Source organism: Canis lupus, chromosome 14 (genome assembly GCF_011100685.1).
Source record: "Canis lupus familiaris isolate Mischka breed German Shepherd chromosome 14, alternate assembly UU_Cfam_GSD_1.0, whole genome shotgun sequence".
NCBI lineage: Eukaryota > Metazoa > Chordata > Mammalia > Carnivora > Canidae > Canis > Canis lupus.
The window spans coordinates 34,882,843-35,027,021 of NC_049235.1; the positions used below are offsets into that span (position 1 = coordinate 34,882,843).

A 144,179-nucleotide genomic window follows, 5' to 3' on the forward strand; every position below is an offset into this window, starting at 1 on the left:
TGCGCGCGTCCCCGCGATTAATTATCCCTGCAACTCGGGAGGTGCTCCTCTTTCGGTTTCACGTCTCCCCGGGGTGGTTTGCCCTGCACAGTTTACCAGGGGTCTTGGGTCTCTTTTCTGAGCTATGGCTGTCTAGGGGATCAGGTCAGGAGACTGGCAACGAAAGACCCCAGGCTACAGCCGAAGGGTGGGGAGGGGGGCGTAGAAGAAAGGCTCCCCCCGCTTGCATCAGTCTGCAACAGGGGCAACCGCCCAGAGGCCGACGCTCCCCCAGAACTCAGTTTAATCAATACCCTCTTTTTGGGAAAACTAGAATAAAAGGTGAGTAGCGGACAACTTTGGCCACCCGTCGCGGGACTGGGAAGGAATGAGTGACGGTTGTCTTGTGTAGCAGCCGTCGGCAGGTCCTTCCAAAACGAGGGAGGCGGGGAGGGGGGGGGGGGCCGTCGGGTTTCCAGGCAGTCTTCCGCGAGCCCGGAGCGGGGATCTCCGACAGCTCCCCAGATAATTTCCGTACCCAGCAGTCACAATATTTGCACTCCCCCTTCCGCCCGGCTCGCCACTCCCTCCCTCTCCTCCCGCGCCCCCCGCGCCCCCCGCGCCCCCAGCGCCCGCCGGCCGTCCCGGGGCCCGCGCCCTCCGCCTGCCGCCCCCGCCGCGCCCCGCCGCAGGCCGCCCGCAGCTGGGGGTGCCGGGACGCGTGTGCCCGGGGCTGCAGCGGGCGCGGGCGCGGGCGCGGGCGCGGGAGGCGGAGGCGCGGGCGCTCGCTCCGCCGCGGCCCGGCCCAGCCCCGCCCCGCCCCACCCTCCGGCCCTCCCCTCCGCTTAGCCGCGCTCTCCCGCCGGGCGCCGCCGCCGGCTCCGCTCTCCGCGCCGCGCGCTCGGCTCTCCGGGGCCGGGCAGGCCGCGTCGGCTCCCGCCAAGGGGGAGGCGCCACCCCGCCCCGGGGCGGTGGCTCCGCGCGGACTCCGGGCGGCCCACAAAAGCCCCTTCCCGGAGGCCGGCCGGGCCGCGGGCCGGGTGTGCGCCGCGGCTCCCCACCCCTGCGCTCAGCAGCCCGCCCCGCTCCTCCTCCTCCCCTCCCCCGCCCCTCCTCCGCTCCCACCCCCCGAGGGTTCGCACACCCCGCGGGCGGGAAGGTGCCGCCCTCGGGGCGGACAAAGGGGCAGTCCGGGCGGGAGGGGGCTGCGGCCGGCACGCGCGGCCGCGGGAGGGGCCCGCCGCGCCCCGGGCCCCCGACCTGACTCTCGCTGGGCGGCCGCGGGGCGGAGGGAGGCGGGCGGCCGCGACCCCGGGGGGCGTGTGTGCGGGAGTGGGTCGCGGACGGGTCAGGCGGCCTGGGACCCACCGACCCGGGAGATAGCGGAATCCCCTGTGGTGCTGGCCACCCCCTCCAGGGCTTAACTTGAAAGCTCTTTTCAAAAATTTATATTCTTGTCTGTCAGCCAGCGAATAGAGCAGAATCACCCAAAGGGCTAGTTAAAACGCGTATTGGCAGGGCCCCCATCCCCAGAGTTCGTGCTTAAGTAAGTCAAGGGGTGGGAACTGATTCTTTGCATTTCTAACTAGTTCCCACGTGATGCTGAAGCTGCAGATCCCGGTACCTCAGTCCAGAGCCTTTGCCACACAGTTCCTGCCTCGCCACTCCCTCCCTTACTATACAAGTGGGGAGAAGGTCTCCCACAAAGATCCCAAATGCACTGCTTGTGCTATTGCCAAGGTAGTTTCACCTCTTTTGAAGGTAAGCTCTCTATTGAGTGTGGACTAGATTTTCTTGCCTGAAACTCTAAACTGGAAACTCACCAAATACTGGAGTGTATGTAATCCCAGGGCCCGTGGTGCTTGAGAAAGTGACGCTGCATAGATGTCGACCAGAGAAAGCCACAGTTCAGCTGGCCATTTCCCCTCATTCAGAGTGGGAGCCAGGGACATGGGTCTCAAAGCTCTAGCACACATTCAAAAGGGAATCAAGTAATTTTCTTCCGATGTAATAATGACAATGTACTGCCTTCTCTTCTCTATAAGTTTTTAATTTTTTTGTTCAGTCCTTTGTTCTGCATATTTTTATTGTTTTATATTTTTTTACTGAGGCACCCGATTTAAAAAAAAAAAACAGGCAAAGGAACTGGATGACAAGCAGAGACTTGAGACTTAAAAAAAAAAAGCCACATTACAGTTGAAAAATCCTGTTTTAAAACATACCTATGTATTTAAAAGGAACATGATTAATAGTACCACTTTAAACTCCCCCCCCCGCCCTCTCAAATCTGTTTCTTCCAAAAAATTATTTGAAAATCTAGTGTGAAATATATTTTGACATTCAAATCCAGTGAGAGTTAGTTGAGGAAAACTATTCCAAAAGAGAAGGGCTAAACTTTTCTTATCCCCAGTGGGCGGTGTTAATCATCTGGTTTGAGCCTTGTAGTTTTCACTGTCAAATACTTGGGTTTGCTCAAAGGGAAGAAAGTTGGAGACTTGCATTCACTGTTTTTCAAGAGGAGATTAAACACAAAATCGATTTAATGGAGCATCTGTAATCTTAAATACAAGAAGTCAAGAGCTGAGGCTATAATAGAAAGGTTAGCTTTCTTCCATTGTTCACACAATCTAACTCATATTTTTGGAACTTAATTATCAATGAAAGCTACTACATCAATGCAATACAGTATAGGCAAATTACAAGAACCTTTTACTTCTCCCAACTGGGTTTAAATTGCAAATCTTAACACTGAACAGTGTGCTTTTGGCATTGAATATTCAATACAGTGAAATGTGTTTTAAGTGAACCACCCAAGGGCCCAGGAACATTTGCTTAATAATGATACTTTGCAATTCTATAGGGCCTTTCAGGCAAGGATCTCAAGTGGAATGCTCTTTAACTATACCCTGCATGGGAAACCTTGGGAATATTTTAAAGTGCTCACTTAAGGCCTATTGGAAAGCATCTTTAGTATAGATTTCACAGTATGGTTTTAAGAAATGACGTACTGTAGAATTTTCAATCTCAGGGGTATCATATTCATGGGGGTTTGATGGGTATTCAATATTTATTAGTTATTTCATGTGAGGTTTAAAATGTATATTTCCCCCAACTTTTTATTTTGAAAAACTTCAAACCTACAGAAAAGTTGAAATAATAGTAAAAGAAACATTTAATTTCAGTGAACACCCATATTCCTCTCATCTAAACTAACATTGTTAACATTTTGTGACAATTGCTTACATGTTGTCTCTCTCTCTTTAGGTAGGTAGATAGATATTGACACACTACATCTGGATAGGTAGATATAGCTATAAGATATCTAATTATTTCCTTGTTTGTTTATTCGTGCACATGAATATACTTCTGTTCCAACCATTTAAAGTACATTATGAACGTCATCGTACTTCTAGATGCTCCAGCACCTTTTCTGATAAAAGAGCAGTCTACCTAACTGTAATGCCAATCCAATATAAAGAATATATTCTTATTGTTGATTTTTAAAAAGCAATCCAATGACCTTATTTTTGAATACATAAATTCAATAATATAAAATTATTATTAACGTTATTAAAATCATTCGATAATAATAAATTATTATTTTTGAATAATAAATTTTGTCAGTATTGTCTATTAACTTAGAAAATGAGATTTAAGCCAATCCTTGTATAAACAATTCTAAAATACTTGTCTTACCTAGGCATCTTGGGAATTTAAGATTTGAATTAAGGAATTGCTGTAGGAACATATATACTAAGTGTTTTGAAATCTGATTTCAAAAACAATTCAGAGAAACAGAAGAGCTTTTTGACATGCTTATGGAACACAAAAGGAACATTTATATTCCAATCCAAGCTCCCCCCCAAATTAATCTGCTTTTACCTTAATTAATGTTTGATCTAAATTTTCAGAATAATTGTCTTAATTATCCACTTCGTTTTGCTAGCGAGTGTAGACTTGACCAAAGTGAAAATAGCATTAGCAGTTGTGTACTTTGAGAAGTGTATATAGACCATTTACATAATTTACTCAAAATGGCCAATTAATTGGTATAATTATGAATGTCTAGACTTAGCTTTTATGGGTAGGCCGAAGTAGTAAAACCTCTCCTCTTTCCAATGGTTGCCCTCCTCTAGCTTTAAAGATCCATATTTTTCCCGTATTGAATATTTTTACATTCCTAATTTGAAATATTCTCATATTTTTATAATATAGGCATGTTAATTGAAAGTAATTATCTGAAGACTATCAAGTATATCTTTTTGCCTCTTACAAGTCCTTGAAATATGACATAACTTAATGTGTGATTTATCCCACTTTTGGAAATGTATGTAATTACATATTTATGCCTTATACTTAATTTTCACTCATTAGCATTATTCTTTCCTCTATAGAAAGTCAACTTCAAACTGCATGAAATTCCTGGAGCTTAAAGCCATTTTACAAATAAATGTCGATGAATTTATGCAAGTTTTTAGGTGTGAAATTCATACAGCTTTAGGTAAAAATTAGTAGGAACATTAAGTTTTATACATACAATTACCTCCTTGGGTCAGAATCACTGTTACTTTGATTATTTAAATGTAATTTAATGTTTTCTTTTATTCTTATGCAGTTCACCTTTTTAACATGTTTTTCTACTGTATTTTAATAAAGTCTTCATCTTCTAAAGCTATTTGTCAAGGCAAAGCAAAAGTATTGATGGTTGTGTTAAACCTATTAAACAAAGAACTGCAGTATGAATAGTTTTAATCAGAATTTAAGCTTCAGAAATGTAAGACCTAAATTATAATACATGGTTTTGACAACTACTAATGGTTATTGTCTCTGTCCCTGGTAAATTTGTTTTTATTGATCAACTGAAAGAAATTAAGAATAAAAATAATTCCACAATAGATATACTTTTCCATACATTTGGAGAAGCTATAAATATAATAGATATTGAGTTATACATGGAAAAAACTGGTTTCTATTTCCAATTTCACTGGTTCTCTAGGTTAGATTAGATGACATATCACTTAAACTACTAGAGCCTCAGTTAGTTAATTTCTTTAAAAAGGATATTATTTGCCCTACCAAGTCCACAAGATGACTCTGAGGATCCAATGAGATAAGGTATTTGAATTGTCCTATTTATCAAGTACCTACTCCAGACAAACATAAGCAATAGATGCCTAATTTCAAGATATTTACAGTCCCTGAGTCAGAGAAGCAAAAGTGCAGGAAGTCACCAACGCAACATATGGTAGAGAATTGAATATGTGTTTAATGAGTAGTACAAATCATTACTTTGGGTCAATAGGGAGTAACAAGAAGACAAAAGTAGGAGTCTTTGGTGGATTATAAGAAGATACATGTAACACTTGATCTTAGCCAAAAGGCCAGAGAAGCAATGTAACAAATGTGTGGAACATTTTGAAGATAAAAATTTTTACTTCTCAGATTTTTGATGAATTAATCTAAGACAAAGCTAGAGCAGCCTTTATTTGACACATAGGATAAAGCTATAGATAGAGCAATAGCATACAATTTAGTAAAATATAGATAGAATTAAAAAGTAATAATAGCAAGTTAGGGAAAACTAATTGTTGGTGTTGGTGTTTTGCTTGCATTATCTGGTAAAATGGTGTTCTGAGACCTAATCAGTAAGTACTGCCTTGTACCAGTACTTCAGATATATTAAAAAAAAAAAAAAAAGAGAGAGAGAGAGAGAGAGAGAGAGAAGACAGCTGGCTTAAAAAGAAAATTTTATTGAAGTAAATGGGGCTCTAAGACTGTCATCCTCTTTTGTCTGTCAGGGATGAGGTCCTGCCCACTTTGGGGCACTAGCTCTACATCTGTCATTCCATTCACCAGTAAGTCTCAAAGTCAGGACACTACAGCTGTCCTGTTCTTTTCACTCTTTTCTGGGATAGAAGAGATGAGACAACTGGCTGGCTGGTCTGGGCTTCATCGCATATTCAGCAAGTCTGTACAAGCACTATCGTGTAATTGTATTGTTCTTCCCTTTATTTGTAGAGCAGAACTTTTCAGTCTAAAATGTCATTGGAATGTTTATTTTACTATATGTCCTTATTTAATTATTTTTCTTTGAGTTACATTTGTTAATAAAACAATGGTGTCAAACTGTTAGCCAAATTTATGTTCTCCCATATACATCTGTGCATTTGCATACCCAGAAGTAGTGAAGGGAAGAGGAAAGGCAAATCCAGTTGGAAGGTTCTGGTTAGGTTTCCTTCCATATAAGGACTAATCTGTTGACTTCCCAAATAAGACATGTGGACATAAGTAAAGAGTCTTTTGTGTTTGGAAGTAGCAAATTCTACTAATTCGGTATTAATGGCTTGGATCTGTCACAGGAACTTGAATGTAGAGAATCAAATGACTTTTCTATTGGTTGGTGACTGAGCTGGTTCTGTTTCAACTCTGAAGCTTTGAGTAGTATTGAATTGGTATAGACAAGATCAAAGTTCGTTTGGGTTTTCGTTTTGCTGGCTGTTGAGTATGTATACATATGTGTGTATGTTTAAATTAGTCTTTAATTATCCTAATAATTGTAATGGAAAAGTACTAATTCTAATTTCCAGCACCAGAAATTTCGATCATTCCACAGGTAGGTTTGGAGCAGTTCTGGTGAAACAGATTTTAGAGCCAATGAACAGAAAACCAAGTTCCTAGGCAGATACTCCACGTACAAATTATGGGAGAAACATATGAATTCTGAACATAATTTCCATTTGGAAATTCACATTTATTTTCAGATATAAAGGTATTTTGCCATAGAATACTATGCCTAGCTACTTACCATAGGAAAGTTAGTAATATAAATAACCAACAATATAAGACTTCTACACAACTAATACAGATACAGAAGTTTGAGCAGAGTAGTCAGAACTAAAACTAAATAAGGCATTAAAAAAGAAAAAGAAAAATGTGAAGACTTTTTTTTGCTGGTTCTTTTTAATTGTTGAGAAAAAGAAGTTCTTTTGTTATTTGGAAGATTAGTCTGTCAGCTATTAGTACTTTACTGTAGATTTTAGCAACATGGGAGTTATTAACCCTAAAAATCCAGCTGTGTCTACATCAGAACTTCAGCGTCAAGTAAATCCTAAGGTTGCTCATTTCTTTTCTTTCAGCTTTGTTCCCATTCTAAACTGTTAGTGGTCAACAGCAGAGGAAATTTAAAAAATGCCTCAATTACTCCATAATTCTGCCTAGATACCCAGGAAGCATAGTTATGAGGCATCTCCAAGGGAGCTCTCTGGTAGGTAGTCCTTGTGCAGCTGCCATGAACTTAACTGCCTAATCCTAATGCATGGCCATCATACCCTTTGGATTTTCCTTGAATCTCAGTTGTTTTAATGTTGGCTATACTTTCATACTCTCTTGAGAAGGTTTCAGAAATCCTGGTGCCTGGGCCCAACCCTTAGAAGTTGACTTACTTGGTCTGGAATGTAGCCTGTGCACTGGGATTTTGAAAGCTCCCCAAAAGAGTTTTGACAAATGATTCTAACCTGCAGTTGAGGTAGAGAACCATTGACTTAAGGATGCACTCCTTAGAGGGTGCTCAAGAGCTTACAGTTGAGCAGCTCATCTCTAGGTCTCTCTTGCAAGGTCTTCAGTAAAGGATGATAATCTCAAATATCTACAGGGGAGAAGCAGGTAGAGTGTTGCCTAAATTCAGAATGGGAACAAAGTACACAGTATTCAGACCCACATGGAATGTCTCTTTTCATTTAATTAATACGATATCCCATAATAAATGACTTCATTTTGTTGTAATTGTTGCCTTAGATTTTAAATTCTTAAAGAACATTATTGCTTCCTTATACCATGTACCTAGAAGCACTTGATAGATTTATTTAAATAATAGTTATTTCATTTCCCTTGTTTTATAATCCTCCTCTGACTCATGTACAGTAGACTCAACCTAGTATTATTATTAGGGAACAAAAAGACATAAGTTGAATATTTCTCCACTAATAGTTACAGGGAAGGAATCCCTTCTTAAAACTTTATCTGTAGAAACTAAAAGCCTCCTCTTTTTTTCTTTTTTAAAGATTTTATTTATTTATTTGAGAGAGAGAGAGAGAGAGCACCAGCAGGGGGAGAGGCAAGTAGAAGGAGGGGGAGAAGCAGGTTCCCCATTGAGCAGGGGATCCCTGGGACCATGACCTGAGCCAAAGGCAGACACATAACTCATTGAGCCACCAGGCAGCCCTAAAAGCTTCCTCTTATACTAGTGATGCTTATCTTTTGTTTTATCTTTTTTTAGTCACCTTTATAAATTCCTAATATAATTTTCTAGTTAATCCCTTGAGGTTTTATAGGCAGATAGTCTACTGGAAATCATAATTTTGTCTGTCCTTTAATCACAGTTCATAATCTCTTAATCACATTTCCTTTTGAAAAATGGTAGTTTCTAAGTTTGGCACTAAAACCTAACTTGAATGGATATGAGGCTGTTTACAGTCTTTATGTTTCCATTTTGCATTACTATTCATACATTTTAATGTAGAAATATTGCTGATTATAGAGTGCTGCATCAATTTCTGTTATTATATGATATCTAGTAAACTTTTCTAAATTATGAAAACTTCTGAGTTCTAGAATGTATATAAACCCCAAATCAAAAAAAAAAAAAATAAACCCCAAATCAAAGAAGGAAAGTAGACTATATTTATTGCTTTATCTTGTGTTTTTTGGGCTATGTTTCATTTATATACCTATTGAATGTCTAAATCCCTATTCATTTGATCAAAAATCTTTTTTTTTTTTAGATTTTTAATTTATTTATTCATGAGAGACACACACAGAGAGAGAGGCAGAAACATAGGCAGAGGGAGAAGCAGGCTCCATGCAGGGAGCCCCAGGTGGGACTTGATCCCGAGTCTCCAGGATCACGCCCTGGACTGAAGGCAGCGCTAAACCGCTGAGCCATCCAGGCTGCCTCTCATTTGATCAAAAATCTTTTTTTTTTTAATAATTTTTATTTATTTATGACAGTCATCAGAGAGAGAGAGACAGGCAGAGACATAGGCAGAGGGAGAAGCAGGCTCCATGCACCGGAAGCCTGATGTGGGATTCGATCCTGGGTCTCCAGAATCGCGCCCTGGGCCAAAGGCAGGCGCCAAACCGCTGTGCCACCCTGCGATCCCTCATTTGATCAAAAATCTAATGTGAAATTTTAACTATTTTGTGAGTGAATATGGCACTAAGTTCTCTTTTTGTGATGAGGAAGTTGATTTTGATACTTTTAGTGATAATGACATTGATTCTGCCACATTTCTTCAGCAGGAAACAGCCATTGATTGTAACAAAAGCTTTATGTGTTGGAGGGAAAAAATTGTATTGGCAAGAATACTGTAGACTAGTGTTTGCTTTTACCCAAACATTGAAATCCCTTATATAGATCCTGAAAAGTAGCATGAAACAGTTTGTCTTCACTTCAGCTAACCACAGGCCACTAGGAAGTTATATAAGTGTATGTGGCATGTAGCCAAAATGATCATATTATATGCATAATCTATTCAGTTAGGTGTTTACTGCTGATGGTGATTATTTTAAGTAGAGTTATACTCCTATTTTTTAAATATATAAAGATAAATAAATATAATTCTGTTATAAAAAGCTAACTCCCTGTCAATAGTCTCTGAAGAAAATGTGATTTAGGGAATTCTAGTTAAATTTAACAGATTGAACATGTAGGTATTTTCCTGTCCTTTCTCCAGAAACCCATCAAAATAACGAAAGGATATGAGAGAGCAAAGTAGAACCAGAAAATAAACCAAGAAAGGGTCATAGAATCCAGAAAACAATCCAATCAAAGAGAAGGGATGAAGGAAAGAGTGACAGATATTAGGTTTGGAAACAAGAACCAGTACAGTTTGAATCAGGAAGTTGTGGGAGGGAGAACTTAAAAAAAAATTGTGAAAGTAGCAGATTATTTGATGTGCATAGATCTCTACAAAAAATTTAATGAACTAAAATAAAATAAAATAAAATAAAATAAAATAAAATAAAATAAAAAAATTTTGATGAACATTTGGCAAAGCTATTATAGTTTTTGGAGAAAAAAATAGCCATAAGTATGTAGAAAACTAAAGCAATGTGAAATCAATGAAATTAATAACTCCAGGAAAAACAAAAAGGTTAATGAGAGAGAAAACATTTGGAACATACTACTCGGCTTAATAGTAAACAATGTGTAATCATAATATAGTAAATACTGATTAGTCATCTAAATAAAATTTTTGATATAACTTGGTTGAATGGGGAAGATAAATGTGTATGTGTGTGTGTGTGTGTGTGTGTGTGTGTGTGTTTGTGTGTTTGCAAGGGAGGTGAGGTGCTATAAGGGAGCTAATCATCATACATATCATCCATAATAAGAAATCAGTGGGTAATACTAAAAAAGTTTATATTTATAATTTGGAAATATGTGCTTAATTACTAAAAGTGGTTGCTTTGGGCCATAGGACTGGAGGGGATGGTGGAGGGAAGTGGGAATGGGAACAGGGAAGCCTTTTTAATAGTATTTGATTTTTTTTTTTTTTTTTAGATTTTATTTATTTATTCACAAAAGACACACAGAGAGAGGCAGAGACATAGGCAGAGGGAAAAGCAGGCTCCATGCAGGGAGCCTGATGTGGGATTCAATCCCCGGTATCCAGGATCATGCCCTGGGCCAAAGGTGGCACTAAGCCTCTGAGCCACCCGGGCTGCCCGAATAGTATTTGATTTTTATACCATGTGTATGTATTACATAGATAAAAATTAAAATTAATTTAAAGAAATACTTTTAAAGAAAATAAACTTGTGGTTTGAGGAAATATCCTCAAACTATTCTTTCACTTCCAAAGCAGTCAACGTATACATATGTGATTTATTTTAAGGCTTCCAGATCAAAATATTTTTTTCAGGTTGTTATTTGAGGGGAATGCTAAAATTAAAGTCCTCAGAAACTCAGTTCTCTGGGCTCAGAATTCCAGTCAAACTATTAAAAAAATACAAGTTATAACAATAAAGGAAATAATTTAAATGTTTTATTTTTATTCAATCTCTTTGATTTCTTCGTGCAAAGTGCAATGGAGTCAACATTCCTGGGTTTGAAAAAACTCTCACTCATTATGTGATCTTGGGCCAGTAGCTTAATTTCTCTAAAGATTGGTTTCTTCTTTAAAATCAGATGATAAGGGCATCTATTTCACAGGATAGTTGTGAGATCTAAATAAAATGAGATTATATTAGTTAGCAAAGTGTTTGGAACATCACAAGATTTCTTAAATGCTTAACTATTATTTTTCCTTTCCTTTCCCTCCTTCCTGGAAAACAGAATATTCTCCAACAGCTCTATTAACATGCATTGTGTTCTACCACTGGATAACTAGATGCTTTTGAACTTGCCTTATTAGATGGTTATCTCATTATCTCTAGCTACATCTGTTTTTATGAACCAATGAATTATGGGCTATCGTATGCTCTACAACTGAACTAATTTCTTAATAAGTATCTATTATATATTATACAAGAACAGGGAACTAGTTTCTGATGTTCTGAGGGAGTATATTTAATATTAACTTAATTAATAATAATAATAATAATAATTTAATTATAGAGAGTTTTCATTTGTCAAGCTTAAATTGCTATATGTAAAATCTGATTAAGCCTTTGATGAATTATGAGTAATTTATTAGCCCCACTTAGCAGATGAGAAAACTGAGATTTGAAAAGCGTTTTTATAGATTATATAGTTTATGTTTTTAAAATGGATTTCATTCTGTTCTATTGTAATATATGATATGCCTCAATTCATTTTAACTTTATCATTTTAGTACTATCATAAGTGCTGCTGAAAAGGTAATAAAGTATTTCAAAATTTGAATATATAGTCAGTGATAACTTTGTGACACAAATTGGAAGGCATTTTTGAATCCTAAGTGGCTATAGAGTTACTCTTGGTGGCCACAGGGTCAGTAAGACTTTTCTTCACTGAATGCTTTGATTGTGCATTTGTTCATTAAATTACTACAGAATGGTCACAATCATTTTCCATCCACTCACTTTCAATCTTGAGGTGTCTTTGGGTCTAAAATGAGTCTCCTGCAGACATATATCGATGGCTCTTGATTTTTTATCCAATCTGATACCCTGTGTGTTTTCATTGAGTCATTTAATCCATTTACACTCAGAGTAACTATTGAAAGATATGATTTTAGTGCCATTGTATTACCCATAAAGTCACTGTTTTCTGTATATTGTCTCTATTCCTTTCTGGTCTATATTACTTTTGGGTTCTCTCTTTGCTTAAAGGATCCCTTTAATATTACTTGCAGGGCTCGTTTAGTGATTACAGATTCTTTTAGTTTCTGTTTGTCCTGGAAGCTTTTTATCTCTCCTTCTATTTTGAATGAAAGCCTTGCTGTTTTAAGTGTTCCTGGCAGCATATTTTTCTCATTTAGCACCCTGATTATATCTTGCCAGTCCTTTCTGGCCTGCCAGGTAGATAGGTCTGTGGATAAGTCTGCTGCTAGTGTAATATTTCTACCCTTGTAGGTTATGTACCTCTTGTCCTGAGCTACTTTCAGGATTTTCTCTTTGTCTCTGAGATTTGCAAGTTTCACTATTATATATTGAGGTGTTGACCTATTGTTGATTTTGAGGGGGGTTCTCTGTGCCTCCTGGACTTGAATGCATGTATCCTCTCCCAGATTAATGAAATTTTCCACTATAATTTGCTCCAATATGCCTTCTACACCCCCTTTCCTCTTCTTCTGGGACCCCAGTTATTCTAATATTGTTTCACTTTATGATATCACTTACCTCTCAAATTCTCCTCTTGTGATCCAGTAGTTGTTTATCTCTCTTTTTCTTAGCTTACTGTCCATCATTTTGTCTTCTATATCACTAATTCTCTCTTCTGCCTCATTTATCATAGCAGTTAGAGCCTCCATTCTTTCATTGCATCTCATTAATAGCCTTTTTTATTTTGACTTGGTTAGACTTTAGTTCTTTTATTTCTCCAGAAAGGGACAAAGGGACTCTTTAGTGTTTTCTATGCTTTTTTGAAGCCCAGCTAGTATCTTTATAATCATTATTCTGAACTCTAGTTCTGACATCTTACTTATGTCCATACCAATTAGGTCCCTGGCAGTCAGTACTGCCTCTTGTTGTCTTTTTTGAGGTGAGTTTGTCTGTCTTGTCATTCTGTACAGAGAAGAATAGATAAACAAGAGAATAAAATACTAAAATGGCAATAACAAAGCCAGAGAAATATACACTAAACAAATCAGAAGATATCCAAAACTGAAAAAAAATTAACGAAGAAACAAAAGAATATAATCAGACAGGTGAACAGAGCAGACCAATATACACTGGATCCTGTGTGTATTTTGGTCTGTTTGTCAGAAAACTAGATCCCAAAATTTTAAAGAAAGAAAAACATATATATGTACAAAAATAAATACAATGAAAGGATAGAATGTAACTATAAAAATGAAAATTAAAAAATACTTTTTAAAGTTGATAAAATAAGAAATTGGTTGAAAAAGGGAAGAGAAAAGAATTAAAATGGAGAGGATAAAGAAAAAACAAAAGAAAAGGTTTGGTCCTTACCCTCAAGCAATTCAGTGGGGAGATCTATTCTCACTTATTTTTAACACTGTGTTATTAAGGACATAATGCAAAAGTGAACAGGGCTCTCAGAAGAAAAAGCACCTACATTATTCAGAGAAAGTCAGGCTTGGTGTAGGTTAGTTCATCCTAGACTATGCAGGAGAAAAGGACCTCTCATCTGGAATTTGCCTTCTTCTCTCTGAGTGATGACCCTAAGCAGATTGCATTGACATTAACCTTAAAAAAAAAAAAAAAAAAAAAAAAAAAAAAAAAAAAAACTTTCTCACTGGGACACCTGGGTGGTTCATTCAGTTAGGTGTCCAACTCTTGATTACAGCTCAGGTCACGATCTCAGAGATGTAAGATTGAGCTCCATGTTGGGCTCTATGCTTAGTGGAGAGTCTGCTTAAGATTCTCTCTGTCTTCTTCTGTCTCTCTTGCTCATTCTCTCTTTTCTCTCTCTCAAATAAATAAATTAATCTTTTTAATAAAATGAAAAACTTTCTCACTGAAAGGGCAATGACATTTCCTATTTGTCAGTAGTTCTCTTGAGACCCCTCAGTGTGTCTAGCCTCCAATAGTCTAATCTCAATCTTAATCTTAATGAATGAGACTCTATTACTAGGGCACTTGGCTTGTTGGCTTTGGATACCAATTTCCAAGTGAATAGTAGACTGGGATTAATTTTCTGGGGTCCACATCATTGGAGGCACTTTAGAAACATGATTACAAATTCCATGCTCCATTACTATACTATACTATACTATACTATACTACCTCTGACAACATATTTGCAGTATCTTTGTTAACAGGAAGAATATGAGATATCCATAATGAGCCCATAATGACTCTTCATTAGCTTGTGTTGCCCTGTCTGTTCATTTCCCTTGTGAATTCCTGATATTGGAATGCCACAGAGTTGTATAGTGTGACCACGATGACTGACATTCCTGAAAAGTTTAAAGTGGAGTGTACTGGCTAAAAGTACAGTGATTTGAGTGTTGGCTCTTGTTCATGGTCACCTTGGGCAAGTTATTTAACTCTCTAATGCTTAGTTTTCTCATCTATAAAAGGAGAATATAGTAGTGTCAAATGCAAGTGGTTGAGAGGAATAAACCATCGTAAGTACCTAAAACAGACTGGTTTTACTGTTTGCTCTCTATATGCTAGGCATTCATGTTTAAGGAGAATACAGGAAGCAGAGGTTTCTAGAAGTTTCCTTGCATCTTCCTTCTAGTGTGATCTCTCAGAGGATTTTGCTATTTCTTCAGCATATCTCATTTTGGTGTTTGGCTCACTTTCAGAGCCTGGATTTGCAAATGACAGCTTTTCTACTGTCTTTCCATCCTTGAAATTGTAGCTACTGTGAGATTTTTATCAGTAAGTGTTGGGACACTGGAAACTGGTTGAATTTAACCAGCCTGGTGGTTACTTTCTGAATGTCCTTTTATATTTTTATTTCAAACCGTACCCACAGTTTGTCCCAGCACCAAGGAAATATTTATATAGAGCCTCAAAAATTGTGAATTGGTTAGGGGTGCCTCACTGGCTCAGACAGTAGAGCATGCAACTCTTCATCTTGGGGATTGCAAATTCAAACAAATTTTTAAAAAATAAAATAAAATCTGGAAAAAATTGTAAATAGTTTGTAATTTCCTTCCCAAAAGTGTATATTTACATGTCATTTTTATGTGGTATGGAACATCTAATAATTAAAAGTGTGGTAAATATTCTTTCTTTATTGCATAACAGAGTAATAGAATGTTATGACTCTAAAAGTACAAAAGTAATTTTTTGCAAGTAAGAATACAGATATGGAATATTTTTATTGAATCATAATATATATCTTAATCATAGACTCCATAAAAATCTCAGCATTTTAACTCTAAGTATCAGCTAAAAATTATCAACATTTGATTATTTCTATTTGATAATAGATATTTTACATTGCTTTAAGAATTTTTTAAACTTAATTTTTATTAATTATGTAATTTTATTAAAGACTTAATCAGCAAGCAAAATTTTCTATATGAGAAGTAATTGGCATACATCACTGTTTAAGGTCAAGGTGTATAGCATCATGGTTTGATTCACATATATTGTGATATGATTTCCACAGTAGATTTGGTTAGCATGTATCATATATGGATACAATAAAAAGAAAAGGAAAAAAATTCTGCTTGTGGTGAGAACTCTTAGGATCTACTACTGTCATAACAACTTTCCTGTATATCAGATAGCAGTGTTAACTGTAGTCTTCATATTATATATTACATCCCTAGTACTTATTTATAACTATGAGTTTATTCCTTTCGAACACCTTCCTCTAGTTCCCTGTCTCCTCCCTCCCACCCTCAGTAATCACAAATCTGATCTCTTTCTCTATGAATGTAGTGTTTTTTGTTTTTTTTCTGTTTGTTTAGATGCCATATGTGAGATCATATGTTATTTATCTTTCTTTGATTTATTTCCCTTAGTATAATGCCTTCAAGGTTTATCCATATTCCTACAAAAGGTAGGATTTTCTTGCCTTTATTTATTTATTTATTTATTTATGAATGGAATATCATTCAACTCATTATTATTTCATCATTCATTATTCATCAATGAATAATATTTCTACGTGTGTTTGTGTGTGTGTGTGTGTATCCATCCATTCATCCATCTATGGACACTTAGGTTATTTCCATGTCTGGATTGTTGTAAATAATGCTGCTATGAAGATGGGTGTTAGCTATCTTTTCAAGTTAGTGTTTTTTATCTTCGGAAATATTCCTAGAAATCGAATTGCTGGATCATATGGTGGTTCTATTTTTCATTTTTTGAGGATACTATATCTTCTTTTCCATAGTGGCTGCACTAATTTGCATTCCCACTAATAGTGCCCAAGCTTCCCTTTGTTCCACATCCACACCAGCACTTGTTATCTGTTGTCTTTCTGTGATGGCCATGCTAACAGGCATGAGGTGATATCCCATTGTGGTTTTAAACTTTATGAGTTTTTTTAAAACAGAATTTGTCATGAGTGAACTCTTAAAGGAAAAATATTTGGTGGAAACTTGAAATATTTGCTGCCTGTGTAAGTAGATCTGGAATCAATGTGAGACCCAAATGATGTTATACAAACATGAGTCAAAGATGGTGTTTGCAGCATGCTAGGAGGCTAAAATTAATCACCTCATAGAATATCGAATGTTTGCTTCTCCTATTTGTTTGAAATTTCTTTGAGAGCTTGACCATATTTTAGGCCTCTATTTTCCTTCTAGTTTACATTATCTTGCTTTGAACATAGAAATAGTATGTGAATACTCAAATGAATTAAATGAACATCAAACATTTCATGAACTTGAAATCTGAAATATTTGCAATAAACTCCAATTTAATAGTTTATCTGATTCTAATAATTCTTATCTGTATCACTGTTAATTTCTATCACTCTGGTTAGGTGGTTAGAAGATCAGGTTTTGAATTAATTTGCAAAAGTAGACCAGGTTTATCATGTCATTCAGAAAAAAAAGAAAACTAATAAAATACTGGAATTGTGGATAAGATATACTCAGTAAAATATTTTGATGAAGAAGTTTTTCTTTAAATAATCATTGTAAAATAATAGTTTGGACGAACACATGGAATCATTAGTTTAGGGTAGACTGCTTCTAATTCTTTTGTGGTTTTTTGAACATAAATATTGTGCATAAAATAGAAATTAAAATTCAAAATACGTAGTATCTTCAATTCTTTTAAAATAATCATTTCTGGTGTGCCTGGGTAGCTCAATCAAACGTCTACCTTCAGCTCAGGTCATGATCCCAGGGTCCTGGGATCAAGCCCCACATCAGGCTCCCTGCTCAGGTGGGTATTCTTCTCCCTCTCCCTCTGTCCCTACCCCCCATCTTGTGCACACTCGCATATGTGTGCCTTCTCTCTCTCTCTCTCTCATGCACTCCCTGCGCCTTCTCTCCTTGCTCACTCTCTCTCTCAAATAAATAAAATCTTAAAAAAAATAAAATCATTTTTTTCTTTTCTTTTTTTTTCCCAGTGGCTATTGTAGCACTTAGAAAATCATATACACTTCAATCCCAGGAATAGTAGTATTGCCAAAGCAAAACATCTTCTATTTACATATAAATATCCTCATTCAGCATGACTGAATACCTTTCACATTTATAATGATGTGGCAACAACTACAACAATCAAATTCCAAGACATAGATACTAGATTAAAGTGACTGAGCAAATCCCAGGATCAAAAAACAATCTTTCAAAAATTCAGCCTGGTCCCAATGTATAATCTTTCTTAAAGCTATTTTGAATTACTGCCAGATTCCTGGCTATGATTTTGCAATCTCAACCAAATAATTCATAAGACCTTTGGAGGAGAATATTGGAACTTCCTGTCTCATCCAGTGACACAGAGGGAGTGTTGATCTATTTTCACTATACCATCTATCTTTTGCTGAGAGACCAATAGTTTGAATTTATAAAGTGACCTATAGAAGTCAATGAACATTGTGGTTTCACATTAACCACAATATTGTCATTTCAGATGGAATGTACAAGTTCATCACAATCCATTTTAACCCTTTCATGTCCTCACAGCTGCTGGAAGCCAGTTTATGTGGTCAGTTAAATGGCTCTTGACTTTGACTTACATACTTTATGTCATGCTCTGATCATTGAACTTGAAATATCTTGAAAAAGCAAATCAGGACATTTAAAAAACTCAACACAATTTATTCTGCAATTGTTCATTTTAAAATTTAAAATAATGAATTCATTAACTTATTTAATCTTTGATTCAATATCATTTAAATATTAATCTCACTATCAGTTTAGCACAATAAGTCATTTTCTGCCGTGTTTTTATATCTTTTATTTTTGTCCCGTTATCCCTCCACTGATGAAGAAGCATAACTCCATCAAACTGTTAAAGAACTAAAAGCATCTCAAATCATATGAGCAAGAGGAGATAATGGTACAGCTGATTTTCATGAAGTTTACAATACTTCAGATAATGTATTCAATGAATTCTTTATTTTTTAAAAGGATTCCATAAATCTTTAACTTCTACATGTGATGATTTCTGTGGAAGGAATGATAAATAATGTGATTGGGGTGTAGAATTTCCTGACTGGAAAAAGAATTATTTTGCATGTTTGAATCAAGTTCAACAGAGTATAAGAAAAATTAATAAATTGAATTAAAGAATCTATCAAAATTGTTTAATATTAATATTTATAATTATTAGTTTTATATTAATATTCAATCATTGTTAAATTTTAAGAGTCTAAACTATAAGAGTTTAATTACTGGTTAAGGATCTACCATCTGACCCAGTAGTATAGCTAATAAGAAGGTGCTCAGATACAGGGTCTAACTAGGCATCCCCAACTTCACCAAACAAAGTAAACATGGAAATGGTTTTCCTTAAGCAAGAATCTTTGGGGGAGTACAAGTGGAATTAGTGCCAGCAAATTTACCAAAGATCCAAAGACAGAGGCCTCAGGGTCTTAGGTAACACAATTTCATTGCCCTGATGTTGAGGAATGTTTGTGAAGAGCGTGGCTGCTGTAGAATTTAGCATATGCCATCACTACCTGACTAGTGCATTGGAGTATAAGCGGAGGCTGTAGTCCTATCCCACCAGCTCTAGCATGAGCTTAAAACTGCCCCAGCCCTGCCTTTACATGTTTACAACCACTATTTTAGGCCAGCGTCTTAAGTGGAACTGTGTGTACGTGAAAATGAGGAGCACATGAAGTAGAGCATGAAGCCATTTATTGAGTTTCCTTTTTGAGTTGTTTGATAATGGGGTGAAGGGCAAGGGTGGAATATAGACAAAATAAATACCCATGGAAGAAGGACTTGAAGTCATTAGACCATTGGTAACCAATGTTTTCTTGTAGTGGAACATGCCAACAACCCTTGGCCCTTGCTTTTGTTCTTCTCATGTTGGAATGCCTTACTTCCTGTCTTGCTTAGTGGTATCCTGTATATCTTTTAACGACCTGTTTGTTTGGGTGCTTGGGTGGCTCAGTTGGTTAAGTGTCCAGCTCTTGGTTTTGGCTCAGATCATGATCTCATGGGTCATGGGATCCAGACAGGCTCCATGCCCAGTGGAGAGTCTGCTTGAAGATTTTCTCCCTCTACCCCTCTTGCATGCTCTCTCTTTCTCTCAGATAAATAAATAAAATATTAAAAAGAAGAAAAAGGCCCTGTGTGTTAACACCCTCCTCAGCTTGCCTCTTCCTTCTCTCATCCTTTTCTTTCAGTCTCTGGAGACTGCCAGCCCTATCCTCTGGGTTCTTACAACATATTCCTCTTATGGTGTATAGTTAGTTCATGGTTACTTTTGTTCCTGAATTAAGATATCCTTGTCAAAGAAACCTAATTTTTATAATATTGGCATATAACACAGTGGGAGACACAGAATCAACACATGATAAATGTTCTTATAGTGAAATGATACTCAGAATAGCTATTTGGATGACTTCAGAGACACAAAAAGAACTGAAGGGTTTTCAGCTAAAAAATTGCATATAGAGGTGCCTGGGTGGCTCAGTTGGTTAAGCATCTGCCTTCAGCTCAGGTCATGATCCCAGGGTCCTGGAATTGAGCCTCCTGTCTGGCTCCCTGGTCAGTGAGGAGACTGCTTTTCCCTCTGCCCCTCCTCCCACTCATGTTCTCTCTCTACCTCAAATAAATAAATAAAATCTTTAAAAATTTTTTTAAAAGTTGCATATAAGCGTGAACTATATTCTTTTGTGAAATAAGTGGCCCTGTTTGTTTAATACCTGGCGGAAAGAATTGGCCAATGTGAAAACCATCAGATTCCACTGTCACCTCTTAGAGAACCCACTGAATATCAACAGAGTCTGCTAATTAAAAATCTTTCCACCAAGGAAATTAACTTCCTGGGATTTAGAAGCTGTCAGAGAGAGGTCAGAGGACATCAGATTTACAAGAGATTGTGAAATAAAGGAAAACAAATCAGGCATTTCTTCAAAAAAGAGATCTCTTAAAGGACGGCCTCCCTGCCTAACCCTCCCAAAGAAAAGAAAGAAAGAAAAAGAAAAAGGATTGTTTCTACTTCTACTCTGTTCTGGGACTTTATCAACTCTTTTTTTTTAAATAATAACTTTAATGAGATATACACCAAACATCCACCTATTTAAAGTGTACAATTCAACATTTTATAGTATATTCATAGGGTTGTACAACCATTACCACAATACATTTTAGAACATTTATATCTATACCCCCAAAAGATACTCCAACCCTATCACCTTGCAAATGTCCTGTTTTCCCCTCTCCCCTAGGCCATGGTAGTTACTAATCTACTTTCTGCTCTGTACATTTTCCTACTCTGGACATCTCAGATTAATGGAATCATATAATATGTGGCCCTTGTGACTTTTTTCACTTAACATTATGTTTTCAATTTTATCCATGTTGTAGCTCATACCAATACTTCATCCTTTTTATGAGTGAATAATATTCCATTGAATGGATATATGACATTTTGTTTATCCATATATCAGTTGATGGCATTTGGGTTGTTTCTACCTGTTGGCTATTGTGAATAATGCTACTCTGAGTATTCAGGTTCAACTTTAGGTGAGTACCCATGTTTTTATTTATTTGGAATATATCCCTAGGCCTCTTTTTCTCCAGATGCTCAGCAGGCAAATAGCTTTCACGCATATAGGCTAAGGCCCTTCTGTAAGTTCTGAGGGTTATTTCTATGAGCTCCTGCCGCCAAGCCTGACAGGTAAAGCCAAATTCTACTCAGTCTTCAAGGTCTGCTTTATTTATTTATGCATTCACTCTATGCATTCACTTTATGCATAAATATTTGATCAATCCCTACTATGTGCCAGGCACTGTGCTATATATGCTGGATATGCAACAGGAAATAGTAAAAGCAAAAAACAGTTATTAGCAGGCCTTATTTATATTTTAGATGAATAAAATTCTGATAACTTGTTGAAATAAGAGGATGAAGTAGAATCAGAAAATTTAGGTTCATGTCCTATGCCCTTAGTCTGTCAATCTCTTGTTGTATAATGTTGGGTAAGTGATAGAATTTTTCAAATCGTTCCTAATCTGTGAAACAGATATATTTTCTACCTCATGAAGCTGTGAAGATTCAGTTTAATAATGTACACGAAAACATTCTATAATGTTTAACAAGTTAGTAGTTATTGTTCCTTTTACTATTCTAGTCCCTCCTCGACTGAGTAGGGTTGTGATTAAGAGAAGAACCAGACTATCTTGGCTGGATCATAGTTCTGCCACTTACAAGGTTGTTGTGAGGATAATGAGTTTATACATGTAAAATTCAAGACAGTGCTTGCACGTAATAAGCACTCAACAAATAATAATTATTATTTTTAAAGATTTGTTTTATTTCAGAGAGAGAGAACATGCACATGCACTCCTGCATGAGTGGGGGGAGGGGCAGAAGGAGAGAATCAAGCAGACTTACTTGATCCTGCTCAAGCAGGATTGCTCTCCTGCTGAGCGGGGAGTCTGACCAGGGGCTTGATTCCAGGACCCTGAGATCCTGACCTGAGCCTAAATCCAGATATTTAGGCACCCCTAAATATTAGTTACTATTATTTATGAAGTAATCTTATATGGTAGCATCATTCTCTTTTAAATTTCTGGGGTTTTCACCATTTGCTTCGATGTGGATGGAACTGGAGGGTATTATGCTGAGTGAAATAAGTCAATCAGAGAAGGACAAACATTATATGGTCTCATTCATTTGGGGAATATAAATAATAGTGAAAGGGAATAGAGGGGAAGGGAGAAGAAATGGGTAGGAAATATCAGAAAGGGAGACAGAACATGGAAGATTCCTAACTCTGGGAAACGAACTAGGGGTGGTGGAAGGGGAGGAGGGTGGGGGGTGGGGGTGACTTGGTGGCGGGCACTGAGGGGGGCACTTGACGGGATGAGCACTGGGTGTTATTCTGTATTTTGGCAAATTGAACACCAATAAAAAATAAATTTATTATTAATAAATAAATTTCGGGGGTTTTTAAAACACAAAAACCCCTCTCTGTTTAAAAAATTACAGTATTCTCCCTCTCTCTCCTAACTAGAAACAGGTTACACGAGTAAATAAACATTTCACAAGTAAATATAAGCATTTCTGTTAGATGAGCAGGCTCAAAGACTTACCATATCACAAAATTAGAGCTGTCATTTGTTGCAGAGCCAGCAATAGATGAATGAGGAGGCAAATTACCTCAATAAGTGCATGGATGTCAGAGTCGAGATATAAAAAAGGTGTTATATCTTCCCAACCTACTTTCTGGACAAAAGTGGAGGTTATTGTAAAAATAAGACTGAATAGTTAACTCTGAGAACACTTATCAAATATTAACAATTTTCAGGTAAGACCCAGGTCTCTTCAGTATGTGAAATGCTAATGGCATTTTATTTCCTTTGTTTCTTAGATTGCTTTAATAAGCTATGTATTTAATTGCTTAAGATGACCAAAACTCTTTTGTTAATATTACTAAAATATATAAGCATTCGTGGATGGTTAACTTAATTACTTACCATTGATCATGATTGAATACCACTATGGGTGTATGAACTTTGCCCCATGTAGTAGGTATGGCCTGGAGCCTCTACCCATTACCTATGTCCTCACAAATACATGACATTCATTATCATGAGAAAACCCTGCATCTTCAAGGGAAATGTTATTAAAGATAAACCAACATAAGAAACAGATGCTAAATATATGCCTTAAAGAACATAGAGGTTCACATTTCTCTCTTATAAAAAGAAGAACAGTTGAGGGCAATTCGGCTACATGAGATCATTTAATGACCCAAGTGCCTTCCTTTAGCTTACATAAGCATCTCCTAGGGCTTATTGCCATCTGTTTTAGTCAAAGTAGGATTGCCATCTATCCAATTTCCTTCAAATGAAAAGGGCAAAGAAGACATAAGGAAACATGTCCAGCATCCTAAGGCTCAGGCCAAGTTGTGCCATTTGTCGCTTTTCTTCTCGCTCTATGGCCACACCTCACCACAAGGGATGTTGGGAATTGTGGTCTAGCTCAGTAGTCATGTGCCAGAAAAAGAAGAAAAATAGATTTTGATAGACTGCTAGCAGTGTTTACTCAATGTATTATTTTGTTGATTTGCAGAATTATATCTCCAATATAAATACTTTGTTACTTCAAAAACTTTTTCTTTTATTCATAGCAATTTACATCTGCTTTCATATTTCGCTGGACTGCTATTTTATCATGCTATATGGAGAGCAAAACTTATGCTTGGGAGGAAAGTACTTTTCAATTTGGGCTGAATTTCCTTAAACAAAGCCAGATAGCCCAAAAATCTTCTGAATGATACCTTTTCCTCAGGGCCCAAAGATGAATTCTTACTATTTGAGAATGTCCAAAAAGATAGAACAAATGTAAAAGTACTTTGGAAAGTGTAAAGCCTTGTATAAATGTAAAGATTGTTATTATTAAAGTATTATTATCATGTAAGTATTAGTGGTCTCTTCTTTATGGGTTATTATGTGTATTGGGTCAATAAGAAGTTGAACTCCATATAAAGAAAGGCATTTTGTTATTTACCTTCCCAGTTCACTTGACTAGTCTGTCCTCCAGAGTTAGGTGTACTCGGCAAAGATGACCAAAATATGATGATAAATAGAAAAGACTTGGTTACAGAAATGAATAATAGCGGATCCCTGGGTGGCTCAGCAATTTAGTGCTTGCCTTCGGTCCAGGGGCGTGATCCTGGAGTCCCAGATCCAGTGGCACATCAGGCTCTCCGCATGGAGCCTGCTTGTCCCTCTGCCTGTGTCTTTGCCCCTCTCTCTCTGTGTCTCTCATGAATAAATAAAATCTTTAAAAAAAAAAGAAATGAATAATATAGTGAAACTCTGTTTTCATGATCATAATCTATGTATTTATGCAGTTTTACCTTCTTGTTCTGAACTCATAAAATTTCCGGTATTGTTAGTATACTAGTTTCCCACAAATTAAGTTTATTTCTTATGATTTGCTCTTTTTAAGAAAAGTTTTCATTAAAATTTACCTTTATTTACTGTGATACTGGCTTTTCCATCCAAGATTCTCATAATTGTTTAGAATGTTCTTTGAAGAAGTAACCCTTAATTTTCCTGCAGTCATTCCATAGACTGGTCTCCCAACAAAAGGAGCTTGATTGTCCTGTAGCTGGGTGTCTTTTCTGGCAGGTAAGAAGAAACCTGTAAACATCTTGCTAGTTCTTAGGAAAAGAAAAAAGAAATTCTTTTTTTTTAAATAACCAATTTATTTTTTCTTGTACTCTGTTATCATCGTTGAATGGTATGATTGTTGTCAAACAGTAATGACTTCTTATAATCACTTATGATTTGCATTTTTGTACTCTTTACGTGCAATTTTCTCCAAAAGAAAATGGGAGAGGAGCTTTACAGTAATAATTATTCCTTAAGAGTGCCCAAGAATATAATAGTATTAGGTGAGTGAGTTATTTAATTTTTTATTGATTAGGTAATCCCTGCATATTAGAAGCCATGAAGCATGAAGATACCCTTGCCTTCAAAAAGCTCACATTCTAATCTTAGAAAAATGAGACTACGCTGACCAGAAAAAGTTCATTTTTGTCTCTCTTGGAAAAACATATTGCTTTTAGAAAGTACCTCTACTGATGCACCAAAACATTAGTTTAGACCTTACTTGGGTTAATTTTATACACCACTCCTATTGTTTTAAGAATGTTTGTCCCCTACAAATGTCTCCTCTTTCAAAAGTAAGCCCATTTGGGGATTATGGTAATCTTTGTTCCTGATTAAAATTTCTCTGTCCTGTCGCTTTGTATTTTACCTTTCACAGTAGCTTAACCCACATTCTATGGTTTTGTGATTAACTCTGAATATGGAATCTTAGTGTCGGTTTCATATAAGCCTCATCTGAACATAAAGTACGTCTCATTGTTTCATTTAAAATTTCTGCAGTTGCATTGATTTACCTCACTTTAGTTTTGTTCGCTAAGCAAAGAATTTTCTTTTGAGTCCCACCCCCCCCCCCAAACCCCCCACTTCTTTCTTTCTTAATTGGTCTGCTCTGGTGGGTGATTTTGTGGATTTTTTTTTTTTTTTTTTTTGGTTCAAAGCACTGATCAGTGATTCATAAAACTGATTTTCTTTTTTTCCTTACAATTAAAATAAGCAGTGACATTTAGCCATCGACAAACCCTGGCCCTACTGTCCTTAGTGTTAAGATAACTGATTAGTTCCGCAGCCCCGCTGAACACCTCCCAGCATTCACCTATAATGGGCCATAAACTTGAAAGCCTCCTCAGCCTCTTTCCCTGTGTCTGGGTGAGGCTTGCAGGGTGGAGGAGGGGCATCAAACCCAGCGGAGAATGAGTGAGAAACACTGACAGAATCGCAGGGGGAAAGGAAAAAAAGAACTTAAGAGGATTATAACAAGAAAGGAAGCATTTGGAGTCCTGGGAGGTGATGCCAGTCAGGATCTCTGAATGGCTAAGAAAAGAGAAAATTTTCCCGTCTACATGTAGGGCCTTGGGCAGGGAATTTCTTTTTCACACTCATATCTCCTTCCATCTTTCTTCCTGAGAATGGATGATCCCCCATGTCACGAGAGAAGAGACCAGGCCAACTTCTCCAAAGAAGGAAGCTTCTTGAAAAGATGGCTTTGACTTTACATTTTCATGGGGTAGGAAGAGGCAATCAGAAGAGGCTGGAGTTTCAGCCAGATAAGCTGATGATGTCTGAAAAAGGCAGGCCAACATGACTTCTAGTGGAATGTAGAAAATTGCTATTCAGCTGTGGCTATTCAATTTAGGGCTTTCTAAGAAGAGCTTTTCCACAAAAAGCCTTGAACTTTCTGAAGGAAGGTCAGGCAACATGGATCATTTAAATAAAGATTTTAATCTTGAAGTGTGTTTTGGTCATATTAGATTGTGTATCCTTTTTTTTTTTTTCATGAACATGTAAAAATATTCAGTGCTAGAGAATCCTATAGTTTTGAATTTTAAAAAATATTAATAGACTTGTTACTAATCACAGTTATGAGGCTATTTCTAGTGCTTATAATTTAGATAACAGATTGTCACAAATATTCAAGATTCTTATTATGGATAATTGCTGATTGTAGAGGTGAGAAATCTATTCTTTTTTAAAACAATGTGAGAAATTTGCTAATAATTTGCTTAAGAATACATTAATGGAAGCCAATTCATAAAAACATATGGTATTTTAATGTCCTACAACATCATTTTGAAGGATTGAGACAGCAGCAAAGAGGTTAAACATAGTCCTTCAATAACAGTGGATCTTTGGGGTAGGGATGAGAGCAGCTCCACTGGTAGTCACCAACAAAAAGGACTCTACAGATAAAAAAAAAAAAAACAAAAAACACACAAAAAACTTTGAGACCCTTAACAGCCACATATATCTATATCTATATGCATGACTATCTCCTATATTTTTTTTAATTAAAACTGTTTTTAGAGCAATTTTTTAGATTCACAACAAAACCAAGAGGCAGGGGTTTTGTATATACCTCCTGCCCCATACATGCACAGCCTTTCCCATTGTCAGCATCCTCCACCAGTGTCATGTTTGTTACAACTGATGACCCCACATGAACACATTGTAATCACTCCAAGTGCATAGTTTACATTATGATTTGGCCTTGGTGTTGTACAATCTCCGGGTTTGGACAAATGTGTAATGATATGTATCCATCATTATGGTATCACACAGAGTATTTTAAGTGCCTAAAAACCTTTTGTTCATTTATTTTATTTTATTTATTTTATTTATTTTAAATTTTTTTATTGGAGTGCAATTTGCCAACATATAACACCCAGTGCTCATCCCGTCAAGTGCCCCCCCTCAGTGCCCATCACCCAGTCACCCCATCCCCCCTCCCACCTCCCCTTCCACCACCCCTTATTCGTTTCCCAGAGTTAGGAGTCTCTCATCTTCTGTCACCCTCACTGATATTTCCCACTCATTTTCTCTCCTTTCCCCCATAATCCCTTTCACTATTTTTTATATTCCCTGTATGAGTGAAACCATATGATGACTGTCCTTCTCCGATTGACTTACTTTACTCAGCATAATACCCTCCATGTTGAAGGTATGGTGGGTATCCTTCTATCCATGTTGAAGCAAATGGTGGGTATTTGTCATTTCTAATGGCTGAGTAATATTGCATTGTATACATACACCGCATCTTCTTTATCCATTCATCTTTCGATGGACACCGAGGCTCCTTCCAAAGTTTGGCTACTGTGGACATTGCTGCTATAAACATCAGGGTGCAGTTGTCCCAGCGTTTCACTGCATCTGTATCTTTGGGGTAAATCCCCAGCAGTGCAATTGCTGGGTCATAGAGCAGGTCTATTTTTAACTCTTTGAGGAACCTCCACACAGTTTTCCAGAGTGGCTGCACCAGCTCACATTCCCACCAACAGTGCAAGAGGGTTCTTTGTTCATTTATTTATCCCTTCTCTACCCTCCCGATCAACCCCTGGCAACCACTGAACTTTTTACTGTTTAATGTCTTTTTAGGAATGTCATATAGTTGGAGTCATAAAGTACACAGCATTTTCAGACTGGCTTCTTCCGCTTAGTAATGTGCATTTAATGTTCCTCAATGTCTTCATCGCTTGATAACTCATTTCTTTTTAGCACTGAATGCTATTCCACTGTCTAAATGTACTACTGTTTACTCATTCACCTACTGAAGGACATCTTGGTTGTCCTTTTGGCAATTATGAATAAAGTTGCTATAAATATCCATGTGCAGGTTTCTTGTGGACATACATTTTAAACCTCTTTGGGTAAATACCAAGGAGCACAGTTGGTGGATTGTACGGTAAAAATTTAAGAGTAAGGATAAGCGACCACCAAACAGTCTGCCAAAGTTGACTTACCATTTTGCATTCCCACCAGCAATAAATGAGAATTTCTGTTGTTCTACATCCTTGCCAGCATTTGCTCTGGTCGAGTTTTTGGGTTTGGGCCATTTTAATAGGAGTTTAGTGGTATTTCATTGCTGTTTTAATTTGCATTTCCCCGATGACGTATAATGTGGAACTTTTTTTCATCTGCTTATTTGTCATCTGTATATCTTATTTGGTCAGGTGTCTGTTAAGGTCTTTGGCTCATTTTTTATATCAGATTTTTTTTCTTATTATAAAGTTTTTTTTTAATTTTAAAAATTTTAAAGATTTTATTTATTCATGAGAGACATACAGAGAGGGGCAGAGACATAGGCAGAGGGAGAAGCTCCCTGTGGGGAACACGATGCAGAACTCAGTCCTAGGACCCTGGGATCACGACCTGAGCCAAAGGCAGATGCTCAACCAACTGAGCTACTCAGGCGTCTCTCTTATTGTAAAGTTTTAAGAGTTGTGTGTATATTTTGGATTACAGTCCTTTATCAGCTATGTCTTTTGCAAATACTTTCTCCCAGTCTGCAGCTGTCTTCTCATTCTCTTGACATTGTCTTCCACAGAGGAGGAGTTTTTTGTTTTAATGAAGTCATTTTATCAATTACTTCTTTTGTGGATTGTGCCTTTGTGATTATATCTAAAAAGTCATTATCATACTTAAGGTCATTTGGGCTTTCTCCCATGTTATCTTTTAGGAGTTTGATAGTTTTGCATCCATTTGTATTTTATAGCATAGGAATTTATAGTTTTAGGTCTGTGATCCAGTTTGAGTTAATTTTTGTGAAGGGCATAAGGCATGTGCCAAGATTCATTTTTTTTTTTGCATGAGGCTATACATAAGCATACATAATTGGGTACACTATTATTATTGTGTACAAATTGTTATCAGTTGGATCAGTTAAGAATAAGAGAAATAGACATTTTTATTTTACCTTTGCTTATTCTTTCTTTGATCCTATCTCTTTATGTAGATCCCAGTTTGTGATCTGTATTTTTTTCCTTCTCTCTAAAGAACTTCTTTTAATATTTCTTGCAAGGCAGGTCCACTGGCAACAAATTCCTTCCATTTTTGTTAGTCTGAGAAAGTATTTCTTTTTTACTTTTGAAGGATAATTGAAGGGTACAGAGCTCTGGGTTAGTGATTTTTTTCCTCTTAACAATTTAAGTATTCCACTCCATTCTCTTCTTGCTTGCATGATTTCTCAGGAAAAGTCAGACATAATACTTATAGGAAAGGTTCTGGCTTCCTTCAGGATTTTTTTCCCCTTACATTTGGTTTTCTGTAGTTTGAAAATGATTTGACTAGGTATGTTTAAGGGGGCACTTATTCTGAACTTCCTGGAGCTGTGTGGCATGGTGTTTGACATTAACTTGGGAAATTCTGTTACCATCCCAAATATTTCTTCTGTTCCTTTCTTCTCCTTCAGGCATTCCCATTTCACGTATGTTACATCTTTTAAAGTTTCCCATGGTCCTTGGATATTCTGTTCTGTTTCTGTTTGCAGTCTTTGTTCTCTTTGCTTCAGATTTTGAGGATTCTACTGATATATCTTCAAGTTCAGAAATTCATTCCTCAACAGTGTCTTGTCTACTAATAAGCCTATCAAAGGTGTTATTTCTGTTACAGTATTTTTTATCTTTAGCAAGATATTTTCTTAGGATTTCCCTCTCTATGCTTATATTGCCTATTCTTGCAGGCTGTTTATCTTTATCTATTAGAACCTTTAGTATATCAATCTCAGTTGTTTTGTTTTATTTATTTTTTTAGATTTTATTTATTCATGAGAGACAGAGAGAGGGAGAGGCAGAGACATAGGCAGAGGGAGAAGCAGGCTCCAGGCAGGAGCCCAATGCAGGACTCGATCCTGTGACCCCAGTATCACGCCCTGAGCTGAAGGCAGATGCTCAACTCACTGAGCCACCCAGGCATCTAATCACAGTTGTTTTAAAATATCCAGTCTGATAAGTGCAACATCATTGCCAGGTCTGGTTCAGATGCTTGCTCTGTCTCTTTAAAATTGTGTTCCTTGGGGCACGTGGGTAGTGTGGTTGGTTTAGTGACCAACTCTTTTTTTTAAAATATTTTTTAAAAGATTTTATTTATCTATTCATGAGAGACACACACACACACAGAGAGAGAGAGAGAGAGAGAGAGGGAGAGGCAGAGACACATGCAGAGGGAGAAGCAGGCTCCATGCAGGAGCCTGATGCGGGATTCGATCCCGGGACCCTAGGACCATGCCCTGGGCCAAAGGCAGACACCGAACCCCTGAGACACCCAGGCGTCCCTAATGACCAACTCTTGATTGTGGCTGAGGTCATAATCTCAGGGTCATGGGATCAGGCACAACATGGGGTTCCACACTTAGCACAGAGTTTGCTTGAGTCTCTCTCTCTCTGTCCCTCTGCCCTTCCTTGCACTTCTTGCCCTCTCCCCTGCACACATGCTCTCTCTCTAAAATAAATAAATCTTAAAAAAAAATTTTAAGTTGTGTTCTTCATCTTTTGGTATGTCTTATACTATTTCTTGATAGCCTAATATGATTTACCAGGTAAAAGTAGCTACTATAAGCAGATATTTAGTAATGTGGTAGTGAGGTATTTGGGGAGGGGAAAGATTCTATATTCCTATGATTAAGTCTTAGTCTTTTAAAAAATTTTATTATTTTTAAAAAGGTTTTATTTATTTATTTGACAGAGAGAGATTCAGAAAGCACAAGCAAGGGGAGCAGCAGAAGGAGAGGGAGAAGCAGGCTCCCCACTGAGCAGGGAGCCTGACATGGGGCTTGATCCTAGGACCCCGGGATCCCTAGCAGAAGGCAGATGCCCAACTGATAGAGCCACCCAGGTGCCCCAAGTCTTAATCTTTTAGTGAGGGTATGCCTCTGGACTACGAACTATACAAGAGTTTCTGAGTTTCTTTTCTCCCCCATTAGGTGGAATAGGATAGCTAGAGTGGGCTGGAGTTGGCTATTTCACTTCCCTTTGGTTAGTTAGCCTCTGATAATATTCCAACAGATTAGGCTTTAGGTTAACTAGTTTCCCCTGAGAGCAGGCATTGTTAAGAATAGAGTGCTCTGTTGTATTTGTGTTTCAAAACGGTTCCTTTTCCCCTCCCTCTTCTAGAAGCATAAGGGCGTTTTTATCCAGTATTTTTTGTGGGAATCTGGCGGAGCTCCTGGAGGTAAGTCTTAGAATATTGTGGGACCCTGTTTATGATTGCGTTCCCCTGAAGTTTTTAAATCTCAGACTTGTCCATACTGAGCCTCTAGCAATTTGTCATTTATGGTTCTAATTTTTCTCCCCTAGCACTGGTTTCTGCTTGTGTATCTCTGCTCCAGGAGGGTGGGACTTCTCATCTGGCTCTCTGGTCATGGGGTAGCATTTTGCTCTGTGTCCTCCCTTCTCTTATGGCTCCCAGAAGAGTTGTTTTCTTTCCAGTCTGTTCAGCTTTTTACTTGTTATTCAAGTGACAACTCTCAGAAGTTACATGCAAAACCAGAACTCTCCTAGGTTTTTTTTAACCAATTAGAAGAGTACATATTTCAGAGGCTGCCCAGTGGTTGTAAAAGCAGTAAGCAGTTTTTCCATGTAAAAGCACGTAAGCAGTTTGGTGGTCAGAGATCTATTTCTTCCTTCTTCTGCATAGTCCTCAGGAAGTCTGTTCAAAAAAACAAAAACAAAACAAAATGAAAGAAAATCCCATCTGAGAACTCTAGAGGTAGTGCATCATGTGATTCTGTGTGTGTCCCCATGTCTCCCTGGAATGAATGCCTTGAGAAGAGATTAACATGGCAACTTGATGCTAGTACATCTGCTATCCACAGCTGGTGACTCTCATACCCTCTACTCAGAATGAGTAGAAGTTCCCAGCAAAGAGAAGTCTTAAGGTAATAATTCTTTTCTTTTTCTTTTTTTTTTTTTAAGATTTTATTTATTTATTCATGAGAGACAGAGAGAAAGAGAGAGAGAGAGGCAGTGACACGGGCAAAGGGAGAAGCAGGCTCCATGCAGGGAGCCTGATGTGGGACTTGATCATGGGACTCCAGGATCACACCCTGGGCCAAAGGGAGGCACTAAACCACTGAGCCACCCAGAGATCCCCTCTTTTTCTTTTTCTTTTTAAAAGATTGATTATTTATTTATTTATTTACTTGAGAGAAAGAAAGAGTGCGAAAGAGGCACAGGCCTGGGGAGAGGAAGAGTGAGAAGCAGACTTGCCCCTAAGCAGGGAGCCTGACGTGGGGCTCAATCCTAGGACCCTGGAATCATGAGCAGAAGGCAGATGCTTAACCGACTGAGCCACCCAGGTCCCCCTTAAGATAATATTTCTTAAGAGCAGCATTTCAGAGTATAGTCTTACTGAATCCTGACTTTTGATAAATTTGGTCAGGATGTAAGCAAACTTTTAAGATCCCCTATGATAATCAAATGGGGCAGGCTCCTGTGGATCGACTTGGAGGAACAAAGCCTGATAAATCTTGAGCAGTCATCTAGAAAACCTGTGTTGGCTCATCTTAATGGTCTCAATGTCCTTTTACACTGATTGGCTTAAAGGCAATAGGGTTTGGTGGTGTTGGTTCAGATAGGCTCTTGACTACAGATTCATCAGTTTGGCTGCAGTAATTGTCAGAAGCAACAGGACTTTATTATCAATGGGTTGCATTTAATCAGCACCGAGGCTGTGCTCTGCAGCTAAGGTTTGAGATGGAGCAGGGAGCCTTCCAGCCCTTCCTAGAGGAAGATCTGGTGCCAGCCGCTCACATTTCTCCTTTCAGGTATTATATGATTTTCTCCTGGCTCACTCTGCTCCAGCCTTACTACCTCTGTTTCTTAAGTTGGCCAACGTTTTGTACCTGCTGTTTGCATTTCTCCCAGATTTTCCTGTGCATCACTCACACCATCCCATCAATAAGTCTCAACTCTAAGGTCCCCTTTTCAGAGAGGTCTTTTGCAACTAGTATGGCAGTCCTTTATCTCTCATTGTCGGTTATGATCAAAACACTCTGCTCTATTCATGTCATTTATCACTCTTTGTAAATTATCTCTATTATCTTTTTTCCCTTTTTTTTTTCTTTGATTACATTCCCTATGAGGATGTAAGCTCCGTGAAAGCTGGACTACTTAATACTGTTTCCCAGCACCCAAAACTGTAACTAGCACTTAGTTGGAACTGGATAAATGTGTCTCATGAATGAATAAAAAGAATTCCCTGGGGTGCCTGGGTGGCTCAGTCAGTTAAGCATCTGCCTTTGGGTCAGGTCATGATCCCAGTGTCCTGGGATTGGGCTCCTTGCTCAGCAGGGAACCAGCTTCTCCTTCTCCCTGGGCCTGCTGCACCCCTCCCCCCACTTGTGCATGCGCTTTCTCTCTCTCTGTGAAATAAATTTTAAAAATCTTAAAAAAAAAAAAGGAGTTCCCATTCATAGTAACACTCTTGAACTCCAGGTAAATGCCACATCATTGTTTTTCTCAGCTGTCATATGAGATCTTACATGCTTCGGCCATCCAGTTTCCAGACCAATCTAAACATAAATGGGTATAATGTAAACATCTTTAGTTTTCCCTTCAGGTGGAGGATGCAGTGGTCATGAGCCCAGCCCTGGGTTCTGCAGACCCCACTCCTGATAAGGGTGGAGAGTTTTGTTGGTTGCTCTGAGATATGGACTGCTGTGTCTCCAAATGACTTTGAGACTCAGCAGTGGTCCCAGGCCAGTTATGCTCCATTGGTCCCAGTTTCCAAGAGTGCTGCTGCTGGTTCTCTTACCTCCCACCCTATGCCTCACCCCTGTCTCTGTAGCATGGGATCCAACATGATCCTTGGTGAAGATCTCATTCCACATGGACGGAATACCTAGTTGACAACCATCTGCCATGCACTGGCTCTCTCTAACTTTCTACCAAGTTATGCCATCCCACCCCCTCTCAAGTTAATTACTGCTTGGCAGTGCAGAACGGGCCTGCAGGCTGGGGAAAGCAATGCCATTACTCAACCCTGGTCAGAATTGCTTGCATTTGGAGAGAATGAAAACAGTAGATAGTGAATATTTTCAGGACAGCTTGAGTTTTTGCTTTGCTTTTGGGATAAGCATTTCTTGTATTGCATATACTTTATTTTTTATTTTTCTTTAAAGATTTTATTCATTTATTCATGAGAGACACAGAGAGAGGCAGAGACACAGGCAGAGGGAGAAGCAGGCTCCATGCAGGGAGCCTGATGTGGGACTTGATCCTGGGACTCCAGGATCACACCCTGGGCAGAAGGGAGGCACTCAACCACTGAGCCACCCAGGTGTCCTGCATATACTTTATTTTAAACACAGTGAATACACACAGCATTGATCTGATGAGAAAAGTCTAATTGACATTGGAATTTCTCATTTCTCTGTTTCTTTTGGTCACTTTTTATCTATGCACCTTAAGAATCTAAATGTAGGAATTCTGATACTTTTCCTAAAATCCAAGTTGAGTTGACACTATGTCCGTTATGGACTACTACCATGCCTCTGGTATCAGCAGGTAGGAGGGAAGAGAGTGAAGTTCAGGTATGTATTCTCCTAGCTCCCTCCCTGCTAAGTCGCTAGATAGGCCACAGCTCCTTCCATGAGGACTCTGCAGCTGCTCCTTTTGGGTCCTAATATGTGTTCTCCCTCTTGACCCATCAGGCCTGGGGGTGGTAATAGTGCTCCCCTGTTGCTACCCTTTGGAGTGCTTCACCCTTGTGGATTTCTCTATTGTCTTCCTACACCTTTGTAAAATATCACTTTATTAAGCTTTTGCAATTATCTGTTCAACTGTGTCATTTTGTTTTTGCTGAGACCCTCGGTACATGGGATATAAATTAGGATAAAAGGATTAGTACATTGGGGGCACCTGGCTGGCTCAGTTGGTAGAGCATGCTACTCTTGATGTCAGGGTTGTGAGTTTGAGCCCCATGTTGGGTGTAGAGATTACTTAAAAACAACAACAACAACAACAAAAAAAAACCTAAAAAAATGTATTAGTACAATGGATATAGTGTATGTGTAAATGTTAGAAGAAAACATAGGAGAAAATCTCCAGGATTAGGACTAGAATAAATGTTTTTAGACCTGACACCAAAAGCCAAGAAATTAGGCTCCTCGAAAACTTTTGCTTGGTGAAAGACCCTGGATAAACGGGCAGGCTACAGACTGAAAACAGTTGTAAATGACCTACAAACCCTGTATCTGACAAAGAACTCTGAAAACTCAACAGTGGAAAAAAAAAAAAAAAAACCAGTTAGAATCATAATGTCTAAAATAGAAAAATAGTGGTAACATCAAATACTGGCAAAGATGCAGCTAAACTAAATCACTCACATATTGCTGGTCAGAGTGAAAAATGGTACAGCCACTTTGGGAAATATTTTGGCACTAACCTTAAAAATCTAAACATACTTTTACCATGCAACTAGAAATGAAACTCCTAGGCATTTATCTCGGAGATAAGAAAACTTACGTTTACACCAAAATGTCTATGTGAATGATCCTAGTAGCTTTATTTGTATAGCCAAAAATTAGAAATGAATCCTGTATCTTTCAATGGATAAGTGAAAGGTTAAAGTGTGTCACATCCACACCCTGGAATGCCAACAAAGAGAAATCACCTGCTGGAGTACATGTATAACTTGAGTGGATCTCAAGAAAATACGCTGAGTGAGAATAAGTTATAAACAAAAAGGCTGTATGTTGAATTAATCTATTTTTATAATTTCAAAATAACAAAACTATAAAGATAAAGAGGAGATGAGTGGTTGCCAGGGAACAACATTTTGCAACTTTCTGTAGTTCTATAATTATTTTAAAATGAAAAGTAGAGGGGCAGCCCGGGTGGCTCAGTGGTTTAGCATCGCCTTCAGCCTGGGGCCTGATCCTGGAGACCCATGATGGAGTCCCACATTGGGCTCCCTGCATGGGCCTGCTTCTCCCTCTGCCTTTGTCTCTGCCTCTCTGTCTCTCTGTGTCTCTCATGAATAAATAGATGAAAGCTTTAAAATAAATAAATAAATAAATAAATAAATAAATAAATAAATAAATAAATAAAATAAAATAAAATAAAAAAGTAGAAAAAAATTAGCCCCCAATTAGGATGAATAACTTGGGAAATAGGTTGTTTTTGTCTTTGGAGTGGGAGAGCTGAGTTGATGAAGGTAACATCATGAGCCATGTGCTGTTACCTGTATGTCAGTACTAAGCTATGTCAATCATTGTTAAATTGGCAAAAGGACAAAAATCAAGATCCCAATATTTCTGATGGGAGGATTTTATTTTTAATTGTTTAATTTAAAAACAAATTTAAACAATGGCTTTTCCATACATTATCTCTTTGTGGAGTTACAAATATACAAATGTAAAATTTCTACTTTAAAATACTAGTAATTTGCCCCCTCAGAATATTCAAACTTGTACACAGACTTCATCTATCTTCAGGAACCCTGGGCATACTTACAGAGACTTTCTAAAGAGATGTCACTGTTCTCAATGTACACATGTTAAACACTCTTCTGCACAGTGAATTCAGAGTTCTCTAGACCCTGATCTCAAAAAATTACCCAAAAAAGTGTTCTGAAAGCTTGGGGTGCATGTTCTGTCTATATAACCACATTCAGGAGTGCTTCTGCAGTGATGGATACTAATGTGCTTTCCAAACAACATTAAGTCTTTCCCATGCAACCTTTTCTTTGCTTTCCATACACACATATATTCCTCTTTTTATATACCCATGTTTGGATCCATCCAAGTTATGAATAACATATTTTCTGAATGAATAAACAAAATCTAAAACTTAATAAAGATTTACTATGTTCTCATTTTATAGATTAAAGAGATTTATGACATAGTGAAGGAATACCTAGATTTGAATAGGGAAGTGTTTATTATCTCTGTGACTTTAGGTAAGTTACAAACTCAGTTAGTCTTGCTTTTCTTACTAGTAAAACTATGTCACAGATTGTTTGGAATGGTAAATGAGATCTTAACTGTTGAAGTGTTTTGTTAAGTATTTACATTATACTGGAGTTAGTGGCCTAACTCGAAGATTGAAGTTAGTGGCGTTGATAGAGATTGGATATAGGTCTTCTCAAACGTGGCTCAGTTCTTTCTCCTGTAGATTTGTTCTGTGTTCAGTGTTGTTGCTCATCTTTTAACCTTTTCTAAACCTGGTTTGAGAGAGCAAGTATAGTTTTCTACAACATGACACAGAGAGTACCAGAGCAGGATTATATCTGTCACAGATGAAAATACTCTATTTATGTGTCATAGTAATCTATTCATTGGTTTATGGACCCAAAATTCTCCAGGGGGACTCACAAATCCCCATAATGTTTCTAGGTGCCAGATTTTTCATTTGGAGCTCTGATTTAGTTGACAGATGTGTAAAAGTCACATGTAGCCAAATGACTCTTCAGTCAGTACAAAGCTGATAATGCTGAAGACTGGTTATTCCAGCTAAGATTCACTGGAAACTCTACCCAGACTAGGCTTTTCAAATCTCATTCTAGAGTTTAATGTTATTTTATGTTAATGGCAGCGCTTGCTCCCCAAAGCCATATCTTTCAAATATCCTGCCCCCCCCCTTTTTTTTTTAAGGAAACACTAACTTACAGAGAGAGCTCTCTTAGAGGAAGTTAAAAGAGGTCAATAAGAGCATTTAGTTCCTCAAATGTGAGTGAAACTGTTTTGGCGATTCATATACAAATTGGACTGGGAGAAAGTTTCTATTTAGGATAATAAATTATACAATCTTAAAATATAAGAATTAGTTGGATGTTAAATATTGAGTCCCCAGCTGTGTCCCATCACTAAGAAAGAAGATCAATAGAGGAAAATTGATTTGCCCAAGGTCTTACAGACAATAACTGGGAAAGTTACAATTTGAATCTGGGTCTTCTGATTACTCTGATCGGAATGCTTTATTTGTTAGTACTATCCCTGAGATAAATATGTTACAATAGTCCCTCCTTATCTGTGGGGATAAATTCCCAGACCTCCTCAATGCCTGAAACCGCTGATAGTAACAGACTGTGGATGAGCTATGTTTTTTTCCTATTAATATATTACTATGATAAAGTTTAATTTATAGATTAGCCACAGAAAGAGACAATAATAACTAATAATAATAGACAATTATAACAATATACTATAGTAAAAGTTATGTGAATGTAGTCTCTGTCTTTCCCTCTCAATATCTTCCTGTACTCATACTTCTTGTGATGATGATATGAGATGATAAAATGTCTGTGGGATCAGATGAGATGAGGTGAGGCAAATGACATATGCATTGTGAGGTAGCTTTAGGCTATTGTTGACCTTCTGAGGATGTGTCAGAAGGAGGATCACCTGCTTTAGGATCACAGGAAACTTCAGCCACAGTGAACTGGATGTGGTGGTGGTGGTGGTGGTGGGGTGCTATTCTAATTATATGTTGGCAAGACAGTTCTGGTAAGCACAGAAATTATATTAATTCCCTTTGGAGTGATATTAAATATTAGGTTGCTTTAGTCATGATTTTCCAGAGAAATGGAACCAAAGGGAGATATATATGTAATACAAAAAGAGATGTATTATAAGGAATTGGTGCACATAGTTACAGAGGCTAACAAGTCCCAAGATCTGCCGTCAGTAAGCTGGAGAACCAGGAGAGCTGATGGTAGAGTTCCAGTCTGAGTCTAAAGCCCTAAGAACCAGGGAGAGCCAGTGGTAAAAGTTCTAGTTCAGTCTGAGACCAAAGGCAAAAGAAGACTCCCATGTCCCAGTTTGAAAATAGGCAGATAGTGCAAATTCCCCATTACTCATACTTTTTCTTTTGAGGCTTTCTGTGGATTGTATGAGGCCTACCCACGCTGGGGAGGGCTATCGGCTTTACTCATTCTACCAATTCAAATGCTGATCTCATCCAGAAATCCTCACAGACAAACTCAGAATAATGTCTAACCAAATGTTTGAGTACCCAAATATTTAAATTAACCATCACAGAAGTAGACAGAGTCCCAGGTTTTTCTTTTAAGATTTCCTAATAATGACTAAGTAGGATAGTTATTTTGTAGAAAAATTCCACATACTTTACATTTCTGTTTTTTTGCCCTTTGCATAATTCAGGATTTCACCCTCACCCTTTTCTTTCTTCAACTGGAAAAAAAAAATGCTACTAAGTTTCATTAGGTTGATTTATTTTTCTAAAAATTCCATTATTATTCCTAATAAGTAATATTCCGGGTTTTTTTTTGGTGTGATAAGAACAAATAAAAAGTTTTCATTTGTAGCATACATACTATGTATCAAACATGTACTAAGATGTATATCAGAGTAGGGGTATTTTTTTTTAGAAAGAGAGTGTGTGAGTGGGGGATGGCAGTGAAGGGTTGGGAGAGGGAGGAGAGGTGGTGCAGAGGGAGAGGGAGAGAGAATCTTAAGCAAGCTCCACATCCAGCTTTGAGCCAACATGGGCCCCAATCTCAAGATCCTGAGATCATGATCTGAACTGAAATCAAGAGTCGGATGTTTAACAAGCTGAGCCACTCAAGCACCCCAGAGTAGTTTGCTCTTAAATATAACTAATCTTTTATATTTATTTATTTTTATTTTTTGTTTTTTATTTTTTAAAGATTTTTTTTTTTTAATTTATGATAGTCACACAGAGAAAGAGAGGGGGGTGCGGAGACAAGGCAGAGGGAGAAGCAGGCTCCATGCACCGGGAGCCCGACATGGGATTTGATCCCGGGTCTCCAGGATCGCACCCTGGGCCAAAGGCAGGCGCCAAACCGCTGCGCCACCCAGGGATCCCTTTTTTAAAGATTTTATTTATTCATGAGAGACACAGAGACAGAGTGAGAGGCAGAGACACAGGCAGAGGGAGAAGCAGGCTCCATGCAGGGAGCCCAACATGGGTCTAGATCCTGAGTCTCCAGGATCAGGCCCTGGACCAAAGGCGGTGCTAAACTGCTGAGCCACCAGGCTGCCCTCTTTTATATTCATAAATCCTTACGAATGGTATCTTCCAGTCACTTTTAAATTCCTGAGTTTTTAAAAACCATAATGGGGGTAAAAAACTTCCAAAGGCCAGGTAGATAATGTAAATGAGGAAAGCATCTTGGAGTAAGTAATAGAGGGCAGCGGGGACTGTGACACACTGGAAAGCACATGCTCTGTCTCTAGAAGGTGGTCTGTAATCAGATCCAGTTCTGTGTGCCTGTGGGAGAATACAAGTCCCATAATGCAAGTTCCTATAATTTTTTAGTTATAATTTTTTTATCTTTAAAATTATCATTTTTAAAATTTAAAGTTTCTTTAATGAATTTAACTAATTCTAGGTTAAAAAAAATGTTCAGACCAAACTACAAATCTGTCATTATCTGGCCTATGGGTCTTCAATTTTTGACGTCTGATCTGAAGCATACAGTTCCCTCCTATAACATTTATTCATTACAAGTAGAGGGCAACAATGCCCAAATGAGAGCAGATGCTGGACAATCAGCCAGGCTGTCTAAATGCTCCTCTGCACGACTATATAATTCAAATTCATGATTTAGGAAAATGACATAGTCCTATAAGCCTGCATCTTAAGATCTCTAATGGAAACTTTGAATCAAATCCTTGAAGCCAAGTAACTTCTGTATTTGTGACCCTCTCTAGACCTTTCTATTTTTGTCCAGTGCCCACATGGCCTGCCTCTAAAAACCTAATGAAGAGATTAATCTTCTTGTGGTAGAATTTCAGCTGCTATTTGGCCATAAATGGCAGGGTTTTGCACTGAGGGCAGCCACTGCCAACTTTGTCAATCTACATGGCTGGTTTGGTTTAGGTAAAACCATGGCATTGAAAGAATTTGTATTTTCTTTCATTAATAAACTTTTTTTTTAACCCAAATAGTGTATTTATTTATATTTTTTTGGCAAAGATAAAAGAAGTATCTTAGGAAATAATAATATAATTTAGCATCATGAGAAATTCCTTTTCTAGAATATTGTATTGTGTGTGTACATATATTTTGATCTAGGGTATTTACTTTTACCAGTAATGGCTAGCTAGTTTGATGCAAAAACTATGTAACAACTAATAATAAATGCTAAAAACTATTCTTAGGTTAAATTCAACAGTCTTTGCTGGATTTGTCATTTTATAAGAGCTGTTCTCAAATTTTAATTGTAAGATCTGTGTAAAGGCTATCTCCAATAGTGGCCATCAATAGTTCTTCCTATCTCTGTACATACATGCTGCTCCTTCCATCAAAAGGTGGAATCTTATTTCCCTTCCCCCTTGAATCTAGGTAGTCCATGTGACCAGTAAAATGCAGCTGAAGAGTTTCTGAGTTCGGGGATTAGGCTTTAAGGGATCCAGCAATTTCTGCTTCTATGATCTTGGAAACCAGCTGCCATGTCAAGAAGCTCAGGCTAGCCTACTGACTAGTGAGGGACCATGGGAGAAAGATATGCCAAATGAATAAGGCCTGGGATGCCCCAAACTGCATGAGACCTTGGTGGATAATTTAGACCAGTAAGCTTCCAGCTGAATGCAGCGATATAAGTAAAATCTGCAGATACCATGTGGCACACAAAACAGCCAACTCACAGAATTCTAAGAAAAATAAATCAGTTATCATTTGTGGCACTATGTCTTCGAATGGCTAGTTATCAACAATAAACAATAAATAACCTACTGGTTACTAATTGCTGACAGCTTAGCATCTTCCATGGTATTTCAGGCTCAGTCGGTTTGGATAAGGCCCAGGGATCACTATTTCGACAAAATCCTGGAGTAATTCAAATGTCAGGTAGTATTTTTCAGAACCACCTTTTGGGATCATTATTCTGAAACACACCCAGAGAATGCTTAAGAAATTTATTATCAAGTATGAAGAAAATGTCTGAATTTTTATTTATATATTTCCTTGCTCTAAAAAATCATAAACACTGCTTGACTATTAATATCCTCTATATTTGGTAGTCATATGATTCACAGGGCATACTATTCTTCAAATAGGAGGAACTTCTTTTTTTTTCCTCTTTTTAAAATTTAAATTCAATTTGTCAATATATAGTATAACACCCAGTGCTCATCCCAGCAAGTGCCTTCCTTAATGCCCGTTACCCAGTCACCCCATTCCACCACCCTCCTTCACTTCTGCAAGCCTTTGTTTGTTTCCCAGAGTTAGGAGTTTGTCATGGTTTGTCTTCTAGGAGGAACTTCTAACACAAGGAGGAGCTGCCTTTGTCTTCTTTTATTTCTTTCAGAGCATTGCGGTTTACATATGTCCCTTCTAAGTAGATTTATAGATTATGGTGTCTTATCCTAAAAGAATCTTCATGTTTACTAAGATAGGGAGTAACCATGGACATCTCTATGTCTTACAGAAGTTCAGTGTTTGAGACAAAATACTTGGAGGAATTGTCAGATTTCAAGATGAATAGTGCGTTTTTCTTTTACAAAATATAAATTTCCAAGTTTTCTTACCTTTCTGTGATAAGTAACTGTGAGTAGAACGCTACCTAGTAGAAATTATCATAGACACCAACACTCAGTTGCTCTCTACCAACAAAATAGAGGTAGTTTTCACAATTAGTGAGAAAACTCCATTTTTTAAAGAAGTTTTTTTTTTTTTTTTTTTGTTTTGTTTTTTTATGATAGTCACAGAGAGAGAGAGAGAGGCAGAGACATAGGCAGAAGGAGAAGCAGGCTCCATGCACCGGGAGCCCGACATGGGATTCGATCCTGGGTCTCCAGGATCGCGCCCTGGGCCAAAGGCAGGCGCTAAACCGCTGCACCACCCCGGGATCCCTAAAGAAGTATTTTAAAAACAGATATTGGGAAATATTTCCACTGTTAGATTGTAGTGCAGAAAATGATCTGTTTCCTAAGAAAATGCTTATTTTGGCACTCTTTAATTTGGAAACAATTGAAAAATCTGTTTAAAAATCTTTCAACTTGAGTTTCCATGTGTTGGAGTTTGTGATTGGTTTGCAATGACTGTTGGATATAAGAGAAGGTGGAAATTTACTAGCTAAATTTCACTGAAAACCTTCCTATAATTTTGGGTGGGATTGAAAAATGAGCATCATGATGTAGTAAGTGCAGCCAAGGGATGCGCTTTTTTCATTTAGGATAATGATATTTTATGATAAATCTTTTGCATTTATAAAAACCATGTCTCAAAAGAACCTGAACTTAGAAGCAGACTTTCAAATCCTGTCACAAGGTGTTAAACCACAATTTGTGAAACTTTTGAAGCATATTATTAGGTAATAATTTAATTAACATTACGTTTTTAGTGAGAATCATGTTTTAAAAAAATACTGTTGGCCAATAAAAGATTTAAAGATATTGTATGCTTCATTATCTTTTTCTGTAAATTCTTCTATTTTGGTGTTTTAGATGTATATATTAGTATACATTTATAATAGTATATATTTTCAAAGTACATTAATATGACTATTTGCAGTTCATGCTTGAACATTTTTTATTCCTTTTTATCTTTAAAAAATTTTATTATTTAAGAGTGAGAAGGAGAGAGAGAGTGAGAGAGAGCACAAGCAGGGGGAGGTACAGAGGGAGAGGGAGAGGCAGGCTCCCCACTGAGCAGGGAGACTGATGCTGGGCTCAATCCCAGGACCTTGGGATCATGACCTGAGCTGAAGGCAGACACCCAACCAACTGAGCCATCCAGGCACCCCTTGAACATTTTTTTATTGATGGAGTGTACTATCTGAAACAAGTTTGGACATTCTAGAATATTAAGGCATTCTGTAATATCATCAGTGCATATTACTGTGTGGGAAATAACACATATCTGATTGTCCATTGATGAAAAGCCTCTAGAGCAGGAACATAGCTTTGGTCCTTCATAGATAAGAGAATTGGATCCTGGCTTAGTTTTATTGTCTAGTAGATCACTTGCATCTGATACTTTTAGAATCTATTCTAAAATAACATAGCTATGCATGTATGGCAACTTACAAGGATTCTGTTTATCATACACTGCAAAAGATAACATGCTTCTGGATAGGTCAGATACTATCATCTAGATACTAGCATCTAGAATTGATGTTTAGTTCTCCATCTTGAAAATAGACCAAGGTACAATGAATACCTGATGAAACTGAATCTTTTTTATTAAACTCCCTCCCCCCGCCCCTTTCTTTTTAGACTAATGTTGGAAGGCATTAATGCAGAGAAGCTGAACTTCATCCAGCAGAGTTTCCTGGTCATGTTAGCCTCCCAGAAGAGAACCTACTTTTGTTTCACATTCTTGCTCTCCAGGAAAGCAGACAGGGAGCATTTCAGTATCAGCACTTTTCACCCATGCAGCGTGTAAGTGCATCACTTAACAGCGGTGCGTACTTGTGGGTAAAAGTATACTTCAGTAAGTAGAATGAAACCTCTCTGAATTGTGCTGAGGTAATTTAGGCCTTTTATTCCACTTCACTATTGGGGAATTTTACTATAAGCAACTTTACAAAGTGGGATACCACAGAAAAACACCATCTGTGGTAAGCCCTTAGATGGCTCATATGGTTTCAAAATGCAAGCCTGCTTTCTTTTAATTTATCAGGAGTTTTCTCTTGAGATTGTACATGTTATAAAATTGAAAACCACAAATGCTAAACTAATATAGATGAGCTATACGTTAACTTCATAGTAGATGTGGTGCAAATGAAAAGAAATACCCTTAGGAAATACTTCCCTTATATTTTATGACCTTTGTCGTTTTTTAAATAATATATTTAAATAGGTGTTATTGTTCATCCTATATATATTTTAAATTTTAATTTAGTCCCCCACGTTATTTTATCAACTAGGTGTGTTAAATTAGTGTTAATTATTTATACCCTCCTCTTCCCTCAGGTCTTTTTAGGCCAAAGGAGATAAATCATCCCAGGAACATATATATTATTTGCTTTGTGGAGAGGCTCATGGGTGAAGATGTAGATTGGAGAAATTTCTTCAAACAAGAAAGGGATAGAGACACTACAGGGGGATCAAAGTTTGAGAAGACAAAGGAAGAAGGTTCAGGTGACAGGAATTGAAAAGAGAGTCTGGGCGATTTCAAAAAAAGAGAAAAGGGATAGGAGAGAGGAGGGAAAGAATTTTTAAGATCTGTTGTGTCCTCTATTGAGTAATTCCTCTCTCCCTACAAAACCCCACAAAACCTTGAGTAAAATTCAGTTGTTGGTCTGTGCTTTTGAAGGATTTCTATTTGTTTATGACTCTGTATGTATGTATGTGGCTTTAAAGTGTCAATGGATATGAAAGAGTGGAAACCGGAGTTTTAACAGAAGCGGGGATATAGTAAGAGGCCAAGTGTGGCCGGGTGGTTCGTTCAGGTAGGAAGAAGTATTCTATTAGGGACATCATTTAGAATTTTCTGTGCATGGTGATTTTAAAAAGACTAGTTTTTATTAACTTTTATTACATTTTAAAATTTGCTGTGAATGTGCCACTTGATTGCAGACACCTAGGCAGACTGCTCCTCCCACCCTCCCACCTTGCTCTGTTGTTAGAAATAAGCCAACAGCTCGCTTGCTTGCTTTCTTATTACTATTTTTTTTTAAAGACTTTATTTATTTATTCATGAGAGACACACACAGAGAGAGGGAAAGGCAGAGACACAGGCAGAGGGAGAGGCAGGCTCCTTGCAGGGAGCCCGATGCGGGACTCGATCCTGGGACCCCAGGATCACACCCTGGGCCGAAACCAGGGGCTAAACTGCTGAGCCACCCTGGAATCCCCCAACAGCTCTAAAGTCAGGCGAATGTTGTAGGAATTTCCATCAGAAGCTTATCACTATTTTCTCCAGGTATTCTAAGAAGATCCTGCAGGTACGTTAAGTGGCCAAGGCACTTCAGAATCCTGGTGACTTTGGTTCTGATTTGTGGCCATCCGACTGTACTATAGATTGAAAGTTCCCAAAATGGGGATTGTAGGGAGTAACATCCCTGCCCTTCTTCTGACAGCTGAAATTCCTTTGTACTATTTTTGATCATGTATAAAGAGCTGAGAATGGGTTTTTGTTTTTGTTTTAGTTTTTGTCTTTTCTTTCTCATCTCCCCCTTCTTTTGCTTTTTCTTGTTTTCTTTCTCTCTGTCCTTTCTTGCTGGCTCTCATTCCTATAGCCAAGTGGATTGTCAGAGACCAGTGAAGGTATGAAGGGAGATAGAGTATCCACTGGTAAATATTCTCGTTTCTTTCTTCTGTATCACTGGTCAAACTCAAGTTTAATGAGTTTCAATGATCAGGTTTGTTTTGTTGGGGCCATGGAAAGAGGAAAAAAGAGAACATAAGGAAGAATGAGTGAGCAAAGACACTGTTATGGGAATAATTAGAGTAAGGCCATGGAAATTACATTAGTCCTTTGCTTCCAATTCTCTGTCCTCTCTCACCCTGTCTACACTTGTGGAATATTTATAATGAGATTAAAATCTTAGTCGGTTGTTTGTTTTGATGTAGAAAGCGGTTGAGTTGCTACAGTTGGATTTCTGCTCATACTAGTTGCTCAACCTCAATATTGTAAGGAGGCAAAAAGAGCTAGGGACAGCAAACAGATTCTTCTCATCGACTCCTAGGTCACTTGTGCCTTGTTACTCCTTTCTCATTCACTGCTGAAGGGTCCGGGTGATCAGTAGTACACTCGCTTTTCTGACAGGATCTCACTGAACTCACAGATGGCCTCATGTGGGTATGGATGGTCACCTGAAGCTCATGCTTGGGCTGCCCAGATGTGGAACACACTTTCCTTCTTCTTCTTCTTTTTTTTTTTTTTTTTTTTTGAGACTTTATTTACTTATTCATGAGAGACACAGAGAGAAGGAGAGGCATAGCAGAGGGAGAAGCAGGCTCCCTGGAGGGAGCCTGATGCAGCACCGAATCCCAGGACCCGGGGATCACAACCTGAGCCAAAGGCAGATACTCAACCGCTGAGCCACCCAGGCGCCCCACAGATTTTCCTTCTTAATGCCAAACTTCAGCTGTGCAATTTTGATCACATGTAAACCGTCATGAGCTATAGCTAGAATAGGGGTCATCAAAAATTTTTGAAGGGCCAGATAATAAATATTTTAGGCTCTGCAGGCAATATAGTCTTTTTTGTAACTATTCACCTTTGCCATTGAAGTACAAAAGCAGCCCTGGGTAATATATAAACAAATGGGTGTGACTGTGTTCCAATAAAATTTATTTATGGATACTGAAGTTTGCATTTTATATAACTTTCACGTCTCATAAAATATTCTTTTGATTTTTTCCAACCACTTAAAACTGTAAAAACCTTTCTTAGTTTGTAGGTTGTACAAAAACAGGGGGTGGGCTGGATTTGACCCGCAGGCTGTAATTTGCTGGATGAAAACTAGAACATTATTCTTTGCTCGGCTATGATGCACCACAAATTTAATGGTTTAAAACACTCTTTCTTAGCTTACCATTCATTGGTTGGTAATTTGGGATGTGCTCAACTGAGTAGTTCTGGTTTTTTGTTTTAAGCTTAAGTCTATTTTACTACCACATATGAAAAGCCAGTTATCTGTTTTATTGCTGCTTTATAACAGCTGCTGCTGCTGCTGTAGTTGTTGTTTTGTTTTAATTTTATTTAATTTCTTTTTAAAATTTTAATTCCAAAAAAATTTTTAATTCCAGTCTGGTTAACGTACAATGTTACATTTGTTTCAGGTGTACAGTATAGTGATTCAACAATTCTATGTATCAACTGGGTGGTTCTTTACTAGTTTCGTACATGTATCTGTGGTCAGCGGTTGGTCATCTATTTGGCTCTGCTTGTAAGGATTACTGGCTATTGGGTGGGGTAAGCAAGCTGACTGGGCGAGTGTCTTGCATCATCCAGCAGGCTGGTCAGTGCTTATTCACATGGTGGTTCTAAGAGCAGCCAAAACATGCAAGTTCCATTGTATGAGAATTCTTCAAGGTTCTGCTAATTCCATTTTGCTATTGTCTCAAACAAGTCTCATGACCAACTCCAGTGTAGCAGAGGACTAAGATATGGATCCAGACAACTGTGAATAATTAGTTTATTACTACCACAACCCACCACAGAAGGCCTCTGCCCTGTTGGTTTATATCTCTCCCACACATAAAATATATTCTCTCCCTCCTAAGGCACCCTACATTTTATCTAGTCACAACATCAGGTTCAAAGTCGAGGATTTCTTCATATATAATCATGGCTGGACGTGACTTTTTAGATGTAGCTTCTCTTGATCCAATTGCACTAGAAAGATAAGTTATAACATACAGTGATAAGAAATTGATAATTATAGTGGAGAGAATCATTTGAAAGGGAAAGAATGGGGGACACTCAGCAGCCACTTGTCCATACATATTCTGAAATTCAGCCTGGCATCTGTTGGCAGATTCCCGTACTCCAGGGTCATCCTCCTTGATTAAGCTGAGACTCTGCTTCCTGGGAGTATTTGTCCAGTGTATTGTTTTCTACAGCTCTCTGGCAGTGATGCCCTAGTCCGTTGTTCTTCACGGTTTTTGACTTGACCCTCTCAAGTGTCATTCTTATTCATAAGATACTGCTTGTGTGTGCAGCTGAACATCTTCCTTAGCCTTCTTCATTTCTGTTGGGGGTTGGTGGCCTAGAGACCTCCTTTTGTTTTGAGCTGACATGATCTCTTTCAATCCAAGATGGCAGTGCTTTTATCAATACAGTTAATTGCAACAGTAGAAAGCTTTCTATGGATCTGATTCTGGTCCAGAAACTAGATCCACAATTCTTATTGAGAATTTTTTTTTTTTAAGATTTTATTTATTCATGAGAGGGAGAGAGAGAGGCAGAGACACAGGCAGAGGGAGAAGCAGGCTCCATGCAGGGAGACTGGATCCCAGGTCTCCAGGATCATGCCCCAGGCCGAAGGCAGGCGTTAAACCGCTGAGCCACCCAGGGATCCCCGAGACAAACTTCTTTTTACTTGAGTGTGTCAGGCGGCTGGGGGAAATTTCCTAAAGAATTTTAAAAGAGAATTTTAAAAGAGAGAGAGGCAGAGACACAGGCACACAGTGAGCCTGACATGGGACTCGATCCCCAGGTCTCCAGGATCAGGCCCTGGGCCAAAGGTGGTGCTAAACCGCTGAGCCACCCAGGCTGCCCAACTTCTTAGAGTTCTTAACAAGGGACTTACAGTCAGACTTTGATTTAATCTTTACCCTGAAGCCATTTATTACTTTGATGATTTTGGGGGGGGGGGGGGATTGGAGATAAGGAACAGTTTACTTCCCCGCATGTCCTGGTTCCTTTGTATTCTCCCTAAGTTCTGCTTACAAACAATTTTTTGAGCTCATCTTTCCTGATGTACCTTATCATTGACAACTAAAGGAAGCCAATTGACAAGTTTAATTTTCTGTGAGGCAATCTCCCTATCCAAGTCCAGTTTATTAGTTATAAGCAACATATTTACTAATTATTTCAGAACTACCTAACTCAGGTACTTTCTAGCCTGCCATAGCAGTTTCCTTGTCACTTTCGTAGCATCTTATAACAGTATAGTCAATTTTTTCCATCTTCGTAGTTTCTTTACAGCTTTTCTAGCCTCCACCAGCCACCTATACCAAAGCCAATGCCTCATATTTTGTTTTTTGTTACCAAAACACCCCACTTCTAAGTATCAATTTCTTTATCAGTTATTGTTGCTCCAAAATGAAGCATTGCAAAACTTAGTGGCTTAAAGCAATCATTTGTGTCACTTCTAACATGTGACATGTGTGTGTTGGGAAATTTGAGCTGAACTCAGGACAGAGATTCCCTGGTTTTGGCCAATCTCACTCATGCATCTGTGGTCTTGGACAATTAGCAGAGGCCTGACTTCAGATCCTCGCTGGCTACTGAGAGGGCAGCAGGAGACAGGGCTGCATGTCTCTTATGATCAAGCTGGCTAGCGTGGGCTTGCTCACATGGCAATGCTGGCAGGGTTTCCAAGGTCAGCTGGAGAAGGCAGGCTCCAATGTACAATCCCTTTTCAAGTCTCTGTTATGTCACATTTGTTGTTGTCACATCATTTAAAGCAAATCATATGGCCAGGGCCAGACTGGAGTGAGTGTGGGAGGGGATTATCCAAAAGCTTACATTGAAGGAGGTGATGAATTCAGAAAGGTATGAACAAATTTGGGGCTATTGTTGCAACAATCTGCTAGTCCTATGCTCAATAGAGTAGACTATAATCTGACACACAGAAAGCCTGCTATGTTTCTAGGGGAGTGTAAGTTTTGAGTGACTGGTTATTCAGCTAGCTGATAAAAACATGGAAAATCCACGTTATGGCTCTAAATTTGGCAAATTGAACTTGCCCAATATCAGGAGTACATAGATTTCTGAAGTGTGCTTTTAGAGCTTGAGGATCAAAAATGCATATGATGAAAAGAAAAAATGATTCTGGGATGCCTGGGTGGCTCAGCAATTGAGCATCTGCCTTTGGCTCTGGGCATCATTCTGGAGTCCCCAGATCAAGTCCTCCATCGGGCTCCCCGTGGGGAGCCTGCTTCTCCCTCTGCCTATGTCTCTGCCTTTCTCTGTGTATATCTCCCATGAATAAACAAATAAAAATCATTATTAAAAAAAAGGTGGAGCACCTGGGTGGCTCAGTGGTTGAGCATCTGCCTTTGGCTCAGATCGTGATCCTGGGGTCCTGGGATCAAGTCCCACATCAGGCTCCCTGCACGGAGCCTGCTTCTCCCTCTGCCTATGTCTCTGCCTCTCTCTGTGTCTTTCTATGAATAAATAAAATCTTAAAAAAAAAAAAAAAGAAAAGAAAAAATGGTCCTGATTGTAGGCAGAGAGTAAAAAATGACAAAATTTAATATTTAACATTTAGATGGTGTGGATTATGTGCTGGACACTATGCTAGTAGCTTGTCATGAATTATATCATTATCTCTTTTAAAAACAGAAAAATTAGCATTAAGAGAATCTAAAATTTTTGTTGTTTAGATCTAGGGAGCTTGGCCTACTCTATGTAATATGAAAGCTTTACATTGTAACGTTGCTAAGGATGAAGGTATCTCTTTTCAAACATTGCTGGTTGGAGGTTGGAGTTTATAGTACAGTGTAGACTTTGGGATCTTATGGTCATTTGTCCAGTTTCCTAATTGCATACATATTACCGTTTGAGATAGTTTCATAGTTTCCATCTTTGTAATGAACGCAGCTCAAACTGAAGTCTTTCCCATTGCTTTTACAAGTAGAATATCCTAATATAATAATTGGCTCTCAGGAAGAGAGCATATTTTGATTCCCTTTGCATATTGCTCATCCATTGTTTATTACCCCCAAAACTCAAAAGAAGGAAAAAACCCAGAGATTTTCCTAGAGTAAAAGATTTGCTTTTCACAGTTAAGGCAGTTTATAAGGACTCACAGGCACGTTAGCAAAGAAATGAAAATAGTTAGACCTGAGGACAGGAGTCAAGAAGTAAAATTATAATTAAAGGTATTTTTCTTCAGAATCTTAGGTCAAAGCAAAGATTAAAGATGGAAAAATGAGGAAGACCAGGAATATGTTAATGGCTTTTCTCTAACTGTATAGAAAATAATAATATTAAAACTCTTCAAAAAAAAAAAAAAACCTCTTCAACATTTACACACACACACACACACACACAATGGGATTGAGAGATGATGGGTATGGGTGAAAGAAGAGTCTGTAAAGACATAAAATTGTTACTCAAACTTTATATTTAAATTCTTTATTTTGGAAGCAGTACTTTCCTCTTTGACATCAAGGGATTTTTTTTAAAGTTTAAGTTGAATTATAAGTGAGAAAAGAAAATTTGAAAAATGTCTCAGATTTTCTGGCTAACTATGGCAAAGGTAAATGAAAAACTTCAGCAGTTAAGGTAGAACATTAATTTAGACATGGAGGCATTTATACCAGACTGAACAGATGGAAAATTCTCACATACTTACAGAAAATCAAGCACATTAAAAATAATTCAGTATGAACAGTAGAGTTCAATATGGAAGAAACGGTAACAAGTCCACTCAACTGTGGACTACTTAAGTCTTTTAACGTCGATTTTTTTTCCTTTTCTTTAAGCATACTGATTTTTTCCTTTATGTTTTATAATGTTGATTTTTTTCCTTTAAGAATACGTTTATCGGGCAGCCTGGGTGGCTCAGCGGTTTAACGCCTGCCTCCAGCCCAGGGTGTGATCCTGGAGTCCCAGGATCGAGTCCCACATCGGGCTCCCTGCATGGAACCTGCTTCTCCCTCTGCCTGTGCCTCTGCCTCTCTCTCTCTCTCTCTCTCTCTCTCTCTCTGTCTCTCATGAATAAATAAATAAAGTATTTTTATAAAGTACTTTTATCACTGTGATATGACTTGCAGAAAATTTTCTTAGTTCTATTTTTTAATTTTGAAAAATTTTAGACCTTCAGAAAAGTTATAAGAAGCTTTATAGAATTTTAGAACACCTATATACACTTCCTCTAGATTCTCCGTTCATCAATATTTTCTCACATTTGTTATATGTCTTCGTGAATATGTATACCTTATCTCTATTGATCTGTTATGCTGAATTTTTGGAAAATAAGTTGCGGACATCATGACTCTTGATCCCTAAATACTTAAAGCGTATGTCCTCACAGTTTCATGTATTAATTTAGTACAGATGATCAATTTCATAATTATAACTTAATTTAATGTAGTCTAATTATCACATTCAGGAACTTTAATATTAATACAACACAAATGGCCTAATACACAGTTTATATTCAGATTTTTCCAATTGTCCTAATAATGTCCTTTAGGAGAAAACAGACGAAACCTGTTTTTTTTTTTTTTTCCTATCCATGCATGAATCCAGAATTACACAGTGGTTAGTTATTGTGTCTCTTTAGTCTCCTTTAATCTGGACTAACCTGTCAAGTTTTTTTGTTTCTTCATGACATTTTGAAAAGAACAGGTCAGTTATTTTGTATAACATCCCTAAATTTGCGTTTGATTGTTTCCTCATGATTAGATTCAGGTTATGCATTTTTGTCAGGAGTACTAACAGCGCTGTGTTGTGTCCTTCTCAAGCCTGTCATGCCGTGTCACAGTGCCAGTGGATCCCATTATTGGTGACGCTGACTTTACCACTTTCTTCAGGAAGTGTAGGCTACTGTCTCTATTTAAAGATATCATTCCCTTTGGTACTTAATAGGTAAACCAATGCTTTAAGCCTGTTCTCCTATTAACTTTTGCCCAGAGGTTGCAACGTTTACTGATAACTTTTGCCTAAATTAATTATTACTATGTTAGCTACCAAATATTTTTTTTTTAATTTTAGACAAGCAGAAATTTTTACTGATTTTTTAAGTGTAAAAAAGGAGATTATTCTAGGGGACTAATACATCTGTAGACAATCAGAAGGGTGCAATATAATCACAGGTGATTAATCTGGAAAGGCAAAAGTAAAGACTAACCCCATTGAAGAACAAAGATATTGCAACAAATGCTCTGCGTTTTTCATCAAGCAGCAGGATGGTAATAAGTTAGATATATGAAGTAAAATGCATGCATCAACCATTTTCTCCTGCATAATCTTAAACTGCTTTGCATTTATACACAATCATGCACAGTAATAATCAGGAAAATATTTGGAATGCACACACACACACAAAAAGCTTGGCACCAAGTATAATAGAAGAGAAATATGAAAACAAGGGAAGCAGGTAAGGCATTTAAGATTAGAAAATGTTTATGTAAAATTTCTAAAGCAACTGATAAATTATGCTACTCATATTCCTAGTTTTTCTTTCTCCATATCTGGCTAATTTTATTAATATACTATAGCTTCCGATTATTCTCAGTTGCATCTAGTGAATTTAAAAAAGAACAACCCTGCAATAAAGTATCTATCATGTCTTGCTGAATAAAATGTGTATTTTGTGCGACCTGAGATTGAAAGCTTTCTAAGCTTCTCGGAGTTTTAAATCAGACAACCCCCCACTTCCTGCAGACACAGTTGCTTATTTGTCAGTTTGAGTTTGATTTATCTCAAGCAGCAGCTAAAACGGTATTAAAATCTTCTGTTAAGCATGTAAAACTCTACATATAGAGAGTCAGTAAGTTAAACATCTCTAATAAAAGACAGGTGCGTTCTCATTGGAGGCAAAAATAGGATAGAAAGAGATTTGTTTCTGTAAAGGATGATATGAAAAGTAGGAGACCATAGGTGTCTTCTCTTTACTCTACAAAATGGCGCTGATATATAAGGCAATAAAAATATTTTTAATGATTTTTTTAAAGTGCACATAAAGTAACCAGTGAATCTGTGTATTCATCTATTGATCAGTTTAGTGATGGGCTGAAAAATCAGTGAATTAACGAGTGCCCTCTGCTTTATTCATTATTTCACCATGTTGTATTTTTTCCTTTTTGTTTATATCTTTGTGAGAGTAACCCAGAATATAAAGTTATGTAATGTTGATGGTTTAATAATAATTGTTCCCATACAATTTCTGAGATTTTTTTCAGCCTCTTGACATTTTTGGCTTACTCATTTATGCATACATTTTAAATTTTTAAATTTATATTAGATAATTTTAAAATGAGTATAGAATTTTAGCCTTAAAAATATGCAAAAAAAGTGCAACTAAAGAGAATGGCCCATACACATTATATTCAATATAAGATATCTAATTAGGACCATGTAGATTTTTCCTCATATTTATACCATAATGTACATGAATGGAAACAAAGGCAATAATTGATGACTTCTTGATAAAAAACTTCAGTTGAAATTAGGGCGGCATGGTTTGATTACAGCTTAGTCTTTGGAATTCTATTTTAGTTTGCCTTATTATGGTGGTGCACTGAAAATCTAGGATTCATTCGTTCATTCATCTAGAACATTTATTTAGTGCTGGCACATAGAGATTGTTCAATTAACAGACATTATAATGTTTTTAATGTTTCTTTTTAGAGAGAGAGTGGGAGCAGGGGGGTACTGCGTGGGGTGGGAAGGGGCAGAGGGAGAGGGAGAGGGAGAATCTCAAGCAAATTCTGCACTGAGTGTAGAGCCTGGCACTGGGCTAGATCTCACGACCTTGAGATCATGATCTGGGCCAAAATCATGTGTTAGACACACAACTGAGCCACCTAGGTATCCCTATTTTTAATGTTTTATGTATATCCACAAACGTCCACGCAAATGTATTGCTAACATGGAGTCATCATAGACTGAGATTTAAATTTTGTTTTTGTAATACATGCAGTATGGCTTCATGTTTATGTCATGGATTTAATAACTATTTGAGGGCCTTCCACAAGCTGGACACTGTATCAAGCTCCAGAAATATATCTATGGATAAGATGGGTGGATTCTGGGATGCCTGGGTGACCCAGCGGTTGAGCATCTCCCTTTGGCTCAGGGCGTGATCCTGGAGTCCCGGGATCGAGTCCAACATCAGGCTCCCTTTATGGAGCCTGCTTCTCTCTCTGCCTGTGTCTCTGCCTCTCTCTCTCTCTCTCTCTCTCTCTCTGTCTCTCATGAATAAATAAATAAAATCTTAAAAAAAAATGGGTGGATTCTCACCCTTCAAGGAGCTTATATTTTTTGGGAGAGATAGAAAAGAAGTAAAAAACATAATTAGATATTTTGATTAGTGCCATGAAGGAAAAGTGCCCAGAGTTATTGTTTTTGGCAATTAAGTGCAGGGGCATATGCCCCTGTGTGTGTGTGTTTATGTATATGTATGTATGTTTTCTGTGTGTGTGTGTGTGTGTATGTGGGTGTGCGTGTATGTTAAAGTATGCGATACTATGAGTAGTCAGGGAAGTCCTCCTTCGAGGGTGAGATACAGGCCTGAAAAATGAGAAGAAATCAAACATGTAAAAAAGGCATGGAATATTATTCTGGAAACAATCTTCAGAGTTTAATATGACTTTTCTGATAATTTTACATTTGAAACTATAGCTCTGGTAGTCCACCTGAGTCCCCCAAAGCTCAAGTTACTTGCCCGAAGTTGCATTTGCCACGCCCAGGACGCAGGGATGGCTGTCCCTCCTGAAAACAGAGTCAATTAAACACGTAGAGACATAAAAGCAGAAAATGATCATGTGGGGTATTAAAGGAATGGAGTCGGAAGCTTAGAAAAACATCTCTTGCATCTTCACATTTTCCATTTCATCTAAACTCAGTGAAGAGTTTAAAATTGAATATAGGTAAGTTGGCTAAAAAACTATAATTCTGAGTCATCAACAGCATATCTGAAAGGAGCAACACAGCCCAGCCTGGCAGCTCCTATTTTTCAGATTAGAAATTAACTGCTATGTTGTCAGGATGAAATGGTATGTTTTATTATTGAAAAGGCAGTGCTATTAGCTTCTTTGGGCCACAAGGGCCCATTTATTTAATTACTTCTTCCAGGACACTAAGTGGATCCCCAGTGACCAGGCCAAATGATTGCACCTTAAAAGGTGAGCGACACATTCATTTGATGGATAGTACGTTTTCTTTCCTTTATTTTTTCACTAAATATAAAAAGAATTAGAAAAATCCATTTCTTTTCACCTCTTCTGAAGATAGTTTCAGAACCAGAAGCATTTTTATTCACTTTTATTTATTTTTATTTTTTGTTTATTATTATTATCTTAAAGATTTATTCATTTATTTTAGAGGTAGGGGGTGAAGAGGCAAAGGGAGAGAGAATCCTGAAGCAGACGCCCTGCTGAGCACAGAGCCCGATATAGGGCTCAATGCTCAATCCCATGACTCTGGGATCATGATCTGAGCTGAAATCAAGAGCCAGCCACTCAAAGAAATGAGCTACCCATGTGTCCCTATTATTATTTTTAAGTAAGCTCAACACCCAATGTGGGTCTTGAGCTTAGGACCCTGAGATTGAGTCGTGTGCTCTACAGAGTGAGCTAGCCAGGTGCCCCTTTTTAAAATAATAGCTAAAATAATAGATATAGAAATGAAAAGTAAGAGAAATCTTCTAAACAAGGAGCACAGGGCCTGTTTTGGATTCCTTTAAAAATTTTTCAAAATGGATTTTATTTTATAGAGCAGTTTTAGGTTCATAGCACAATTGAGGGGAAGGTACAGAGATTTCCCATATACTCCGCCCCCTTCTCCAGCCTCCCCCGTTGAGGGCATCTCCTGCCAGAGTCCCATTTGTTACTGTTGATGAACCTACACTGACATGTGATTATCACTCTAGGTCCATAGTTTACATGAGGGTTCACTCTTGGTGCTGTGCATGCTATGGGTTTTGGCAAATGTGTAACGACATGTACCCACCATTAAATATATCTAATAGTTTCACTGTGCTAAAAATCCTCTGTGCTCTGCCTTTTCATCCCTCCCTCTGCCATAACCTCTGGCATCCACCGACCTTTTTCCTGCCTCCGTGTTTTTGTCTTTCCTGCAATATCGTATAGTTGGAATCATACAATATGTAGCCTTTTCACATTGGCTTCTTTCCTGTAGTACTATACATTTAAGGTAACTCCATGTCTTCTCATGGCTTGATAGATCATTTCTTTTTAGCACTTAATTGCATTCCATTATCTGGATGTAAAATTCCTTCTTTAAGGCTCGAAACTTATTTTTAAAAAGATTTTATATATTTATTTTTAGAAAGAGACAGCACACAAGTGGGGGGGGGGAAGATTTGGATGAATAAAGAACAGACGGGGAGGAAAAGGGAGAGAGAATCTGAAGCAGACTTCATGTCCAAAGCTGAGCCCCGTGGGGGCTCCATCCCACAGCCAGGAGATCATGACCAGAGTCAAAACCAAGAGTTGAATACTTAACTGACAGCTACCCAGGCACTTCTAGAGCTTCAAATTTAATAGAGATTTTAAAAGAAGGAAAAATAAGTTAAAATTATTAAGTTATTTATTACAATAAAGCATGAAAGAATAGTCATATTCTTATAATTATGTAGGAATATATAAGTATTGTTTTATAGAGTGTTTTTCCTTTGTTAACAAAGTTAAGGAAATGCTAAAATCTCAATAGAGTCAACGAAGAAAGGACAAATATAGGTCATGAGTAAATATCATACTAGAAAAAATCTATAGCTTGAGGGTATTAAATTGTAGCAGCAGACAGCTTTTTGAGTAGATTTTTTTTCAAGTTTTTTTTTATGGGTGTGGTTGATATTTAAGCTTTGCTAGCCCAGCATCAAGGACCTCTTACTGATGGATTATGAATTTTATCCTTTAATTTTTAATATGCTATAAAACAGTGAAAATTCTAATCCTTTAAAATGAACTTTCATTGTTCTCTGATTGTTTGGGATAAGAAAAGGTTTTCATAGTTTCTTTCTTAAGAGATATGAAAGCTTTTCAGATCTTGCTGATTTCAAGAACTTTCCTATAAAGTAAGTTGGAGATATTTGTCAAAATTCCTACTGGGTGTGTGAAAAACCACATACACAGACTGTAAGCCAAACTCTTTGAGGTTAATTCATAAATCAGTAGGGATAAATGAGAACAGAAATTCTATGTTCTGACTCTTGAGGTATCATATCTTGCCTTATAAACTTTCACTTGTTGATTTTAGTTGGGTAGCACATTGATATGATTTGTACTTCACTAAATCATAATGTGTAACAACTTAGGTAACTCTCTAAATTCTATTTGATTTTTTTCCCTTTAACTCCACTTCCCAATAGTGGAATAGATGTAATTTGGTATAGGTGCTTATTATTAAGAGGCCTGGTTTTGGAGACACTGACACAGGCTGAAATCTTGACTCTGATATGTACTGAGTGTGATCTTAGAAAGATAACTTAAATCTGTCTAACCTGTAAAAAAAAAAAAAAAAAAAGAGAGAGAGAGAGAGAGAGATACATTTACATCATATGTTACCTACATAATAAGAGTTTTTTATGGTGATAAGACCAAATATTAACGATGGTAGAAAGTTTTCTTGTTTTATATATCATAGATTCCTCCAATAAAAGCTATTTAAACTTTATCTTACATTATTGAAATATGCATTTCCCTGTTATTTTTGGACTTAAATTTAAAAATTTCTTCTCTAGCTCTGATATTTTTTTTTTAAGCACAGATTCTTGAGGTTTCATCTTTTTTGGGAAAAAAAACCACTTTGTGCTTATAATACTATATTCAAGGAATCTAAGCTTTTGTATTGGAAAAGGTATCTTTGTTTTCTCATTATCATGGAATAATTATCATTTTAACTTGAGTATTTGTAGAAGCATCCAAATTTCTGAACTTATCTATTATAACTTATATAACTTGCTGCTTGATTGGCCCCAGCTAAAAATCAAAATTATTATTCAAATAAAATGGGCCACAACTTTTATTAAGTATTTTAAATATATACATTTTTTTTGAAATAGTCACACAGAGAGAGAGAGGCAGAGACATAGGCAGAGGGAGAAGCAGGCTCCTTGCACCGGGAGTCCGACGTGGGATTCGATCCTGGGTCTCCAGGACCGTACCCTGGGCCAAAGGCAGGCGCCAAACCGCTACACCACCCAGGGATCCCCAAATATATACATATTTTTAAAGATTTTATTTATTTATTCATGAGAGATACAGAGAGAGAGAGAGAGGCAGAGACACAGGCAGAGGGAGAAGCAGGCTCCATGCAGAAACCCGATGTGGGACTCGATCCTGGAACTCCAGGATCACACCCCGGGCCAAAGGCAGGTGCTAAACCGCTGAGTCACCCAGGGATCCCCATGTATTTTAAATATTTGAGTCAAATAGAAAGCCCTGGCCCAATTGACAAAAACTGATATGTTAATTTGGACACCATATTGTTTTTTTTTTTCTTTTTTTTTCTGCATTGGAAACAAAGCACATCTCTGTACCATGAAACAGACTGATGTTCTGCTTATAATAATATATGAACCTAAAGGCAGGACTAATACATATCTTCCACTAACTATCAATGATTACAAACTCAGTGAACATTTCCCGAGTTGATTTAGTATCATTCCTTTGTAAACAAATGACCTTAGGATACTTGTCTATAGTACATTGTTCAAAGGTTCTAGGAAGACACTTCATTGATATGTTTCTTTTTTTTTTTCCATTGATATGTTTCTTTAAAATTTATTTGTTTTGTAACTAACATAATTCAGATTTCATTGATTGGAATAGAGGAGTCTGTTGGGGGGAGACCTCTTTGGGGAAATGACAATTGAAACTGAGATGGGAAAGTTGAGACGAGATTAATTAGTCCAAGAACAAGAAAAAGAGCAATTCAGGCAGTGAGAATAGCATGTGTTATGACCCTGAGGAAGAAAAAGCTTGGCATATTCGAGGATATGGATGAAAACCAGAAATACTGGCCTCTTTGACCAGGCCAAATCATAAACCTGCCTGGTCTATGGTAGGTTATTTGCCTGTGCCCTGCAAAGCTGTGATTTGGCTTCTATGCAGACTTGATTGGCAGAGCAAAATGTGTATGCTTGGAAGACAGTTTATATACATAAATTGTATATGCTGTTCCATAGCATTTGACTCAGGGATTTCTGCTCTTATGGGATTTCTGATTGGAATCTGGCTGGCATATGTGCTGATCACATTATAAAAGAATGACTTTGTTATCTTAGTAAAAACTTCCTGGGTTTTCTCCTTAGCAGCTCAGGAATTTGAGGCATAGAATGAAAAGTTAGTGAAAGTATTGTAAAGAGGCCATCCATCCAATACCTCCTTCCTTTTGTATAAAGAATGGTAGAAAAAAGTCTCTCTTCGAGATAGCAATTGAGCTTTAGAGGAAAATTGTGTTTGGTTCTTTGTGGTCTTCTAAATAATTGCCAACCAGCCAGCCACAGCCTTAAACAGAGGCAGGAATGATCTAGGTTTTGAGTGTATATGTGAAATCAAACATGGAACAATGGAAGTCACATGCCCCCAGGAGGAAGTTAGGGCTCTGTTATAGGATAGTCATCTCTCTCACAATAAGGAAATGTAACTCCCAACCCAAACCCAAGTCACAGAAGTTAGTCATAGATCATAGACTATGAGTCCCAGAAAAAAGCTCAAAGAATGCAGAATCCAAATTCCCTCATTTTATAGATATGGAATCTCAGAGAGATGAAGTGACTCTTTATCTATGGAAAGACATGAAATGACTTGCTTCAGGACACACAGATAGTCAGAGATGAGCTAGGTCTAGACTCAAGTACTCTAATTTCTAGTCCAGTGCCTTTCTCACTAGGCCTTACTGACCCCCAAATAACTAAATTCATGTATCAACATTAAAAAAGAAAAAATACATTTAATACAAAATGATTCATAAGATTATATCTAATCTCAGGTACCTTATTAAAAAGCTACCATTTTGAATACCTGCAATGCAATTTGTAGCCACTGATGCCAGTTTTCAAATTTTGAAAATACTGGCTGTATCACATTGATTGTCATGAGTATTTTCTCATAAAATAGAGGATTGCCTATGTTATGTGACCAGATCTGCACCTTTCCTATGCACCCTGCCCACCCCTCCACTCTTCATCATGCTCACTCTTATGCCTCTTGTCTTATTAATTTCTCTCCTTTCAGAAGCAAAGAAATTCTGTCATTGTTTATCCTTTGATGAATTTTGGACTCTTTATTATACCTTTTACTGATTTTAGAGATGTTATGAACTCTTGAAATAAAATCCACATCTGAAAGATCTACATAATCTAATTTCAGGAGAATTGGCTGGGTAGAAGTGTCTTAGCTTTGTGGATCATCATGTGTAAAGAAAATGGCCTAATCATATTTTTCATCTAGTTGTTGTTTTTAAAGTTTAGGAAATGGGACCAGCCATCAGATATGTTTAGCAAAGAAATACATTTAAGGTGAAGAAAAGAAATTGAAACTGGATGATTTTTTTTGTATTTAGCAATCCATCTTTAGTCAGATTTAGTCATATTATGTAGCCATTACACGTGCAGTTTTAATGAAGGGAGGACATCACTCACTTCCCCATTGGACCCAATGGGAAGATCTGCCCGTTTGTTCCCACTGGAGGGTGTACCTGAGGTACACGTGCTATACAGTTGAGGAGGTTTGCTTCAAAGTGACTTTGGCTCTGAATTTCTTCTTCCTGCTGCTTCTGTCCAGGGTAGGGGTTATTTGGAAGGAGTAAGATAAACACACCAGGAAACACATTCGTGAATATGGTATTAATTAATATTTTCTAACTTAGTGTGGCAAATACTGACTTCAGATAAATGCAAATCTCTACACATCTCTGTGTCTTCAGCATATTTTATGCAAATAGTTGTTAAGAATAAAAATTCTAATTTCAAATGAAGAAAATTCATGACATGCATCTTGGCTTGTGGTTTAATCACTGTATACCCAGGAAGGTATCGACAGTTGTCCCGTAGAAGCTATTAAAGTTGCTGTCCAAGGTTAAATGAAATTGCAGTTTATCAGAGCAGCATTGAGAAAATAAGGGAATCTGTTCATGGTTCTTGATTAATGCCAAGCGTGATCAACACAAGGGGGTTCATTAAGCTATACATCATGTGGGTAATTTAACATGTCATTGTGCTTGCTGTCTGCTTTGAGTGTGTACGGCCCTGAGTTTCAAAGTTGTATCCTGATGCCACTGAGTTCTGCACAGAAGCCTCCCTCTTTGGCTGTACATTTTCTATTATGCACACTTATTTTTTTAAACATGTGAAGCGTTTCATATACATTACTTAATATGTTTTGGGACAAAAGTATATCCTGGCTCTTTAATGGGTTCCCTTCATACTTTATATAATAAAACTTATTAGAAAACTCTTTTCTTTGGAATTTTTCTTTTTCCTTGATCATAGATATGCCTTAAAATCTGATGTGACATGGAAAAAGCTTTTGAAATCATTAACTCAATCCCTGTTATTTTTAAAATATTCTTATTTGTGTGTTGTAGTTAAAATATCAGGTTTCAGAGGTTTACTTTTCAATGATTTTAATTTTTCTAGATGTGATGAAGCTTTTCTCTAAAAGTATAGAACTGCAATTTTGGCTTCTAGTTTTACTTAATCTTTTTCTTTACTTTATAAAATTAAACTTGCCAATGTTATTAATATCGAATGGGATTTGACAGCTTATTAAAGAAAAAAATTTTGTGAAAGAATAAAAAATTATGATTAATCATTCCACATTACTTATTTATCTAATACATGGAATTCAATATAATCATGCTTTATCACTCTCACTTAAAAGTAGACTCTCCCCATCACTGAAGATTTATGAGATGCAATGAACTAGAGGCCAGGATCTCAGCCATAACATCAATGGTTGTTGCAAGAAGTACATGGCAAGGGAAATATGACCACATAGAATGTAGTCTTAATATTAAAATTTTTGAGCAGGAATTTAGAGACTAGGTTACTTGTCATGTAACTTTTAGTAATCCTGTGAATTGCGCATGCCAATTGGTAAAATGGGCAGAGTCCTAAAACTTCCTAAAATATCCCAGTATGACAACTGTATACTGATGACCATGGCTTGAACTTGGCTAATGTCCTATTAAGTTGGAATCTTCAAGGGTTTGTTTTAAAATGGATTCCCATGTGATATTGTAATGCTTTTTAACAGTTAGGCCTAAATACATATATGAAAGAAACTTCCATGACTGATGTGCAAAATATTGAGCTTTGTTTCTTGGGGGTGATAACCTCGTCAGCATCTACCATTCTTGGGAGGAGATTAGAATACCATTTAAGAGCTGGAGAAATCAAGTGCTAGCTTTTGAAGGCACACCTGAATAATGGAATGTTATTTTCATGTCTGCGTTTTGTTTTTGTTTTGGTGAGTTCTGAATGCAATACCTACAATATCCTCAAAGTGAACTGTTCGATTATTTAAATTGGGAGTTTGAAAATGTATTTTAATTAGGTCCGAGATCAAATTAGAATGGTGTCTAGTGAATACCAAATATTTTCAAAAGCAACACAACATAGAGTGTTTTCCTTCTTGGTATGTAAAGTAGGAAGGATGCATTGTCATTTACAGCTTTCATTCACAAGTCCCAGTAACTCTAAGATGGGTCTCCCCTAAAAAATACTGCTAAGGTCATTCATATGGTCAAGGTCCTCTCCTTGAACACTTTTTTTTTTTTTTTAAGTACTGATTGTTTTCTGCTTCCATTAATTGGCAAGGGTTTATTTACAAGACAATAATTAATTATACCTCTGGGAAGCTCAAGAGTCAACATGAATCAAAACAGTCTTGGTAAGGAACATGGAAGTCTCACATAATTAAGCAGGGCACTGGAGACCAATTGTTTATAGAATGATTTTGCTGGAGCTAATTGACACTAATTATTTAATCTGATTTTCTTCTTCCTAGTTATTCTTCTGTAGAGTCACTGCTTTCTGCTAATGATGTGCAGGCAACTATCAAGGTGCTCTATGCTCTATTCAGTGTAGCCAGCCTTCTTTATAGGAAAATGATATTGCTTAGATCCTTTCCCAGCATGCTACAGAGTGTTATATAAACAAACCACATAAGAAATCAACAGATGATCAATGGTAAAATCCTTATCAGGCAGTCATTTGTATTGATGGCTGTTAAATCTTTTTCTCACAAAAGAATAGTCCAGTTTTCACTCAGATATAAGTTAAATTCATTTAAACTAAAAAAATGTGTATGCAATGAACTCATAGTTTCCACACAATATTTTTATGCATGAGATGAGATGAAGCCTGGAGTATGATTGAAAAGAAAAGCAGAACATTTATGCAGCTGCCTAAATAAGAAGAAATATTCCAGTTGAGTGTATAGTGAAACTTAGGGTGCCAATTACATGCAAACATGCTACTTTCTATACAGGAGCTATGCTGATGGGTAAATAAAAACTTGGGTAAAATGCTAGCTAAGTAAGAAGCATGCAATATAAATTGCATTTTCTAGTACCAAGTGTCTCTGTGGTTTTTGCTTATGGGCGGCTCCCTCTGAACATCACAGTTCCATGACAGCATTCCTAGTTGAGATAATCAAAGATGGGCATTAATTTACTGGTTGTATGTTTTGATTCATTAGCTTCTTAATCCTCCACCATTTTTAGGCTGTTGCATTTTGTGTAAGATGCAGATTCTAACTATCCTTCTGGCTAAGAAATGAGGAAACATGGAATCTCTGCCTGTTTGTAGTACTATGGAGAATCTGAGGTTTAATTTTGTTTTTTTTTTTTAAATATTTTATTTATTTATTCATGAGACACACACACACACACACACACACACACACAGAGGCAGAGACACAGGCAGAGGGAGAAGCAGGCTCCTTGCAGGGAGCCCGACGTGGGACTTGATCCTGGGTCTCCATGATCATACACTGGGCTGAAAGCAGCGCTAAACCGATGAGCCACCCGGGCTGCCCCGAGGTTTAATCTTGGATCCCTATTGCCCACATCATCCTCTCTGGGTACAACCCCACCCACCTTTCTGGCGATGTCCTAAGCTAGCTTGCACTAGTCTCTTTCCTAAATCATTCTTCCCACTCTATTTTCTTTTTCTGCCATTAAAAGTTACATGTTCTATAATTTATCCCTCAATCTCTCCATTCTCTGATAGAGTGACAGGTAGCTAAGGAGTCCATGGTTGATTTTAACATGCACAGTTTCCCACATCATTGCCTTTAGGATTTTATCAATAATTTGTTCACTGTAGAGTGCCATGAAGAACTTAGTGTAGTGGGAGGATTTAGATGTGAAAAAAATATTTGGGGATATTGTGACAAGTGCAATGGCAAGTTGTAGAATTCAGAGTGCAAGGACATTCAGCCAATCTGAGGATCAGTTAAAGCATCCTAGAAAGTTGAGGAGTAGTCTTCCTGCCTGACTCAAAGAATTCAGTAAGCGTGATTAAAATTCATCCTGAGTTAAGTACCTAAATAAGTAAAAGGGGCCTCAAAGGCAGTTCTTTTTTTAGAAAATACTGTGAGATATAAGGATTGCCCTTATTTTTTAAAAGATTTTATTTCATTTATTTACTCATGAGAGACAGAGAGAGAAAGGCAGAGACACAGGCAGAGGAAAAAGCAGGCTCCACGCAGGGAGCCCGATGTGGGACTCCGTCCTGGGACTTAAGGATCACAACCTGAGCTGAAGGCGGTGCTAAACCACTGAGCTATCCCGGTACCCAGGGATTGCCCTTATTATGCCAGACACTGTTCTAAAGACTTTACATGCCTAACTCAGTGAATCTTCCCAAAAATCAGATGAGGAAAAATTTTTTTAGTATTTATTCAATTATCTCCATTCTAGAGATGAGGAATTAAGGTTCTGTAACTTGCCCAAGATCACACAACTGCTGAGTTGTGGAGATGAGATTCAACTGATGTGGTCTGACCCCAGAGCTGAGTTCTTAACCATGGTGTCTGGAGGGGACCATGGTGTCTATCAGGGGGCTGATAGTGACTGATAGTTGTATTCCTAGGTCTTTGGTCAGTGTGAGTCTCAATCCTGTCTTTTCATTACATTCACTCAAGGGGGATTGATCGATTGATTGATTGATTGATTTCATGAGAGACACAGAGAGAGAGGCAGAGACATAGGTAGAGGGAGAAGCAGGCTCCCTCTGGGAGCTCGATGCAGGACTTGATTCCAGGACTCCAGGATCATGACCTGAGCCAAAGGCAGATGCTCAACCAATGAGCCACCCAGGAGCTCTGTAAGGAGTATTTTAAAAGAAGAATTAAACTCTGGGGGGTGGGACCCTGGCATGGGTGCCTTTCAAATGCACCCCCTGTGATTCTGATGTACAGTCAACCTTTTAAGTCCTGTTCTAGGCCCTGAAGAGGGAGCCATTTCCCACCCACCTCCTGTAGATGCGCATTACCACAGTTTCTAAAGGTTGTAAAAGCTTGCCAACAGTCCTTTGGCAGGAAGCAGTTGCTCAGGTACCAATTCTCAATGCCAAAGAGTCAAACTCAATAGATCCCAGGTCTCTACATTTGCAAATAAATCAAACTGTGATCATGGTTGGTCCTGACAGCCACAGACAGAGGGCTTCCTGAATGCCTTGTCTGTTCAACCACTGGTGTAATTCCAACATTTCTCCTATAGAATTATCGGCATTTTATTTATCTATTTATCTATCTGTTTATTTATTTATTTATTTATTTATTTAATTTATTAGATTTTATTTATTCATAAGAGACACAGAGAGCGAGAGGCAGAGACATAGGCAGAGGGAGAAGCAGACTCTCTGCAGGGAGCCCAATATGGGACTCTATCCCAGGACCCCGCCAGGACCACAACCTGAGCCGACGGCAGATACTCAACCACTGAGACACCCAGGTTCCCCTAGAATTATCTGCATTTTAGATTTAACTGATTGTGTTTTGTTCTTTAGCATACTTTCTATTCCTTGTATTTCCTGTAAATGGTTTTTAAGATCTAGACCCTTGATTACATAGGGACTCTGATTACAAAGGATACTTTATAAATATTTGTATTTCCTACCACAGCAGGAGGAACGTAATACCTGGTTGTCCAGCTTTTAAGGATGATAAAAATGATCAGTGAAGTCAAACGTCGCCACTCTGAAACTTCCATTATAAAGTTTCCCATCAACCTTTCACCTAATGGCTTTTAGCTGTTGAAGATTGTTGCAAGATCAGTTATGTCATCAGAATTTGCAAAATAGTGGTATCCTAATTCAACTCTTCCTTTTGCATTTATTAACCACATTTCTTCTATAAGTAGGAGAACTTTTGCTCATCAACTATTTAATCTGAAATTAATGTATATAGTAAAATGCTTGGGTTTTTTTCTCCTATCAATTTTCAGAGTAATGAATTTGATGTCCTGATAATCTTTAAAGAAAATTCACTTTTCTTTTTGTAGTCATAATTCTTCTTCTTACATTGTCCCATTTTCAACTTGAAGAACTGCTTCAAGTTGATTGCTCTGTTCATTTGATGTGACTCTATTAGACGTTGATAGCAATCAGATATCCTAGACACATTCTGTGTAATTTCTGCTCCAGCCCTGGAATCAGCCCTGGTTCCTTTTTAGTGGGAATGGTATTTAAAGGTCCTGATCTGGGCTTTAGGGGTGCTTATTGCTACTGGGTTGTCACTGGCTCGAAATCTTTTTATTTGGCAGATATGATATGTTTTTAAGAAAGAGAGAAATAAATCATGGACATGCATTAATATTTCCAATCCCAAAACAAAATTACACCCTTTTTTATTTAATACTTTTGTTTTTATATTTGTATCTTTTTTCTCTTAACTGAAAATCTAGCTTCCCAATAATGTTAACATAATCCATGATCATTTATTTGCTTTATCCTTCTCTGTTTCTCTCCATTTGCATATGAATATGTATGTTTACAGGTATGTGAATATATATGATATTTTTACCCACAGCTCTATGTAAGAGACTCAAATTGAAAGCAGTTTAATATTTCATTGTGATTCCTTTGTCTTTTTGATTTTTACTGCTAGAACTGTATAGTTAAATTCTTCGTTTTAAAGTCATTTGAAATAATATGGTTATGCCTCCATATTAATAAATAACTAGATTCATTTTCAATATGTTTCCAATTTTAAAGGATTCCCCTTTATAAAAACTTGTTTTAAATTATGTAAAACAGTTAAATAGTTTCTGAGTCAAAACCATAAAATAGCTCAGAGAGATCTAACTTTTGTCTTAGTCCTCTTCTTTTTTTCTCTTATCCCAGGTAGGTAAGTATTTTTGTTTTTTGGCTTATTCTTCCATAGTTTCTTTTTTTTTTTTTTTACGATTTTATTTATATATTTATTTTACGGAGACAGACAGATAGCACAAGCAGGGAGAGCTTCAGAGGGAGAAGTGGGCTCCCCACTGAGCAGGGAGCCTGATGCGGGGCTTGACCCCAGGACCCTGGGATCAGTCTCCAGCTTACTTTTTGCCAGCAGTCTCTGTGACTTTCTTCATACTGTTCTTGCATTCCTTTCATTGTTTTCTTGCAAGTCTATGTTTGGGTTCATTTTTCTTTGCATTTTCCAAGGAATCCTAAATCATGCCAAAGCCAGTTGTCTTGCCACCACCAAAATGGGTTCTGAATTCAAATACAAAGATGACATCTTTGGTGTGGTCTTGTACATTTTGGCTAGTTTTCCCCAAATTTCTTGTCTTAGATACTGTTGCCTTTCCAGGGTGAAGAATATCAATGACCATTTGTTTCCACTGAAATGGCTAATTGGTCATGAATTTCCGGGTCCAGATAGTTACTATGTCGTTCATGATGGCAGCCGAGTTTCAAGCCCCTGGAGAGGAAAAGAGCTCCTAGTTCTTTTTAGTTGCAACATGATTTCTCATATTCAGTTCTCTTAGCTTCTGAAGAAGTCCAGTCTTTTTGGTTCACCTCCTCATTTCTTGTCCATATTGCCTTCTGCCACACATACAAGGCTTCAGCACTTGGTCTTGCTTGGAATAGGCATTCACTAAATGTTGGATGACTAGAATATATGCAGCAATGAGGTTTCCTTCATTTTACTCACAGAGAAACTCTAAAGGTAAGACCCATCTTTTCTTTCTTGATTTGCCCCTTGTTTTTTAGCCTGGATAACCTTAACAATAATCTTATCTCTTCCTGCTCTAAATCTGCTGCTTTCTGAGTCCAGTTTCTCTTTGATCTCCTGTCCTCATCATCCTCATCGGGCTAGCATATCTGATCCTGCCTCCCCATAGTCCTGGATGGCAATAGATTTCAGGTTATGGAGATTTTTCTATCTTAAAGGTTCTCTTCTCCAGCATCACTTCTCTCAATAACTCATCCATTCTCAGTTATGACATGAAGCTATCTTTAAAGAAATGTCTTTTTGTTATTTACTTATACCCTATTTCATTCCAGAGGGGATTCTAGCCACTTAACTATGACTATATTATAGTTATCTAGTGGCTGACCAGAATATTGGAGAAGGATTTTAATTATGGACATAAAAACTCCTACATATACATCAGGCAAACCTATCAGAAGCATTTTGATATTGAAATAATTGCTAATATACTGTGTGTTATTACTAAATTAAAAAGCATGTTCAGGGAAGAAAAAGTCATGTTCAGTAAAGCAGATAATCATAGTATGTGGCTTATAAAATTTTACATGCCTCTTTATAGGAATGTAATTCCTAAGGTTAATCAGAAGCTCCTGCAGGCTGCCTTTATCTTATCATGGTTTCTAATCCATCTGAGTTTGGGAATGTGAATTATCTCAAAAGCTAAACTTTAACTAAACTCTCCAGTGGACTTATAAAAGACATTCTTGAGAGCGATTGAAATTTATTTTTTCTAAAGAAGCTGTTTTTGTGGTAGATATAGAGACATGAAAGGTGAAAATACATTTGCCCTATTTCCCTGTTCATAAGGGAATTTAAGAAATCACCAATGTAAGAATAATCGATCACATTTTCTCCCTTCTAAGTTTTTTATTCTGTATATAAAGTTTTTTATTCTGTATGACAGTCTTTAATACATGCTCAGATTATGAAGTATAGATCATACATACATGTAGTAAAAAGAAAAGAATAAAATCTTTCCCTAAGCAACTGTGATAAACACTATTAATATTTTGATTTATTTCATTTCAGTATTTTTCTAAATATAAAATAGAAATTTATATAATTTGAAATGCAGTTGAACTTATATTACATGTAGTGTTTTTTGTCTTGCTTTTCTTCCCTTGCCATTATGCTTATTAAGCATCTTTAAACCAGATCATTAACAATTCTTTGTGATACAGTTTTAATATTTTCACAGTATTCCATCTAGAAATTGCAAAATTTATGCAATCATTCCTCTGTTGTCTCACAATTATGCTCTTTATAAATTTTTAAAGTATAAACTGTTGTTCACATTTTAGGTAACTTCCTCAGGCCATACTCCAAAAGTGAAATTACTAAGGCCCATTTGGCTCTGTGTTTGCTCTGTCACCCCTACTCTTAATTGAGATGATCAAGTCCATCAGGAAGTATAGGGGATATAACTTTTGTCCTAATATCAATCGTAATGCATAGAATTCCTGTCAGGAAGAGTTGTCATTACTTAATGATAGCATCCCTTGGCATGAATAGATTTTTAGTTCTAGCAGGTCTCAGATGGCTTGGCACGAATAGTGCAAGGACACTGAGGAGAATACAGGATTGCTGGGTTCTAGTCTCCACTTTTCCACAATCTACTTGTATGACCTCAGCTGCACTAACACCTCTATGCCTTAGGTTTCTAGTCTACAGAATGAGGGACTTGTACTATATGAACTAAAATTTCTGCTAGTTCTCAGATTCCCTGATTTTATGTTTGGGAGTTGATGGTGACCCACCCAGGTGCAAAGGCTACTGTCTAAAGATGTGGCTGGTTGGATTCCTGTTTGTCATCTCATCAAAGCCCTTCTTTCTTAGCAAATGAGATGACCACATTGTTCGTTGGCCCAGTTCTAGTTGTTCTAGTTTATGCAGCTTACTTGAAGAAGTACCAAGTTACCTGACAGTCCTGTTTGAATCTGCCTCTCATCCTCTGGCAAACTCTTTTCACTCTACATGTCACAGTCTTCAAGAACAGTTCTAGGGCACCCCGGGTGGCGCAGCGGTTTAGCGCCGCCTGCAGCCTGGGGTGTGATCCTGGAGACCTGGGATCGAGTCCCACATCGGGCTTCCTGCATGGAGCCTGCTTCTCCCTCTGCCTGTGTCTCTGCCTCTCTCTCGCTCTCTCTGAATGAATAAATAAATAAATCTTAAAAAAAAAAAAAAAAGAACAGTTCTAGAGGCAATCATCTGGAAGTTTCTGCTCACTAATAACTCAGACCTTTCATCTGCCTATGTAAGGAGACATGCAAATCAGGAGTGTCAGCTCTCTACTAAACCTACTACTTGTCATCCATCCTCTGACAAATGATGCTTAGTAGTAAAAGACAAATTTTCTTTAAGAAGTTCAAAATGTTCCTTGGAGCATGAGATAGAGGAATATAGTATTAATTTGACATTGATCTTCAGCCTAAGGTAAAGGTTTACAGAGAGGCAATTGTAGCCAACTTACCATGTGGCTATGACATTGGGGAACTGCCAACAACATCTCTTTTAAGAACAAGATCAGAACTCACCAAGCCATCCATACTCACCCTCAAATAGAAGAAGATGGCCACTGACAGAAGGATCTCAGAGCAAAGATTGTTATACTGCATTGGTTCTCAAATTTTAGTATGTGTGAGAACCATGTGTCAAAACAGATTGCTGGACCTTATCTCCAGTGCTTCTGATTCAGTGGGTCTAGGATAGGGCACAAGAATTTGTATTTTTCTTAAATGCACAGACAAGCTGATGATGCTGGTCCAAAGACCACACTTTGAGAATCAATGGCCTACTGGATTTGAAGAACACTTCACTGTAATTACACTGGCACCTTCCATTTGAATGAAAGGTGAGGTTGCAATAAGATGTTAGGTCGCTTTTATAAGGACAGGTGAAGGGTACTGGCTACAGTAGGGGTGGCAATAGGTAGTCTACAGAGACTAACCCAAGGAGAGTCAAAGTAGTACAATAGAGAAGGAAAAAAAAAGCGTAATGGCTGAAGGTGTTCCTAGTGGAATTTGGCTGTCAGAGTTGAGCACCTAAGCCTAGAGAAGAAGCCACTATGGTAAGAAGCTTAACTGGCAGCCAAGTTCCTTCTTTACAGAATAACAATCTATAGGTCAGTTACACATTGAACTAGTTAATTATCAGCTTCTATCAGTTTACACCTTTCTCAGTCAGTAATGTTACATCTAGTTTTCTCTGAAAATATGAATAATAGTGATAGATTGCTAATAGAGTAGGCTATTATGGAGTATTGGCTCATAGGAAACATTTCCTTTTTTTGTATTTTTTTCCACATAAAATTTTTTCACATTTATATGATCTGCATCTTCAAGTACTTGCCACTTGCAAAGGGAGTTCGATATACCGCAGCTCCCAGGGATATGGTAGGAAGAACTTTACTTCATAGTTATTGTCTCCTAGAGGCCCTCCTTCTTGTCCAAGTTCCAGCCAGAGAATCAATGGGGAGCAAACCAGGATCAATTTTAATTGATTCAGGTTTTTAATAATTGGCATTCTTCCCTAATGCTTGTCAGAGTAACAACTAGGGTCTGATGCCCTGTAATTTTAACTCCCCTTCTAAATGCATATTACTGTATAGCAGCTATTGTACCTACAAACAGCACCCTGCCACCATGGTATGTCAGAAGAAGTCGGGGAGCAGAATAAAGGAGAGATGTGGCAAAACTGTGCTTATATGTGTTTGCTTACACACTCGGACACAAACACATGGGCTCCAACTGTCATGGTTTTGAGCAAGATGCCCATTTCTGATAACAAAATAATGCATAGGGAATACATTTTTAGCAAATATCAAATTGATATTCTTTAATTTCCTCCTAAACACATATTTGTGAACCCCTCTAAGATTGTGTCAAGAGATTACTTTTTCCAAAGCAGGAGAAAACAGGATTAGGAAGAGTCTTGAAAACCAAGTTTGGTTACTAGAGGACACCAGAAACCTAGCAAATGTGGAAGACAGTGTGGGTTGCCTCCTTAATAGTTATTCCCTCCTTCTAATCTTGCTAACAGAATTCAGACTTTTGAGGCAGCCATTGTGCTGCCAAAAGTTTCACGCCTCAAGGGGTGAAACTTGAGGGTTTAAGTAAATCACAGTAATCTAAAATAACTGAGAAGTGCTCAAAAGAGACTGTATAAATCAACAGTTGTCCAATTTGGTGACATATTACATTCAACTAAGGAGCTAAAAAAATAGTGAAGTCTGGCCTCTACCCCCCAAAATACTGATTTAATTGGGGTGTGAGTGAGACAGAGCATTAGTATTTATATTTATTTTATACCATGTATATTATTATAGTATATATTAATATTTGTGAAAGCCCAACAGCAGCTATGGATGAAAATCATTGGCTTAAATTTTTGAAGTCACTAAATTTTAAAACAAATCAACTATATTTAATAGTCACTCTTTGATATAATAGTCACACTCTTTGATATAAAAAATTTTTTTAAAAAAGATTTTATTTGGGATCCCTGGGTGGCGCAGCGGTTTGGCGCCTGCCTTTGGCCCAGGGCGCGATCCTGGAGACCCGGGATCGAATCCCACATCGGGCTCCCGGTGCATGGAGCCTGCTTCTCCCTCTGCCTGTGTCTCTGCGCCTCTCTCTCTCTCTCTCTGTGACTATCATAAATAAATAAAAATTTAAAAAAAATTTAAAAAAAAGATTTTATTTATTTATTCATGAGAGATACAGAGAGAGAGAGGCAGAGACATAGGCAGAGGGAGAAGCTAGCTCCATGCAGGGAGCCTGATGTGGGACTCGATCCAGGGATTCTGGGATCATGCCCTGAGCCAAAGGCGGACACTCAACCACTAAGCCACCCAGGCATCCCTGATATAAGAATATTTAAAGACAAAATCAGGAAACTATATTTCCCCTGTACTTCTGAATTATAGTTAGAAAACATGTGCACCTGCTTAAATATTCATTTTTAAGCCCTGTCACAGGTATTTTTCCATATGCTCTCATTAAATTCTTACAACACTACAAAAAAGTACCATTACTATCCCCATTTTATAGATCAGAATATTGAGTCTAAGCAGGGAGGTAGTCAGTGGAGTCAAATTCAGATGTTTTGGGTTCCAAACTTCATAATCTTTCCACTCTAATGTATTGCTTTTCAAAAGCTTTCTCATGGGGCCCCTGGATGGCTCACTTGGAAGAGCATGTGACTCTTGATCTCAGGGTTGTGAATTTGAGTTCCACGATGGGTGCGGAGACTATTTAAATAAACAATTTTTTTAAAAGATTTTATTTATTTATTCATGAGAGACACACACACACACAGAGGCAGACACACAGGCAGAGGGAGAAGCAGGCTCATGCAGGGAGCCAGATGTGGGACTCAATCCCACGACTCCAGGATCATGCCCTGGGCTGAAGACAGGCATTAAACCCCTGAGCCACCCAGGGATCCCAAATAAATTTTTTTTTTTTTTTTTTAAAAAGCTTTCTCTTTTCATTTACTTCCCAATAGCTGGTTCCTATTCCCTGCTTCTTCAATACAAATCTAAGACACTGACTTAGCATTTCTGACTCTCCACCCTAATGCTCTAACACCTAAATTTAATATTCAGTTCAGTCATGACCCAGCCCTATTGGTCTGCTTTTTGGGATCAAGACTGTGTCTATTAGTTCAAATCCTGAAGTTACACTCTTCAACTGCTAGGAGCCTTCCAGTGCCTCCAATCCTGGAGGAACAACAGGTAGTGCTTTGAACTTCTAGATAACACACTTTTAGAAGCGGCTTTCCACTTGTGCAAACATTTGCTGTGAGTCATCAGGAATTAAATCATCTGTACATTGTGTCGTCATTTTTGGGATGTTAATGATCAGGGCTAGCCATCTACACTCAGCTGTCTGGGTAAAACTCAGATGTCAATTGTAGTGAAACATTTCTTGTAATGAACTGTAACTTTTTTTCTTTTTAAAGATTTTATTTATTTTAGAGAGAGCGTACTCACAAGCAGGGGGAGGGGGCAGAGGGAGAGAGAAAAAAAGAGGATCCCAAGCAGACTCTTTGCTGAGCATGTAGCCTGACACAGGGCTCCATCTCATGATCCTGAGATCGTGACCTGAGCTGAAATTGAGAGTCAGAGGCTTAATAGACAGCTACCCAGGCACCCCTGAGCTGTAATTGTTAATACATCTTGCCGGAGAGCCTAAGGTCTGAATTCCTTCTTTCACCACCAGAGGCCAAAAGCCCTAAGTCATTTGTTATTATTAGTATTTTTCTTGGCTGTCAACCAATATTCTCTACCCATAATCAGTGTATATTTCTTTGGAAGAAAATTCTTGGGACGCCTGGGTGGCTCAGCGTTTGGGCATCTGCCTTTGGCTTAGGACGTGGTCCCCAGGTCCTGGGATTGAGTCCCGCATCGGGCTCCTTGCATGGAGCCTGCTTCTCCCTCTGCCTGTGTCTCTGCCTCTCTGTGTGTGTGTCTCTCATGAATAAATAAATAAAATCTTAAAAAAAAAATTCTCAAGCCAATATTAACTGACTTGATTTATTCTGTTTCTGGTATTTTTCTTACTTATGTTTCAGTCTGTTGCATCTAAGCTGTTGAATTCTATTAAGATGGCCCATTTTCCAAATGACCAAAGTAGTTGTGAAAAATATCAGTTAACTTTCTGAATAATATAGTACCTCAATTCATGTTGGTTTGCACTCACTGAACATGCCGTTTTTTTACTGTGTAAATATGACAGAAGTATATTGATCTTCTCTCTTAAGTGCTTAATCAAACTCTATTAATACTGTTGGCCGTAAACCATCAGAAAGACATGGCTTTGAAATGTTTGCATCTATGAATCAAACTTAAATAATTTATCAGAAGACTATTTTTTCTGGGCCTAAGGGGAGTTGATCCTAGGTTTTTCATGTTGTGTTATTAACTTGCATGTTAGCTTTGTCTAATTCTATGTAAAGTATGCTGATTTATTAGACTGCTCACTCTACAGTAAACCGTAATTGGATGCTCTTGAAAGAATGAGTTTCATTGATCTAGTCAATGACCACAGATATTACCGAAGTAAACCTCTTAACAGTGTTGGGGCGTATTTTGGCCATGATCAATGTTTCTGAATCTTCCCTTGTATTTTTTTTGTTTTGTTTTGTTTTATTTAGCACTATCTGCATTGATTTAAATCTGTAGCAAATGTTAAGTGCTAAATTTATCTTGACACAAAGTTTCATTACTTTTCTGGAGATGCAAACTTTTCTTTGTTTATTATAGATTAAAAATCTTCCCTGACAGCCTTTGAAAATAATCTATTTGTACTTATGTCAATATGCATCAACGGTTGACAATAAGTAAAGTGAAAAATTAAAGACATTGCCCTTAAATAATTAAATTGAGTTTCTTACTTCTCCCCTCCCTTCCTCCTCCCTCCTTCCTTCCAAAAGATTGCAAGTGTCTCCCTTGGTGGTTTCTAAAGAAATTCTGAATTTTCTAAAAACAAAATGTCAAGTTCAATAGGTTTGAGTCTTTTCTGTATGCCTATGAATGAGTAGAAATTGACAAGTAATGTGCTAGAGGATGAATAATGGGCTTGATCTTGACAGAGCCAGAGCCCCTAAGAACTAGCTTCTATCATGGAGTGTGCTGGCCTTGCAAGTAACTTTCCATCCTATTTAACAAAATTAAGCCTGAAGAAAAAAATCAGGGATAGGTTCTAAACTCCGTGTGAGCTATTTATCAGTCTTCTGAATCATATATCATGAGAAATATAGAATATCCAGTTTAGTAACATTTTATTAGAATGACAAGACAAAGAGGGAAAAAGAAAAAAAAAACACAGCAGGTATATGCATGGTGGACTTTGTGGTTAAAGTAGAAGTTACCTGAGAATGTTTGATTTTTACGTCCCTCATTTTAAAATACATGATAAGCGTAAATTATTCCCTGGATGTAAAGAAAATAAGGGACACTGTATATTTGGCTTTCTTTCAAAAATTAGTATAAGCAGGCTGTACACACACATTATAAAATTCAGAAAGTAGCAAAAGGATTTGAGGTGAAAAGTCTTCCCTCTACTCTCCAGTAGCTAGCTATTTACCTAATCACCTCCCTGCAAGCAACTAGTTACCTGTTTTTTGAATGTACTTCTAGAAACACATTCCTGCACTTACAGCTACGTGTGTATATACGTATGTGTGCATGTATACATAAACGGTAGCACATTGCAGTGTTCACCACCTTGAGTTGTTTTTTAAACGATGCTTTTAAAAGAGTTTTCCATGTCATTACACACATTTGTCTCATACTTTTTTTTAAAAGATTTTATTTATTTATTCATGATAGACATAGAGAGAGAGAGGCAGAGACATAGGCAGAGGGAGAAGCAGGCTCCATGCCGGAGCCTGATGTGGGACTAGATCCTGGGTCCCCAGAATCACGCCCCAGGCCAAAGGCAACGAACCGCTGAGCCACCCAGGGATCCCCTGTCTCATACTTTAAAAAAAAACTGCACAATAATTCACTCTATGGATGTTCTATGATTTATTTAATCAGACCTCCATTGTTGGACGTTTAGGTCTTTTCCAATACCTTGCTGTATGAATAGCATTGCAACAAATATCCTTTCACAGATTATTTCTCTTATATATGTAAGTATATCTATAGGTTATATTTGTGAGTGGAATTGTTGGGTCGAAGGGCATGTTTAACTGAAGTTTTGGCAAGCATTGCCAGGGTGATATTTAAATCTTTAACAGTTGCCACAGCACGGGCTGTAATCAGTCAGAATGGATGCCAGCCGCAGGCAACTGGTCAAGGCTGGATATCAGATGTGAACTCTGTCAAACTGCCCCTCCGATGTAATTGATTGGTTTCCTTTTTTTTTTTTTAATTTAAGATTTTATTTATTTATTCATGAGAGACACAGAGAGAGAGACAGAGACAGAGAGACAGGCAGAGAGAGAAGCAGGCTCCATGCAGGGAGCCGGATGTGGGACTTAATCCTGGGACTCCAGAATCAGGCTCTGGGCTAACGTGGAGCTAAACTGCTGAGCCACCCAGGCTGCCTGATTGGTTTCCTTTAAATCAGGTTGATGAGAATACATACCATGCTCTTCCATTATTATTTCCATTTATAGAATTACTAAATCTCAACAGTATTTGTATGGACATTATTGCCAACAAAATATTACCTGGAGACCACTGGTAGATGGCGGTGGTAAATTGCCATATTCAAACTACATATTAAATGTAGTAAACTGGGATGCCTGGGTGGCTCAGTGGTTGAGCGTGTGTCTTTGGCTCAGGGTGTGGTCCTGGAACTCTGGGATTCCTGCATGGAGCCCGCTTCTCCCTCTATCTCTGCCTCTCTCTCTCTCTCTCTGTCTCTCATGAATAAATAAATAAAATCTTTTTAAAAAAAAATAAATGTAGTAAACTATTCATAACAAAGACAAATTCAGCATTGCCTATCAACATTAATGCCTTGCAGGAGTCCCTGCCCATGTAACTAAGTGAGAAGAGCAAAGGGCCGGTCTGCTTCTCCCATTAGAAGGTAAGCTTCATGGGGCAGTAAGTTGTTTTTATTTCCTGCAACATTATCTTCAACACCTAGAACAATGCCTCGTGGTAGTCAGAGTGCAAAAAATCTATTTCCCTACTGATTAAATAAATGGACATTGAACTGAGAATCAGGGAGATAAAGACTCTCCCCTACAAGGATGCTGAAAGGTTGTAAATATTCACATAGTAACACTTGCTTTTTTGGTTAAATATTTTCTGTTTCTTAACATTTGGAAATTGGTCATTTATTAAAGATATACACTGAAGTCAAAATTGTTGAAACAAAGCCTGGATTTCACCATTAGGCCTTTTAAATTAAGCTCCTTGAAGAAGAGTGTCTATGTTTGAATATTCTTAGATCATGATTATTGCTAAAATTTGCACATTTTATAATGTGGTAATTGTATCTAGCTAGTGGATGTCTTTTGTTTTGGAGGGCTGGGGTGTAGATACTTTCAAATGTAGAATTTAACACCTGAAGTAGTAATTATGTGTACTTAGAAATTACAGGGTAGAAATTGGAAATTGGAATGGAAAAGGCAGGTTATAGAAAATAATATGCAATATATAGATGTATGTGTTGAGTACTGTGGGGACACATAGCAAAAAATGCTTGTGATACCTTAAAACAGAGTTGCTAAGTTTCTTAATTCTCTCCCGCCTCCCTTCCACCTCCAATTCATGAGAAACAATGAAGTAAAGTCATGTAACAAGATGATGGTTCTAAAACACTACAGTGGTAACATGGAATTCAGTGCTCTCTCATAAATTTAAATTGTCTGAGAAAAGTATGATCTAGAAATATTGTTTCATGTATAATACAACGTCTTCACAACAAACTGAATTATTTGGACTTCTTCAGCCTTTCTCCCACATAAATGTAATACTGTGTTATAAGCACAGGGACTTGAAATGACTAAAAAAAAAAAATGCCCAGAATTTCAGGTGAACGAAAAGTAGCTAAATGTAGTAGGGAGTCTATACGGAAATTTTAAGAGAGCCTGAATGCTGTGCAATTTCCTGGAAAGGCTCTCACTCTACACTCCACAAGGAGTGGGTTTATTTGGTTCACCATCATATTCTAGGACGGGGCACATAGTACGTACTCAACAAATATTTGTTGAATGAGTAGGAAGCATATTCTGTGTTTGGGAGGCTATGGAGATTCTCAGCAAAAGCAACAAGTGGTCAGCATGTGTTAAAGTGCTGAACTTCGGGATCTCTGGGTGGCGCAGTGGTTTAGCGCTTGCCTTTGGCCCAGGGCGCGATCCTGGATACCCTGGATCGAATCCCACGTCGGGCTCCATGCATGGAGCCTGCTTCTCCCTCTGCCTGTGTCTCTGCCTCTCTCTCTCTCTCTGTGTGACTATCATAAATAAATAAAAATTTAAAAAAAAGAAAAAAAAATAAAGTGCTGAACTTCATAAAGCAAAGAGTTTGAATGTTGAGTTATTAAATAATGCTCATGATATCAAGCCTGGATCCCATTAAGCCCCAGGATAAGGAGCGTATAGTTACTTTCATAGCTCTACTAAATAGTTACATCGCATACCAGTCAAGGTGATATATCCCTCGAAATCCCATGGAAAGCACCCAAGGGCAGAGGTCAGAAATCATTAGCAACTTGGCTTGGAAAAGTGCTAATACAGTGGGTGATGGAATTTTTTGTCCAGTGTAAAGAAAAGAATGTAATAACAAGATTATTATGTCTTTTCCCCTTTTACTTTGAAAATGCTTTTAGTATTAGGATCTATTCAATGAAGGATTTAGAGGTATTCCAATAATAAATGTTCCTGTGTTTTATATTTAGTACTTACTAAAGCGGATATTTGCTGAGTTGTGTTATCAGATAAAAATCTCTATCAATCAAAGGGAGAAGAGAGGAGTTTATTGGGCTTTGTAAAGATCTTTTTTTCTTTTTCAGAAAAACAGAATTACTAAAGTTTTATTTGAGAGTAGTAAATGGGAAGATTTTCTGTGTAAGAATTGAATGTAGTTAAATAATAATGGAAGAATGTTTAATAGATAAGGCTTTAATAGATAAGGCTTTAGAATTTTACAAAGAGCTTCAGTTATAATATGCAATTAAGCATATTGGAAAAGCTATTGAAAATAAAGCATAGTTCTACATTGTTAAAGAAATGAGGCCTGGAAGCAATATTCACAATTAACATCAGGTTAGTTCATCATCCCTTGATTTACAGTGATTTAACAATGTAGCGTGGCACACATTTTTCAAAATCCAATTGCTAATCTACTTCAGGTCAAAATGAATTGGAACACGATTAGGACTTCATCTTGGTGTTCTGACCTAAAATGGAAATGCATGCACCAGTGCTATCAAGTTTGCATTACTTCTGGGGTTTACATCATGTTTCTAGGATTGTTTTTCATAACGAGTGTGCCTCATAGCTTTTTTATTCCTGGAAAAGGTGGAATTCCCTTTGAAGTAAAAGTGAGTTCTGCACATGAGGTAAATGTGAGTTTCGCTATGGATGTGATGGAATACGGAGGGATTAGGATAAAGATAAATTACTATTCCAACCCTTTCTAGAATCCTGCTTTTCTACCCCCAAACTATCCTGCTGAAGCCCTAGTCTCCCCTCCCCTCCCCCATCCCTTCCTCTCCCTTGCCTGCACCCCCCACCCCCCCAACCAAATAAAGCTTTTTGGTGAATCCATTTTCCAACAGTCAAGAGAAGATTTAGCAGTTTCCAAGGATTTTCATAGAAAGTGTTGTGAAAAGTTTTGAATTCCCCATATGCAGTTTCCTTTGGGACTGCATGGTCAAGAGGCAGCTGTGTTAACTGGTGAACTCTGCTGATTTACTGAAATCTCCTCGAAATATTGCATCCAAGCTTGACTTGATCTCCCCAGCCTAGGATTGCTGCCTTGTGTGATGCTGATCTGTAAAAAGTAAAGGAAGAAACAATTAACAACTGGCCTGCTCATGCCTTCTTAGGTATTTTTTTAAATGGAATCCATGCATGCTCCTATAATAAGCTGAAAGAACTAGATAGGCCCATCAGAACAATTTCTCCTCACAGCTGCTGCACAGACATAACCTGCTTTAAGGAAACCCAATGTAGGGGCACCTGGGTGGCTCAGTTGATCCAGCGTTGGTTGACTCTTGGTTTTGGCTCAAGTCACGATCTACAAGTTGCACAATCGAGCCTTGTGTAGGGCCTTGTGCTCAACACTGAGTCTGCTTGACCTTCTCCCTCTCCCTTTCCCCTCTTCTCTCTCTCTTTAAATAAATAAATAAAATTTCAAATGAAAAAGAAAATCCAATTTATGGAAATCCAGATTTAACCTGAATTTTGCAAAGAATGATCTTTTGAGAATCTATGAGTAACTAATAATTGGAAGAATCTATATACATTTGCTTAGTTCTGAAGGCTTTTCTCTAATTTAAAATGTCTAAGGGCACTCTGAAAGGTGGGCAGGGGGTGTGCGGAAGGTGTGTTTCAGTATGTTTAGGTAGGGATGCCTGGGTGGCTCAGCGGCTGAACATCTGACTTCAGCTCAGGTTGTGATCCTGGAGTCCTGGGTTCGAGTCCCACATCGGGCTCCCTGCATGGAGCCTGCTTTCTCCCTCTACCTATGTCTCTGCTTCTCTTTCTTTGTGTCTCTCATGAATAAATAAAATAAAAAATCTTTAAACAAAACAAAAAAGCCAATTTGTTTAAGGAGAATCTTGTGGCCACAAGTGGATGTGTGGATTTTCCACACACCAATGGGAATCCAACACTTTTTGTAGGATGCCATTGGTAATTCTGAGGGAAATTGCAGTTGTGAGGATTTGAGAATGAGCTAGAAATAAATACCTTGGGTTGGACCTTGGACCAGAAGGGATTCCACAGACTTTCCTACTATGTAACAAGTGGTAGTACTTCCTTGATAGGACACGGTAGCTCTTAAGAGCCCTGGAAGCTGGAAAGGCAATGTCCCTGGGGATCTTTGCTAAAGGAATACCCTGAAGCTTATGATATGATTTATAACATAATGTATGATTTATCACTCCCTGTATAAAGCAAAATACACATCACTCTTGAGTAATAATATACTGAGCTCTTACTCAGTGCCAAGCACTATGTCAAAACCTTACTGAATTAGTGTTCTAGGGCTTCTATAACCAAATACCACAAACTGGAGACTTGAAACAACAAAAATTTATGTTTTTAAAGTTCTAGAGACTAGAAGCCTAAACCAAAGTTGTTGGCAGGGCCAAGGTCCTGCCAAAGACTCTAGGGGAAGATCCTTCCTGGTCTCTTCTGGTTCCTGGTAGCTCAGGTGTTTTGGTTTGTGGCAGCATAACACCAATCTCTGCCTCTGTCTTCACAGGCATTTCTTCCTTCTGTAGGTCTTCTCCTCTTAGAAGAATACTAATCATAATGGCTAAAGACCCACCTTAATTCATCATCTTAATTTGGTTATATTTGCAAAGACCCTATTTTTCCAAATTAGGTCACAGTTACAGTTACCAGGAATTGGGACTTCAGTATATATATATATATAATATATATATAATATATATATTATATATATATATATTTTTTTTTTTTGGTGGGGAACACAGACTCTTAGTACTCACAGATCACTCCTTTAATCCTTACAACAATCCTGGGAAGAAGTTACTGTTATTACCCTCATTTTGCAGTTGAAGAAACAGACTCAGAGAAATGGTATTATTGCCTGAGGTCACTGAGCTAGATTAGCACCAGGATTCCATAATTGCTACTGAGGCCTGATGACTCCTGCACCCACACATTAATTCTGATGGAAGTGAGTTCATCTTTTTCATCTGTCTATAGTGATAATTATAGCTGGAGCTTTATTTAGTAAGAATCAAGATAAGGGACTTCTATCACCCATTTCTTAATTCTCCTTCAAGATGTTCTTGAACTGCTTTAAGGACATCATCTCTTAAACCTTATTTGGCAGTAAGAGACAAAGGGGTCATTCTAAATGAATGTGTTGGTCACATTCATGTGGTTCTAAAAGTCTCATTAATTTATTTAAAGCTACCAAAATTTTCCTGGTTCAGGTTTCTTATACACAGATTGTGTGTACGTGTGTGTGCACATGTGCACGTGTATTTTTGTAGTCAGAGCAACACAGCTAAAATTTTTTTAGATGTTTAGAGGCCATGTGGTACTACTATGCATTTTTGGAAGTACAGAAGTACTTGCTTTTTTCCCCTTCTTTTATGATTTAAGCATGTTATGAAAAATAGACATGGCTTGATGAGTTCACAGAGAATCAAAATATTCTTCACAGTCAGAAATTTTCCAGCTGTTTGAAAAATCATACACCTTTCTTTCTTGGGCAATAGAAAAAACTGCTTGCCAGAAAAATGGTTGAGTCTGTGGTGAAAGGGAGGTATGTTCCCAGCCTGGCCATAAGTTATTTAACCCCTCCAGACCCCAGTTTCCCATTCATAAAATGTGGAAATGAGTAAAGATTATTTAAATGTTTTCTGTGTCAAATTACTGCTCTAAAAAGCTTCCATACAGTGTTGACATTTTTTAAAATGCTAGCTACAATTAGCCATAAGAGCAAATAAACAATTTAGAATAAACACCCACCATTATTCTGATTTGCTAATTGGTTTTTGTTGTTGTTGTGTTGGTGATGGAAATTTTTGGTTAATAATAACATATTTAATGTCAATGGTGAATGTATATGTAGAGTTTTTATGGCTATGGATTCTTTTTCTTTTGGAAACACATAGTATAGATAATCTGTTGAAGTATCTTAGATTTAAAAACTTTCTCATACCTGAGATAGGTTCCCTGATTGGCTGGTCAATGGAGTGGGGGTGGGCTTTTGCCTTGACACTATCACACCCACTCTCTCCTGTAAGATGCTTGCTAGTTGTACACTGGGCAGTTAGCATGGAGCCTAGTTAAGTCTCAAGGCAGGGTTACAGGTCTTACTGGGCAATGCCCGGTGGACAGCTGGGAAAATGGGTCCTTAGTCTACAATGGTGAAAACTTCTGATGAGGACAGCTGCCAGTCCCTGAGGATGGCCTGAAGAAATGCCCGCAGGAAGACATCCACATGGCACTGAGAGTGCTCATCACTTCTGGTGATCGCACTTAATCCAGTGCATCTGCCCAATGGGCCCCCACCCAGAAACATCCCTTCTCTTCCGGTCCTCCACCATCATTCTCTCATCAGCCTGCCAATGTCAGGCTGGAGGAGGATGACCTTTTAATAACAAACATACCAATGAAGCTACATAGCAAGAGCCCATTGAGCTAGTGCTAGACTGAATGTTTGCTCTGCACCCCAAAGTCATCTTGTGAAATCCTAATCCCTCATGTGATGGTATTAGTCATGGGCCTTTGGGAGGTAAGTAGGTTATGAGAGTAAAGTCCTCATGATGAAATTAGTGCCCTTATAAAAAGGGACATGAGAGAGCTTGCTTTCTCCCTCTGTTCTCTGCCATGCAAGGATACAAGAAGATGGCAATTCAGGAGTAAGGCCCTCGCCAAGACCCGAATCTGCAATACCTTGATTTTGGACTTTCCAGCTTCCAGACTCTGAGAAATTAATGTTTGTTGTTTAAGCCACTAGTTGATGGCATTTTGTTATAGAAGTTCTAACAGACTAAGATAGGTAGGTATTCTTAGCTCCCTTGTAATAAGTGAACAGATGTTAAGCTCCATCTCTCACCCTCTGTAAACTGGCTTCAGTAAATTATACTTTTACTATTTTTCTTGCTGCATAGGGGCCCCACAAGGTGCTTAGTGGAGATATCAAGGATCTTTCTTTCTTTCTTTCTCTGTCCTTTCTTTCATAATTGAGGTTTTATTGGTTATTTTGAGGACTAGTACATAGATATTTCAATTTATACACTTCTTAAAAGTCATATTGAAAAATTTAAAAGTCCTGTAGTTGTGATTCTTTTCTAAACAGTGATTCGAGTGACTTTCCAGCTCAAAATTTATAAGCAGATCTTCTTCAAGAGGATATCAAGTACCAATGTCTTCACATATTGATTAGCTGTTACATTATAGGTCCCACTAATTCACAATGTAATATGTATACTACATGCCCCAAATTTCAGGCTTTCACGGCACATAAACAAAGTTATTAGAAAAATTGGACTATGATGACAGTGAATGTGTGACAGAGGATACGCAGTTCTGACAGGGAGAGCCAAGATCAAGGAGAGGTTTTCTTTCTGGAGTAATTCTATTAAAAACCACATGGGAATAGAGTTGACTTAACATGTTCAAGACCTATTAAATGCACACTGCGACTCCAAATTGCCTTTCAGTATGCTTGTATTACAGGTGTAAAAACTAGCCTTCCCCTAATGTGTGGAATGTTAAGCTGACATGCAAGACAGTCAAAGCCTGGAATAATTCAGTATGTCATTATGTTATGGTTGTACCAAAACATAAACAACAAGCAAATGATTTTGCCTCTTAAAAAAAGTGCTCGCACTTACAAAAGTAGGATGAGGTTGGATGCACTCCTTATTCAAAGTGTTTTCACTAAAGAACACCCATCTACAAAATAATTGGTAAGAATATTCCTCTGGATCATCAGAAAGGGAGACAAGGAGACAAGACAAGGACTGATATGACATGCTGGGTGATTTTTTTTAAACATTTTATTTATTTATTCATGAGAGAAATGGAAAGAGAGGCAGAGACACAGGCAGAGAGAAGCAGACTCCATGCAGGGAGCCTGATGGGACTCCATCCGGGACTCCAGGATCACGCCCTGGGCCGAAGGCAGGCGCTCAACCCTCAACCACTGAGCCACCCAGGGATCCCGTGCTGGGTGATGTTAATCAGACTGGCTTCTTTCCTTGCTGCTTCGTCAGGGACTGGACTTTCCTCATTTTTACTTCTGTTTTCTTGAGTTTCTTGGTTAGGCACTTCACCTGCTTTCCCTTTGTTCTCTTCTTCCCTTTTGTTTCACTCTTTTGTCTGAAGATTTAACCTTCCCTGCTGCTGCCATTTTGGGTTTTGTTGCCACTCTTGCAGGAGCAGGTTTAGCTGACACCCTTGCGGATCTCTAGAGTTCCTCCTTCATGGCCCCTTTGGCTGCACTGACCTTCCCCCTTGGACCTGTGGGCAGTGAGGAGGGCACATGCCAGATGCCTGGTGCCCAGAGCTTTTGTGAGGCTGGGCTGCGTGGAGGCTGCTGCTCTTCCTGCTACCCAACATTTCCCCCCTCAATTTATTTAATAATGTCTGTTAATCCATTCATTTATCTGGTCAGAAGGTTTATTGAGCGATTATTTGCTGTGAATCACAATTCTAGGTGTACAGTGGTGAGGTGCAAACCAAAAAGAAATAGTTCTTGCTCTCATAGCGCTTTCAGTCTCTTGTTAAAAACAAGGCTATATCAGTATATAACTGAATGTTGAATTATAATTCACATTTTCCAGTATTTCTTTATTTGAACTTTTGCCATTCACTAGATTTAAAAAGTATGTCATATGTGTTTATCCCTCTATTTCATCTTTTGTATTTGTGACTTGCTGGTACTTTAGATTATTGGATTCTTGTGTATAGGGATTTGTTTTCTCTCTCTCTCTTTGGTAGAAGCCTTATTATAACAAATGTATCTTATTCAACACTTGTTAATGATTTTTTTTCATTTAGATTCACACAATCTTAGCCTTGGAAGAAAACTTTTTTTAAAAAAAATTATTTATTTATTCATGAGAGACACAGAGAGAGAGGCAGAGACACAGGCAGAGAGAGAAGCAGACTCCATGCAGGGAGGTTGATGGAACTCCATCCGAGTCTCCAGGATCATGCCCTGGGCTGAAGGCAGCGCTAAACCGCTGAGCCACTGGGGCTGCCCCGCCTTGGAAGAAACCTTAAGGATCATCTAATTTAATCTTCCAGTTGTATAGATGAGACAATGGAGGCTGTAAGTGATGGAGTTGTTTTGTTTAATAAAATACTACAAAGAGTTGTGGTCATTATTATTGTTGCCAGGTTCACATAGCTAATTTGGTCAAAATGGGCTGGAATCTATTTTTCTGAATTATTTAATTAAATATATCACTCAATAACTATTGGAAAATTGGTATTAAAGGAGCTTTCACTTCAGGGAGGCCTGGATGACTCAATCGGTTAAGCATCTGCTCAGTGTCCTGGGATTGAGCCCTGCATCAGGCTCCCTGCTCAGCAAGGGGTCTGCTCCTCCCTCTCGCTCTGTCCCTCCACCTGCTCATGCTCTCTCTCACTCTCTCAAATAAATAAATAAAAATCTATAAAAAATATGCATTCTTCTGTGGGTTTCTATTGGGCTTAGATAAAATATGTGTAAAGTACTTGGCATACAATAACTCAAGACAGATAGCTTCTGATTGTATGGATGGCCTATTTTGAATATGGCTGCCAAATCCTGGAGACAGAACATGCAGAGGACAACAAGGATCTGAGATGTGTTTAACATATTCTCCAGTTCTGTCTTGGAGAGAACTGGAAATACAATTTCCATCCTCAAACTAAGAAATCTGACGTTTGCATGTCACAGGAAGGAGGCCGTCTAACCCAAATGCGGTAAGAATTCAAGTGACTAATTTGAATATTAAAGATAAATACTTAGCTTTTTATGTTGTTGTTTGTCAGGAAGATGAGTTGGATCATACTGGTTACAGGATGATTACTACTTGAGCCTGCCATTGGGGGTTCATTCAAGCACCTTTCACCACATGACAGATAATATTCCTCTCCTCTAGTAGAGCAAAAAAGTAAGTATAAGAAGCATTACTCGAAACTATGAAAAGACAACATTATGAATTCTCTTTTTTCACTGAGAAGTTTCATTATTTTATACCTTTAATCTCTGCAAATGTTTGCTGTCTTTTAAATAAATAGTTTTTGGGGGAGAGAAGCATAGAAGCCTTTATGTTTAATAGCACCTGATTACCCAGGTCTTTACCTGGCTGTGAGTAGCAAGAGATATACTTGTCAAATTAAATTTAATTTTTATTCCCTTATCTTTTTCTATCCTGATCACCTAACCACATCAATGGCTGTTCCTGAGAAGGGAAATATTTTAAAAATAAATATAAGGTTAAATATACCTGAATAAATAGGGTATATTCATGGAGTGGAAAACAAAATGATCTGAGACCTATGTACAATGGAATACTTAACAAACTATTAACATGCATAAATTTCTAAATTCAAGTGTCTGAAAATTTTTAATCAGATTGTTATTAATATAAAATTTTAAAATGCTACTATAATTTAGGAAAAATGCATTTTAAAAACGGGTGGGAGAGTTGCTCATTAACTTCAGTATAGAGGTTTCCATAGGGGAGGAAGGGAATTGTATTGAGAAGTGGGACAGATAGTCTTCAATATACTTGTTTTGCATTTTAAAAATATGCAATAAAAAGTACCTTAAAATATGATTGGAAATAATAGCCATAGAATAAAAGAAAATGGAATTTTTCAGACTATACTATGTATCGGTCATTTTTTTCGGTTATTTAGACCAGGATTATCCCATAGAACTTGCTTTGATGAAGGAAATGTTCTATCTCTGTGATATCCAATCAGGAGCCCCTAGCCACATATGGCTACTAAGCACTTGAGATATAGCTAGTGTGACAGAGAAATAGAATTTTAAATTTTATGTAATTTTAATTAATCTCAATTTTAAATTAGTTTAAATTTTAACATGGCCAATGGCTACCATACTGGACAGCACAGACCACAAAGAACATTATAAGCCTTACATTGACTTCATTTGGGAAAACCCTATCTAACTGTTCTTCATGATGATTGTGGATGTGCATATTTGAAGAAAAAACAATAATCTCTTGCTAATATCAAGTATGGCAAAGGGCAACTGAAAGTTATTGGGGTATTGTAGGAGGGTAAAAAAAGAAGCCTTTCTGACTGTTTACATTTGTCAAGTGGAATGAGTAGAAAGGTCACTATACAGTTCCATTGAGTGTCTATAGAAAAGAAAGAATCAAAAGCCCTCCAAGTACTCATGGGGGGTACTTTGGATTTGGTAACAGATTTGATAACTGAAGACTTAATTTCCCCAGTGACTCAACTGATACCAGACGTTTTATCTTTTTCAGAAAATTAAGAGTAAATTGGCTGGCTCAATAGACTTACTGACTCTAGCTAGATAAGTATTTGCTGTGTTTATTAAGTTGTTTATGTAGTGCAATAATACAAGTGATTTAATAAAGATAAGACTTCAGATAAATGTCAACACACTTCCCACTCTGCAGCTGGTCCATTTCAAGCAGTTAAAATAAATTAAAAGATAAAATACCACTCACAAAAAATTGATCATTGTCCAAGGGAAACATTTAAAATTGAAAGAAATCTTCTACTTCCAGTGCACAAAGACATATGCATATGTGTAGAAAATGACCCTCTCTGTAATCTAGAGATTCTTTACCTAGAAGGAAAGGGACAGGAAGCTGTGTTTTGTAAGTATTTGCTATAATGAGGTAAAATTAAAAAGTACTTATAGTATTAACGACCAGTGTTATTTATAGTGCATATATGATGGAGATCTTTGAATTACATAGAATAAATACTATTATGTTATTTGCCTATCTTTATTTATTTTTAAAGATTTTATTTATTTATTCATGAGAGACACAGAGAGAGAGAGGCAGAGACATTGGGAGAAACAGGCCCATGCAGGGAGCCCAATATGGGACACAATCCCGGGACTCCAGGATCACGCCCTGGGCCGAAGGCAGACACTTAACCACCAAGCTACCCAGGTGTCCTTATCTATCTTCACATACATCAAGGCATAGCTGGTGAAAGTTTACTAGCCTGTATAATGTAGATGCTATCACTGGGATTTAAATAACGTGAAGTGGATCTGAATTTTACCCAACCTGTTTTGTTTACATGGCTTAAAAAAAAATTGATGCTTTTCTTATAGTTTCTGTAGACATAATCTGACATTTGAAAAGTATAATACAAAGGATGAAAACAGAGATGTATCTTTATGGTGGTCAAATCATTATTTCAATTGTCTTCTAGGTTAAGGTGGATGAGATTCCTTTCTTCTGTTCTTTCAAAATACCTGTGGCAAATCTCTACTGTTTCAGTATGCCCTTACTGGTTTTTGCCATCCAAAGCCTAGCTCATATAGGCCTATCTCATATCTCTTGGCATATAGCACTTGTTCAAAAGAGCATTCAAAACACTGTCTAGTTTAGAAATTGTGGCCTAATAAGCCTATTTTGAGCTGAATTCTGACCACTGAATTTTCTTATTAGTCACACAGTAGGAAATATTGGATTGAAGCCTGAGTCTTGTGACATCAAGTTCTTGGTTTGACCAGGAGAAAATTATTTGCCATAGTTCTAGATTACTCTACTTGAAAATTGTGTGGAATATTTAATATTTATAGTATTGTACAACATGTTTTTTAAATGCTTGACACACATAGTCCAATGTCTGCGATGAAATGTCCCCCTGCTCCATGAACTGGGAAGTTGGCCTTTCTAACCAGGTGTGGTAGGTGGTTTAATGACCATAAATTCCTCCAGCATCTTTTGCAATATTACTTTGCTGTTCCTTCCATCCAGAAATAGAGTCTTTTTCTCTACATCTTGAATCTGGGCTGATCTTGAAAATTGTTGGACCTGCGGAATGTGACAGAAGTGATGATATTTTGTGAATTTTCTTCAGAAGATTTGCAATTTCTGCCTTTTGTATTCCCAGAATGCTACCCTGAGACCTCTACTGGAAGAGACTTGTTTATTGAAGGATGCGAAGCTATTTGGTGAACTGAGGCTTCCAGGTGACAGCCAGACCAAGTACCAGGCTTGGGAGTAAGGCCACATTAGGTCTTCTGGTCGCTCTTATCTTCCAGCCGACTCAGTCACATGAATGAGCCTGGCAAAAATCAGTGTAGGAATTGTTTTATTAAAGCAGTCCACTGAGTTTTGTGGTAATCTGTTGTGCAGCAAAGGGTAACTGGGGAAACAGCTTCTCAAGAGAGATTGTTGAGATAGTGTATAGAAAGATAAAGAACAGGGACGCATTATTTTTCTAGACCCTTTTGTATTTGGGAAGGATCTGAATTCCCTGATATAGAGTGACGTAAGTAACTTAGTAGTTAATGGCTGATAATGTAATCAGTACAGTGTTTAAAATTACAAGATTAATGTCCATATATCATTCCTAACTTGTCCATGTTGTTCCTGCAAATGTACTTTGTACGACATATTTTTTTAGTGGTAGAAACTAAAATTATTTTCTTTGGGAATCATAAGAATGAAGTCCCTTGGTGAATGGCAATAATAGTGATTAAGATTTCCAGAGATTTTATAAATAGGAATGACCTGTATCTGTTTCCTGACTTATACATATATTGCTCACTTGGGTATTTGTTAAACCATGGGAAAATTAGTATGCCCGGAATGCTTGAAATACATTCATGTCTTCCCATACGTTTTGTCATCTTTCTGTTGTGTGTGTGTGTGTGTCTGTGTGTGTGCTTCTGGTGGTTGTTGTTTCAAATCACTTTAGGCCTCTGAGCATAAAAATGTAAAGTTTTTTCCCAAGTGGAAAAATTTAGAACAGATTGAAAAAAAAAAATGGTAGAGGAAAGATGAAGAACTAGTAACAAAAACACTCCTTCGTGCATCTTGCTAGGAGACTGCAGTCTAAAGAAAGGTTAAAAGTTGACTGGTGAACTATAAGCAGTTTTAAAATATGCTCATATTAATCAATATTTCTCCAAATACCATAACGGTGCAAAATCTCAGCAACAAGAGTAAGTATCTTTTCACCAAGTTGTAGGCAACTGAAAATGCTTCTCGATAAAACATTTTCCAATCTCAGCTCACAGAAATAATAATCTTATAAAAATATAGTGTTTAGAAGGTTGGGAGAAAGAGCAGAAGATTGCAAAACTAGGCACAAGAAGTCTACCAGCTGTTAGAAAGTTCAAAAAGTCAATAAACGAAGCTAAATACTCGTCTTCTAAAATCATTTTTCAGGTAAGATAAATAGGGTCCTTTTCACCTTAAACGCTCATTTGACAGTATCCCAGCACATGTCTTGGCTATTAATACACTTGGATAGCCTCAGGGAGACTTTCAAAAAGTGGTTCTTAAGATACTGATATTCTTGTCTCTAGACTCATGAGTCATTTGGACACAAGCATTGAATTTAAGAGGTACTCACTCCTCACTGTTGAGGAGCTGGTAGAAAAAACATAATTATTATATTGAAGATTCAATAAATATTCTTTCATTTTCAAAGTAGATTCTCACAGCGCTATTCTAAAATCTTTCATGACTAGGTCTTCTGTGAGGAAGAAATAACATGTCTTCAATTTGTCCCTAGACCTGTGGTTCTGGTCATCACTGAATACCCCTCCCCAAATAAAAAGGCAAGGAAGTAAAATATAGAACAGCCACAGGCACACTGCCTTAGGACATTCACTAGAACATGAACTCTGTTCATCTTTTTTTCACACTAGGAATTATGTCGCATTGAGATTGTTTGAAGAATTTGGACTCACTTTTTAAAAGATGGATTTAGGTGTTTACTTTTTTTGGAAATTGCTGAGATGTTTCTCAGTCTTGGTTTAGTTAGAGAAGGTTAGCTGAAATTGAGGCAGGGAGTAAGTTTTCTAAATATCTGGATCTGATCGTATTTCCTCTTCAAAAGAGACATAGGTGTGTAAGTGTGCATGTATGTGTATGCATATTGTGAGCTTTAGAGAAACTGGTTCTTCTGTACTAAACATTACAAAATTTGTTAAAATTATATGCATTGGGTAGCCCCGGTGGCGCAGTGGTTTAGCGCCGCCTGCAGCCCAGGGCATGATCCTGGAGACCTGGGATCGAGTTCCATGTCAGGCTCCCTGCGTGGAGCCTGCTTCTCCCTCTGCCTGGGTCTCTGCCTCTCTCTTCTCTGTGTATCTCATGAATAAATAAATAAAATATTTTTAAAAATTATATGCATTGCATGTCCACTATGTATAAGGAACTCTGCTGGGCGTGGCCAAGGAAGCAGTCTTAGCTTTCCCTCAAGGATTTTATAGTGTACTGGATTTATATTGTCTGTTCTTATTTTTTTACATTAAGTTACTTGTATAGCTATAGTTATATATACAAATAGATAGTTATACAAATAGAATAGTGTTCCTTATTTGGAGATACTTACAGTTTTGAACAGTCACTAACTATAGAAATAACTTGGTAACATGGAAATGCCGTATCTCTGACCAGTTCATAGGCTGTTGGTGCATAGTTTCCTTTGGCACAGAAGAATAAGTTAGTGTAGGGACGCCTGGGTGACTCAGTGGTTGAGCGTCTGCCTTCGGCACAGGGCCTGATCCTGGAGTCCTGAGATCGAGTCCCATGTCGGGGTCCCTGCATGGAGCTTGCTTCTCTCTCTGCCTCTGTCTCTGCCTCTCTCTGTGTGTCTCTCGTGAATAAATAAATAAAATCTTAAAAAAAAAGAATAAGTTAGTATACAAACCAGAATGAACAAAGAGAACAGAATATCCTATTAAACTAGTATATAATTTACGCATAGAAGACATAAATGATTTTTCATTTATGCCAGAGCAGGTAAGAGGGAAATTTAAAATCTTTTGAAACAAATGAGAGATAATTATGTTAGGTTTCTAATATTGCTATTAGGAAAAAAAATTTTGGCACACAACCATGGGATTTTAATTAGTTTTTTATTTCCTATTGTAATGACTCCTGTTTTGTGTCCATGGATTTTGTGCTGCCTAGTTAAGTGACTCAAGAAACAGTTTTGTGGTAGTATAATAGTTTTGTTTAAACTATAAATACATAATGTGCCAGACAATGTCCAATTTAATGAAATATATTTTATGTGTGAAAGAATCCATGTAATATCCTAAGATACCTTAGTCAAATTTATGATAGCCAATTCATGGGCAGGCACAATATTACCCAATTAGCAACCTTGGCTTTATGAATCAACTGCATTATGCATTTTTAGATTTTAATGTCTCTTATGGTCAATTTTCTTTCAACATTGAGTACTCAAATGCAATTTCAAAATGAAGGAGCCAGAATCATTGAACAGCATAGGTACTTGGCCAGTTGTTTTATGATGCTGGTTATTGAGAAAGTTAATATGTCTCTGTTGATGGCAATCATATATTTCTAACAATGCTATCATTAAATTAAATATTATAGAAGTTAACTGATTTGTTTGAAATATTATTAGGCAGTAATTGTCAGGTATATAAACCAAAGAAAAGGAAAATATTTCAATCCCATTGTTTCATTAATCATCTCCTTGTGGGGTTTCCCAAGTATCTATTGTATTTGATGAAGAAAATGACATATTTTATTCAGTAGAAAGCTGAGCCATGCCCACATGTCATTCAAGCCAGCTTAATTATACAAATTAAAAAAAAAACTAAGATAAAAATTGTAGAAAGAGATGTAACAGAGACCTTTGGACAGAACAGCTCTGTGTCAATTAAGCAACAACCATATTGTCTAAAACAAGTCTATCTTAGGATCAATTTATCTATTGAGCAGTTTGTATCGGCTTTGTAATTCTTTGAGTGTTGTCTCTTTTTCTTTCTCTCCATCTCTATGGCTCTTTTAGAATTAAAACCAGAGAAACATAACCTAATTGACTTAGGTAATTCTGCTTAACTTTATCACTTTAAAAATATAAGGTTTTTTTGTTTTATTATTTTATACAATTATGGTATCTTATTTTTAAAAATACCTACTGTGTTTTTCAACATGTTAGCTTTTTAAAGTCCAAAGACCCATTCTTCAAAGTTTAACTTTAAGGAGGTCTATTTAAGGAGGACTAAATATTTAGAGAAACTTTCTCAATACAGAAGTTTCAAGAATGCTGGATAAAAAAAATTTTTAATGTAAATGCATGACTGAACCCACTGGAACATAAGGGAAATTCTTGGAGGCCAGAAACAAGGAGAAGGTGAGAATGTGGAGTTAAGCAAGTGCTGAAACCCTAGAAAGTGGGTTATATCTGCAGGGGAATGGTAAGCAAAATCTGCAGCAAACTCTAGAATGGTATGAGAGTTTGTTTGGAGACTGGTGAAGAAGGGACATCAAAAAGACGTTCAGAGAGTGACCTAGAGCTCCCCCTAGACAGTGAGAGTGTGCAGATACTTGTCCATATTGACCTCAGCTCTGGGTAAAGGGTTTTTTTTTTTTTTTTTTTTTTTTTTTAATTCTCCTTTGTGGATTGATCCTCAAAGCCAGTTCACCTGAGTTTGGGTCCAGAATTCAAACTACTATAATATTATATGAAAAAACAGAAACAACTTGGACTGATAATATAGTTGAAAGGTATCCAGACTGAGATGGTCTGTGCTTCCTAGAAGAGGCAAATACAAATCCATTTGGAGCAACACCATTTAAATGAAGAGGCTGAAGCGATCAGCTTTGAAGATGAAGTGTTTATAAATCAAGGAATGCAGGCAGCCTTTTGCTGGAAAAGACAAGGAAATGAATTCTTCCCCAGAGCCTCCAGAAAGAAGACAGCACTATTAACACTCTGAGGTTAGCCCATCACACTCGTTTGACTTCCACAACTCTAAGAGAAGAAATTTGTACTGTTTGAAGCCATGAAAATTTTCATAATTTGTCACTGCATCAATAGGAAACTCATACATGGAGATTAGATAAATTGGCTTCTGGAGAAAAAAAAAATTTTAAAGATTTTATTTATTTATTCATGACAGACACAGCAAGAAAGAGGCAGAGACACAGGCAGAGAGAGAAACAGGCTCCATGAAGGGAGCCTGATGGGGGACTCGATCCCAGGACTCCAGGATCAAACCCTGAGCCACAGGCAGACACTCAACAACTGAGCCACCCAGGTGTCCTGGGAGAAATGGTTTTAAGTAGGGATCTGATATTAGAACTGCTAAAAACAGGGAAAAGGATTTTACTTGGACTGAGAAATTGAAATATCAGTTTAGAACTTGAAATATTTGTTTAGAACATTGCATTTATGAAGTGCCACTGATTCTTCTAACTCATCTGGAGGTCATATTCTTTCCATTTTGTACATACAGAATACCAAGTTCAAATTTTAGGACTACCAATGTGTCATACACAGGTAAGTTAACAAATCCAGAGTTATAGAACCTAGAATTGGCTGCCTAATGACAACGTATGATTTTATTTCCTGAAAATCAATATATATGAAATTATTGACCAGAACTTTCATCTTATTTACTTCAATATTGAAGAGAGTTTTCCAAAGAAGGTCTAACAAAGGGTAGTTAGGGAAACTGAGCCCCAAAATACGATTTTGTACCTGATTTTTAAAGCATATACCAGTGACACAGAATGAGACAAAATGCAAAGATAAAGAAAAGTGTTGAGAGATAAGAAGTCACATTTCAGGGGCAGCCCGGGTGGCTCAGCGGTTTAGCGCCACCTTAGGCCCAGGGTGTGATCCTGGAGACCCAGGATCCAGCCCCACGTCAGGCTCCCTGCATAGAGCCTGCTTCTCCCTCTGCCTGTGTCTCTGCCTCTCTCTGTGTCTCTCATGAATAAATAAATAAAATCTTAGAAAAAAAAAAAAGAAGTCACATTTGAATCACTGAATCGAGATTCTGTAACTCGGTTGTATTAAGCATCTGTCCCCACAGTCATTTTGTCTTATGATATAAGACCACATACATATCAAGACACCTCTCTGGCAATTTTTATACATTGATGCAAAAACATGTTAAGCTGCCTTTAATACCTGTTTTTCAGGTAGAAGCCTGACACATGAGCCTGATTGCTGGCTACACACGTCCTGAATTAAGATTCTCAATGGTGAAGGTTGGCAAGAAAGTAAATCTCTCTCCCAATCAATACAATTGCACACTATGATTCTGCATAAAAAATATTTCCACCTACCAGAAGATTATGTAGTATCATTTCCTCATAGTGTTTTCTAAATATTAATATATAGATCTTGAACTTGGACTATATCAAAATCTCTGTGTTAAGGGTACTTGGGTGGCTTAGTCAGTTGAGCACCCAACTCTTGATTTTGGTTCAGGTCATGATATCAGGGTTGTGAGATCCAGCCTTGAGTTGGGCTCCACACTGGGACATGGAATCTGCTTAAGACTCTCTCCTTTCTTTCTCTCTACCCCTCCCCTACCTCTAAAAAAAGAAAAGAAAAAAAGAAAGTCTCTGTGTTATGAGAGTTAAAGCTATCTCAAGATTCAAATATTCTGCAACAAATTTGGTCAAAGAAAGGCTAATTTCAAAATTCAATATTGCAAATCCCAAGAATTTGAGTTTTCCCTGTAGAATACGATTTTTTAAAATTTATTTTTATTTAATTTTTTTTTTAGAATACGATTCTGATTTATCTATACATTCCCACAGAATGGCTACTACAATGTCTGATCCTTGATAAGCATTCCATATTTGCTCCAAATACGTAGTCACTATGCCCATAGTCACTGGTTTTAGTTCTGAGTCCTCTTTGAGACTCCTGAGTAGCTGACTTATGGGAGTTGTCAAGATGTTTCCTTAGGAAGTCCCAGGAAGACAAGAGTAGAAATATAAATTGGAGAAAAACAGGACATTTCTTGCTGTGCTGCCTCTTCACACTCAGTCATTCTATATCCCACTGGTGGGGAGGGGTAGGTTATGGAGAGATAGTTACTTGGACCATCTTGTGAGGATGAGTGAGATCACTGCAAGAACAGGGCTTGTTTGACAAAATAGCTGAACAGGTTCATGCTAAAACATTAATGCAGCTACAATTTAAGAAATATGGACAATTATTTCATTCAACACTAGCAATAGTACTTAAATGCAAAAAAAAAAATTTTTTTTTTTTTTTTTTTGCAAAAGAACTTTAAACAGTGAGGTAGTATGTTCATGCTAAAACTTCTTAGGAAGCAGTTATGTGCATAATTAGCATTGTAATCTGTACCAAAGTAACTTCCCTTCTCCTAAAAATATAATCCAGACCACAGAGCCTGGTTCTTCCTTCTATGAGTATTTTAATATTTAGATGAGCATAATAGAAATGTGCAGAGTGGGGTGTCTGGGTGGCTCAGTTGTTAAGCATCCAGCTCTTGACTTCAGCTCAGGTCATGATCTCATGGGTCTTGAGATCAACCCTATGTTAGGCTCTGTGCTCAGTGGGGAGTCTGCATGAGATTTCTCTCTTCTCCCTCTGCTCTCTCTCTCTCTCAAAATAAATAAATTTTAAAAAACAGAAATGTGAAAAGTAAGGCAATTTCAAGAAAGACTGAAAAGTGAAATTAAGGATGAAAGTGCTATTATCTTTTTAAGATGCCTGGCTGGCCCAGTTGGTGGAGCATGTGACTCCTGATCATGGAGCTGTGAGTTTGAGCCCTATGTTGTGTGTAGAGATTACTTAAAAAAAAAAATCTAAAAAAAATTCCTTACAAGAGATTTTTAAAGAGAAAAACTATAGCCTCATCATAAAAGACTACCCCCTTAATACCCAATTCAATGTGGTCTTTATATCCATGAAACTGAAAAATTGAAGTTTAAAAAAATAGCCATATTATTAGTCAAATTAATGAGTGTAATTTTTCTATTATCCAATAACAAAAATGTGCACCCCACACATCAATATTTATCCCATATGATTTCCTTGATCAGTAAATTTGCAATAATCAAGAATGGTCTAGAAGATAGTTAAAACTCTATCTAGCTCTTCTGCAATTATTGTATAGCTCTGTGCCTGAGTCAGAAAAAGAAACAGGGGATTTGTGTTTGTGGGTGTTCCTGAGAGAGGGGCATGGCCTGCTTTCATATTAGTGATGTGTTTATTGAGAAGTAGCTGTATAGTATATTACCACTTTTCCCAGCTGGCCCTTGTTGCATGCACTCTGAGCATTTTATAATAAAATGTTCATTTCAAGTATAGCTGTGTCAGTCTTATATTCTCTGTGTAATTTTGATATAGGTGAGGATGACTATCAGGTTTCACCTAACCTTCATGTGAGTGATTAATTCATGAGGCTTGCATACAAAATTTTTGACAAAATTAGGCTCTAAACACTTGGGAATCTTTGTCTCAGGACAACACCTCCCTTTTTGTTTTATTGTCCTGGTGGGCAGGCAAGAGTTTCCTTCTGTCTATGTCTAGCAGAAATGCCTCTAAGGTTCATGTTAGAATGACAATTTTTCTTATTTGAACCTCTCATCATCAGAGTCACTGGCCAGAATTATCCTGAAAACCTGAAGATACTTAGAAACAGCTTTCACGTCATCCGAGAGCCTCTTTTTTAAAGCGTTTTTTTTTTTTTTCACCTTTTTTTGCTCAGGCTCCTTTCCCACCCCTTTACCTAGTTGGCTTTCTCTTTTTGAATGCTGTTGGGTTCCTCACAGATTTTCGAGTGTGCTGTCCAAAACAGAATACTTTCTCCCCTCTGACTAATGGGGAGGAGAGACGAAGAATTATGTTTGAGCCTCGCCGACTCTACTCCTATTGATTTGTGCTGGTATCATATTGACTTTTATCACAATAGCACTGAATTGCTGATTCACATTCGGCTTGTGGCTGTCCCCTAGCTAGCTTTCTGCTTTATTTGTTCATACTTGCTTTTCCCCATTATGTATGTGTTACTGCCTGGTAATTTTTCCTGGGTATATTACTCTGTACTTGCCCTACTAAATAGTTTTTAGCTGTTCCTAATAATCTAATCAAGAATTATTTTCTTTTTATGGCAAAATATGGGTATGTTTTATAAAGCACTATTATCTCTCTGGGTCGTTAGCTGACTGATCTGAACACATAGCTGCTTTTGCATCGCTCTTTATCGAAACCATGTAATGTCCAATGGCAAAATATGGGTATGTTTTATAAAGCACTATTATCTCTCTGGGTCGTTAGCTGACTGATCTGAACACATAGCTGCTTTTGCATCGCTCTTTATCGAAACCATGTAATGTCCAATCACGCATACATGTAAAAGATCACCATTCATAGCATGTTGTATATATGTAGTGCTTGTAGAGTAGAGTAGATGCTGGATAAATATTTATCGATAGTTAATGACCACAGACTGTTGCACACAGAAACCATTCCAAGAGGTTGGACGAAATACTGATTTTTTTAAAACACACATTGGCTTTTCTTTCCTGTTTACATTTAAACAATAAGGATGAAAAACTACAAGCCAGAGGGCTTCTGTTGTTCTCAGTGAATAACAGAGATGGTGTTTTGGTAGCATGCTCACAAGGTTTGTGGAAATTAACTTCACACCAGGAACTCTGTATTGAAATAGATTGTTTAAGAATAATTCTTCTCTTAGAGAAGGGTGAGGGATTAATCTGCAGAAATGTTCATGCTAGAGCTGTGCATGTGTTGAAATTTGTCAGGGGGAAGATAAATGGGCCCTCCTTGAAAAGTAAATCGCACCATGGCTAATCCCTTGGGAAAGCTGGAGAATTGTTATGGTAGCAAAAGCAACCTCAAAAAAGGAGGCACCATCAGTGTTTACTTAGGAGAAGGAGAATGATGGGAGAAGACATGATTGGAAAATGAGATGAAAGCATACTTGACTTTCTAGATGTGTTTATTCAAATATATACACAGGATGTAATTAGATCCGGGTTTGGATTCTTTGGGGGAATCATTTGTGTGCTTTGAAATGAGAGTTGTACTTAGGGCCGGTATTAAAAATATTTAATAGCAGTGTGTCCAGGCATGGACCAGTCAGAACAGATGTCAGCATAGATAACCTGGAGCCAGGTCTTGAAGACCCCAGCCAGGGGCCAGATGTTAACGCTTTGGTTGCTGAATCAAGAGAAGGTGACAGGAAGTTGGAAAGTCACTTCCCGGGCTCAGAGCAGTGTGCATTTTCTAACATGTACAGAAGATATTAATATTTTAGCAAATACTGTGACTGTTCTGGGTATGCCATTGAACCCTCAGCCCTCATGCAAATGGAGAATTACCTAGTAATCATACTGAAAAATATTTAAATTTCCTCAAAGGGATGATAGATACATATATTAAAGGGAAAGTCATGAAATGTCCATGAAATTTGACTATTGGATAAACAACAAATACTTTTTTTTTTCGTGTAAGTATGTCCCAGGAAATATTTGGGGCATACTTATACTAACATATTATTTGTTGTTTATCCAATATTCAGATTTAACTATGAGCCCTGTATGCTATGTGGTGACCCTAAATAGAATATTTAGCAGGAAATGTATCAGTATCCTACTGAAGATGTTAAATAAAAGAGAGGAAAAGGGTATGCTATAGAAGCCCAGCACAGTGGGATCACTTGAGCATACTTGATAGATGGCCACTCTGGAATTCCAAAGATATGGCAAGAAATGTTAGCTGCAGAGTTATAGAGCTGTAGGATACAAAGGTTACATGTAATAAAATGCCTTTGAAATTATACTGAGGAGGTAAGGTGGCACTTGCATTTAAAAAGTTGCGTTTCCCAACTAGGGAAAGCTAATTCAGTCATCATCAAATATCATCTGTCAAGTGCCTGTGTACATGGAACACTGTGCCAAGTGTTTTCACAAAGTGAGAAAACAAACATGGCGGATGGCCTTTGTCAGCCTTTAATGTAGACATCTATACTGAAATGGAATCATAAAGGAGATAGCTTGAAGAAATGTTGATCAAGAATCCATAATCTCCCCCATTTACCCAAAATGGGAAAGAGAAAAAATAGTATGATTTATAGGAAAGGGTTTTATAAATTGTTCTAAAATATAGCTTTATTATTGGTGTACACAACTATACTATAGATTCAGAAATATATGCTACTGAGCAGGTTTTCTCAACTTTAGCACTATTGACACTGTGTACATGGTAATTCTTCTTGTGAGGAGTTTCCTGTGCATTGTGGGGTATTGTCGGCATCCTAGGCTTCTTCCCACGAAATGCCATTTGCATGTCCCTTCCCAGTTGTGTCAGTCAAAACTGTCTCCAGATATTGCCAAATATTCCTGAGGGACAAAATCGCCCTGCATTGAGAACTACCATTCTAGATAATGATAGGAGGGAAATCCCAAGCAATGTGGGTGGGTGGATGGGGGAAGCTCTCCCTAAACTCACAAACATGTTCATGAAAGAGTTAGTTTTTTTTTTTTAATTTTTTTTTAATTTATTTATGATAGTCACAGAGAGAGAGAGAGAGGCAGAGACACAGGCAGAGGGAGAAGCAGGCTCCATGCACCGGGAGCCCGATGTGGGATTCGATCCCGGGTCTCCAGGATCGCGCCCTGGGCCAAAGGCAGGCGCTAAACCGCTGCGCCACCCAGGGATCCCGAAAGAGTTAGTTTTAAACATATCTGCTATGTGCACAAAGTCCTCGTATGCATTTACCATCAATAATATTAAAAATGAATTCCATCAAAATCCTAGAAAAGAACACAGGCAACACCCTTTTTGAACTCGGCCACAGTAACTTCTTGCAAGATACATCCACGACGGCAAAAGAAACAAAAGCAAAAATGAACTATTGGGACTTCATCAAGGTAAGAAGCTTTTGCACAGCAAAGGATACAGTCAACAAAACTAAAAGACAACCTACAGATGGGAGAAGATATTTATTTGCAAATGACATATCAGATAAAGGGCTAGTTTCCAAGATCTATAAAGAACTTATTAAACTCAACACCAAAGAAACAAACAATCCAATCATGAAATGGGCAAAAGACATGAACAGAAATCTCACAGAGGAAGACATAGACATGGCCAACATGCACATGAGAAAATGCTCTGCATCACTTGCCATCAGGGAAATACAAATCAAAACCACAATGAGATACCACCTCACACCAGTGAGAATGGGGCAAATTAACAAGGCAGGAAACAACAAATGTTGGAGAGGATGTGGAGAAAAGGGAACCCTCTTACATTGTTGGTGGGAATGTGAACTGGTGCAGCCGCTCTGGAAAACTGTGTGGAGGTTCCTCAAAGAGTTAAAAAAAATATATATTAAAAATGATGCCTAGCCCCACCTGAGAAACTGATTTATTTGGTCTGGAGGAGGGCCTGGACAGCCTGACATTTAAAAAATACCTCAAGGGTTGCCTAGGTGGCACAGTCAGTTGAGCATCTGACTCTTGGTTTTAGCTCAGGTCTTGATATCAGAGACGTAAGATCAAACCCCTTTTGGCTCCATGCTCAGTGCGGAGTCTGCTTAAGATTCTCTTTCTCCCTTTTCTACTCCCTCTACCCTACTCTTTCTCCCCACCTCCCATAAGTAAATAAATCTTTTTAAAAAACGCCTCAGGTGGTTCCATGTTGAGATTACTCTTTGGAGTAGTGGTCCTCAACCCTTCGTGAGCATCAGAATTATAGGAAAGCCCGTTAACACAGATCATTAGGCCTCTATCCTGGCATCAGAATTTGCCTTTCTCATAGGTTCCCAGAAGTTGCTGATCATGCTAGTCTTTGGATCATACTTGAAGAACTGTTAGTTTAGAGACACACTCCTGGCCTCTCTTCACCCTTTGACTCCTCCCAAGGGAAGGAAGCATGGCTAACTAGGACATGCAGGAATGTAAACAATAGACAAGGAGAAGGCCCGTGTGTTTTCATCCCTGTTAATACCTTTTTTGAATTCTTCCTTCTGTAGGATGGGTACATTCAGCCATTCTCTGCAGTAAAGCAGAGCATTCTGCTCCCACACCAGTATCTGGTGGTGAGTCTAGCCAAATTCTAGACTGTGTCATGAGAATCCAACAGTGCTTGCATATAAGCATTGTTCTCCAGAGTTTGATTAGGCATGAAGCTGAATATTTGATCTTTGCCTGCCATACTCCCTTGGATGGGAAAGGGGAATAATTCATTAAATCCATCTCCTTACTGAGATGCCCTAATTCAGTCACTTGGACTTCTGTCTTGTTCTTCAGCATTGGGGAAGGAGGATAGGACCAGAGGGTACATGTATAAGCATTTTGTGGTGTCCTCATGCAACAGTTAACAAAACATATAATTGTGGGAAGCATAATGAAAGTACATAAAACGTTAGGAAGCATGAATTTTAGGCTTTGGGGATTGTGGCAGGGTTAAGTTTGTAAATGTACATTCACATAGAAAACGAAAACAAAGAAGTCCTTAGAACTTCCTGGAATGGCCAAGCAATATCAAGGCTGAGTTCACTGGACACCTTCATTCTTGACTCTCCTCTCCACTGAGCCAGGTCCGCAAACATCAGTTAGTTATGTCAGTTGGAATTCTGGCTCCTACTTGCATCTCTAACTTACTGGCTTGTTAATCTGCCTTATATTTTGTTTCCCCACTATTGCTTGTCAGGTGATATCATAATTCCAATTAATCAGGTTAAAAGTTGGCCTGGAAGAGGGTCACTGGAACCCACTGAAATTTGTTCACAGAGCACTGCAGTGGTCTTTAAGGGGATTGCCTGCTAAAGTGCTATACATATTAGAGCTACACATAAATATTCATATATTCATTGATGATGGATTGCATGAATAGAATAATGGACAAAGGTGGTTAGGAGAGCTAGTCTATTAGAAAAATTTAAAATACAACCCTACTGTCCTACAAGTAGAACTTGAAAATTGCTATGCCAAGGGTATTTCTTATCCTCAGTCTTGTCATTCTATGCAAATTCTAGAAGACCCAAGGGGAATGCTAACCCTGCCTCTCCACAAGGGAAACTAATTCAGTGTAAGTTCTCTTCCTCCATGACAGATCCCTAATAGTGAAGCATAGGATACAAATGGTGTATTTTAAAAAAAATAGTAGAGCTGAGCATTTATGTGATTTGAGCAATGCACATAATCATGTATAAACATAGAAGAATCATGGTCAGTAATAACAATTTGAGCCCCAGATTGTTATTTATATGAGTGTTTCCTTCTTTTGCTCATATTAAATTCCACCTACGTCTAATTTCTAGAAGTTCCTCTGGACTTCTGAATAGTCACATAAACCCATTTTGGTATGAGAAGGAAATTTATGGAGTGACTCAACCCAAATTCTACCTCCAGGCAAGATCTCCCCAGATTTCAAGAAAAATGGCTATTCAGGCTGTTCTCCAAGTTTTATGAGAACTGGGTCCTTCATCCACCCTTGTGATCTGGCTGCAGTCCTTAATCACCCATACTGCCAGGTCTCTTTCTTTTGGCTAGCCTGTGGCATTTATACCCACTTGCTCTTCCACATGGTGTGTAACTGCTCCCTATGCATACCTTTTCCCCTTCTCTAACAGGCAAGTCCACTGGTTGTTTGTTTCCTGGGATATAGTTTCTACTATTTTTCATAGGTGACTGTATTAGTTTTGAGTGCTCTAGAGAAGCAGAACTATTAGAGGGAAAAGAGGGAAGGAGAGAAAGATTTGTTATAAGGAATCAAGTTGTACAATTACAGAGGCTGCAAAGTGCTAAGATGTGCAGTCCGTAAGCTGGAGACCCAGGAGAGCTAATGGTGTAATTAATACTAGTCCACGTCTAAGCCCAAAGGCAGGAGACTAATGTCCTAACTCAAAGATAGTCAAGCAAGAAAAAGAATTCTTTCTTACTCAGGCTTTTATTCTATTCAGGCTTCCAAAGAATTGGATGAAGCCCACCTACACTGAGCAGGGCAATCTGCTTTACTTAGACTGTGATTCAAGTGTTAACTTCTTCCAGAAACACCATCAGAGATACCAAAAGAAAAAATGTTTAACCTAATATCTGGTCCCATCAAGTTGACACATAAAATTAACCATCACAATGACACATTCCCACAATTGAACTAGCATGCTCTTTTTTCTCTGTATCTCAAATATTTTTATGATCCCCTGTCCTATGTGTGTGGTTTTTTTTGTTTTGTTTTTTTTTGTTTTTGTTTTTGTTTTTTTTAATGTAAGCTGTAGGCCCAACATGGAGCTCAAACCCATGAGTGGCATGCTTCACCTACTGAGCTGGCCAGGCACCGTGCCTTAGTTAGTAGGGAGACTAACACTGGCCAGAGCATGTAATGACAGCTGGACCCCGCCCAGAGGCAAGAAAGACTGCTGCCCAGCCTTGAGGTGCAAGATCCCTCCTAATACAACTTGCCACCAAAGTGTTCCCTCTGCCATGAACACAGAAGGATACAGTTTTTACTCCTTGCTCCTGCCAGCCATAGAGGCAGCCATGAGTCTGAGTTCAAGCCTCTGCAAGCCTGAGGATTTCCCTTTTCTTCTGATGGCCCTCAAAGACTTGGATGTTTTTGATCCTTACCTATGATCCAATCCAGGCTGTAGAAAATGGCAGCAATGATCCTGCAGGTGCCCTGTAATGAATACCTCCTGAGTGCTAGGCCTTCTACATAATTATCTCACTCAGAACCCCTACCAGCTTGCATGATTGATATTTATTACTTCACTTTCGGAGATGAGAAAAGTGACTCTCAAACAAGTGAATAACTTAGGCAAGTGAAGTTCTCTAAATTCATACTCCATCCCAACTCCAAAACCTGCATTTTTTCATTGCCTTCACAAAAGCTAGACTAGGGCAAGCAGAAAGACACCCATTGGGTAGCCTAGTTTAGGCCAGTCCTCTGAAAAGATTCTGGATTATGTGTTCTATGATGATGGATCATATTTAATCCTGGGAACTGCTCCAGACTCCAGCCCAGGATTATAATTGGAGAGTCAGTTTCCAGGGATAGAAATGTCTAATTGATGTTGGCATCCTCCACAACATCTGACAAAGTTGCCTTAAACAAATAGGTGATCAAAGTATATTGATTAATTCGTTGATGGGGAGGTGTGTAGCCCTGATGTAAGGATACTAGCTCCTCTGATTCTGCTTGTGGATCAAGTTAGATGAGACATCTTGGCATTTCATCTTTTTTGGGAATTGGCAAGATAGTCAGGGTACTTACATTCTATTCCTGGCACTGTCAACCTCAGTTTGGCTACATAACTCTTGAAATCTTGGTTCCTTCCTTTTTGAAGGAGATGGAAGTGAATGCGCCCCTTTCCCCAGAAGCACTGTCTAGTTAGATGACATCATGAGGTTCTAACAGTTGATATTAGTTCCTAAGTTATGTAGTGATTATGGAGAAGATGGACGCTAGTGTCTTCAGCCTGTCACTTCTGGCAGAGACTGAGGTCATCTACAAAATCGCATCAGGCTGTGCACAGACCATTCACATCCTGGCAATTGAAGATTTAAAAAGGAAGTTGAGAGAACTGAGTTGGAGGCAAAAATGACAACAGATGAGTTCGGGTCACTGTGCCAATGGACTAGGCAAGAGCGGCAGTTTTTCTGCTTCAAAGAATGTCATTGCTGCCGCCCCAGATTCCTGTCTTGTAGTTGCCACAAGACCTTTCACCAGCTGTGGCAGCTCCCTTGATAAGGGCTTGACTGAGCCCTTCGATTTCAACCTCGGGCTATTTTCATGCAGTAGACAGTATGCCCATTAGGCAAGAACACTAGTGATCTGATCTGTGTTTATAATCCAACTCTACTGCTTACCAACTGTGAAGTATCGGGCCTTAGTTTCTTCATCAGAAGAGGGGGACTAATAATAATATAATAATAATAATTATAAATATTTCCTCCTACCTAGAGTTATTGTGAGGATAAAATGAGGTAATAAATGGTAGGTACTTAGCACAATGGTTGGCTCACACTAAGCCTATGATAACGATGAGTAGCTATGATTATTGAGTGCTGTGGGGTGTCACCATTGGTGCCTCTACCAGAACCAGAGGTCACATGGAACAAGAGGCCAGGACATTGATTTTGCTCTGTTTCTTCAGCACTTTTGTACATTGACCCATTTGAGAACTGGTACCAAATTCAGGAAGGGGGAGGCATCCCGCGGGGTTTAAGTTTAGGATCTCAACATTGGAATTATTTGTTCCTTCCCTTTACTCCTTCTTGATGCAATTGATAAAATTCTCTAATACAACTTTGTGCTACTTACTATACTTGGCAGAGGGAATTAAAAATGAAGATATAGTAGACCCTTGTACTAATAGCATAGTTATTTGGGGTGCTGGCCCCCATGTACTTTTGACCCTTCAAAACTTTACTACTGATAGCCTACTGTTGACCAGATAGACTTGCTGATAACATAAACAGTTGATTAAACATATGTGTTTTATATGTTACATGTATTATATACTGTCTTAGTATATTAAGTAAGCTAGAGAAAAGAAAATGTTACTAAGGAAATCATAAAAGAAAATACATTTATGGTGGTAAAAAAAAATAATAAGTGGATCTATTCAGTTTAAGCCCATGGTGTTAAAGGGTCATTTGCATTAACTCAACCATCATATTGCTTTTTTCTAATTTTTCCAGTATCTGGCATAACAGGTTATTTAGTTAGTGAGTTACTTCTCAAGTGGAGCACTTGATTCTAGATGCTGTGAGTTGAGTTGTGTATCCCCCAAAATACGTGCTGAAGTCCTAACCCCCAGTACCTCAGAACTGACTTCATTTGGAAATAGAGTCTTTGCAGACTTAACCAGGTTACAATGAGGTCATTATGGTGGGTCCTAATCCAATATGGCTTGGGTCATTATGAAAAGGAGAAATGTGAACAGAGGCCAACATACACAGGCAGAATGGTGTATAAAGACAGAGGATTGGAGTGATGCATCTAACAAACCAGGGATGCCAAAGATTACCAGCAAACCTGTAGAAGCCAGGAAGAGGCAAGGGAGGATGTCCGTATGGGGTTGAGAGGAGCACAGCCCTGCTGACATCTTGATTTCAGACTTCTAGTCTCAAGAACTGCTAGGCCATAAATCTCTGTTATTTTAAGCAACCCAGTTTGTGGTACTTCATTATGGCAGTTCCAGGAAACTAATGCACTAGGCTAGGAGATAGATATGACTAAGGAAAATACAATGATATGTGTGCCTGGATAAAAATATACACAAAGAAATAGCGAGGTGCCCATAAAGTCATATTGGAAGGCTCTAGTGACGAGGGAGAAAAGGACTTAAAATTGAGATAAAATATGTTTGGTCTTCCGGTGGCCTTTGTGTTAAACCTATCAGAATGAATACTGATTTATTGCTTCATCTCTGATTTAGAGTCCCCCAAATACTCTGGCCAGGAATAGTGTTGGAGACACACACTGAAAATCAGAAGTGACAACTGAGTCATTTAAAAATATTTAAAGCGTAAATACATTTCCAGCTGTTTTGCACGCATTACAGATTTTCGGTTACTGGACATTCTCTGTTTGTTAAGCCCTGAAGTTGGTCTAAGTTTGGTTGGAATATTTGAATATCCATATTTCCTGGTATTTGTGTTCCGGGTTCTGCATGAAGTCCCTGGACCAGTCTTTAAGATAGTCAATGTATTTTTGTATGTTCAGACCATTTTTCCTTGTTGACTCCTTCCAACTTTGGCCCGGGATGGACATCCTTTTCCCCTCATTTACTCTGTGCCCACTCAGAGATCAGTCTGGGAAGGTCAAGGGTGGCTTTCTCTGCAGGCTTTGGTAGCTTTGATTTCTGAGTTTTTACAGACAGGACAAGAACACATTCTAAACAAATTTCTCATATACCTTATTCTCTCACATCTTGCTTTTCTGTAAGATTCAGTTTATCCACATTATACAAACAGAGCTCCACAAATTGATGTAGCACAAAAAGTCAGGGACATAAGGACGTAGGATTCAGAGTAGATGAGTATTCTAAGAAAAGTGATTATGAAAAAAAAAATTAAAAAAAAGAAAAGTGATTATGTATACAGAAAGTTACACATTGTGACAAGTGTCTCTTGCCTTTAAGATTAACTGGTTTAAAATTGATATGATTACTATGACATGATGAACATTTTACACAACATTGCAAAAATAAAAAGTTACTTTGGGGTGGAAATATTGAGCATATTTTTTGATAGAAGGGATGGACTTTATTTTTAAGCACATCTGCCATTTTCTCTTATGTTTTTCTTTGCATCTGCAGAAGAAAATTAACTACACAAATTCAAGTTATTTTTATTGACCCTTATGTTATGGTGGAGCTAGAGGAATAGAGTTTAAAGTCAAGTGTTGCTAGGTATAGCCAGGCTACTTGGCACCTCAACAGGTAAGCGCTTTTTCTCAAAGAGAAGTGTGCTGTATTGATCTTACTGTGCTCAGTGTTTGGCAATTATATGAAATTTTAAGCATCTCTTTAGAATTCCCAGCTTTTTGAGGGTCAATTTCTACTCAAGGTTTTTATAGCTGATCTTTTATGGCATCTATCATTCCAAGCATTTGAGCATCCATATTAACACTCATATGTTTCTCTGCCATGCATTTTTTTCATTTGTTTGTCCAAGCTTATCCAGACTGTACATTTCTTAAAGTCAACGAGACACACACACACACACACACACACACACACACACACACACAGAGAGAGAGAGAGAGAGAGAGAGAGAGAAAGGAGAAAAGGAGAGAGTGTATGTGTGTGCGTGAGAGAGATTTCCTTTGTCTCACTGGGCTTTATCCATAGAGTGTGCTCAACTCAAGTTGTGGTGAAAATGAAACCCAGAAATAACCCTACAGCTCTCTCTGCCAAAGAGGACAGGTCTTTCCTTCTCTCTCTTCTTCCCCCCTGCACTGACACAAGGATTCTTGATGTCTCTTCTCATGAAATCTATGAAATTCTCACTTTCTGTTTCACCCTCTTTTCTCTCCAAAGGAATATGTGGGGTTTTTTTTTGTTTTTTGTTTGTTTGTTTGTTTGTTTTGCCATTTTAATCCCTTGCTTCATAGAAACAGACAAGTGCTTGATTCTTTGTGAAGTCCTTTCCAGCCTGCCACCCCAAGTCCTCTTACTGCATTAGCTTTAGCTTGTGGGCAGGGCACTTAAGAGAGGAGGAAAGGAGAAGGGCACTAGAGGAGGAAGTTGGAGGGACACTCTGCCTAGTATCCTCAATGTTCAAATACTATCTCCCAGTGAAATCAACCAAGAGACAGAGCAGTTCTAATTTAGATATGCTGTTACCTCACTGGGGCCCCTGAGTTGGGTTGCTTGCAATCTTGAAGCTTTAGTTTCCTAATCTGTAAAATGGAAATAATAGTATACCCTGCTTACCTTGGGTGTGTATTCATACCAAGGTAAGGTAGAATGATTTTGGGACCAGTGTGGTGATCATAAACAATCTTTAAGATGGTCAGTATATTTTTGTGTGGTCAGACCATTTTTCCTTGTTGACTCCCTTCTACTTTGGCCCAGGATGGGCATCCTTTACCCCCCATCGAGACTTCTGGGACTGGGATGGGGCCCATTCCTCCTGGAGGAAGAAAGGCCATGAAGGATTTAACAGACATCTGTTCTAAGAGGAGAACACGTGTTCATCGAGTCTTCATGAAATAATTTGATAGAATATATTGAAATAAAATAAATAATATATTATGAAAATGTACCAAATTTAGGAAATAGCTCCTGAGGGGGCATTTCTATAGCATTTTCCCCAGGAGGTCTATCTTGTGGAACTTCATCTGAGGAAAGAGCTGATAGGCAGCAACTGTTTGTTTGAACCATATGAAATTGCAATATTTGACCATTTTGGTTCCATAAAAATTGGGTCAAAATGACAGTTTCTACTGGTTCAACCCAGTTCATCTTCTTAAGCCACCACATTCTGCTGGGCACTGTGGAGTCATACCCTGGTCCCGGAGCTCTGTAGCCATGATGAGACTAAAGTCTGCTGAAGAGAATGTCTAGCTGTTACCAAAATATTGTTTCCTCCTATTTTGCAAATCTTCCATATGTCTTTCTTTAATTTAAAAACAAAGACATGAAGTGTAGCTGCTACGTGTCTGGCAGAAATCTGTTTATGCCTGGATTTGGTAAATATCAAGATGCCTCTTTACCCAGACTGGCAAAAGCTGCAAAAGTAAAATATGTAAACAAAAAAGAACTCAGTGGCTAGGCGGGTGCATACTCCAAAGAGCATTAATTTGCATAATAAATAGTTCAATATTCAGGAGATTATAAAATAGCAATTACTGCTGAGTTGCTATATTAGGGCTTGCTAACAAAAAAGACACTTAAAATGCAATGGTTCGCTTCTACAAAGAAATTCTCCTAAAATCTTTATTTTGAAACAAGATTTTATTTTTTAGAGAGGTTTTAAATACTTGGCACACTTCTTTGGTAGAGAAGCAGAAATATCCTAGTCAAAATAATAATAATAATAAGAGTGAAAAATAATCTGTGGTTAAAAAAGGATAATGAGCCATTAATATTTTTTTTATCTGTTAAAATAAAAAGTACCTGCTGGGGAATATGTTTCCCTGTGTGAGAAGAGTAGGGGAGACCAGTGGGGAAGTGTAGATTCAGACCGTTCAGTAGTAGGCGGTACACTCAGGCAGGGGGTAGAAACAGAAGTCATTACTTTTGAAAAAACCACAGCCTACTTATGCTAATAGAAAGGTAGGCTCTTTCTAAAATACCATCTGTGTTTTTTTAAAGTGACTCAAATGTTCCAGGTATTGTGTATCCAAGTGCAGTTTCCATTTGCTTGACATACTATCAGCATTTACTATTGGAAAAGAAATGGAGCTTTTTGAGTTAGTGTATTTTTGCAATAAATGTCACCATTTAAATGCCCTTACATAGAACTTCTTAATTTTTCAATAACATTGGGTTTAGAGCTTTATATGCATACATTACATTAAACCATTTGATTAAATGTGCATGCACACGTATAAACCTGTTTTTAAAAACCTTTGTTTCCTGCTATGAAGGGGATGTGAGGACATCAGGAAAAGGTTCTGTTTATACCCATTTATCTGAGAAGATCCCTATTAAAACGAAGCTCTTGATGTTGGGGCGGCTTAATTTGTTAGGTTACTGGTTGCCCAAGCAAGATTGAACGCTGGAAGGATGAGAAATGAGACCAAGAAAATTCAATTTTTCATTGAATACCTATGAGGTGCTGGGAATTGTGCTGAACAGTGGAAAGTTCAGTGCTATGCAGTGTTGAGATTACATTACACTCCAAAGTTAGAGACATCGCTATAATGCTCCCCAGTAGCCCCAGGGTTTAAAAACTTCCAGAGTGCTACATGAAGGGACAATTTATTTGTGTGTGGAAGAAGCCTCCTGTATTAAGACTGCATAATTATTCCTTCATCTCATAAGAAGATGAATTTCTAATAAAATTTTATTTCTATATTTAATATTTATCACATATTTTTGAAATATTTATATTATTTTGTCAAATTGTATACTACCAATACTTAAAAAAACTCAGAATGTTTTTTAATACTCAGTACCATGTGATAACAGGATAATTTTACGTTAAAAAATTCAATTTATATGCTTTTTTTTGTGACTGCAGAGAAGTATGAGAACATAATCAATAGAGTGCTTTCAAATATTAAACACCTATTATAGTAAGATAAAATTGTATGAGAAAAGAGGAATGGAAACAATTTCAATGAGACAAAGGAATCATATGAAATTTGCAACTATTTGAGAAGACTTGGTTGAAATCTCTTTTTCAATGGATGATGGTGGGTGTAAAATCACTATGGCATTTATGTCCCATTGAATTCATTGAAAAGAGCGATGTAAAGTTGTATTTTAAAATGTCAATATTACATCCTTTACAACTATTTTCACTTATGATTAATTTAAGATGTCAACTTCAATGTATGAGGAGCACCTAGTTTTTCAAATTTATGGACATTTTCTCCCACTTCCTTAGATGTGTAGCCTCAAAGAAGATGCCCCTTGAAGGCTGACACTTAAAAGAAGTTTAGAATTCAGTTTATTTCCTTTTGACTATTAAAAAAAAAAAAAGACTTCAATTTTTGGTACATTGCAAGGTAGACTAAAGATATACATTATTTCATTACCCATTTTCTTTTCTTTTTTTTTTAATTTTTTTTTTTTATTTATTTATGATAGTCACAGAGAGAGAGAGAGAGAGGCAGAGACACAGGCAGAGGGAGAAGCAGGCTCCATGCACCGGGAGCCCGACGTGGGATTCGATCCCGGGTCTCCAGGATCGCGCGCTGGGCCAAAGGCAGGCGCCAAACCACTGCGCCACCCAGGGATCCCCATTACCCATTTTCATCACCAGTTCCTGCACTTACTCTGTATTTGCTGATTGCTTTCCAATAGCACTTGTAGTCAAAGTGTCCAGTACAATGATGGCACTTTCAGTGTTTAATAACTGTATTTGAAAATTCGAATCAAATATTTATCTCTTTGTGGCCTGAGAAAACTTTTTTTCCCTGGAATAACTTACCTGCTTGGAAGCTCAATTCATGTTTAATTAAATGTTTCTTTTGGATATTTATGAATGACATTCCAGTCTTGTGCATTGCACAAACTGAGAGCATCCTGGCTTCCTCCTGATGATTAGGCATCTCCTTTTCTTTATGAGGATAGGCATTTCTTCCATTGTCACACATGGGGAATAAATTTGGAGAAGTGACTGCTTTTATTACAGCTTCTTTATCTCCCAGGTGTCTTAAGATTCTCAGCCACTCTCAGTAGAATCATCTTTAAGTGATCACATTTACTCTATATTAGAAGATCGCTAACATTTGGTTTTTGTGTCCGTTTGAAGTTCCAAGTTTGGAAGTTTTGATTCTTCCAAACCTTCCTTCTATATCCCATTTGCTAATATTTCACATTTTGCGATTTAAAATCACTGCACCTACTAAACTGATAAAAATGAAATATAAATGCAAAGTCATCAAATCCGTAAACGTTGTTGCCGTGTCTGGTCTGACCTGTTCAGAATCACAACCCTGCTTCATTACCAAAGAGAAATCTAGGATGCTTGGAAACATCAGATAATCAAGCGTCATTATTATCCAGTGAAATAAATTTCACTGAGTCTATCAGTGAGTTGAACACATCCCCTGTCTCATTCAGAAACACCTGAGTTATGACTATGAGGATGACTTGGTAACATAATCCCAAAGGACACGAAATGGGAAAGGCCATCAGATATCAATCAAAGACAAGTTTTCAACTGGCCCTGCTAACACGCTACTATTGCCCTGCTTTACCCCACGAAATGCTGTGTAAATAGGTATAGCAGTAGACTGAGGCAGGGTTAAGAGTAGCGCTGATGAGCTGGTGGCCTATATGAGATGCTCAAATATTGAAATAATTTTTGGTCAGTGGGTAAACAACCACTGGCCCAGCCCTAAGTCCTCCCACCCCACCTCTCTGCCTGAGCTGCCCTGGCTTCTCTCTGGAGTCCTAGACCCACCCAGGACCTGGGAATTAACCAGTTAGCCTCTGGCAGAGCAGCAAGCCTTCACCTCCAGCATCTTGATCAGCATGTGTTCTGATCGGTCAGTACCTAGACCATCTAGTAGCTAAATATTTAAAATATTACCCCTGGTTAAAAGTATCCTTTTAGACTCCTGAAGTTAAGTTTTGGCCTTCTGCCTTTTCCTTTCTTCACAGAAGTGTTGGCCCAATTTCTCACAGTTTGAGAAGAGGAATAAACCCAGGGTTGATAGCATATATTTGATTTATGCACATTTTAGCACATTTGCTACTTGTTCCTTGGTTCTGTGTTTTATGATGGTAGTGTCACTGTTTTCCTACACCATAATTTCCTGGTGCACTTCACTGCTCCTTCATCGCACAAGAAACTGTAAGGGTCAGTGATCTTCGGCGCCACCACTTCCATTTCCTCATTACAAAAATTGACCTTCTTTCTGTTGTTTGAAAGGGCTCAGGCCACTGTCATTCAGATTTCAGGACTGTTGAACAGTAATAACAGTATAGGGGGAACAGGCAACTACCACAGCAGCTGGGCATTGTACTCTCTTCCTGGAATCCATTTTGGATTTCTTAGTCTAGCCAGCAGGTGCTGTTTGCTGCCTTTCTCCAGCATTCTATTTTACAGTAATTCCCTACTTGTCATTAAATCATTTAGTTGTATTTAAGCATTGTGCTCTACTCTGTGAATATTTGCCAAGGTTCTTGTGCTTTTTGGCAATTTCACGTTCATCACTCAACTCAGTGTGCACAACTAGCATCACAGAAAAATAAACTAGTTAGTAATCCCTGTTAAACTCTCGACTGCCTTCTCATTGTCTATGACTTTGGTGATTGTGCATGTGGAAGGGAGACTAACACGAAACATGTTGAGACCAAAAAAAAAAAGCACAAATTAAACCCAGACCTCTTGTCTTTTCTTTCTTTTCTTTTTTTAAGATTTTATTTATTTGTCCATGAAAGACACAGAGAGAGAGAGAGAGACAGAGACATAGGCAGAGGGAGAAGCAGGCTCCATGCAGGAAGCCCAATGTGGGACTCGATCCCAGGATTCCAGGATTATGCCCTGGGCCAAAGGCAGACGCTCAACTGCTGAGCCACCCAGGCATCCCTCTTATCTTTTCATATAGGGTGCTTGGTCTAGTCCTTTTTTCTTTTCATATCTACTGTCATCCTGCCCAGTACCACAATCCGTGTGTCTGGTTGCTCTTTGAGGAGGAATTTTATAAATTGGAAGTGGGATATTAGAATAATATTTTCTTGTAAAAACAAGAACTTCTGTTAGGTAAACATTAATCTTAATAGCGCAAATGAGTTTTATGATGGCATCCAGCATGGTCACTTAGATGTATCATTCCATTCAGTCAGAAGGCAACTCACTATTTGTGTTGTTAAAAGAATTGCTTCATTTCTCCCATTCAGGCAAATGAAAATCATAGGTGTATAATTTAATGCTTTTCTTTTAAAAACATGAATTCCTTAGATTTTAGAATCATGGAATCAGGAGCTATGATGTTCCCTGTTTCCATTTTTTAAAAGAAATACTCATTGAGTATCTGCTGAATGACCTGGAGTATGTAGAAGCTAAGGCAGTAGGAGACCAGCTCTCTGCCCTTAAAGGATAGATGATGTTTATGTTTTGCAATCTCTTTTTCTTAAAGAGTAAATTTTAAAATTGATTTTGAATGGAACACATTCCAAGTAGCTTTGGCATTTAATGAAATTAGAGATAATTAAGTATCTACATAGAATATTGTGTATTTAAAAGCCGGCGGATGGTTTCTTCTAGCTAAACAGCAAGGCTATGATACTAAGTGAAATATAATTCAACCAAAAATTAATGTGGAAAGAATTTCTTCTGTACCTTTCTGAGTCTTTAGCCGAAGGCTTAGAAAAATGATTTTCCAACAATCAATTGTAAACTATTTGAAGGTAACTAATTTCATTTCAGGTTCTCTTCATAAAAAATCTTATGGATCTATGGTGAAATAAAACTGAAACTTTTGATCTATGATGTCATAAAGATATTTGAGGTTTTAAAACATAGTCTCCAAGTGTCTAAACATGTTGTATTACTATGTTAGTTCTTTTTTATTTAAAAATATTTAATAACGAGTAATAGAGTTTATGTTAATGGTACCCAGTATAATGATTTGGTAACGATTATTCAAATATCACCTCTAGCCAAGCAAACTCTTTTATATATGCATTTTATACTGCTTGTGTGAGAGTGCATGAGAGCTCAGCTTAGGCAATTCTGAGCACCATTAGCATCTCTTATTTGAAATGGGGCTTTAGAATACAAAAATATAATAATTTCCCTGAGTAAAAAAAAAGAATTAATTATGCAACCTGAGGAGAGAAATAAGGAGCAAGCAGGTGTAACATAGGCTCAGGAGGAGACAGGCACATGTGCAAATGTAACCCAAGCCTCTATGTTATTAAGGAAGAAAAAAGAAGTCATACATTTCATATTTCTAGGAGAGCAGTTCCATTTATCAAGAAAAGGAAATCTAGTATATCTCTGCATCCAGATTTTGTGCTTGGCCTACCTCGAGCCCCAAATGACTTGAAGGAGGGGAATGTGGAATCGCCTGAACAACAATGGGGATATTACGGTTCCCCCAAATGGAGGAATTAACTACATTAAACCAGAGGCACTTTATTTATTTACTTTTAAAAGATTTTATTTATTTATTCATAGGAGACACACAGAGAGAGGCAGAGACATGGGCAGAGAGAGAAACAAGCTCTCTAAGAGGAGCTTAATGTGAGACTCCATCCCAGGACCCCGGGATCATGACCTGAGCCAAAGGCAGACGCTCAACCACTAAGCCACCCAGGTGCCCTAAACGAAAGGCACTTTAAAAGTGGAAATGCAGATTAATTTTTTAAATTTAATTTTTAAAAAAATTTTTTCCTGGCTTGCATGCCCAGAAATTTAAGGTGACAGGAAAAAAGACCTTGGGTTATATTATCAATTCTCTTGACTTAGTAACTTTTGTCTAGAGCTAGAAATAAACTGCAAGAGATATCTTCTATTCTCTTCTTCCACTGGATGGAAAGAGCACCCATCCTGCCATCCACAGAGGAGAGAAAGTTGTCTTATTTTTATGTCCATTATAAAAAAGAACAATAATCTCCAGCCCCACCCTTCTTTTAGGACTGCTAAAAGAAGACATTGTCCAGGGGAAAGAATTTAGTCAGTTTGCTTTCCTACCTAATCAAACAAACTTGAATACTTGGTCCTTCATTTTTGCTAGCTCTGACCAAGAGTATGTATTCATTGCCATAAAACAGTGATTCTCAAGTCTTTGTTAATGTGTAAATTGGAGAGGACAAAAGACCTTCTGCCACCCTGTCCTTTACCGCTATTAAAATAATTCTCTAGTATAGAAAAGAATAGAACTGCCTCTGATGGCTCATGCCCATAAATGAGGTGATTCCTATTTTTGTCAATAATTATGGCAAAATTAGTGGCACAAGGACTATCATAGAAGACAGTCTAGAGTCAAATCATACTTGAACCACCACTATTCCAAAATAAATATTTCCCATTTATAGATTCAACCCCTGGGTCACTGGTACACTGCATGACTTTTGTGGGAAAGCAATGCCACTTTAAATAAAGACATCCCCCTGCAAAACAAACAAAAAATCAGAAATGCTGCCTTCAGATGGATTCATCCAAGCGTAAATACAATTGGAGTAAACACTGATAATTTGAATATTCAGAGAAGGGAAAATGAGCAGATGAACAGAACATTCATGAGTGATTTTTGGGGGGTGCATGTACATCATGTCATCTTATTTAATCACCCCAACAAACTTAATGAATTTCAGACAAGGAGCTGAATGTTCCAGCTATTCAGAATGTTGCCCTCGGAAGTGGCAGTTGAATCTATTTCCGTTTGAATATAATTGCCTCCCCCCCACACCCCATGCTCATAGAGTACCTCTGGTCAAGGGGGCATTGAAATAAGCAGAAAATGCAAGATTGCCATATAAAAGATATCTAGAAAATGACAAAAAAATGAAAAAGTAAAACAATTCTCTTCCTTTCCCACCTTTAAAAAAGGCAAGAATCCCAAGTGTATCCTCATAGAGATGAAGACCCTCTGTTCAAAAACTTGTACATTTGTGAATTTGCTTCCTTTATCATGTGAAAATGGATAAATATTTCTAGCCAATCTAATGTGCGCTGGGGGGAAATACGTACAATCAGTTCTGCCTTTCGGTGCTCTGGTCAGTCTGATGAGGGTAACAAGCACAGGCAGGAGGAATTCCATCATAACGACTGTGAGATAGATCAAAATCATAGAGCCACATGCTTTGGGTGGATGCAGAAAGCACAGCACTGGGGTTGGGATGGGGGGTCTTGTATTCCACTGCGGCATGGCTTCACTGAGTAACATGGGTACCATCATGGCTGTTTGCACACCTCCTTTTAATTCCAACTTCATTCTTCTCTCATTCATTAGTCTTAGGACTATTGCACAAATTGAGGAGCTGTCTGTAAGTGCTTTGAGCCCCTTAGAAGGAATAAATACAAAAAGTGGCATCTTACGACAGAACCCTACTTTGGGAAGGTATGAGAAAGAAGGAGGGATGCTCTACAATTATAATTGCGAGGTCCTAGGAAGTCCATGCTTTCCTTTTATGTGTGAATGGTAAAGGAAAACAGTCTCATTTAAGGGAACACAGCGAAGTGTGTTTGTGGTTTGGATTTAGATTTTCATGAAAAAATGCAAATGAGAAATCCATTATACCAACAGGTCAAAAACACACAATTGCTTTTTCCCTGGTAAACCAGAGCTTAGAATATATCCCTTTTAATTGTTTTGTCCCGAGGGAACTGAGAGCTGAACCGGACCTGAAGCGTCACTGTTCCAAAATAAAAATTTCTCATTAATAGTTTCAACCCTTACTCTAGAGACTTGCTCTCATAGGCCTCTGGGAAACTGTCCAGTTGAGATCTGGAGAAGTCTGAGCTGTTGAGCATATTAATGACATTGCTTTCTCCTCTGAGATGTGAGAGCAGAAACGTGGGCGTCAGCTGAGAATCAGCTTTACTCCTGATGGCACTGGATTGGAGAATGTGCCTTGCCCTCCAAGGCAAAAGAGGCTGCTTCGTACTCTCCTTTCATTCCTACCCAAGTGGGCCCACCAGCAAATCAGTAAACAGGTAAAAACACTGCGGAGTATAGGGCTTTAGTTCACAAAATTCAGATTTCTATCCTGCCAGAATGTGTTGTCCTCGTTTCTCTGCCTTGTCCTCATTTTCACCCCACCTTCAAGGAGAGGCTGCTGACATGTCGGGGAGAATTGGAAAGAGGTGCACACAGGTGGCCCCCACTGCCTTTGGTGATTTCGCTCAGAACTTGCCCGAGGGCAGGCTGTGCCCGGTCTCCTCTGTGCTGCTGGTTAAGCCCTTGGGGACAGGTGTGTTCCACCTACGTTCTCTAGTCTCCCTTGATTGCGAATAAAGCTGCTGTCTTCATCTCTGGCTGCCTTGTCTATCTCCCAAAGGGTTCACAACTTGAAGGAATCAAAACAGTGAGTAACTGGCACTTCCTTTGAAAACTCCAGCAGCCTCCAGGATACACCAAGTACACTTTCCATTGGGCAGAAGAGTTACCAAATCCATCAGGAGGGGGGGAGACATCACAGTTAGCCTCACATCCATTCTTAGACCCCGACACCAATCAAGAGCTCGTCTTTGCTCTAATATGTTGTTTCCCCTCTTGAAAATGCTCTCCACGGATATGCCAAAAGAATTACAGTGAAGGCCCAGCACCTCAGCCCTATGGCTTTCAATCCCCAAAGAAGAGCTGATCTGTTTTAATATGGGCCAGGTTCCAAGTGCCTCCCAGAATCGACTTCACTGTCCTTTACTTTACTTCCCTAGCCTTCATCTTGCCTCTCACCGAATACCATCATTTGCCTGTGTCTCTTGAAGGAGGTAACCAGACACACTGTAGGAAATCTAGAAAACAATCTGGGTCTGGAAGCTGTGACAGGACACACCGTAAGTACAGTTGGCAGCCAGCGCTGAGCTCCCAACTTGCCACAAAGGACATATGAATTCTTTGTGCCTGACACTTTACACAATATGCTCCCTGGCTTTAAGAAAACATTATTTCATGTTCTTGCTCTAATCAGTCTTGTCTGCCAGCCTCGAGAACTGAGAGGTTCATTGTTATATGCAGCTGTCATTTGTTCCATCTCCCCGCTCTCTCTGCCTTCAATATCTTTGTGGTATTTAGTGAAAGTAATTTTCAGTTGGAAATCTTCTGCCCTTTCAGTAAGTGCAAGTATAGCACTTCATCAATGGCCAAAGAATTCTGAGCTATCTGGGATGTATCAGGACAGTTGATAAAACCTCACGGAGCAACCTATGATAGTACATCCCATCATAAATTAAAAAAAAAAAAGGCAGAAAGGGCCTTTGTCAGTGTTTATCTGAAGCGCTTTTATTCTTTGTCCTTGATTTCCTCTTCAGAAAATTGATGCGCCCTTAAATTGAAGCAAGAGGCTTGACAGGTGATGGTTAGTGTGATAACTGCTCAGATTTCATCAGCCAGTGTTTTTCTGGTGGTGCAATTGTCGGAACTTTCAGCTAGATTACCTGTCATCCACTACATCAGATAAAAGAGGCAGAGTTGAAAGATGCAGTTTTGCCACCGTACCTTATAGGAAATGAAAAGTGCAGGTGTGGTAACAGTAGCGGGGAAGAAGTACAATTATTTCCTAATCAGGCTATTTCTTCGAGAAAGTTGGTGCCCAAATTGGCAACCGTTGGGCAAAGCCATCACTAAATTTGCATTGTTAAATTTATGAGGAAGGAAATGAATAGTCAGTCAAGCTGTAGGTAGTGCTACAGGCTCTCCCTTCCTGATCCATTTTATTTGTTCCACAAATTGAAATAGTCGCAGTTTATTTTTAGATACAAGAAAAATGTTCCTATTTTGGATACATCTCAATATGCTGATGTTAAGCTTGTATTTTGATCTGCTGTTAAGCTGTTTGAAACCATGAAGGGAGACATTATTCCACAGAAAGTTTCATAAGAAAAGATTGGGGAAAAGCACATTTTGGAGGACTCGTGCTATATAGTCAGAATAGTTTTGTGACAGTTTCTCCCCCCAGATTTTAAAAGCAACAGAAGGTGACGAATCAAAATAGGAAAGACTGGGTAAATATGTGTTTTTATTTGTGAGATTATATTGTGCACTATTTCCTAAACATCAGATTATACAGAATTAACTAATTCTGTCCCTTTTAATCTGTCACTTCTTCAGAAACAGGTATTTCAATACAGTTGTCCCATGGAAAATGGAAATTTGTTTTTCCCTGAAAAGTAAAAGGTGTACCTTGCTTCTTGATAGGATGAAAGAGAGCTCTACACTGTGATCTTACCACATTAGATAAGGCCCCCTTGAATCCCCACTAGAAAAGACTTATTTTCAGAGTTTCCTACAATTATCTATGATCACTTATTTTCCAGAGTGAAATTTAGCATCCAAATCTGGCTCTCATACAAGGAATAATTGTTTGCTATTGGGACAAAGTAATGATTGTCCATAGCACAGTCACATACACAGTTAGACCTTCCCATTTCAGTTTAATTACACACGTTCATCAGAGTAAATCTTACCAGAAAATGTTTAGCCCCACGTGAAGCCTCTTATTCTGGTGAGTTTAATATACTTTGTTAAATATCGATTTACTAAGAGCAGTTGATACTTATTTACTGTGTCATTTCTAAAACTTCCCTTCCCATTTTTTTTTATTTGGAGGTAGTTTTCTGTGCTAGAAATAAGGCTAAATTAAGGAGGCCATGTAACACAAAGGCCAAGTGTTTAGAGAAGATTCTGAGATCTTATGTACCAAACTGGAAACACTGTTTACCCCAAGGAAAGTGGTTGGGGAGAGGAGAGAGGCAAATTACTAACTTTTTCTTTATACATCTCTGTAATGTTGGACTCAAATTACCTTTGTAACTAAAAATTAGTAATAAAATAGAAATGTTAAAAAATGTAATCTTAGAAATTGATAGCTTTATTAATTTATTATGTTTATTGAAATAGAGTTGGCACATAATATTACATTAGTTTCAGATAACATAGTGATTTGACAACTCTCTTCCTTATGCTCTACCATCTGTCACTGTACAACACTATTCTAATACCATTGACTATATTCTCTATACGTTTTACGCCTATGACTTATTCATTCCATTGTTGCAAGCCTTTAATTCCTACTCTCCTTCACCTGTTTTGTTCATCCCCCACAGCCCTCCCTTCTGGCAGTTACTAATTTATTCTCTGTATTTATGGGTCTGTTTCTGCTTTTTGTTTGTTCTGTTTTTAAAATTCCACATATAAGTGAATTCATATAGTATCCATCCTTCTCTGTTTGACTTACTTCACTTAGCATTATACCCTCCAGATCTATCCGTGTTGTCATAAATGGCAAGACTTCATTCTTTTTTATGACTAAGTAATATTCCATTGTGTATATACCACATCTTCTTTATCTATTCATCTATCAGTGGACACTTGATTACGTCCATACTGTGGCTATTATAAATAATGATGCAGTAAACACAGGGGTGTATATATCTTTTCGAATTAGTATTTGCATTTTCTTTGGGTAAATACCCACTAATAGAATTACTGGATCATATGGTATTTCCATTTTTAATTTTTTGAGGAACTTCCATACTGTTTTTTTTTAAAGATTTTATTTATTTATTCATGAGAGACACACAAAGAGAGGCAGAGACACAGGCAGAGGGAGAAGCAGGCTCCCTGTGGGGAATCTGATGTGGGACTAGATCCTAGGACCCTAGGATCATGACCTAAGCCAAAGGCAGACGCTCAACCACTGAGCCACCCAGGTGTCCCACTTCCATACTGTTTCCCAGAGTGGCTGCACCAATTTACACTCCTACCAGTAGAACACGGGGTTCCCTTTGGTCCATATCCTCATCAACACTTGTTATATCTGGTCTTTTTTATTCTAGCCATTCTGGTAGTTTAGCTTTAAATCCTGGCCCCTCTGCTCTCTAGCTGTGTAATTTAGAGCTAGTAATTTTTTTTCTTTGAGTCTTAGTTTCCTCATTTGCAAAATGGCATTAATAATAATACCCAAATTATAGAATTATTATGATTGTTAAATATATAATCCATATGAAGTGCTCTGCATATAGAAAGTACCCAATAAATATCAATTCTTTGGAATAAGGAGGCTAGGCTATCTATCACTAATTACATATGAAAAATGTTTCTTGAGTGAAAAATGTGAACTTCTTTAAGTCTGCTTTTTTTCTTTTTTCTTTTTTCCCATTTATAAAATGGGTAGATTAGAAGTGATTGTATCTAAGGCCCCTTTACTTCTAACATTTTATTTTTCCATTTAAAGTGTAGTTAGAAGAATGTATGAATGTTGACTTCATACAATAAAACTCAAGCTGGGATCTCAGTCTACTATGTATGTCCTTATTACAACCATTTGGTTGAGTCTATGTCTAGAAGAACATTCCTTCAGACAATCACAGTCTAGATGTGACCTAACTGTTGGTTCAGAGCTAGGAGACTTTAGATGATACTCCCCACAGAAAAAGTCTCTGCTTCAATCAGAAAGAACAACTTGCTATCTCTTTCTTGACCACGATCCCTACCTTCATGTCTTTAAAACACAGAGTCACTAACCATTTAAGAAACCTAAAAGGTGGGGAGCCTGAGTGGCTCAGTTGATTAAGCATGCAACTCTTGATTTCAGCTCAGGTCATGATCTCAGGGTCCTCAGATTGAGTCGTGTCTGGCTCCTTGCTCAGAGTCTGCTTAAGAATTCTCTCTCTCCGTCTGCCCTTTGCTCTGCTTGCGTGCAAAAGCGTACACGCATGCGCGCGTGCGCACACACACACACACACACACACACTTTCTCTCTCTCAAATGAATAAATAAATCTTTTTTAAAAACCAAACAAACCTAAAAGGCACTCTCCACTCTGAAATCTTGCCTGACTTCTCCAGCCTGTAAGAAAATCTTCCTCCACCAAATTCAAAGTTTCTCATCCTGGCTGGAGACTTGTGAGGTCATGTGGGTCAACATCTCATTATAGCTCATGCCATTTTATCTATAGGGAATTCACTATGTTTTGAAGTAGATTATTCCATGTGTATATTTTGAGATAGATTGTAACTTGTGATTGATTAGCATAAATTATTAGAAAGACTTTCCTCACATTGAACTGTAATCAAGCTTCCTCTAACTTCCACCCTCTTGTCCTGGCTTGTCCTCCTCAAAGCTGTGCATAACCCACCACTCCTTTAGTGAGATGGCCTGCCGAAAATTTCAAATTTACTTCATGTCTTCTTTATGCTTACTGTTTCCTAGGTTCATTACCCACTATCTCACTATCCATTGAAAGTGAAATGAGCAGTACATGTTCTTCAGCAAATCCTCAAAAGTCATGGCTGCAGACCTGTCACCATTTGGCCTTTCTTCCCACACACACCTTGATGTGCTTTTAAAACATATTACTGGCAGGCAGAGCTCTACTCCAGAAATGCTCTGACAAGTATCAAATATAGTGGGGCAATGATCTCTCTCTCTCTCTCTCTCTCTCTCTCACTGAACACTATATTTCCATCTAGGTCTATATATGTTAAGTTTATTTTACTTTGCCAGCATTTTCCAAATTGCTGCCCATAGAAATCTTATTGTTTAAAAAAAAAAAGAGAGAGAAAAGCTAATTTGGCCTGAGTTTTAGTGAACCCATTTTCTTTTCTTATTAATCATCACTTTCTTTTTTATGCATGGACAATGATCTGTTTAATGATTTATTTTCAAATATTTTCTTGCTGAAGCAATTAGACATCCAAAAACAGAAAAAAAAGAATCTTGATCTAATTCTCACAACTTTTACAAAAGTTGACTCAAAACATCTTTACATAGACTTAAATATAAAATACAAAGCTATAAAACTTATAGGAAACCATGACAACATCATAGGAAAAAATATCTCTGGGACCTGGGACTGGGAAAGGGGTTCTTAGACTTGACACCAAAAGCATGATCCAAAAAAGAAAAAAATAACAAATTGGACCTTATCAGGATTTAAAACTTTTGCTCTGTGGAAGTCCCTGTGATGTGGATGAAAAGATAAGCTGCAGACTGAGAGAAACCATTTGCAAACCATATAACTGACAAGTGCTTGTATCTAAAGTATATCAGGAAATCTCAAAACTCAACAAGGATAAATGAACAAAGACAACTAAAAAATGACTGTAAGACATGAAGTGACATGAATTTCACCAGAAAAGATATATAGATAGAAAATAAGCACATGGAAAATGTTCAACACAATCAGCCATTTGAGAAACGCAAATTAAAACTACAGGGAGATATTACTCTGTGTCTATAAGAATGGCTAAAATAAAAAATAATGATAACCATAAAAGCTGGTGAGGATGTGAAGAAACTGATTCAGTCACACGTTTGCAATGGGAATGTAAAATGGTACAGCTACTCTAGAAAAAGTATAACAATTTCTTAAAAACCTAAACAAGTGCTTATCATAGGAGTTGACAACTACAGTCTTGGGAATTTATCCCAGAGAAATGAAAATTTGTTTATACTAAAACCTTCATATGAATATTCATAGTAGTTTTATTTATAGCTGAATCTAGAAGAAAATCAAGTATCCTACAGCGAATGAATAAACACTCTGTGGTATGTCTGTACTATGAAATACTACTTAGCAATGAAAAGTAACTATTGATACTGGGTTTTTTTGAAGTGTATTGTGGCCATATCACAGAGTTTGGGTCAATGGGATAACAACACATATATCCTGTAAAGGCAGAAATATGCCTTTTAACCTTCCTGCTGGCTGGATTGTTAATGTGATGGCTGGAGCTCGAACTAACATCTTGGACCATGTAGTTTAAGCCATGTGTAGAGAATAATAGAGCTCTAAGATAGAGGAAACCTGGGACCCTGATGATGATGGAACTACCGTACTAACCCTGGACTACTCTTGAATCTCTTATTTGAGAGCGTAATAGCCAATATGGGTAAATCATCTTTATTTTGTATTTTCTATTTCTTGCAGAAGAATCCAAACATAGCAGATATAAGATGCATATACAAGGAACAGAAACAAGAGCAGTATGACTAGAAGATAGTAGCAGGGAGAGGATTGTAGAAGATGAAGTCAGGATAGTAACCAAGCCATATAACAAGTAGAGTTTTATTTAAAGTGCGATGGAAAGCCATTTTGGGAAGCCATGTTTTGAGAAGGAGGGTACATGATCTGATTTACATTTTAGACATTTACTTTGCTGCCATGTGGCAAGTGTGAAGCATGGAGTATAGTTATAAGGCTGTTGACATATTCTAGGCAAGAGAGAATGAGGGAAGTCCATAGATTTGGAATATCTTTTAGAAACAGTTAACCAGACTTGCTGCAGGGTTAGATTAGAGTGTTAAGACGCCAAAGCAGTAAAAATAACTTCTAGATGTGGGCAGGTGAATAGATGGTGATGGGGAGAGGATTCTGTTTGGGATGTATTAAGCTTGAGTAGGGCTTTTTTGATCTCCAGGAAGAGATGTCAGATTAGCATTCGGACATCGAAGAGAGAGGTCAGATACAGATTAGGAGCCACTGACACAAAGCTGGACCAATTCATGGTGGGACCATGTATAGTGAAAAAAAAGAAGGAATCCTAGAGCACAATCTTGAGGCATAGAAACAAAATGGAGGGTCCCAAGAACTAGATGTGGGAGTACAAGAGAGAGTGATCAGGGAAGCTTCCTCGAGAAAGGCCTATGGCAAGACATGCAGGGTGGATGGGGAGAAGTCAGGCCAGTGAGCATAGGGTAGAATGAAAGCATCTCAGGCACAGAAAATAACACATGCAAGCACACAAAACCATTCAAGGAACTGACTGCAAGAAGTTCATTACTGATAGAGCAAAGGGTATGGTGAGGGAAGTATGAGTAGGAGGGGGTGAAGGTGGCTGCTCAAGTAAAAGATAGAGATGGAGAGATGAACAAGATTCAGATTTTGGTGGGAATAGTAAGGAGATGGAGAGATGAACAAGATTCAGATTTTGGTGGGAATAATAAGGAATTTGAGCATTCATCCTAAAGGTAATGGGGAACCATTAAAAATTTTTTAAAAGATTTTATTAAGTAATCTCTACACCCAATATGGGGCTTGAACTCATTGCCCCAAGATCAAGTGTCACATGCTCTATAGACTGAACCAGCCAGGCACTGTGGGAACCACTAAAATGTTTAAGCAAGGGTAATTAAATCTAAAGAACCTAAGTAGATAATAGTAAAGAACATGGGCTCTCGAGCCAGACTACTTGGATTTAAATTTCAGATCCACTGCTTTGTAGGGACAGGACCTTGAGATGTTACACAGACACTTGCCTTTGGTTTTGTTTCTTTACTCATAAAATGGGGATAATAATAGAACCTATTGTATAGGATTCTGTAGGGTTTAAATGGGTGTAAAGTGCTTAGACCGTGCCCAATATAGTTAACTACTTTTATTAGATTTGAATAACTAGGGGGAAAAGTGAAGCCAAGTTGCAATATTCAAATGGAAAGTAGTAATGACCTACAAGGGGACAATGGAAATAGGTCCCCGCGAAAGTGAATTGTTAAAAAAAATATGGAGAAATTAGCATTGGTAGCCCTTTGCAGTTGAGTGAATGAGTCTGGGTGAGAAAGAAGTCAAGATGACATGCAGATTGATTGATGACTGGGGCAACTGGCAAGAATGTCATGTTGTTCTCTAAGAAAGGAAGCTAGAGCAGCAGGTTTAGAGGAGCCAAGGATGAATTCAGTAGAGACATGTTGAATTTAAGGGGCCTGTGAGTCATCAGAGCAGAAAGGTCCAAAGGTATCTGGAATTTAGGAGACAGCTCTGAGCTAGAGTTCCACTTAGATATCATTTGAAAATAGACTTGATAATATGGGTGGAAATTGAATTCAGGGCAGTAGAGAAGACTATTAAGTAAGAACGTGAGAAGAAAAGAGGATCACAGCCCAAACCCATTAGATCTCAGGACACATTGTTTGGTGGTAGATGCAGGGGTGAGCAGCAGTTTGTAAAACATATGGTAAGTCTACTGCTGCTTCTTGCAAGGTCGTTTTTGCTTGATAGATCTTAAGATGCTTTTGTTCTTTAATTCAGTGAGTATTTACTGTATACTTAATTTGTGCCAGGTGCCCCCTTCCTTCATGAACTTTTATTCTGGTAGGAATAGACAAAGTAATTTGGCACTCTATGAAGTACATTAAAAGCTATTATGTACCATGAAGAAAAATAAAGCAAGGAAAGTAGATAGAGAATGCCAGATCAGGGTTCAAGGGCAGCTTACAGGAAAAGTACTGTCTATGACTTGAATGAGGTGAGGGAATCATAGAGTTAGCAATGGAAAGAATATTCCAGGCAGAAGAGACAAATGCAAAGGCTCTAGAGTGTTGGAGTGTATATAGAGTGTTGGAACAATAGCCAGGAAGACAACATGGAAGGGGGAAAAAGTCTTTAGGGGAAGAATAATAAGAGAGGAGGTCAGAGAAGTGATGAGGAACCATTATGTGGGGCCACACTGACCATTGTAACATTGATGTATATGCTGTAAAAATCGGATTCCATTGGCCGGGGGCAGTGGCTAAGAGTTTATCCAGAGGAAAGACATGATCTGACATACTTTTAAACAAGATTACTCTAGCTGCCAAATGCAGACTAGAAATATTGGGAGTGGAGTATGAGAGAAGGGAGAACTTGAGTGGTTACACTCTGGTTCATGGCACACTTTCATCTTTGATCCATGTAAAGCCACTTACTTGCTTTATTTACTTATACGCCTATTTCCTTCCTCATTCCTCTCTTTCCAGGTACCTCTAATGTAACATCCCTGGATATCTTCCTGCCTCCCTCCCTTCCTTCTTCAAACATTGTACACTTAGTAAGAGGCAGCAGTTGGTGTTCAGAGTCTGAGCTCCAAAGATGAACAGCAAGCCAACAGTTCAATGGAGTGACAGGCAAATGATAGCACCAAAATGCACAATATGCTTCCATTTGGAAGTTTGTATGATGTGTTTTGGGAACATAGCTGACAGAGCCTTTAATTGCTGTAGAGAATAGAGTAATGGTGAGGGGTGCTTCACAGTGGAGATTATGTTATTGATACAAAAAATTCTCTCATGGTCTTTTATTTATTACATTTTTACACTGTTCATTTTATTGGACAGCAAAGATAAACTGTCTACATGCCATTCCTAGAACATGAAATTGTTCTTGAAAAAATACTATATATTCAAAAACCTAATACATTCATGTGATAAAAATTCAAACAGTACAGAGGAAACTCAGTGAAAAGTCTATCTCCTTTTCATATAATGTCACAGTTTCTCTTCCCAGAGGCAACTACTCTCATCATTTCTTGTTTACATATGTACATAATATCCTCTCCCCAACCTGATAATTACAGAAGCATTTTCTGCTCCTCATTTCTTTGGAACTGTGATAATTTATCTGGGTCTTAGCAGACAAACAATGTTTGCTAGACAGAAAAGAGCAAGGTGGACATTCCATGCAGAGTGAACAGCCTGTGCAAAGGCATAAATGTAACTGGGATGCTCCATTGTTGAAGACTTGGGAATGAAAGAGTACTTTTGAATGCTAGAGCATGGATGGTTGGAAAAAAAAAAAAAAAAACAAGAAAGCTCTCTCTAGTTAAATCCAAAGTGAGTGTATACACCAGTGAAACAGAAAGCTGTATATATAAGGAACTTAGCATTGGCCAAAGGTGGAATCTCAGATTGGTGGGAGAAAAGATATATTATTCAATAAATAAAGCTGGACAATGGTAAGGCCATCCAAAAAAGTTAAGTATAATTCCTTCTTTTTATCCTACTCTAGTACTATCTCCAAAAATTTCAAAGATTTAAAAAATGAGGCCATAATAGTAGAAGAGGATTACATGAGAGAACCCTTATGACTTTGGACTGAGAAAGACCTTTATAATTATGACTAAAGTCTAAAGACTGTAACAAAAACACTCAATAAATTTATAGAAGAATAAATTTTAAACTTCTGAATGGAAACAAAACAATAAGCAAATTCAGAGAAAAATAACAAAACAGGAAAATGATTGCATGGCATCCAAATAGCTAATTGCCTTAATATGAAAAAAGATTCCTATAAGTGATTAAAACCCCAACAGGAAAATAAGCAAAGGATTGGAACAGCATTTTATAGAAAAGGAATAGCCCTTAAACATGAAAAAATGCACAGCCTCACTCAATATAAAAGAAAAGCAAAGTAAAACCACACCAAGATACCACAATTTTACCAGAGTGTGTAATCAAAATTCCAGATTTTCCAAAATGCAGAAATTTACTAACATTTTGTTTTCAAGGCTGTGGGGAAACAGGCCATTTCATACTTTGCTGATAGTGTAAATTGATGTAGCATCTCTGGAAGGAACTTTGGCATTATCTTTCAAAGTAACAAAAGTGTATGTCCTTTGATTTAGCAATCCTGCTTCTAGGGGTTTTTCCTACTTACTGATAAACGTGCACACATGCAAAGTCACATATGTTCAGGGTTATGTACTACAGCATTGTTTTTCATAGCAAAAGACTGTGTCAACCCAAATATCTACCACTAGGGGATTGTTTGAGTTTAACCATGGTCTATCTATGCAATTGAATAAATAAATTGAGCAGTCTCTCTGTTTATCAATATAGATAGAGTTCTAAGATATATGAAGAAAAAAAGTGCAATGTGCCAAACAGTGCATATAATATGCTACCTTTTATTCTGGGAGAGAAAATGGAGATGTATATTTGTCTTGCATAAAACATTATTTATACAAATAATTATACAAAGAAACTAATAAAACTGTACTGTTTGGAAGATTGTAGGAACTGCCAAAGGGAGACAGCAGTAGAAGCAAATGCTTTTACCATGTATGTCTTAACATTTGTTGATTTTTAAATTATGAAGATATATTAGCCATCCAAGAATTTTTTCAAAGGGTCTACCCACCTCATTTAGCATGGTGATTAACATATTTCAGCCATTGGGGATTTGCATTTACTTGGTTCTTTTTTTTGTTTGTTTTTTTACCAGTGGTTAACTTTGTAAACTTTAGTCCTGGAGTAAAATCACTAAGAAAGCCTCTGCCATATCATGTTCCATGCATTGTAATCCAAATAGGATTGGAAATTACAGGAGGAATGGCATTTTTGTTTTTTTTTTTTTTTTGGAATGGCATTTTTGATGTGCTCTTTGCACTATGGTCAATGCTTTTTGGTAACCTGACCCTTGCTGGGGTGGAGGGAAAGTTCCAGGACATAAAAATGATTGAGATCCTATTCAGGGTCAACATGTTTTTGCTTTAAAAATGGTGAAAAGTATTCCTAGAAAACGTACAGGGAAATAACATTGAAAGTGGATTGGAAAAGAGAAGTAAAGAGAAAGGGAAACTTGAAGGAAGTCAGATGGTAGAGATGCCAGAATTAGCACCCATATGTAAAATCAACACCCACATGCAGAGAGACAGGTTCCAGGAAAGTCCAAAGAAACTATCTACTCAAAGGCTAATGGAGAAGAAAAGGCAGATAACTCATAATCAGGGAAATGCATATAACATGAGACTGTTAACATGGATTTGTCTAGAGGTCATGACTGAGAAATATCCCAAAGATTCCCAAGAGGTAGAGCAGAAGCCTTAAAGCCACAATATTGAGAGGTCCTCATTTTATAGTAAAGGAAGACAAGACCTTGCACTGTGAAGAGATCAATCTAGGATTACAAAAAACATGTCTGAGATTTCCAGTCTAGCGTCTTGTTATGTTTTGTTTTGTTCATTACTTGCTTGTTTATTTTCATGTAGTATCTCTTTCTAATTCTCCATTTTATTTCATTTGGAAGTTCTCATTTAGCATGAGTAATCATTGTTGACTATTTCTACAAAACAGGAGGAGGGTAGGGAAGAGGGGGTGGGGAGAGAGATTAATTTTGTAAGTGAAAGTAAAATGATACCAGCAAGTAATGGGCATGCATATGAAATAAACATACACAAAAAATATTATTTGTGCTGAAGTAGGCCCAAAGAAGCTTGTTCTGAGAAACAAAGTTCAAAAGTTGTGTGACCATGGCTCTACTATTCTCATTGCAAGGCTTTTCTGTAAAATGGTGCCAAGAGATTTTTAAAAAATCATCTCTTATTGTCTATAAGCCATAAAGGAAAGAATTCTCCCTTAGGGTCTTTATTTTTCTTTTATTTTGATTCCAGCGTAGTTAACATACAGTGTTATAGATCCTCAGAAACTCTAGGTCTATAATATATTATATATACTCTACTGCAGGCATCTTACCAAAAAAGAAAAAAGTAACCGCACAAAACATAACAAAACAAAAAACTCTTCCAGAATATTCCTCAATATATTCTTTTTTTTTTCTCAATATATTCTTTTTTAAGGCAGAGTTCTTCCCCCAAATTGCTATTTAATCAGTTTATTCTTCTTATGTGTTTTTCTCTGTGGTGGACTAGGAAGCGTTTAATATTTTACTCCAGAAACAGGAGAACATTAGTAAACTCTTTCCTCCTCACACTTAGTACAAAAATATGTTCTTCGGGCACCTGGGTGGCTTAGTTTGTTGAGCTTCCGACTCTTGGTTTTGGCTCAGGTTGTGATCTCAAGGTCATGATCTCAGGGTCATGGAATTGAACCTGTGTGAATTGAACCAGTTCTGTGTTTCTCCCTCTCCCTCTGCTCCCCCCACAGCTTGTGCACTTTCTGTCTCTCTCTAAGATAAATGGATAAAATCTTTAAAAAGAATATGTTCTCTCTCCCAGCTCTTGGACCCACATCACACCAAGGTTTACAACAAAGATATTCTTAACCTTCATGTGTGACTTAACAGTAAAATTGATTCCTCCAATGTAGACCATTCTATTTTGGACTTAACTCTCAGAAAAACCAAGCAAACAAAAACCAAAAGATGTACTCATCATGGAAGAACAGGAATTCTCACTTGTCATTCAAGAAAATATTTAACACTCTGTACTTTTGTTCTTTTTTTAAAGAAAAGATTTTATTTATTCATGAGAGACACACACAGAGAGAGGCAGAGACATAGGTAGAGGGAGAAGCAGGCTCTGTGCAGGGGGCCCAATGTGGGACTTGATCCTGGGACTCCAGGATCACGCCCTGGGCTGAAGGCAGGCGCTCAATCACTGAGCCACCCAGGCATCCCTATACTTTTGTTCTAAACTAAATAACTTCCAAATATTCCCAAGAATCCAGGTAGTTAGGAATGATCACTTTAGAGTTTAAAGACAGAATTCGCTCCTGTTCTTTTCCTCAAAGAAGATCATGGTCTAAGATAATATGGAAATTGTAAAGAAAGAAAGAAAAAAACACCCCCCACCCCTTGCTACCTTTTGGAAATGTAGAAAATCAGCTAAATACACTAGTAGTGAAAGTTCTCATTTTATACTCATATTCTGATTTAAAATATAGTCCTTCCCAAGTGTGTACCATCTACTTTTTTGTTTCGTTTTGTTTTTTATAGGCTTACGAGGACAATCTGATAACTTCAGGTTGATCTTCTATAAGCCCTCTCCCTATGGGAAACTGTAATAAGGGTGGTGGATTTTCATGGTCTTTGATGACATTATAAAATTACCCTTTTGTTTTTATAAACAGAGAAACACATACAACTAGAATCTCCTGCCATTTGATCTCTTAGGATCCATTTTGCATGGTTCCTAAGCTTAACAATAGCTACTTGAACTCTCTAAGTGATGCAGTGGATACTGCATATAATTATGTACTTATTGAGCCTTAGAAACCTTCCATACCTTCAGGGATTTTAATAACATTTAAAACACAAGACAGTCCATTTCAAGAGCTGTCTGGTAAGTAGGTGTTCTGGATTTAGCATATTCCCCTATGCCCACAACCTTAATCCACAGTCCTAACACTTTCTATATTCTATCCTTAGTACTATGCTTATGACAAGGCTCCAAGAGTTAATGACTATGTTTATGGGCAGGGCTTCAGTTCTAAAATTTCGGAGTCAAAGAACAATGCCAGAGAAGAAGTGATACAAGATAGACTAGGATTTCCAAAGTTCTAATTACCTTCATGCCATTAATTCAAGAAAATTTATAATGGCATTTACCAGATAGTAGGAGCCTACTATACACCGAGAGCATCTAATCTCAGAATAACCCTGTGAAGTTGGTACTCCTTCCATTTTACATGAGGGAAATAGGGTTCAGAGAGACTAGGTAAATTCTCCAAAATAACAACAACAGCAAAACACACAAAAAACTCAACTAGTAACTATAAGAATTAGGATTTGAGATTGCATTTACCAAAGTACAAACTCCTGCTCTTTCTACTTTTGCCATAGCTGTGATATAAAGCTTAAGGCTGGACAGCCCGGGTGGCTCAGCGGTTTAGCGCCTGCCTTCATCCCAGGGCGTGACCCTGGAGACTCTGGATCGAGTCCCGCCTAGGGCTCCCTGCATGGAGCCTGCTTCTCCCTCCGCCTATACTTCTGCCTCTCTCTCTCTGTCTCCTCTCTGTGTATTCTCACAAATAAATAATAAAATCTTAAAAAAAAAAAAAAAGCTTAAGGCTTCTTTATTTCTAAGGGATCTTTATGATCCTTGGTTCTAGTTCAAGTCATGCAAATTTCTTTCTTTTCTTTTTTTTTTGAGATTTTATTTATTTATTCATGAGAGACACACACAGAGAGAGGCAGAGATATAGGCAGAGGGAGAAGCAGACTCCATGCAGACAGCCCGATGTAGGACTCAATCCCAGGACTCCAGGATCACTACCTGAGCCGAAGGCAGACGCTAGACAGCTGAGCCACCCAGGGATCCCCTCCTTTCAAGAGTACTTTCAAAAAAGATGAAATCATATTAAATACACTTTAGAGTCAATGTACTTTATCTCACTCTATTAAAATAGTATTAGGAATATGGGGCACCTGAGTGTCTCATTCGATTGAGCATCTGACTCTTGTTTTTTAAATCAGGTCATGATTTCAGAGTTATGAGATTGAGCCCTGTGTTGGGTGCGGAGTTTGCTTGAGATTCTTTCACTGTTTCCCTCTGCCCCTCCCTCCATTCATACTCTCTGTCTCATAAATAAATAAATAAATAAATAAATAAATAAATAAATAAATAAAATTTATCTTTTAAGAAATGAAATCATATTAGGAATAGAAGATTGAGTAGAAGTCATAGTATTACATTAGCTGGAATATCATATTTCTCAGTGATTATGTGTAAATGGAAGTTCCATTACAGCCACCAATCCATCTATCTATGCCTCAAACCACCTATCATTGCATCCATCCATCCATTTAACTAACTGAGAACTACTATTGATCTATTGCTACTCCAGACACTGGTCAGAGCTTTCTCTTGCTCTCAAAGATTGTATTCTAGATTAACATTGTCTAATAGAACTTTCTGTGAGATATGTTCTCTATCTGTGCTATTGAGACCAACTAAGGAATGGAATTTGCAATTTTTAAAAATTTTAATTAATTTAAATAGCCATATGTGGCTACTGGTTACTGTATTGGACTTCACAGTTCTAGAGGGTTTGAGGATTTGGGGAAACAGAAAATAAACAAATAAGCAAATTAATTTTTTTATTTTGATGAGTGCTATGGAAAAATAAGCAGGATATATGGGATGGTTGAGTGACAATATTAATTAGGATTTTCAGGGAAGTTTTCACTGAATAGGTTCCATTTATTTATCTTTTAAAGATTTTTTTTTATTCATTCATTTGAGAGAGAGAGAGAGCACAAAAGCAGGGGGAAGGGTATAGGGTGAGGGAGAAGCAGACTCCCCACTGAGCAGGGAGCCTGACATGGACATGGGGCTCAATCTCTGAACCTTAGGGTCACAATGTGAGCCGAAGGCAGACCCCAACCATCTGAGCCATGCAGGCACCCCTGAATAGTTTCCATTAAACTGACACCTGAGTGAAGATAAGGAGTCAGACACGCCAAGAGGAGGGGAAAGGACATTCTAGACTGAAAGAAGCAAGTAAAACAGCCCTAGAAAGAGAAGGACGTTGGTGTATTGAAGTCTCAGAAAGATCTATGGTTAGATCATAGAGCAAGTGACAGACAATGATGTTGGTAGATAGGAGAGACTGGATGATGTGGAGTTTTGTAGGTTGTGATAAAGGGTATGGATTTTATTCTAAGTGAAATCTAAGTCTATAGATAATCTTTTAAGAATTTAATTATCCCATAAAACTTAGTGCAAAGTTAAATTACCTAAAGATGAAGTGGCTGATAGTCTGGAGCTTTATTATTTTTAAAAGCTTTATCTACAATTTAGTTGAAAAGGTGCCCCATGTGAAAGAACTGCTGGTAGTTATGAAATTGGCTTAAAGATTGAAAGATTCATGTCTTCAAGATACTGGAATTGAAGATGGCAAACAACCTACTTACATAGAGCATCCAAAGAGAGAGTGACAGAGTCAAGGCATCTCATTTTTAACCTTTGTGAAGTTAATTTTTAATATCTCTCAGGGCTAACTGGATTTGGAATACAGATATGAAAACTCTCATTTCTAGGTATGGCATCATTTGTCATCATCTGGAAATGTGACTTTTTAAACATTTGGTCTATAGCCAGTTTCCAGTGGATAAGTCATCCCATCAGAAAAACATATCCTAAAAATAGGATACTCAAGTCTCAGCAGAGAATCTTAGACTGCTTTATCTAGGAGTTCTCTGAGACTGGATTCTAAAGATATTATCCCTGAATTTGCCAAAAGATCTGAGCTACTGGTGCTATTCATTCAATATAATACCTTTCAGGAGTCACAGATCTTCTTGGGCCAGCACATGAAAACGAGGATCAGTAGTAACGTAGTCACCATAGAAACTACATTACCTTTCAGTGCTCTCTTGCCTGATAAAGCGTAATTGATGATACTGTTAACATTATTGGTTGAAAATAATGCACACAAGTTATAAATCATAAAATCGTGAGGGAACCTGCTAAAAACGTTACAAAAATGAACAAATTGCTAAATTATGCGTGCAATACAAATGGATTACTAAAGCCCTACAACTGGTCTTTATTGTAGAATTTGAAGTCACCAACATAACACCTACTTCAAATATGGATTCCTAAGATTTGCAATCCATAAATGATGTGAACTTTTCAATATCCTTAAGGTATTAAATAGCTTTACCATTTAAAAAATACAAACAACAAATTTCAAAACTAAACTGTCAAAAGGAAAAAGTTTCCAGTTTACATTTAGGAGTCCTTTCTTATAATAGAGGGTCAGCACAGGAGGTGCAAAGAGAGAGGGAGAGAGAGAAAGAGAAATCCCATTTCATTCTTAACCAAATTAGTTTGTGCTTATGAAGATGTCAAACCTTCACTTTACCCAATAAAGCATTTTTGGTGTGGTAATGATGTTCCCCCTGGTGTATTTCCATTAAACTAAAACAATTTTTTAAAAAAAAATCTGGCTTTATAAACAAATGTGGACCTATGATTGTTTTAAACATTTTAACCAAAAAAGCAAGGCACAGGCATTTTTGTCTTAAATTTAAAATAAACTGAAAGAATACATTGATGTTCTTTGTTTCAAATACATTTTGGAACCCAGCAGACCACATTCGACCTAGTTAAATTATCTGAATGGATTTTGGGGGAAGAGAAAGGAGTCTGTTCATTTTAATATACCTTCAGAAATATTTTACTTCTGATGATGACAGCAGCTCTTGCTGACAACTATTAATACATTATAAACACCCCATCAGAGTTATATAAAAACATGTCAGTTTTAAAGAGAACATCTTTGACAGCAAATTTTCTGATTGTGAAACAGCTGTGCCTTCAGTACAATGCATTAAGTAGTTTATTCCTTTTAGATAGTTAAATTGTGCATGAAATGTTGCTGGCGCAAGGGCTCCAAATCTGGCCTGATTAGCGAACATCTGTTACATTGGAAAAATTCATGTCTACCCTAATTAGCTGTCAGGCTGATGTACATCAGGCCTGATGGTGAGGGATCCTGTGCTGTTTAAGTCAGACCAGGTTCCTCTCCTCTCCCGTCACCTGCCCTTTCAAATCTCTTCCTCTCGTGTGTTGCTGTAATTAGAGATGGTTGGACATACAATGGAGCAGGCTACGGTCACTTATAGTCCCATCTGTGCAATATTTTTATTCCCACCAAACTTGGGAGCTGAGAGATCAAGTAGTTCAACAGCAGTGAGGCCGTTAGACCTGTTAGCTCGGTGACATTTGATAATCCTGGTTCCAAGATCTTCATCCGAAAGACTCTTAGAATCCATCTGGGGGACTGAAGGGTAATCTACAGCTTCTGAAAAACTGATTTTTGTTTTGTTTGTTTTAAGTAGGAGTAGCTCTCAGCTAATCTGGAAACATGGTAGTGTACTGTCAAAGTGTCGAGGTACTGGAGGATCGGCTATTAAAAAGGAGGCAAGAAAAAAGAAACTGAGTGTTTTGAAAGCAGAATTTGCCTGCCAGTCCTGTGGCTATTGACAGCTACAGGAGGCAAGTGAAATCAAAAGCTCTGATTTTATCAAATTTATTAGTCCAGTGTATGGAGGGTTTTTCCAATGTCAATAAAAACTTCCATTGACCTGTGGCTGGGCACAAATCATAACTTCCTGTTCAAACTAGCAGTAAACTGGAAAGTGCAGTTTGTTCCTGAGCTGGTGAAATCCTCATTTGCTCTGCAACAACCTTTTATATAAGAGCTGGCTTGCCTGGGGCCAAGTTCAGATTCAACCTGAAAGATTAAGAATATATAAGATTACAACATCAGATTTTATTAGCGTGTGATTTGACCTAGGAAGAATGAAAAATCAGCCTTTTTTCTAACTTGGTATCATCTTTTCAAGATAATTCAAGTACAGGATTATTATTCCCAAGCATACGTGAAGTATAATTACAATGTATGCTGCAATTCTGTAATTGAAGACATGCTTTATGAAATGCTTGATGTGTAAGTTATAAATGGGAAAACTCATTTACCCAGAGCCTTCAGAATTTTTCAGGTGAACTCAAACAGGAATTCTGAATGCTCTTGTTATAACACTCTAGCCAAACTGGACTTGAATTGTCTGGACTAAGCGAGGTCTTTCCTTCCTTCCTTCCTTCCTTCCTTCCTTCCTTCCTTCCTTCCTTCCTTCCTTCCTTCCTTCCTTCTTTCCTTCCTTCCTTCCTTCCTTCCTTCCTTCCTTCCTTCCTTCCTTCCTTCCTTCCTTCCTTCTTTCCTTTCTTTCTTCCTTCCTTCTTTTCTTCCTTTCTTCCTTCCTCCCTCCCTCCCTCCTTTCCTTCCTCCTTCCTTCCCCCTCCCTTTCCTTCCTTCCCTCTCTTCTTCCTTCTTTCCTTCTTACTCTTTCTTTTACCTTGGAATACCTCCCCTATCCTTCCAAAGCTTACCTAGTCAAGCAGTTAAGTGTGATCTCAAGCACTAACTGTTATATAACAGCATTGATCTAGTTTCAAAGAAAGGGCAAAATTTACTGAAATAACTACATCCTATACTACAGCTTTACTTACATCATCTACCTCTTCTCAACAGTTGGCATTCTGCATTTCTTTTATGGTACTTGCCATTTCTATCTCTTATTTAAAATATTTATATGCCATAAAATATCTTTCGTCTCTTATACTAGACTGTAAGCTCCCTGGAGACAGGGACAATGAATTATTTCTGTATCCCATAAAGTATAGTTCACAATAAGGTCTTAGTAAATGTTTACTGAGTCTGTATTATTTGGCTCAGAGACCTAGTGTTAGGTCTCTTGGTTAAAGTATCTGCTACAACTAAAAAACTCATGAATGATGAGAATTGACTGATATCTCCAGCTGCCTTGAGACAACTACCACAGGCCAGGCGGGAGCCCAGAGTGGTATGGGGTAGTGTCAGAAACATCTGCCAGTATTCCACTCAAGTTAAGAATGGCCAGGGGCACCTGAGTGGCTCATCCAGTAAGAGTTTGACTCTTGGTTTTGGCTCAGGTTATGATCTCAGGGGGGTGAGATGCAGCCTTGCATTGGGCTGCCACAGTCAGCCAGGAGTCTGCGTGAAGATTCTCTACCACTGTCCCTCGCCCTACCTCTAAAATAAATAAATCTTTAAAAGAAAAAAAAAAAAAAAAAAAAAGAGTGGCCAGACTTCTCTGAACAATGATAACCAGAGTTCCCAAAGCATTGAGAATTGTCTGACTGCCCTAAAGCAGTGACACCTGGAGAGTACTGGGGATCCTGCTTGTCTAGGGCTGGCCCAGTTTGTTGTGAACTGGGATTTCTGTGGTAGCCTTGCTCGGAGGCTCAGAGATGCTCTGGAGCCCAGTGGGTTTCCTGTCTCACTTCCACCTCTCTCCCCAAGATGCTTCCCACTGACATTCCACAGAGCCTTCTGCACTGGTTTCTTGGTTTATCAAGAACCGAGAGGATAGAAAATACTGTAGGAACACAGCTCTCTGCTTAACTTTGTGGATTTTAGAGAAACTAAACAATTTACATTTTTCAAACATATGCCAAGCTTTTGGAATTTTGTTCATTCTATCTTGAAAACTACCTTGTAGCAACTCACCAAAAGACAAAGAATTGAAATGTGATTTTATTCTGACTTGAAAAATACCTTTTGAGAAAGTTTTTCTCTTTATGAAAAAGAAATAGTACAATGTTGCTTGAGTTTTATTGCACATTTAAACATTTTTAATAGGTTACTTCATTTGAATATAGTAGCTATATCCACGTTTATCCAAGGATACACTGTCTGCATTTGAAATACATAGAAAAAAAAAACCCATTAAGATAGAAGCTTTTAAATGCTTACCTGGTTGGATTTCCAACCAGCAGCAGCAGCATTCACAACAAAAACAACCATCACAATCATAATAGCAGAAGAGCTTTATTAAATATCCAATATGTACACATCTCATGCAGTACTGTCTCTGCTCACAGATTCTGTAAGTTTATTTTTTCCATTTTACAGATGACAAGATTTGGACTCAGGGAGATTATGTGACTTGCCTAAGGCTCCACAGCTAATAAGTAGCAGAGCCAAAATTCAATCCATATCTAACCTTTAAGTGATTGTGTAACTGCCATTCAAGGGAATCTTCTTTGACATTTTAAATACTTTTTAAATTTAGAAATACTTTCATTGTTTTCTAAAATACTTTGAGGACCAAAAATTTTTACGTGGATAAATGGCATTGTTCCCTGAAAGGGGCGATGATTTTTATATATTTTGCTTGCTTGGTGGTGGCAAGTCCCACTGAGTAGTTTTATAAGAATTTACATGACTTATTGGGCAAGTCTAACCAATGAATGTATTTA

At 37.9% G+C, this 144,179-nt stretch overlaps 1 long non-coding RNA gene across 4 annotated transcripts; it reads left to right on the plus strand.

Moving 5' to 3' along the window:
• Positions 1–38,912: 38,912 nt before the first annotated feature.
• LOC102155842 lies at positions 38,913–92,707 on the plus strand. 4 transcript variants are annotated; one of them, XR_005369196.1, is made up of 5 exons: positions 38,913–39,024; positions 44,722–44,908; positions 79,518–79,580; positions 89,200–89,321; positions 92,290–92,707. It is a non-coding gene; the product is annotated as an uncharacterized LOC102155842 (long non-coding RNA). The 4 variants fall into 4 exon arrangements; XR_005369197.1 differs by having other exon boundaries at positions 44,722–44,886; XR_005369195.1 differs by lacking the exons at positions 79,518–79,580; positions 89,200–89,321; positions 92,290–92,707 and adding an exon at positions 45,421–45,853.
• The last annotated feature ends 51,472 nt before the right edge of the window (positions 92,708–144,179 follow it).